This window comes from Notamacropus eugenii, chromosome 2 (genome assembly GCF_028372415.1).
Source record: "Notamacropus eugenii isolate mMacEug1 chromosome 2, mMacEug1.pri_v2, whole genome shotgun sequence".
Lineage (NCBI taxonomy): Eukaryota > Metazoa > Chordata > Mammalia > Diprotodontia > Macropodidae > Notamacropus > Notamacropus eugenii.
In genome coordinates, this window is record NC_092873.1 from 210,938,419 (window position 1) to 211,082,597 (window position 144,179).

Consider the following 144,179-nt stretch of genomic DNA (forward strand, 5'->3'; position numbering starts at 1 on the left):
AGGAGAATGAGATAACAAGCTATGTGTATGATGGTCCCTACCTTTCCATCTATCTATTATCTGTCACTTCTCTCCTATAAAACAACTCCAGGGGATGTAGTGATTTCTAATGAAAAATGAACACAAATTGCACTTTTGAAGGCAAGGTTCTTACACTAAGCATACTTGGACTTGGACGGTGGAGTTAGTTGCAGTCTCTAAAGCTTATATGAACATTGCATTCTACAGAAATAATTTTCATTATGCTGCACAAAGTATACCAAGTAATGTTTCCACACACTGCATAGAAATATGAAGAAGTGTAAGACTCCACCAAGCAAATAAACACAGTTGGTAGTATTATAGCATCACCGATCATGAAAAAGCTACTCTAAAGCACATCGTCAAGAAAGAAAGAATATACTGCAGTTTATTTAATGCTTTCCTGATGTTTCCTCTAAATAGCATTTATTTCCTAACCTAATCCTAGAATTCCTCCCCCTAAACTGCTTCAGTAGCTACAGCTCTATTCCCCCCACCCCCATCCCCTTTCTCCTTTATTTATTTACTTTGCCATTCTGGCTCACATTGAAACCTATGTGTGTGCACAACAAATATGAAGAAGTAAATGTCTTTGTTCTCATTTGGATCTCTAAAGTTGTTCACTGAATTGCTTTTTTATATCCCTCTTGCAATCTCATCCCATCCGGCTCAAGTATCCTGGATTAGAAAGGCTAGCCCTAGAGTCCTTTTCAAAGGGAGCCTCCCACAGTCCTTTAAATCCCCTGAGTTTTATGGTACAGATAGTCAAGATCAGATCTGTTAAATAAGAAGGGAAGATGGAGAAATCAGGAACAGAAAGGTAGATTGGCTCCTTGATTCGATAACCCATCTGAAACCATCTGTTGTTTGTTACTATTCTTGTTCCAAAACTCGTACTCATGGGTGTACAAATGGCCAATTTTCAAAGATTTTTTCAAAGTGCTACTTTGCTATCATTCTCTTTGGTGAAGAAAGGGAAAAATATTCCCATTGTGAGAATATAATTTTTGCCAAACAACAGGAATGGGAATTCTTAGAAATCCCTCTCTCTCCCCCCCCAAAAAAACTTTATGACACCTTTAGTAAAGGTTCCTCATATCACTGAATAAAAGCATATATGATGCCAATTTAGCTGATAAGACTGTACCAGGTATATGCAATCATAAATAATATTCTATTAAGTAAACAGCAGAGAACTACTCTTCTCTAACGTTCTGTCAGCTTGACAAGAATTCATATTCCATGTGTGCTCCCTGTTACACCCTAGTCATTTTGGAGTGTCTTCACTTAGGGCTTTGGGGACATTACTAAAACATAGCTAGTCCATTAAATAGACTCCTGAGACTCTTGGTAATTTCTAGTCTTGCAAGCTTGCAAAATGGAGTAGATGGGGAGGTGTCCTTTCTTCTCCTCTGCTTTATCACTAGCCTTTTTGAAGCAAGCCCAATAAAACCCAAGAATAGGAGAGATTATACATAGAAGAAGGAGAGAAAAAGCACGAACCTTACATTATTTTCCTGGGAAACTGGCTTTGGCACGTCTTCTAAACCTAAATAATTTGGACAATCTCCAAAAAAAAAAAAAAAAAAAAAGCACGGTCCCAATGAAATCAATTAGAATCTGCTAGAATGGTAAAGAAATCGTCCAACAGATATCTCTCTACTTTAATTACAAAGCACAGATAAAATTATATGATCCTGTAAATTATTTTAAAGAGGCTTTAAGGTTCTTGACCTGCACCTCCAAACATCATCAATTAACATGGAAAGTTAACAGACTTGTGCTTCTGAGAAAAGAGATGGGGAGATCACCCAGGACTAGTTATACAGGCACATCTTAGAATATTAGATGTGCAAGTCCTCCAATTCCCCTCACCCCAGCCAAGGGTTAGGAAACCTTATTCTCAGTCACTGCAGGACTCCTCAATCCCCCTTTCCTTCCCCACCCCCATCTCCTCCCCTAGACTTTCCTGAGTGACAAGAGGAAAGGATTTGAGGTCTCCACATACTTGGGAACAGCTTTCCAAACTTTCATCCCCACTCACGCACGGGCAAAAATCCACCCTAAAGAATCTCTGAATAGTAGTTCAGGACAAGAAAGACAGGCAGACAAACCACCAAGGAGACTAGTAGATAGAGACAGAAAGAATGAGCCAGAGACAAAGAGACAGTGATAGAGACAGAGAAAGAGAAAGGGACAGGGACAGCGACGGAGATTCGAAGGTTGTGAAGGGAATTGCTTGTTGTGGAGATGACAGGGTAGGAGAAATGTGCCAGAATGGAAAAGGGCTAAGGTGGGGGTTCTCTTTTGGGGGGGCACTTGGCATGATAGTAATTCCAAAAGAAATGTCTTAAGCACATACACACATCTGCGTCCTTTGCTCCCCACTCACACACACACACACACACTCCCCCCTTTTCTAATAATTCTCGGCAGAGCAGGCAAGTCACCTTAGGAGGACCTGGCTTATGTCCTTATGCAGGCTTCTATTTCAGTGAGATAGGAGAGGAGAGGGGAGGACAGGAGAGGAGAAGAGACGAGAGGAGAGGAAGGGAAGGAAGGGGAGGGGAGGGGAGGGGAAGGGAGGGAAAGCAAGGAAGGGAGAGGGAGGAGGAAGAGAGGAAGAGAGAGAGAGAGAGGTAGACAGAGAGGGAGGGAGAGGGAAAGAGAGAGAGGGAGAGGGAGAGAGAGGGGAGGGGAGGGGGAGGGAGAGGGAGAGGGAGAGAGAGAGAGAGAGAGAGAGAGAGAGAGAGAGAGAGAGAGAGAGAGAGAGAGAGAGAGAGAGAGAGAGAGAGAGAGAGAGAGAGAGAGAGAGAGAACAGGAAAAGAGAGGAGAGACCGCAAGCAGAAGGAACCCTGGCCTCAGCGTTGACTTCCCGGGGAGAAGTTATTGAGGGCTAAGCTCCTCTCACTGCTCCGCGGCTGCCCTGGGCATTAGGCGGGGGCGCAGTGGGATGGGCGTGGGTTAAGTGTGGAAAGGAGCCCAACTCCAGGCTGATGCGATGAGAGGATGAGATGAGATGCGTTATCTCACTCTAGCGTAGAAGCCTCAGTCAGCAGCGGCCAGTAACCCAGGCGGTCTTGGCCCCCAGATTCGCCCACCTCTCATCCCACTGGCTGAGACTGCCCTCCAGCTGGGGTGGGACTTTGCTTCGCATCCACTCCCCACCCTCTCCTTTGAATTTAAACTGTTATTTAATTTGCTGTGCGCCTCAGTCAATCCAGGGATGCTCCGCCGGAGCCCGGAGCCCCAGAGCCCCAAAGGCGCCTCTTCCCTTCCTTCTGCCAAGTAACATCGCCTGTACTTTTCCAGATCCCTCTTTCCCTCTTGAAATTGAAAGTTCTTGAGGTCGCTCAGGGTTGTTGCTCCAGCAGTTTCCTTCCCCGCCCCCCTAGCTCCCCCCTCCCCCCTCCACTCCCCCTCCCCTATGGGGTACTCCCGGGAGCCCTGCAGAAGACTGGTGCGGCTCCTGCATGCGAGCAGCAGTAGGAGCTCCAGATTCGCACGCCAAGAGCGCCCTATGGCAACTAGGGCTGTGACCGAGGTGCTGAAGGCAAGCGCTCCCTGCAGCCCCAGCAGCAGCAGCAGCAGCAGCAGCCACCGCGGCAGGCAGAGCAGCCGTGGCTACAGAGCCTGAAGCGCCGCCGCAGCCGCCGAAACCTCCGCCTCGTCCTGCCCGCAGCCCCCAGCCCTTAGCCCTCAGCCCTCGGAATCGCAGTCTCCTCGCAACATGCTACCTGCGGCAGCATCGGCGTGGCCGCTCGCCTCTTCTGGACCCTTCTCCCACCTCGATGACAGCTCTCCTCTAAGATCCGCCGGACTTAATTGCTCGGACAATTTGAAAGTGCAATAATTGATTTCTCTGCTTCCCCTTCATTTCGCTTCATTTTCTTCATCTCCCTTCTCCTCCTCCTCATCGCTACTGTCGGATCTGAGCCGAGAAGTTGCTCAGCTGTTTTGGTTATATGCGTGCTTATCCATATATCTATATCTATATTTAATAACCACCAACAAAATTAACAACCAAAAAGACAAGGGGGAAAGGGAAGAGACACCATTACCGGGTTACTATGCACTTGCGACTGATTTCTTGGTTTTTTATCATTTTGAACTTTACGGAATACATCGGCAGCCAAAACGCCTCCAGGGGAAGGCGACAGCGAAGAAGTAAGTGTGGCTTTATTGTATGTATGTACTTGTGCTGAGCCTGGCTGTTCACCTGTCCGACTGCTATGAAGTGTCTCTTTCCATCCGTCGCCCCCCCCCCCCCAGCCCCCGCGTCCGCCCACTCCACCCCCACTTGAAGAGGTAACTGCGATTTATTGAGTGTATAACTATGACCAGCTTTCCCCCTCCTCTTCTCTTCCCGGTTCTTTCTCTTCGGTAGGATTAGCTCAGACCCCAGAGATAACGGAGCTGGAGTAGAGACAGGTTCCTATATGTGTTTTTTTCCCCCGCCTCCATCTTAACGTACACTTCCTCGGCAAGTTTCACCTCCTCGTAAAACTCGCCATTCTTTAAAGCTGGGGATCCTACACGTTTGTTCGCCCACTCTTGGACAGAGGGTCTTTGGACTTTCTCTGACAGAATCATTTTTATTGGATCCTTCAACAGCGGGTAACTTGGTCCCTCTTGACGCTCTGCTAGACTGGTGAGTAAAATATCTTAGAGCCCCCTGAAATGCCTCTCTCTAGTATCCTCCTTGCCCTTGAACTTCATCTTGTCCTATCATTTACAACTAATACGGCCTAATGCTGCCTTGGGAGGATGCTGGAACGCAGCGTGGCCAGGAATAAAAGGTTGTGGGCAATGAAGTTCTTTGCCTTAAATTAATTGTGAGGATGGAAGCACTTCTCCCCTCCCTCTGAATGATAGTTGGAAGTGAGGAAAATCCGGAGAGAAAGGTCATTGAAAAGTACTGGTAAGGAAAGACCTCAAGAACAGGCTTGGGGCAGTCCAGTGGGGTTTGGAGTAAACTCATAGACACCTTCTTACTCAGAGGTATTGCTTCAAACCATTCTCTTATATTATCTCTGACCCAGAAGCGAATCAAGTCTTCCTTATTTGTCTCCAGCTCAGCCAGGAACAGGACAACTGACAGGCGATTTTTAATCCAGAAGCAATCCCGACACCTTGTCTCCACCTCTCGCTCTGATCCTACTCCTTTTGTCTTTAAAGACTCCCTGTCCTGGCCGCTTTGCTGGGCAATCCTGACCAGCCCTGGATTGTTTAAACCCCCATCTCCACGGAAGCTCCAATACTGAGAGCCAAGCTCACTGTGACCAGGACCATTTCAAGAGTCAGTCTGTCCCGGGTCTGAAAGGTGAGCCTTCCCAGAGTCAGAAAGAAGATGAGAGAGAACAGTCAAGTCTTCCCTTGATTCCTTCTTCCCCACACCCCCCAGGTTAATAGCATTTCTGCAAATGGTCCATAGTCTCAGACCCTCAGTACTTTTTCCCCAGACTAGGAGATGGAAGGAAGAAAGAGAGGAGAGAGAAAAAAGAAATCTACTATTTTCAGCGTAGTTTAGGGAAATGGGGACTATTTTTTCCCAGAACCCAAAATTTATCAATTCCCCCCAGCTTCCCCATGCTCATTGAATCCATTTTCCCGGGAGGGCACAGCCAATAAGGAGTAGTTACCAACTTCTCCTCCTTCTTATCCCCCTCCTCCTCCTCCTCTCCCTGAATTCCTGTCTCCCTTCGGGAACAGTTCTCCTCCAGTCCTCTTGCTCAGAGAAGCTCTAAGAGAAAGCTGGGGGATGTCAACGTGGAAGAGAAAATACTGACTTGTTTTTTGGTTCGGATTTGGAAAGCACTTCATGGACCGATGTTTGTCTCTGTACCTTCCCCAGTGCCTAACGGTCCCCCTGAAAGCTCCCTTTGTATCGTTTGCCTCGGGCACACAAGGTTTGATTCACCTCGAAATTGCTTTTAAGAAACATAGCTCAGCAAGAACGCCAGAGGCTCGGGCCCTGCCTTCTAGACTCTCGGCTCACTTAGCAGGGGGCAGGAGGGACTAAGTTAAACATGTCAGGGCATCCGATTTATTATCCTTGGCCACTGAATGGTTTGTATTCTTCATAGCTTCCCACCCACTCCTTTTAACCCCTGGCCCGGCGGCAGACGAACAGGAGAGGCGGCGGCTCAGGGCTCCAGCAGTGCCCTCTCACCGCTGTCAATCACCACCCTCCCTTCCCCCAAAGAAAGCAAGCAAAGTCGAGTTTAGTCTGAGCTTGATAAGGAAAGGAAAGCCGGGACAGGGCTACTAGTGCTTCCATCAAATACCCACTACCACCCAACCAACTCAACCCCATTCACTGAAAGTAGACACAAGTCAACTTTGAGTAGGCAACTTTCATTCTGCACTATTAGCTCCAATCTCGAAACAGGATTTCTTGGAGGGGACCAGTCAGTAGACTTGTCACACAGCCTCAACCCACTGCCTTAGATAGAAAACTGGGGTGGGGGGTGGGGGAAGAGGAGTGGGGAGGATTCCGAGGGAACAACATGACTTTCGCACCGGCTTCAGAAACTGGATAGAGACTACGTTCTAACTCCTCCAAGCATTACAAACTTTTCCACAAAGTAGTTCACCTGTCTAGCATCTTCCGCTTAACGTCGGTTCGGGGTCTGTTGAGCAGGCCATGCAAGAGGAGAAAAGATGAATTTTTGATCTGTAACAGGGTCCTTGGGAAGTGGGGAGTACGGGCGGGAAAGACAGAGGGAAAAACTCTCTTAGAATACTTCCATGCCTTGCTGCTTCCCATTCTCCCTCTCCGCACCTTATTCTGCTTTTGCGGTGACCGTTTGCTGGGCTCCAATACTGTGGGAGGTGCGACCCCTTGTGTTCTCTGCGGAGACAGACAAGATGCTGCATACAGGTGCATTACAGAACTCTGGAGGATGAGCAATGACAGGGTGAAAGAAGAAGGGGAACATTTGGGAAAGAAAGAAACTCAGGGCCAACCCTGTATATAAATTTAAGTGGCTACATCTTAACGACAGAAGGATTGTTGAGAAACAAATTGATGTCTGCCTTTTCCCTAGTTAGGGTCTTGAAAAACCATTTTAAACCATAGGTCCCGGAGGAAGTGGACAAAGAAAGACACAGGTTGACCCGACAGTCCTCCTGAAGACAGCCAGGGTATAACATTCAGGCCTGTTTTCTCCAGCTTGGAGATAAATTGTTACTCTTTCGATAAGATCCTTAGCATTCAGCCTAAGTTACTATCAGATAAGAGAGCTGTGAATAGAAAAATGAAGAAGTAAGGATAATTGCTCTTTATCTATCTTCTAGTTATCTAGTGTTTTTCCCGTTTACACACTCACAGAATGTCTTCTAAATATTAAATATTTCCAAATAACTTTAAGAAGGGTTATTATAAAATATATATATCAGATCTAGTCAACTTGAGCGCTGTTGGAAAACAGAAGTTATTCCCCACTCCCAGCTAATGGAAAAGAGTAACCTGATTTCCTCCTATGAAAATACTAACATTTTTAACAGATATAAGCAGCTTTGTAAAAGAGCAGTGAGCTATAGATGAACAAGTATATAGTTTCTATTTTTCATCTGTTTGGATTGACACACCAGGAAGAAATGACACCAACCAGATATAACTAAAAAGTTATAACAATACCTATTGATAAGTCCCAACAAGGTAATTATTGTTGATTCATTTAATGATTTTAGGTACTTGATGCAAAATCCAAAGCTTTGGTTTACATTATTAAATCTCATACAACAATCTCACTATTTCAGCTTGGGCAAATCCTTTAGCATCTCTGTACTTAAGTCTTTCTGTTGGTACCACGTAAACCACAGTTAACTCTGATCCACTCAATATCTAAGTTGTGATGATCATTAAGAAAAAAATTTTATGGTCTCATCTGGAAGGAGAAAGATAAATGTTACAAACTCTCTTTTATCTCCAATGGTCAGGGAATACAATTGTTCCGGATTACTAACTAGTCAACTATACAGAATAATTAATAGATCAATTAGCAACATTTAAAGAACTTAGAAAACATTTACATCAAAAACATTAACACTAAAACAAAGTAATAAGCATAGTTGTCTTTACCGTCATGATTCAAATAGCATTTTAGGATCTTGTTATGTTTAAAGGTAGTACAGAAAAAAAACTGATTACTTGAGGGTCACTTATCTAGATTCCAGATAAACAGAAATTTCACAAAGACCATAAAAACCCAATTACTCTAGGTAGGCATTAAAATAGGATATAATCATTTTAATGTTTTGATCTTATCCAATACAATTCTTAAAATGAAAAGTATATTTACAAAAGAAAATCTGGATAGAAGTTCAATGCAATTTAATACTGGTTAAATAATTTTGACTAATTATTAAATAAATTCACACAGGTTTATAAGAATACTCTGACATTGTTTTAGGTATTGAACTGTTTCTACATGCCTAACATACTTCTTGTGATTCGGTTGCTAAAAAGCTGTTCTAATAATCCATATGAATCATAAATGAATGCACCGTGCATTTTTGTTCATGTTGACTTCTTTTTTCTGAAATCAGAGTTTTTATGTTGTTTGATAATGCAATCTATTACTCAGTGTTTCTACCTTCAGTCACTCATTGGGGAGGGAAATGAATTTACTGACAGAGATAAGTGCAAAACATTCTGGGAAAAGTGCATTCTGGTATATATAATAATAATTGCACAATAATTTTGTAAATCAAACCCACAAAACCAAACTTATATGTCATAGTAGACATAAAAACAAAAGAGAAAAGAAATTTAATTCTTTGAATCCTGTCTTAATCATCATTCCAATATTAGGATCATTTCTGAGTTATCCCTTCATTTCATCTTTTTTCATCTTTTGTTTATTACTTCAATATAAACATCTTACTTAAAATATCAGAAATGGTGATGTGTTGCCATTTTAGTCCTAAGTTACTGTAAGTAAACCAATAGGGAATATAGGAAAAAATGTGAAACAGATTTACTATTAACATTTCAACATTTCTTTAAGGATGAAATATGAACAGTATTTTCATTAGCATGTGGTAAAGCTTTGTTACAACATTCTTCCATCAAAAGTTTCGCCTGTACATAACATTCAACAAATTTGGCCCCCAGAAAACACGGCAAAGAAATTTCACTATATAGTAAAATTTAATTTTAAGATTATTATAGGGAAATTCTAGCTACATTGCTTCCATAAAATGAATTTATTGGGCAGCTGATCGCTTTAGACAATTTGAGCCCAGAGAGAGAGCTCCAGCTTCTTTCAACATTCCTAAAATCTAATCTGGGATATTTAGCCAAATGCTTAATCTTACAAAAAGTACCAGAGTTATTTTTGACCCTATGTAGAGGTGACAGGAGTCTTTGAAAGACCAAAAGACTCCACCATCTCCAAACTTGTGATTAATTAGAGTGTAAGATAAACTGTCCAAATCAAACCATTCTGGATACAGTGCATTACTAAGTAGGCTTTTTCCATCTTTGCAATTTTCTTCCATCCAAATATTGTATATTGGATAATGAACTGACTTTTCCCTCCCCCACTTCACCACTCATTCTATTTCCCCAACTCCCTTCCCACCCACCTCCCCACACACACACACCAAAAAAATCCATCAAATATCCTTTCCCAAATAGTGAATTCTTGAAATACCATCAGGGTGGGTATTGAGTTTCATGAAATGCAAGAGGCAACTTTAGTTACCATTAGGAAAACATCATTCAATTTTGAGAGCATGGTAAGGATCATGCAGGACAGTGTGTTGAAATTACATATTGCACTTGGTTAGGATGGTTTCTTTGATTAACATTGCTTGCTACACTGACATTCTTTGTCTAACTCCACTTCAGTTTTCTAAAATATGCCAAGGATTAACTTCTAGGGGAATATTGTAAATTGCATAGAAGAAATTGCTTTTCTTAGTTGTGCTGGCAAAAGAATGCGATCTTTTCCAATGACTAGTTCTCAAAATTTCAAATAATTACATTATTTTAAAATTTACCCTCTATGTTCAGTGATATTTTGAAATGCCTTCTTTTATAGTCTTGCAAATATAACTTGAGGAAATGGAGAATGTGTAAAATATACATTTGAACAAAAAAGGGTGCTACTTCTTTCCCTATTTAATGTATTCAGCCTATGGGATCTTTCCATTCAGGAATATTTCAGGCATTCTTACTCTCTGACCATCATCCAGATATAATAAGAAGAATGGAATGTTCCATTCTGGGACATCGTGGGGGTGTTCAGAATATTTAACCTCTGATTGCCATTGAGTGCTAGGCAATCCTGTTTTCTGCTTCAAAAGTTTCATCTACATGAGACTTTCAGGCAAAATACCTGAATTCTTTTCATATAAGGAGAGCTTGAATAATTTCAAAAATTCCATTTTTAAAGTATGATTGCAGGTGCCTCTTATCTGATAAGAGCATTTCTGTCTTATTTGTAATCTTGGCATTGAATCTAGTCACCATCTGCTGTTACTACAAGGAATCCTGCTGAAAATTATTCCAGAAAATTTCAGTGGTTCTGAATAGCACACATGCCCAATTAAAATAATGCTTTGAAACTCATACATAGGTTTAATATGAGAGGTAACCAGCTCTTATAAAATGTTATCTTGTTCATGTGCAATTCCATCCGGCCTGTAGATCAAGCATCTATCTCTACTTTACTGTAGACACTAGGCCACAGAAAGTTAATTTAGGATAGAAAGTTTTGTGTGGTGAGAATAATTTAGAACCGTGAGTCAGGAGACCAGGCATCTGGTCTCAGCTCTGCTACTTGCTGTAAAAACTTGAGCAAATTAAATTATTCCTTGAGCAAAGTTTCCTCATCAATAAAATGAGAAAATTAGTCTATATTATTTCCATGGTTGGTTGCTTCAAGCTCCAACTGCTAGTAATTCTAATTTATTAGTAATCTATAAGCAATAAAAAGGAGAATAAGATAATCCTAAATCCAGCTTCCTTATTCAACATACCTACACTCATTTGACATTTTATTACAATGTAACTGAAGATCACATGGCAACAATTCATTATTATGAAATGTGTACAAGTACAAAGCACCTTCATTATTCACTAGCTGAGCCCCACAGTGAGCTAGTTCAACTGTCTAGTTACTAAAACAGCAACCCAAGCAACTCACGGGTGGTATTCTGTCTCAGTCCCAATCTGGGGTTTAGTTTTGTGAAGGCAGAATTAAAAGTGTTCCAGAGCTAGTGAATCAAGTGTTCATTTATTCACTCTCTTAGGAATGGGGTTGAGAAACCCAACATTGACTCGTGTGGAATAAGGGTCACACCAATTCCCTATCCTATACACAGACAAAAGAAGTCATTGTGAGGCAAACCTGCCCTCAGGAGAAGCACACTCTGGAGAGCACTTCCCCAAGTCCTTAGAGCCCTCAATGATGTGAAAAGTCTGCTGGGAGCAGACTGAGAAAGAGCAAAGGGGTTTTCTTCCTCCCCCCTTCACCACTTCTACCACAGACTGCATTGCCATGGCTGGACCAACTTTAGGAGTATGCAAAATAGGTTACCTATTCTCAAATGATCAGCCTTACCTCTGACTATTCCACCAATTTTTTTTTCTGAGTCTCCCCTTTTGAAATGCATATCTGGGAGAGGTCAAATCTTAAATATTAATTAGCGAACATATTAACGAATATTTACTTTGATACTTTGAAAGATCTCTGGTTTCCAGGAAAATCACAATCCCTTTTTACCTTTTCACCATTTTTTCACTATTCACCATTTTTTCTTTACATTTTTCTGTTATGCTATCTATAGGGAAAGCCATCCAATAACCATGCTAAAAGTTACTGTTCCTGGTGTTTGTGGCTACATAGGTATTTTTAGGAGCTGTTTCCAGTTTGTTGGTCTTCTACCTCTTCTTTGGGGCATCTATGTGGTGCAGTGGATAGAGCACCAGTGCAGGAGTCAGGAGGACCTGAGTTCAAATCTCATCTCAGACACTTGACATTCACTAGCTGTGTGACCTTGGGCAAGTCACTTAACCCCAATTGCCTCATGCTGGGTCATCTCCAGTCATCCTGATGAATACCTGGTTGCTGGATTCAGATGGCTCTGGAGGAGAAGTGAGGCTGGTGACCTGCACAGCCCTCCCTCACTCAAAACAAAGTCAAGTGCAAGTCATGTCATTACTTCTCTGATGGCATGATCTTCTTCGGCAATGAAGGATGAACACACTCTTCTTTACCTTCCTAGCCCAACAGGAGAAGGAATAGAACTGCCTCAGGCAGAAGGTCTTGCACTGAGCCATGAGTCTTCTAAGTGGCAAGTAATGCACTCTGTCTCTAGACAACCAGGAAGGAAAGTGGAGTCACTTGGAATTTTCCCCTTGGGGAAATACAACTCTCAATAAATAAAACTCTCCTCAAGAAATATTAAAATGCCCAGCATGAGTCAAACTCCATCCATCCACTTTGTTCATTGAGTTTTTCTGTCAAACCCTTGAGGAAACAGAATTAGATACAGAATCACCAAATCCTGGAATGTCAGAATTGGATGGGTCTAATCCAATGGCCTTGTTTAATAGATGAGGAAGTCAGAGAAGTTATAACACTTGTCCAAGGTCACACATTAATTAGAGACAAAAACAGTACGTATTAGTCTTTCTCCTGGCACCACAGATCTGTGTGTGTGTTCGTCCTTCATTGCCAAAGAAGACCATACCGTCAGAAAAATAATGACATGACTTGCACTTGACTTTGTTTTGAGTGAAGGAGGGCTGTGCAGGTCACCAGCCTCACTTCTCCTCCAGAGCCATCTGAATCCAGCAACCAGATATTCATCAGGATGACTGGAGATGACCCAGGATGAGGAAATTGGGGTTAAGTGACTTGCCCAAGGTCACGCTAACCAATGACTGAAGGAAGAAAGGAAGGAAATGGCATTTATTAAACACCTAACATATCCCAGGCATTGTGCTGCTTTATAAATAACATCTCATTTGATCCTCACAACGATCCTGGGAGGTAGTTGCTTTTATTCTTCCTATTTTACAATTGAGAAAACAGAAACAAACAGAGTCTAATGATTTGTTCAGGGTCATACTATCAGCAAACATATAAGCTTGGATTTGAACTCAGGTCTTTCTGACTCCAAGTCCGGTTCTACATCAACTGAGGCAGCTAGATATAGGACATAAATTGCTGCTGCTTCTTTTTTTTTTTATTGTTGGTAATCCCTCTGCAACTGTTCTCTGATTGGTTTTACTCTTTCCTCTTAGTTGTTCATATAGCTAGTTATATTCTAGAATTATATAATTATAATATATACGTAATATACATACATATATATTATAATTATATAATTAATTAAAATAATTAATCTGCATCAATCCAGACAGCCCCAAGGCCAATTTTTACAGAATTTAAGACTAGGAAGAGATTTTAGGGCTGATCTAGTCCATTCTTTTCACATGGAAGATGAAGAAACTGAGGTACAGTGGCAATGTAAGTTACTTAATCTCATAGGAAGTTAGTGGGCAGAACCAGAATCCAGGTTTCTAGATTTCTAAACTACTGTTCTTTCTGAATGACATGTGGCAGTTAGTTTTAGTCAGACCAACTGAAAGCACTCCTTGGGTTGTTTCTGTCAATTATGCTCTGCTATAAACCACTCTACCCACAAACTTTTAGGAAAAACTTGATGTGTGACACCTGCTATCCATGAGTTTCATATTGGTGAAATAGGAAGTCCCACACCTCTGCCTGTTTTCTCCTGACTAGGTAAGGGGGAGGATATGGTTATCTTCAGTAAATAAGCAAAAAAAGGAGGGAAGGAGAAGAAGGACAGGGGAAAACCCACCTGAATTTAATAAAAGTAGGTGGCACAGTTGATAAAGTGCCAAACCTGGAGTCAGGAAGACCCATCTTCCTGAGTTCAAATTTGACCTCAGATACTTACTGGCTACGTGACCCTGGACAAGTCACTTAACTCTGTTTGCCTCAGTTTCTTTACCTGTAAAATGATCTGGAGACGGAAATGACAAATAATTCTAGTAGCTCTATCAAGAAAATACCCAAATAGGGTCACAGAGTCAGGACTGAAAAACAACTGAACAACAAGGAACTGCTGAATCATCTGTCATAGGCTATACTGATGATGATGAGGAGGAGGAGGAGGAGGATGATTGACATTACATAGTTCTTTAAAGTTTGTGAAGCAGATTACATAAATTATTGCATCTGTCTTCACAATAATTAGATGAGGTGGATACTTTAGGTGTTATTATCCCCATTTTTCACATAAGGAAACTGAGCCTCAGGAAGGTTAAAAGACATTTGTTATCAGTAAGAACTGGTAGCAGGCTTTTAATCCAGGTAGGAATGCTTCCGTTTTCTGAACTTTAGACATATTTTAAAGCAACAAGACTTTCTAGAACCAAGAGAGAAGCGCTCTTCATAGTTATTAAGTGTAATTAACTATTACATACAGTACCATATCTTGACTGCTGTTAGCTATTCAAAATATTACTTTCAACTTTGGGGATTTTTGCCCATCTAAAAGTCTCCTTATTATGCACAGTCATAGAAAATGTTTGCTAGGGTTTTGAGTCACAATATCGTCTACCAAGTCCTAAGAAGAAAAAGATTATCACTTGAAGTTTCCTGTCACCAGATCACCATTATGTTTAACAAATTTATTTATTAAGAGAGCGTTGTCTGCAAAAATCACTCTAGTGGCTTGAGGTGGGGCTAAGGTAGAAAGATTAGTAAGACAGTAAGATCCTATCTTACTTTTTCCTATTTGTCATCTGTTCCCTCCAGGAAGTATTATAATATAATACGATATGATACTATCTGATCCAATTCAATATAATATGACATAATATATATATAATACTATACAGTATTTACTTTACACAAGAGATTTTAAAAAATGAGGTATAAAGCACAAGCATGCATAAACTACAGAACCTGATGCAATTTTTCAAAACGTCATTTCTCCTGGATATACGAAAAATGTCCTTTTCCTGCTTTGAAGAGTTGTATTTGCTTAGAGGTGAAAGGGAACCTTACAGATGATCCAATCCAATCCCCTCATTTTTCAAATAAGAAAAGAAACTCAGAGAAGGGAAGATATATGCCCAAGGTTACACAACCAGAAAGGAGTGTAGCCATGATTTAAGCCTGGGTCTTTAGACTCTGAATCAGGAGGGCTCTACTTGCAGAAGTAGAACTGCAGAAAATGTGTCTATTTTTACAGCACCTGTACCTTACCTCCTCTCTTTTGATTTTGTCTAACTACTTTCCCTTTCTAATCTTAGATATGTCCTGCCATCTTACTACTTCCATCTAAAGGAAGCCAGATTTTCAAAGCTTGTCTTTTTCTTCACCTAAGTTCTTCGAAGAGTTTGGATTGGTTTTCGATTCCCACTAGAACAGACTTAGAATCGCCTTCAAATATCTTATTATAAGTGAACATAAAATGAAGTTATGTACTAAATTCTCTCTCACACACAGACAAGTCTGCAGAAAACTAGCTGGTAAGCATATTCATAATTATACCCCAATACAAAGCACATTCCTCAGAGTGAATGGTAGCACGGAGCCCCGTTTTATAACCACGTGATATAAACCACTACCACATAACATAAAATAACAGAATTTGCAAGATGCTTTTTTTAGAACATTATTTTCTTAACATATGCTCAATAGATTGGTAAGGAAAAGAACAGCAAGTTTTTCACTGTGGCTTGTCCTCTAGTCCACCTTTAGGTTTTAGTTGAACAATTATTCAAAAGGTCATTGAACCATAATAATGATTTCTTTTAATCATGTAGCTTAAATATGTAATAAAAGATGTCCTACGTTAATCTTTAAATTTTGCTTTTTCTAATTCAATGCAATTCAGTGAATATTCATAAATTACTTATACTCTATATGAATTATTGTGTTAGATACTGTCCTTACCCTTTTGGAGTTAATATTCTAAACCAATAATGATTATTTGTGCAATAAGTTTACTTCATCAAAACATTGATAGATGGCTAGACAGATGGTTTATAGACAGATCAATGAGAAAGAGAAGGAGGGGTGGGCTGGACCTCTAATTTTATTGATATGTGCAGAATTTCCAGGTAAGAAAAAAATCATCGACCAATGTACATTAACACCACCTCTGCAATTTATAGTCTTAGAGAGATCCCTAGAGCACTGAGAGGTTAATAATTTGTCCAGGGTCATACAGCTAGTATGTTTGAGAGGGAAAGGCTTGACTAAGATCTTCTTAGCTCTGAGACTATCTCTTTATTCACCATGACAGTCCCTATCTCTGCCTCTTCCCACATATTTGTGTATGTATATATGAATGTATGTATGTATATGTATATACATGCATATCTATGCATATGTATGTATGTATACATATATGCTTAAAGGATAGGCGTAATTCTAGTTTTACATATGAGGATATTAATGCATCAGTGAAAATAAATGACTTGTTAAACATTACTTCAATAGTTAATGGTTAATCTAGATAGGACCAAAACTCAACCATCTCTCTTGGCTCTCAACTCATCTACTTGAACCACAATGTACATTGACTAACTTGGTAAAATGAGTAAGATAATTCATGGTCCCAGATTTTAGATTCTCATTAAAACTAAGAATTTGGAACAAGAAACTCTCTTCATTCATTTGGACCAAGAACCCAATCAAATGCAATTTTCTTGAGGGTAGGAACAATTTAACTTTTTGTATTGAATGAAGCTTTACAAACACTCTAACCTCACTTATTCTAAAATGTGCCCTAAAAACGTGTATCACTAAGAAACTGGCATGTGGAAAAATATATCTTTAAAACTTAGAAGCAAAATGCTTCTATATAAATTTGCCACCACAATAGAATACCAGTTTTTGTCTTTATCTAACAATAAAGGCATCTTCATGATTCCCGAAATATGTAACAAACTATTTTGGACTAGCATTGATGATGGTATAACTGTTGTTCAGAGCTCATTCTCAATGATCACATCAGTGTGTGTGTGTGTTTATTCCAATAGTGTAAATCAAAATCCATATATAGGGTGTCTGTACAGTTTTAAACTTTATAGCTTTAATAGTTTTAAATTGCACTAAGACTTTTGGGACACCCTATGCATTTTATCACCCTGTGTGGCTCTTCTCATATCCTCTCACAAATCTTCTGCAGAGGATCATCCTGGATGATAACATCCTGGATGCTTCTTCTAGGTAGTCTTGAATTATGTGGATATAAATGTAATGCCTAGGTTATCCATCTATTATCCCTTGCCAATGCTACCTGTTCCAACCATTTCCTCTTCCGGTCGGTCATTATTTTGGGACATGTGATAATTGCAAGTCCCTGAGAAGCTGCAAAATAATAAAAAAGCTAAGATATACACAAATAGCCTCAGATTAAGGCAGTGTATAATAAGTGAATAGCACTTATTATTTAAGAGATATAGGAATTTAGAGGAGGAAAACCACTTCTGACCAGGGTCATTACAGAAGGTTTGAAAAAGGAGGCATTTCAAAGAAGATTTTCAAAAATAATCATGTTCACTGCCAACTATGTGTACAGGATTTTAGGATTTACCTTCAGAAGAGATCTTTGATATCATCTAGTCCAAAATTCCTTCCAATTCTTAAAATCCGCAATGCTCTCCACATAATACACATAGAGAGACATAATGGCACCATGAATATAGTACTAGCCTTGGAGTCATAAAGACTTAGATTTGAATTCTGTCCATTGTCTGTGTTACTTATGAGTATTTAGCTTTGTTTCTCTAGGTCACAGATTCCTCATTGTAAAATGAAAATAATGCCTGGAGTCTCTGCCTCATGGATTTGTTTCAATGATCAGATGAATCAGTGTACATATATATAAAGCACTTTGAAAACATTAAAGAACTAATATTGTATTAATCAAAAGATTAGTTCTCAGTAAAACTTGTTGAAATTATGCAATTCTTCATTATATAGGAAATCATCTTTTCTGCCTTCCACCTCCCAATTCTGCTTATTCGTCACAGAACTTTTCAAAGGCTAACTAGCCTTCTGAAAAAGATTTTGTCTGCCCTCAAGAGGCTTATGCTTCACTGTTAAATCAAGATGTCACGGTCCATTAGAAGCATTCATTTGTTTCTAATTGTTTTTATTGTTTTCTAATTGTATTCTAATTGATTTATTTTACGTTGAATGATTTGAAAACTCCATGCATTAGAGTTAGGATAATCAACTTGTGCCCTTAGTAACACTTGAAACATGTGAGAAAAGCATTCTATCCCTTCTCATTTTAACTCATTTTCCTCTTTTTTTCTTCTTGTCCTTTCCTCCTATGTTTTTTCCATATATGTTTTTGCATGTGCACTACATTCAAAATGATGTACTGCATGTTTCTCTTACTGTTTGTCATTCTCCTTTTTTCTTTCCTCCTTTTTTTCACAGAATCATCAGAATTTTAGCGTTATCAGGTACCTTAGCAGCCCCATTGTCCTGCTTATGCCTTTCTCTTATAAGATCTATTTTAGTTCTCATTCAGCTTTATTGGTGGCATTCATGGATGGTGAAGCTGTTGACATTACTTCAAAATTGCTATGGAATTTCATCATTTTAAATGAGGCTTTAAGATCACACTATTTACTTCCAGGAGTACCTTAAAAGATAATATCTCACTTATGACATGGGGAGGGAGCCTGTTGTTTTGTTTTTTTGTTTGTTTGTTTAGTTAAACATCAAAATTCCTCTATGCAAATTTACTGCCACTGTAGACTACTGAATTTTGTCTTTATCCAGAGCAGTTATCTTTCTGTCTTTATAATATCTGACCAAATCAGTAACTTGGCCTGTTTCTGACTGAAGCACTGATGATGGTAACTTTCACTCAGAGTTCATTCTTAATGAGCCCTTTAGATGATACCTCCAATTTGAAAGTAACAGTTGTCAATGACAACTGTTGACAATCATGCAGATTGTTTGAGGATCAAACAACCAGAGGCTGTTGTGCTAAGGGATGTGATGTGGATACAGAGCAGTTTAAAATATAAAGCTATAACATGGGAGACCATTATGCATTAAAAGAGCATTGTTTATCCGCGTGGCATTTCCCAGCACAAACACTCAAACTGATATGGTCTCAGCTACAGAGTCCAAATAGGAGGGAGGAGGGGAGAAAGAGCAAAGTGCATGTAGTAGGGCATGATAATGGATTTAATGGATGTGTGTTTCATTGAGAAAAAATGAATTGGGGTAAGGGAGAAGATATTAGACGGAAAATGCTTGAAATTTAATGAGCCAAAGGGAGAGTGGGAGGATAGGGGGCAATTGTGGACATGAAATATGAACATATTTCAGCAATTACTACAAAGACTATAAACAATATCTATTGTTTGTTAAATCTGTTTATTTAAAGAAAACCAGTGCTTCTCATTTTATCTTATCCAAGAGACTAGTGATATGCTAGAGATATTCTCTTCAAAGAGATGCCAGGACTTCCCAAAGTAAAGGACAGTTATTTCATTTTATATATTCTACAGTTTCTAGCTTCCTAAAACCAACTGGGAATGAGTCAAACAAGTAGAAATCATAGTTTTAACTGTAAAGTTATTTCAGAGGACAGTTTGAGGGCAGGTTGTTTCTCATGGGTTCTTTTTTTTTTTCTTTCATTCTTTATTTACTCTTCTTTGGATGCTTATCTTCTTGACCCAGTCTTTTATTTTATTTTATTTAGTCCTTGAATGATTTTCAATGCCTCATCCCCAACAAGGAAAAGCTCCCTATAAAGGTCAAACCTAAAGCTCAACTAGCTGAGAAGGCCCCACTTTAGGATTCGGGGCCCCAGTGAATTACAATAAGACAAAATCCCAGGAGCCCAATTGCCAAAAAGTAATTAGGTTGGGGGAAACACAGACTCAACTCCTGGGAAGAGAGTCTGGTCACAGCAGGCTGAAGCCACTGCCCTGCTGTTGCCAGACTTAGTTGTTTCCCCTTCAGGATTGGATAAAATCATCCAAACTTCTGCAAAGCACAGGAAGTCCATCAGAAAACAATGGCTTTTCCACCAATTTTTTTTCTTCGATGGCTTATCCAAGAACAGCATGTAACACATGTATATAGGCCACCAATATATGCTTAGCTACTTTCATTTCAATCTTGTAAACTACCTTTCCTGAGTCTATTAGTGGAAACACACATACACATCGAGAGTGCCCATGATGTCATTGTTGCCCTTTCTTTTTCTCCCTTCCTAAACAAATGAAAAGCACTTGAGGAATTCAGTCTCATTTCTCTGTAAAAGAAGTATTAGGGGAGGGAAGAGAAAGAACCTCATGTAAGCATCCCTAGATGGGAATAAGAATCTAGTTATGCAATAGATTAGTAATTCTGAAAAGACGATCTGAACTAGAAATGTGTATCTTTTATTTGAATCGAGAGACATTGTTCAGAAATACTGGACATTATTAGTCTACCAAATCCAAGTGGTGCCTATTATCAAAAATCAAATAGAGTCTTAACCCAAAAGAAATAGAACAAAAAACTGATTAGAACCTTCCTGTGACTTACATATTAATTTAAAGCCTTAGTATACCCGACTCTCACGAGTTTGTATATACCTTTAAAACTGTTTGCTAGTAGTACAAAGAAGGTTTTTTGGTTGAAACTACTGAAAATTGACAGTGAATATTCAGAAAAGACTTGGGGTAGGCATTCTGTTTTTCACCTTTAAATGTCAGAGAGCTGTGCCAGTCTACCCAAGAGTTTATATCCTGAGGACTTCTAAGGTGAATTTAGCTCATCTTTCTATTCAGGTAAACCCATGTTCAGACCATTGGCTCTATATAATCATTCAGTGGATAATTTTGTATTTTCAAATATTCCCATTGCTAACCAGTCAGATCTCTTGTTCTCTGGCCAGTCTTTATTGGTTGCTGGCAGTCTCCATATAGCATTCTGACAACCAAGCCCTACCACAGTACACACACACACACACACACACACACACACACACACACGCACACTGGATACATTGAACAACATAGTTATATTTCTTCTACTATGAATTTAGTACCTTGGTAATGGGATAAGCTCAGATTACTAGGAACTTAAAGTTTTGGAAACTCATAATGGACTCCCTATTTGTTTCTTCTGTTGCTTTGTGGTAGGGCATAGTTCCTGTCACCATAATGGTGCAAAAGAAGCAGGTACAATAATCAACCACGTATTTTATTGGATAGCCAACTTCATGAGACCCTCCTTTGCACAGTTGCCTGACTGCCGATTCAGTCAATGCGATACGTACATATGTGGCAGGCACTGTGTTACAAATACAAGTAAAAAGAAAGACACATCCCTATCCTCAAGTAGCTTGCATTCTAATGAGGGAAGACAACACAGAGAATTAAATCCTAAATTTAAACCCTTCATTTCAGACGGCAAAAGAAGATTGCTAATCAGATGAGCCACTAACCATTTCCAGAGGCAGCCATCATCTTCAGCTCCCCATATATACACCCATTGACATTCCAATGCTTCATAATAAACCTTTTGCCTCTACAGTTAATGTATTCCTCATGCTGTAAATGGAGACTTTACAACCCCAGAAAGCTTAATATAATGGTTTATGGCTTCACTACCTAATTCACATGATCTGGAGAAGGAATACCTTGAGTTAGTGGTAAAGAATACTCTGTAACTTTAAATTTTTCAATATTTTTCAGTGTGATATATTTATTCCACCTATCCCTTGTCCTATTCAGCTCTCTGTTCACCCCACTCCACCCCCAAACCCAGAGGCCACTAATAAGATGAGCTGAACAGCCTCCTTTTAGAGGCTCCCAGAGCAAAAACAAACATGCAGACAGCAGAGTTAATTTATAAAATACTGAAGCATTTATCTTGGCAGCGGCGCCTCAGGAGCTAAGATTTTGCCTCTCCCTCCCTGACTCTCACATGCTTGGGCTCTCAGAGACTCCCAGAACGAACAAGTCCTTTCCTTATCCTTACTAACAAAGGGGCCAGTGGCCCAGATCAAGTTCTTAGCCTCCTCACACTTTTGGTGCAAACTGCTTGCATTGTGTACCATGTTTTTACAGGGTCTCAGTAACCCAAACAATCCCCATCGCTTTCAAAATCTGAAGCAATGGAGAGTCATTTTTACAAGAGCAATAAAATTAAAGTGGCTCCTCAACTACTTTACACGGATAACTCTAGAGCGTTGAAGTATCTTTTTTTCATGCAAACCCCTCATCCTCAAGCCCACAGACTTCCTAAAAGCACATCCCCAAGATTTTCCCTCTCCTCCCCTTTCATTTATTTCCTTTCCTCCTCCATTCCTTCACTTCTCTCTTACTCTCCTTTTCCTTCTCCTTTTTCCTACACCGTTTTCATCTCTCTCCTCTCTTTCTTCTTCTCCTATGCCTCTCCTCCTTTCTTTCTTCTCTTCTTCTCCCTCTCCCTCTCTTTTTTCTCTCCTCCTTCTCCTCTGCCTCCCTTCTCCTCTGCCTTTCCTCATTTTTCGTGTCCTCCTCCCTCCCCTCCTTCTCTCTTTCTCCTTCTGTATCTTCTTTTTCCTCTCTTTTTCCTTTTCTTCCTCCTCTCTCTTCTTTTCCTCCTCTGGATCTCCTCCTTTTCCTTCTCTTCCTTTTCTCTCTTTTTCCTCCCCTCCTCCTCCTCTCCTTTTCTTCTCTTCCTCTGACTCTCCTCCTTTTGTCCTCTCCTCCCTCTCCTTTTCCTCCTTTCCCTCTCTCCCTTCTCCCTTTCTTCCTTCCCTTTCCTCCCTTCATTTTCCCTCCCTCCTCCCTCTTCTTCTCCTTTCCCTCTCTTTCCTCTCCCTCTCCTTCTCCTCCAGTACAAGTCAACCCCCTTCCTCTGGGAGGAGGCCAGTAATTTGCAGGATTCATTCTGACAACTGCTCTGATGTAAATATTTAGAAAAATCCTTTCCATTAGAGATTAAACAAAGTGTAAGTAACTGTTCCTAAATGATGGATCTTATTAATGTTTGCACCAGCAGGCCCTGTGCTATCTAACTCAGAGAATCCTGTCTTTGTTCCGGCGGAAGGAATAGGAAAGGACAGACAGCATCAAATACAGCACTGGGATGCACTGTGGTCTAAACTGAAAAATGATAGCATGAGGAGTCACTGTAGACTTTGCCCATTAGACACACAGGTTGGAAAGTGGTGTGTAAATTCATTAATTACCTTTGGAAATAGTCAAAGGAGATCATTGGTGTCCTACGGATTGGGAAAGTGAACCATCCAATGATCTCTCTACTCCCATGCTAGTTTGGAAAACAGTTGTCAGCCCCTTGTCTATGTTCTCACCAAGTGAGTCACAGCTCTAGGATAATGATGAATGAAATCTCTGGTTCCTGTATTATTATCTATGAAATCAGAAAAGGAATAAAAGCTGGGAACTAATGCTTATATCAAATATCATATATTCAGAGAATATTAGTACCCTAAGCCCATCACCCTAACAAGGGTTAGGATAGCTCACAAGTAATATTCTAATCAGTCCTGTCTAGTTTGCAGTGTTCTGAAGTGTTTATTGTATAGGAAATTTCATGACCACATAATTAAAGGTATCAATATATTACTTGGAATTCCAAATGATTTCTTTAAAAAAGGGGAGAGGAATTTGTGAACATAGGAACAACCCAGAGATGGGCACAATTCTAGAGAATCCAAATTCTCTTTACTTTCCTAGAAGTGTAAAACCAACCACAGCCCAACACCACAGATAAACATCAGATGGAAATCTAGTCGGGATAATTCATGTGTAAAATGAGGGGATGTACTAGATGATCCCCAAGGCCCCTTCCAGCTGTTAAATTTGGTGGCACCTATTAGCACTTGAAATTTCTTTAAATGAGTCCTATAAAATGATTAAATGCAGCAGTTCCCCCCTCTCTACAGATCTTTTGGCTAAAACTATGGATTCATAATATTCTCCTACTAGGTAGGAGAATAAGAAGTTTTGATCTTGCCTCTCTTTTGAAAACTCACAAACACTCTCTTCACCTAGCTCTGCATTTTTGCTTTCAAACCAGGGATCTCCCAAGACCAAGATTTCTACAATGTTGTTCTGTAACAAGCAGTGAAATGCTGACAGAAAGAGACTATACAAGTATTGTTCATAAAAATAGAAGTAATCCCATCTTAATGCTACATAATTTTGACTTCACATAGACCTCAGATGACCTCCTAATGATGTTGTTCGTTGTTATCCCAACAACACATCTTGTGTGTGCACGTGTGTGTGTTTAAATGTGAGAATCAGAAACAAAAATTAGAAGGGTTTTATGAAGGAGGGAAAAAATAAACTTGAATAGCATTGAATTTAATAGAGCCATACCTCTAACTTGTTTTGAGCTAACTTTCCTCTTCCTGGAAACGAATAGGCAATGTGGTAAAATCAGGAAAAGCCCTACGGTAGGAAGTAAGAATTGGATTCTAAACATCCTTTCTACTTCTTTACTAGTGGCATTATTTTGTCAATATAATCTTTATGTTGTCTTAGTTCTCAGTTACCTTACCTGTAAAACGGGAATAATACTACTTTGCTTGTTTTTATTTATTGGGGAGAGGACCAAGTAATGTATTAAAGTTCCTTCCAGATCTGTGATCTTTTTTCACTCCCTTCAGACAAGACCATCAGCACTAAATTCTTGCCTTGAATAATAACATCAAGAATGTTAGAGCTGGTATTTCAGGCCAAATTTTCATGATTCCCCACAGAGTTCTGTACAAGTTCCTCAGACCATTACCCTCTTTAAGCAGTAAGGTCTTGTGGAGTATGGAAAAACATAAAAAGGAAAAGAAATGAACTTGGTCCTAGTGGAAAGTACAATGCACTAGATATTAGAAGTTCACAGCACAAAGGTAATCTAACAGGTCTTCAACATTTCTATAACTAATTTTTTTTTCTCTATTTTAATTCTGGGGATGAAGTAGGACTAGTAAAAATACTAAACTTGAGCAACTGATCAGAAGACCCAAGGTATCATATATAATAATAATCTTTAGTAGATTATACTTCAATGTTATCTAAAAGTAACTTTGAATTTTGAAAACTACTAAAAAATTCAAATTTACTAGGGAAAAGTCAAAATTAGTCAGGAGTTAAATTAGGGAATATCTGAAAGAATATGAATTCATTATACTGAGTATATATATAAAATACCTTGAAGTTAGGATAACATTGTCACCAAGTAGGAGTCTTTCAAAAGAATAGCAATAATTAATAATGATAGCTAGCATTTAGGTTTACAAAATTCATTACAGATATTAACTTATTTGATCCTTATAAAAAGCCTGGAAGGCAGATGCTGTCATCATCCCTATTTTACATATGAGAAAAGTGAAACAGACAGTGTTTAAGTCACTTATCCAGAATCACACATTTAATAAGTGCCTAAGGTTGGATTTGAACTCAGGTCTTCCTAACTGTGGATCCAGAGCTCTATATACTGTGTTACCTAGCTGCATAGAAATGTATTATGATTATTATTGCTAATTTTTAGAGCTTTAAAGTTCGCAAAATAATTACATATATTTATTTCATCTTTACCACAACCCTATGAATAGGTGCTATTATTACGTTCCCCCCAAATACACACCAATTTTATACATCCAAAGAGATAAGGCCCAGAGAAATGAAGTGTTTCACCCAGAGTTACACAACCTCTTCTGGATCCATCTTTTTCTGATTCCCCTGTCAGCATTCTGTCTGCTATATCATGGTATCTCCAAAACAGTTGGTTCTCCTGACGATTCCATTTGCAATATGCACACCTAGGAAACTACTATTTATTACAACAAAGGCAAAATTCAAGTTGGACCCTGTATATATAACAAAATTTTGAATTAGGTGGTACAGTAGATAGAGCTGTGAACCTAGAGTCAGAAAGATCCCAGTTCAAATCTGACCTCAGGTACTTACTAGCTGTGTGATCCTAGGCAAGTCCCTTAACCTCTGTTTGTTTAGTTTCCTCAAGTATAAAATGGAGATCGTAATACCACCTACCTCCCAGGGTTATTGGATCAAATGAAATAATAATTGCAAAGTGATTAACAAGTGCCTGCAACATAAAAAGTGCTATATAAATGTTAGTTATTATTATTATAAACCATGGAACTTTAACAATATAAATACATTTTTAACGATACATTTCACAGCAATTAGAAAATTACATTTGGAAGAGAGTTTAAAGTCATAAATTTATCAATAAATTACATTGGTGAGAGAGCTTGAAGTATTATAAATTTATCTATAAAATATAACTCAGAATTTTTTTACCTGAATTGTATAAAAACAAAGCCTGTGTTAATAAGAATGAAAGTTAAGGATTACGTGACCACGGAGCCATAATGCACATTCAATTTTCCCCTTGGAAAACTGAAAAAGCATACAGGATGAAGCAGGAATGTGAGCTTCAGATAACAGAAAAGGCTGCCATTTATTAGCTCTTCTTGTATCTTCCTGTCTTAAAATTTATGACAAATGAATTGAAATCATCGTTAAGCACAAGGTTTGTAACAATCGCAGGAAGCAAACTATATGTACCATCAACCTAAGTAGCCTTGTTAGTTTCAGCTTGTAATGTAGCAATCTGTTTTAGCTTTGTTGATTTCTATCTTCAGCATGCTGGTTTCAGTTTCTGCAGTAGAATATTAACATTAGTTTATTAATTGAAATTCATTTTGGAAATTCCATAAAGCTGTATTTTTTTCATATGGTGCATTATTTGCCATCCTTCCAAAGCATTTCTCAAACCTTGTATCATAACTGCCTTGATTGGTCCATCAGAAACAATGTAACAAAATCAAAAGAATGTTGGGGGGAAAAAGAATGTTGTATTTGGAGTCAAAGGACCTGGGTTTCATTCCTTGCTCTGGCACTTACTACCTCTATGACCTGAGACTAGCCACTTAGTTCTCTGGGCCTCAGTCTCTTCAAATTTAAATAGAAAGGTTGAACTAGATGACCTCTAAATTTCCTTGACTCTAAATCCATGGTTTATAAGAAACCCAATATGATCTTACCTAGGCACCGTCTTGACAAACATGCAAGTCATTTCAAAGTGGGTTTCTTATGTAAGTAACCTAAAAGGTAATTAGGGCCTTTCTTTAACAATAGTTAATTCCTTTAAAGGATGTAGTCCCCACAAATTCAGAGACTTAAAAGCACTTTGGATTAATCCTTTCCCATAGAAGAAATCTGTGGAATCATTAATCAAAGACTCAAATCAGAAAGTCCAAAACTCTATACAATCCTATTCTATAATGCCTCTTATATAGAGATAGGAATTAAATTTGTGATTTTGTTATATAAGGACCTCGCAAGTGAGGCAACTCCTTCCACCAAATGAAGACAGGCACCTTCTCTAGAACTTGGTCTTAGAAATGCCGGAGCATTGAGAAGTTAAGTGATTTGCCTGGAGTCACACAGTCATTGTTGTGAGAGGTGGGCCCAAAATCTATATCTTCCTAGCCTCAAGGCTAGTTTGCTATCCTACTGTTAGGCATCATGCTATCTCTCCTAATATTCTGACTTATAGGTCTATGTTGTTTTTCAGTCTTTTGGTCATATCCAACTCTTCGTGACTCTGTGGATCACAGCACACCAATACTGCCCATGGGATTTTCTTGGCAAAGATATGGGAATGGTTTGCCATTTACTTTTCTAGTAGGTTAAGGCAAAGAAAAGTTAAGTGACTTGCCCAGTATCACACAGCTAGTAAGTGTCTGAGGTCAGATTTGAACACAGGTCTTCTTCACTCAAGGTCCAGTGCTCTATCCACTGAGCCACTTAGCTGTCCCTTATAGGATTATGGGAACATACCAAGCATTCAGTAACAACAAAAATTATCTAGATTACAAAAAATGAAGTTCCACCCACACTCTTCCCCTAAATGACTCCACAATCTAAAAGATTCTACAAGAATGTAGACATGTGGAAGAAAGTATTTAAAGCATATCCAACAAACTTTTCAATTTTCCTATTTTTTTCCAATTTATATTTGAAATTCCTGATATATGAAAGAAAGAGGATATTAAATTTAATATGCTTCTCTTTGATATGGGCAGCTAGGTGGCACAGTGGATAAGCACTAGGCTAGGAATCAAGAAGGCCAATCTTCATGACCTCAGACACTTATTAGCTGTGTTATTCTGGGCAAGTCACTTAGCCCTGTTTGCCTCAGTTCCTCATCTATACATTGACCTGAAGAAGGAAATGGCAAACTACTTTATTATCTTTGCCAAAAAAAAAAAAACAACAAACCTAAATGGGATCATGAAGAGTCAAACATGACTAAAATGACTGAACAATATCCTTGGTGAAAAGGGAACTGTTAGGTGCTACTTTAAAAGGGGAAATGAAATCCAAAAAGGGAAAGGATAACCACTTCATTACTGTATTTGAGGGAGGAAAATATTGAACATATAGACCACAACAGAGACTTATGGAAGAAGACATGGGATCACAGCAGAGTGAGGAAGTGGGAAACAGGGGACAGCAAATGGAAATAGTTCTTCAGGGACTCCACACCTTTTCTACCCCTAGAAATAATTCCCTGAATTACTGTGAGCATTCTTCACTGCTAATGAAGGCTATCTCTGAACTGCGAATAGAATATGGAAGTTGTAGTTGAATATAGTAACTGCAAGAAATTGAACATGTATTCCAGATCTAAGCAGTTTGACAGCCTTTTACTAAGATTCACCAGTGGATTTGGATAAATCTGAAAGGGGGTATGCATACCCCAAGGTAAGACAGACGTATCTCTCACTAACAGAATCTTCTTCTTCAGCATCCCTGATCATTCTAGCTATTGCTTTAAGGTCTTGAGTGAGGGTGGGCCGCTACCTAATGAGGCAGCTCATTACATTTTTAGACCCTTCTGATTGTTCTCCTAAATCAGCCTCTCTGAGATTTCCAACCCTTGCTCCTCAATTTGCTCCCTAAAACTAAGCAGAACAAGTTTAATCCCTCCTTTGCTGCACAGATCTTTAAATACTTTAAGACTGATAACATGTTCTCCCTCAAATCTTCTCCTCACTAGACTAAATATCTTGAGGTCTCTCCCCGTTCAGTCTATCCTCCTCTAAATAGTTTAACTCATCTAGTCTGCATTAAGTGCCTAACATGTCACAGACATTATGCTAGATTTTAGTGATAGAATATATATATTTTTAAATAGTTCTTACTATGCAAGAAGTTAAAAGTCTACTGGGGTGGGAAGGAGAGGTGTATATAACGTGTATAAAAATAAGTAAATGTAAATTATATACAATGCAAATACCACCATATTGAGGGGTAACTAATCACTAGCAGAATCAGACGTGGGGGATAATAGTCAATACAATAGCAGGAGATGCAATGCCAGGTACAGAGAATGGTAAATAGGCCAGTTTATCTAGAACATAGAATCTGTGAGGAAAAGTGTAATGTGTAATCAGCCTACAAAGATATTCTTGAGCCAAAGTGTGAATGGCTTTAAATTCAAATGAAAACAGTTTGTATTTTATCTTAGAGGCACTGGGAATCACTGAAGTTCCTTGAAAAGATGTGTGACTTGGTCACACTGGTGCTGTAGGAATATCAATTTTGCAGCTATATGGAAGATAGATTGAATTTCAGGGGGACTAGTTAAAACATTCCTAGAATAATCCAGGAAAGAAATGAAAATGACCTGAGTTACAGAGGTTGTGATGTGAGTGGAAAGAGGGGGACTAATAGAAGAGATTCAGTGAAGATATAATCCATGGTTGGGGAACCTGAGGCCTGGAGCCCACATGTAACCCTCTAGGTCCTGAAGTGCAGCCCTTTGACTGAATCCAAACTTCATAGAACAAACCCCCTTAATAAAATGATTTGTTCTGTAAAATTTGGACTCTGTCAAAAGGTCACACTCAAGGACCTAGAAAGTCACATGTGGCCTCAAGGTCACAGGCTTCCTACTCCTGAATCAATAAGAAAACTTGTTACATCGTTGTTCAAACATGGTACATAGAACTGACCACAATGGTCCAGAAAGAATACAGAAGGATTTCTCACTTCCCTAATCTAGAATGTGAATCAGCCTCTCTTAAAGTAACCTTTCTTCAATATTGACTTTTGGGGGCTATTTGCTCTTCAACCAAGATAAAGGAATCTTTTCCCCAAAGGGGAGAATCAGCCTTCAGGGCTGTAGCATTGGTCTTCAAGGCTGCTACAGCCAAGATAATAAGTTCACAGAATCAAAGAATTTCAGAAATGCAAGAAATATCAGAAACCACATAATTTTGTATTTTCAAGCCCTTTTATATTTACTCAAATGGTGTTTTGTTTTGTCTTTTTAAAAACTAGGGCATAGGTATAAGTGCAATCTGTTTGTTTGCACTGAGGTTTCTGCCATCAGATATGGCTCATTAAAATCTCATATAGTGTAAATATGGATGCTTGTTTGTAATGCCACACTGGAGAGTTTATTTTAAGAAAAACAGTGCAATCAAAGAAAGAAAATGTTTGTGACAGTAGTAGTTTTTGAGTCATAAATAATATTTTGAATGCAAAAAACCAGCTCATTTTCTGTTTGTGGTGATTTGTAATAATTCCTGCCTTTTAAAGGGACTTTCTCAGTCATGTGAATGCTCATAATTAATCCAGCTGTTATTTGAGTACCATTATAGCTATCTCATGCAAATGCTATCAGTACCACCTACAAGGTTCTCAATAAGTCCAGATGCTCTTTACAAAATCTAGGTATACTTTTATCCCTTTCCCAACTGGTCTGTCCTCCTTTCACCTCTCCTTGGAAGAATGCCTACCTGCTCCAGGAAAGGGAAACTTTGCCTTATCAACAGTATAACATCTGTAATTCTAGCCTACCATATCGGTCACCCATCACAAAAAGGCCAAAATCACTGCCCCACCTCAACTGCGAATTTATTTATTGTTAAAAATGCATGTTGTTATAATGTCACTAGCAGAAGCAATGAGATGATATCACCATTGACACACCACAGGAAAATCCTTATTTATGAATCTTGATTCTATTGAAAAAAGACAGGCTTTAATTAGTTTATTTTGAATAACAAAATGCTGAATCAAGATACAGAGAAAAGTTTACAACAAAATAGAAAAGCATAGTTGCTATTCAAAGCAATAGCAACAAATAAATTTAATACAAACCAAATCACATCTAATTGGTGTCTCCTCAAAGCACCATAACCTCATAGATTCTTCAATGTTATTGATACAGTCATTTTCAGGTGAAAACTTTGTATGTATTTCATGGTCGAGGGAGTGGGGATTGCATCTCTTGCATCCCTAAAATAAACCAGAAAATTTAAGGAGTATTAAGTATGAAGGAGTATTTTGTTACATTTCAATTCATTTAAGCAAATAAATAAAGCACCGTATTATCATTTGGACCATCAATTATTTATATTTAAATATTCAGTAAGATATAAAGAAAGCACATATTCCAGGCATGTAACTTTTTCCCTTTCTTCTCCCCATTCATCGCTCTTACAAATCCTCACGTCCTAAGCAGCCTCCTTGACAAAATGGCAAATGAAAACTTTTAAAAGTACTTCCTCCCTTTGCCAGCTCAGACAGCCTTAAACTACCAGGTTTTTGCTGGAAAGAGGGAGAAATGATCCAAAAGAGATGATCTCCATTGAACAGAATGTATTTTGCACATTTTCTTGTTTTCTTACAAGGATAGAACCTCAAATGGGTTTGCTCTTTGAAATGTTTGAATACAATAATCAAGAAAAGAATATATATATATATGGCGTAAGATGCTTGGTCTATTCTAAGACCCTTACATTTACACTTGGATAAGTGAATGAAGGTATCTATACCATTCTTTTCTTCTCAGGGTCATTGATGTAGAATAAAATGTGTGATCTCTGCAGGCATCTAAGTATCAAGAAGCTTATCCTTTCTTTGGCTGCTCGTTTCTAGGCCTGGTACTACCCCAGAGTCAGACAAAGCACAGACCCTCACCCCAGTAATCCAACAAAAGATTAGTAGTCAAATGTTTGTCATATCTGAAATTTTAAGAATACTGTAGCTACTATGATCTGCTGAGTTTGATTTTAGTGGACTACCCATCTAATTGCTGGTTAATGTTAAATCTCTTTTACTGCTGTGGTTTCATTTTAAAGTATTGATACAGTAAAAATATTAGACTCCCTTCAACAGATTATTATTTGGGAAAAAAATATTCCAAGTTCTCAAAAAATTTTCTCATTTAAAACAACATGTTCTACCACAGAATAGTGGTAGACTACCAAACCAGCCACGGAATAAAATATTCCTTAGTTCTGCCAGACAGTGATTCCTAAATCTTTTCTTGTCTGTTTCAGTGAGGCAAGAGATGCCGTTTCCACCTTCAGGATCATGACATACACACAAATCCCTTACCTAAATGAATATAATAATAATATCAAAGAATCTATGAAGCTAGGTGAGATGTCAACTAGATACAATTTGGTTTTTATTAAATCATATGTCAGTTTTAATATATGTCAAAACCCAAAGAATAGACATCCTTAAAAGTACTAATACTATAAGGAACTAGCCCACAGACCACCTGGAGAACCCTCAATGACCACTAGTAGTCCCTGAAACACACTTTGAGAACCACAGGCCTGGGATAGCATTTAGAAAATTATACCTCTTGGGTATAAACTGGTGCCTTGGAGGTTTGAAAGAGTCGATGTAATGTGATGAACAAGTCTGATAATTGACACAAATTTCTTACATGAGTTTGCTTATCTACACTGTGCCAAACTTTCTATGACATCCTTTCTGTCTAATTGCATAGCCCTGACCAGAGTCAGCTCTGCCTCTGAAACCTGGGCACATTGTCTAGCTTTTGGACAAGTTCAGAACTCACAGAAGCACACAAGGAGGACCTCCGCATCCCAACACTCTTTTGAATATGCAACACACAACCTGAAAGGGACTGAAAATTAGCTTAAACCTTTAATGTCAGATTTGTGTTTTAAAGTGAGCAATGCCAGACATTCTAAAAGAGCCATGAAAATATCTTCTACCTTTAAGCCACCATAACACCACTCTAAGTTAAAAAAAAGCAAAACTTCAGAACAGGCTGTTAAAACCAGTCATATTACTTTGTCTAAGTAGAGGACAAAACGTAAAGTATACATGAACGTTTTTGACATTTCATTCTGAAGACCTGATGACTACAATTAAATATCTCTGTGTTATGTGTCATTTAGGTATAATTACCTCATCAGATAATTACAAACTGACATGCAATTAATTGTCACATGTATACCTGCTTTCAAAGAAATATTTATCCACTTTCACATTTTGGTTCATTGCTTCTTAGGTAACCTAAGAAGTATTTTCTATTTCACATGAATAACCTAAAGTAACCAAAGTACAGAAGGAGAGCTAATACTATGGAACAAGTACAATGAATAAAGAACTGGACCTGGGATCAGGAATATCTGAGTTCAAATCCAGCCTCAGACACTTGCTAGCTATGAGACTCTGTGCAAGTTACATAACTCCAGTTTGTCTCAGTTCCCTTGAGGGCAAAATGAGTATAATGATCACACTTACCAAAGAGGGTTGTTACGAGGGCCAAATGAGATTTTATTTGTAAACCACTTAGCCCAATACCTGGCATATAGTAAGTGCTTAATAAATGCTTCTTCCCTTCCCTTTCTCCTTCCCTGATATGTAGAAAAGGCAGATACAAATAGGAAGAAAATATAGATACAAAAAAAAGGGCTGATTTTGTAAAGCTAGTATATTGCCTTGACACTTTCTAAGTTGTTCTCTAAGACCAGCACATAGCTAGCAGCAGGACAGGATGTGGCAGAAATGGAAATGACATTGTAAGGATCAAATGCCATTTCATAGATTGAAAGTGATTTCTGGGGAATTCATGAATTCACTTTTAAAGCTAGCTAAATGAAACCTATGCTTTGTTTTGTTTTTTTTTTTTATATGTAAAGGAAAGCTTTCCAAACATTTAGAGCTCTTCCAAAGTGGAATGAGTTTGCCTCAAGAGATAGTGGATTTCTCCCACTGAATATCAATAGTAATGGCTACATCATCAATTATTTAGATATATCATTGAGGGTATTGTTGTTCAGGTCCAAATTGGACCAGATGACCAATGAGATCTTTTCTGCCTCACCTCCTGTGACCCCTGATACTTTTGCTGAAGTACAATGGCTAGTTTTCTAAATCTGCATCATAGACTCATGGATAATATTTTGAAAATGTAATGCATCTTGTCCTTAGCCTCAAACAAATGTCTTTGAGAGGTATTGTCACCTTGCTTTGATGACAATTCAAGAGAGAACCACGCAGTTTACTTCTGTTTTTGAACTTTATGAAGAGATAAATTAAAGCAGATCATTGAAATTTACTTAATCACAAAATATAGCATTTCTATTATCATAGTCTATTTTGTGTGTTCATAAGCATTTAAGATTTGAGTTATGTAATCTATTTTTTTATTTGAGTTAAGTAATGTACTTAATATTTCTTTATCTACTGAGCACTTTGTAATCACTTATTAAAACTCCTTTGGGCTTCGGATAATTCATCAGAGGAGAAGAGATACAGTTTATTCTTTCTGTTTTACTAGAGATTCCATTTGGAAATTATTGCATTAGTAACATGCCACATGTGGACAGACACCAATTTGTAAAGAGGTAAAGAAATTAAATTTCAGCAGTAATAGACATGAAAATCAATTTATTCTGGGAAGACTGACCAAGTGACAGTTCAAACATTTGTAAGATTTGATATGAGTTATGTACTAATATGTACTTTTCCCTAATTTAAAAAATATTCTCTTTTAAAAACTTATTTTTAAAAATTCCAAATGTATTTAAAAGGATATTATATATGCAAATGTATATATGGTTAACCCTTCTACATTGCAAGGGTTAGGGACATGGTGCCCCACCACAATCTGGAAAATCTGCATAAAATTTTTTGGCCCTCCCTTCATAGCAGAGAAGAAGTATGATTTTTCTTTTCTTTTTTTTTTAATTTGATGTTTACAGTACCTTATTGTAAAATTTGGGTTAGGTCATAGACTTTGGTCATAGGCTGTGTGTCATTTGCTGGACTTCTCATGTCATCTGCAGCTTCTGCAAAACTCCCCCAAAATTCACATTTCGTTTCTTATGTTGACCCACAATGTATCAAAACCTTGATAGAGAAAGTCACCATGTGGAAGGGATAACTGTATTTTCACATGCCCATATATTTAATAGATTCCTATTCTCATTTTTCATGAGTCAAAATGATTTAGGTGAAGGTGATCCAGTTCAATCAAGTTTTTTTAGATGAGGAAAGTGAGGTACAGGAGAATTATGATTTGCTCAAGTCGATCCAATTATAAGTAGCAAAGCCAAATCTACTATCCAATACTAAGACTGGTGAAGTGTTTCTTCTTTTTTCCTCAGCATTTCTTTCTCTACATTTGAGTTATAGTTTACTTATGTGAAGAAAGACCAGGATTCTAATCTTTGTTTAAGGAATACTTTTTTAAAGAGTAGGTTGATTGCTTAACTCCTTTGTGTCTCTGTGTTCCCTCCACCTATAAAATGAGGATGATATCATTTGCCCTTGTCTACCTTTGGTGTTCCTGTGAAGATAAAATGAAATATTGTCATAGAGTTGAGTGCTTTGAAAGAAAAAAATTCAACTCTCCTCATGATAAATCATTACTCACAACCAAGTTATTCCTACTTGAAATTATACTTCTGTATTCTTCAGAATTTCCTCAAAGGAAAGAAAACTTTTCCTTGCAGGGTACGCTTTCCATTTCTTGGAATTCTCTACACACATATACATCTGTTCTCTGTCATATGATCATACATTTGCTTGAAACTGTTCTCTAGTTTTCCCTTAGATATACAGAATCTAAGCATAGGAATGAACTGCAGAAGTCATTGAGTCCAACACATATCTGAAGAAGACAGACAATATACTTATCAAATAGTCATACAGCCTCCAATGAAAAGGGCACATTACCTACCAAGGCTGCTCATTCAACTTTTTGATTCCTCCAGTTGATGGAAAAATTCTCTTTATATCAAGCCTAAATTTGTCTGTCTGCATCTTATGTCTAGACTCATAGTTTTGCTGCTTCTATGTAATAGAATTTCAAAAACTGAAAAAGAACCATCATGTTCTCCTCTCTACCCACCTACTCCACCCTGGCACCTTGGTTTTCTCTTCTTTAGGCTAAGCATTCCTAATTCCTTCAAAACAGCATGACATTATCAAGAATACATCCTGCCAAATAAATCTATTTTGGTTTTTGTTAAGATTACTGTAGCAGTAGATTACTATAGCTGTAGACATAGCTTACCTAGATTTGTTTGTAAAGAATTTGACAAAAATTATTTTTGTGGAATAATTGGAGAGATGTGGAATAGATAATAATCATACAGATTTCAAAATGGTAAAATGACTGGACCCTAAGAATAGTCATATTTAGAAGTTTTATGTCAACTTGGAAAAAAGACCTCTGGCAGAATGCCTTGAGTATTTATGCTTAGCCTGTGCTATTTAACATTTTTATCAGTGACTGGATAAAAACATAGATAACATTCTTATCAAATTTATAAATGACATGAAAATAATCACTACTATATTCAATTACAAGATCCATAAAGTTCTCAATCGACAAAAATGTTGGGCCATGTCTTATAAAAGTTAATAGAGATAAGTGTAAAGTTTATACTTGGGTTCGACAAATCAGTTTCACAATTAAAAGACATAAAACATAAAACAAGAAACAAACATTTATTAAGCACCAACCAGGAACTAGGCACTTAAATATTCTCTCACATGAGCTTCACAACAGACTGGGTAATCATCATCATCAGTATTATAACCATTTTACTCTTGAGGAAACTGAGGCAGACAAAAGTTAATTGATTTGCTCAGTATTACATATTTTGAGTCCTGACTTGAACTCATATCTTTCCAACGCCAGGCCCAGAACTATATCCACTGCAAAACCTTGCTACCTTGGGAGCTGGAGAAGGGAATGGGGGTGACCGAGAGACATTTCTAGATAACAGTTCTTCAGAAAAAGGATCTCAAGAGTATTAGTGGCTTGCAAGCTCCAGATAAGTTCACAATGTGATAATGACAAAAAAGTACAATCTTAGTCCTTTGAGAAATGCAGAGTGTCCATGATCAGGGAGGTAAGAGCCCTGTTGCTCCCTTTTTAGACCACATATGGAGGATGGTATTCAGCTCTGGGTACCACAATACAGGAAGCACATGAATAAGCTTAAGAACCTCCAGAGAAGGGTAACTTGGATGGTGAGTGGATGGGAGAGCATGCCATAGAAGGATCAGCTGAAGGAACTAGCCTGGACCTAAGAAAATTTAGGATGATTCGATACCTGGGGCCACAGTTATATAAGCTGTCATGTGAGAAAGAGATTAACTCTGTACTGTTTGATTTTACAAGGCAGAAATAGGAGCAATGGATGGAAAAGACAGGGTTATGTTTGATACAAGTAAATACTTTCTAATAATTAGAGCTGTCCCAAAGTGGAATAGGCTGCCTTGAAGAGGCAGTGGGTTTGTCCTCACTGGAGATCTTTGAGAAAAGTTGATGTTCAGTCATTCAGTCATATCTGATTCTATGTAATCCCATAGACCTTTCTCCATGAGGTTTTCCTGGGAAAGCTATTGGAGTGCTTTGCCATTTCCTTCTCTAGTGTGCCCCCATTTTACAGATGAGAAACAGAGACAAATAGGGTTTAAGCGACTTGCTCAGGGTCACACAGCTAGTATCCAGGATCAAATTTGAACTCGGTCTTCCAAGGCTGGTACTCTCTCCACTGTACCAACTAGCTGCCCCTCTGAGGACACCTACAGCACTCAGATGCTATGATTCTGTGAAGGAATATATTCTTAAAAGTTAAAGCACTGGACAAATACAAAGTGCAATATTAGTGCTGTTAAGAGAGAAACCAGGAAGAATTATTTTCTCCAAAAGAACAAACAACTTCACAAAATTCCGTTTTTGTCATTTATTTATTTATTTGCTTTTTGTTTTGGTGAGGCAATCAGGATTGACTTGTCCAGGGTCACACAACTAGCAAAGGTCAAGTGTCTGGGGTCGGCTTTGAACTTAGGTCTTCCTGGCTCCAGGGCCTGAGTTCTATTAAATTCCTCCTCTGGTGGCTCATTGTGCCATAATGTGGTTCTTGAAGACTATGTTGGCTGAACACAAACCACAGCAGGTCCTATCAAGACGTAAAAGCATTACGTATAGGCTGATAGATGGGATAGCTGCCATCCAATGACCAGTCTACATTAATTTGGTGAGATCCATGACCAAATAATCACTAAACAAAGTGATTATTTAACTTCAACAGCTCTCAAGCAGAGCCCACAAAGTTGTCCAGGGGAGCACTGTGTGTCGGGAGTGGTGAGGGAGCAGAGTTGTATATGCCCATGCAGACAAAATCACAGGGCTAGGAAGTACTGAAGTAAGAGCCATAGCATTTTAGAGCAAAGGGCCTTCAGAAATCATCTGGGCCAGCTGTTTCCTGTGGTTTCTGATTTAAAAAAATAAAATAAAATAAAGCAGAAAGTCTGGCCTCAAAGGAAAGTGTGGGAAATTTAGAATGTCTAGTTGTGTAATACTAAGCCTAATCTGAGTGATCCTTGTACAGCCTGCAAGTGAGCAATCTGTATGATACACAGTTATGACCTCTAAGATCTCCAAACCAAGGGCTCATAGAACCTTAAGGTAGAAAAGGACCTTAAAAGGTCATTCCGTCTATTCCCTTGTTTCTGGGTCAGGACTGCATATAAACAATTCCAGATGGGTAACAATCCCAACATTTTACTAGCAATAATAATTCTCTAAATAATACAATTGCAACGCTCTGTTAAAAATCCGAGAACACTGTTTTGTTGAGATTTAGTAAATTAACATCCCCATATATTTCCGTAGTCTATAATCATTAGCATTTTTAAAAATCTTTTCCCACTAATAGAAACAAACTTGAGAGAACAAGGTAGGATGTTTATATGGAATTATATGTGACTATATATGAGAGAATATGCTTATAGACAGAGGATCTGGGACTAGGTCTGTGATTTGACTGAAATAATGAATTTCCTGGTAAAAGAAGCTCTATCGTTGTAGGTGAGCACCTTCTCTGCAAATTATTGCCTTAATAAGTAGCCTAGAAGCCGGATATCTTAAGTGACTTGACCAGTGCGGTGTGTGTGTATCTAAATATGTGTCTCAGAACTTGAACTCATGTTTTATTGACTCCAAGGCCAGATTTCCATGTATTATGTGTATTGTGCCACTCAGCCTTTAGAACTACCCTTCCTTTTAATTCAAATCAAAATTCTGATGGGGAGAGGGGCAGCAAGACAATGAGGATTGAGTGGCTTGCCCAGGGTCACACAGCTGCTAAGTATCAAGTATCTGAGGTCAGATTTGAACTCAGGTACTTCTCACTCTAGAGCTGGTATTCTATCTACTGTGCCACCTAGCTGCCCCAAAGTTTTGATTTAGAGAAGACATTGTGAAGGGTAGGATGTGAACCAGGTTATCCTAACTTGTAGATCATCTCTACATGCACTATACCATGTTTTGTCTCAATAATATACTTATCTGTGCTTATAAATATACATGTGTTCACATGAGAAAGAAGCTTCCAACATGTTGGATAAATCTTTTGTGGAAAATTTATGGAAGAAGATGAATAAATTATAGAGGATAGGAAGTCATTCATGGATGAGTTGCAGTGTTCACTACATTAATGGAATTAGGTTCAGACAAATACATGATTAATACACACCTCTCTATCAGGGGAACATTTTTAGGCAAAATGGGGTTAGAAAATGTATAATGAGCTAATATCTTTGATGAGTATTGTTTGTTGATATTATGAACAAATTTTTCCCTGGCTGAATTTTCTAACATAATTTTTTAAAAATTTAAAGAAATATTATGGAAAATGTCATTAAGCTCTCTACATATGAACCCATGATTATTTATAAGGCTGATGATATTATAGTTCAATTATTATGACTGGAAAATCTTTTTGGATACTTAACATCACGATTGTATTTTCCAAACTTCATATGCTCACTTAGCAGCCAAAGTTCTGCAATACGAAGACATTGAACTCTGACCCAGAATCAAAGAATACAATCAGAAACCTGGATGGGACAGTTGAGTTAAAAAAACAAACTTCACAGCAGTTTATCTGGAAAGGATTAGGGGGTCTTAACAGACCGCAAGCTTAATATAAGTCAATGGTATGAAATGGTAGCCACAAAAGCTAATAACTATATTAGGAAAGTAATGGGAGGTGATGATCCCTCTATAAAGTGCCCTGGCCAGGGCACATCTGAAATAATTTATTCACTTCTAGGTATTGCATTTTAGGAACAACTCTAATAAGCTAAAGACCATCTAGAAAGGAGCAACCAGGATGGGTCTGGAGTTCACACCATATAAGGATTGGTTAAAGGAACCAGAAATATTTAGCCAAAAGAGATTTGAGTGTTGAGGGATATGATTGCTGTTTTCAAGTATGTCATGCTGTCATGTGAGTGAAAGGGCAGACTCATTCTTCTTGCCCCAGAGGACAAACCTAGAAGCAATACATGGGAACTGAAAAAAGGCAAAGCAAGTCTTGATGTAAAGATAAACTTTCTAACAATTGATGATATCCCAAACTAGAATAGACTCCCTTGGCAGCTAATGGGTTCCCCTATCCTGGGGGAGTCATGAAGTTAAGTCTGGAGAATTGCTTGTCAGGTTTATTATAAGGGAATTCTTGTTCAGGTATGAGTTGGAATTGACCTGTGAGGTCCCTTCCAAAGCTGAGATTCCATTAAATCATTGTCTTTCCTTACTTTAGATGATGAGACTCAGAGAGGGCAAACATCTTGCCCCCCCTTAACACAACTGGCTAGCAGCAGAGCTGGAACCAGAATTCAGAGGTTTTAATTCCCAGTTCAGCAATCTTCCTAATGCCCCATATGCATTTCTGGGGCTCCTGCTTCATTTTCTCTGAAGTCTTTAACCCTGAGGTCCTGTCATGAAAAATAACCCTATTACTTGACAAGCAATATTCACTTCCAATTCTCTTAGACCCTTAGGTAGTTAAACATCCTATTCTCTTACTGTTGCCATCCCATCCCCTTCCATCATTCATAACAATGGAGCATCTACTTTGGGTCTCAGTTCCTTCCTCCATAAAAATGAGGCTAATGGAAGAGGGGAAAGAGAATATCTATATTGCATCTACTATATGCAAAAAACCATGCTAGGTACTTTACAAATATCTTGTTTGATCCTCACAACAACCCTATTATTATCAACTTCATTTTACTGTTGGGGAAACTGAGGCTAATAGCTTAGGTGACTTGTCCAGGGTCACATAGTTAGAAAGTATCTGGCCTCAGGTTTGAACCCAGGTTTCCCTGACTCCAGGCCCAGAGCTCAATCTACCTTACTGCCTAGCTGCTTGCCATATATTGTACTAGATAATTGCCAAGGTCTTTTCAGTTCCAAAATTCTATGAATTTATGTACAGGAAAAAGATTTCCTTTCTTCCTCTTTATCCAGTCTGATTCAAAAAGAAGAAAAAAAGAAAAAGATTTCCTCAGTTTATTTACAAAACTTCTTGGAATGAGAATGAGCTGCTTGTGGTTCCTGTGGTTTTTTCAGGGTTTTTTTTCCCTCCAAGCAGAGGATGCTGGTCAACTGAATGACCTCTCTACATCTAAACCATGCTCCCTTGTGATCACACTTCTCAGTCTCATTGCTTCTGTTCCTCAGTAAGTCTAGAAGGATATGTGTCCATTGTAAACTAAGTCACCAGAATTATTTGAAAAGACATTTGTAATAAGGGTGAAGCATTGAGCCATGAGTAAGTCTGTCACTGAAACCATTTTCATTGACCAATATATGATAGCAATGGAAAGGAGTCTCTTTATAGTAGATATCTATTACTGTAGAAGACACTACTATCCTCCCAGACCCTCAGATTCATAATCAAGATGCCATCTTCAATTCTTACTTATATCTCACTCTCCATGTCCAAGCTCTCACCAAGGCATATCGATTTCACCCTTGCAACTTCTCTAGACTATGTCCTCTTCTCTTGAATATGCCCCCTTCTCTCCCCTCACACTGCCACCACTCTAGGGGAGGCCCTCATCACCTTGTATTTGGATTATTGTAATAATAACCCACTGCTGGTGAATCTGCCTGCCTTAGATATCTCCATTCCATCTTCTGTTAAGCCACCAAAATGATTGTCCAAAGGCATAGGTACAACCATGCCACACACACACACACACACACACACACACACACACACACACGTTAAACTTCAACACCAACAAGATCAAATGTAAAATGCTCTGTTTGGCTTTCAAAGCCCTTCATAACCTAATCCCCTCCTACTTTACCAGTCTTTTTCATTACTCCCTGTCATGTGACACTGTCCTCCTGTCTGTTCTGAAAACAAGATGCTCCATCTCGGCTCTGGGCATTTTCTCTGGCTATTCCTCCAAACCTGGAGTGCTCTCTGTCTTCAACTTGACCCTTTGATTTCCCTGGTCTCCTTTGAGTCCCAACCAAAATCCTGTCTTTTAGAGGAAGCCTTTTCCATACTTCCCTCTTTATTTTAATTGTTTTGCCTTCCCTCTGTTAATTATTTCATATTTATTCTGTATATAGCTTACTTCGTACATATTTGTTTGCATTTTGTCCCCCCATTAGAATGCAAGCTCCTTAAGTCCAGAGACTATCTTTTGCCTCTTTCTGTATCCCAGCACTTAGCACAGTGCCTAGTATGTGGCAGGTGCTTAATATGTGCTTATTATTTGATTTATTGATTTATTGAAGACTGGCTCTCAGAAATACTCATCCCTTAGTATAGAGTATTTGAGTATGGATCCTGGACTCATACTCAAAACCTTCCCAGAATCATAGAGTCTGACAAACCTCTCATGCCACTGGTATTAACTTCAATATAATAATAACAATAACTAATGTTTGTATAACATTTACTGTGTGCCAGGCACTGTGCTAAGTATTTTATATTTGTTATCTCATTTGATCTCCACAGTAACTCCATGAGGTAGGTGCTATTATTATTAATATGATCCCATTTTACAGATGAGGAAACTAAGGTGAATTAGGTCACACAGCTAGTAAGTATCTAAGGCTGTATTTGAACTCAAGTCTTCCTGACTCCAGACCCTACTGCACCATCTAGCCACCCCCAATTCTATAGTGAGGTGTCAGAGTGAGACTTTGGTGGTGGCACAAAAGAATGGTTTATCTGTCACTAATGAAGGGAGCAGAGTGTAGTGTTAATATTGGCTAGGTCTGGAATCAGGAAGACCTGAGTTCAAATCCTGCCTTTGACACTTATTTGCTGTGTGTGTGTGACCCTGGACAAGTCATTTCACCTCTATGTGCATCTGCAAAGTTACTGTTAGTGAAGAGAATGCCTTATACTGATGAAATCATAAGCCCTTCAGGTATTTATCATTAAATGCATTAATAGATTTTAGATACAGATATAGATACAGATAAAGCTATAGCTCACTTCACCTTATTGAGCTTCAATATTCTCATCTGTAAAATGAAATAAAAAATTGAGCAAAGTAGATTCTTGGTTCCTTCTAGTTCTAACAGTCTGCAAGTCTAAAATTATAGTAGATTCAAACAAATGAATAAGTGAATGAATGAATGAAGAAAAAACCACTTACTATGTGTCAGGCACTATGCTGAGGGCTAGGACTAGAAATAGTGAGACTGTTGCTACCCTCAATGACCCTATAGTCTAATAAGGGAGATAATATATATATGAGGGAATGGAAGTCAAAGAATGCAGTTTTCACCTAAGAAGTCACAGGAATGGTGAATAAATGCATGGGGTCAGTGGTATGCCCTTTGGGAAGAAATAATGGCATGGTATTGATTGCTGTGCTTAGAACAAGAACTTGGGGGAGACGACTGTACTGCCTGAGACAGAGTGGGGTAATTGGATGAGAGATGAAGCAGGATACTGTCTGGAGCTGTTTACACATAGAGTTGTCCTGGTGTGTTTGTACTCACTCACCAAACGAGATAGTTCAGTTCCTGGATAGGAGTTCCAGAATTGATTGGATTATACACAAAACCTGTGCTTTACAAAGAGGAAGACTTTTTCCTTTGGAATTCCAGATAAGAGTATGACAAGAATTGACATTATATTTTAAAGAATACAACACTGGGGAAAAGAAGCCACTTAAGATAACAGAAGACAACAGAGACAGGAAATAACTTTTAAATTCAACCAATTCAACCTTCCATTTCCCCATATGCACAGAGACACACACAACCCATATTTATATAAAAATACTGAAGATGTCAAATGGACACTAAAAATTAATGTATTTAAAAGTATGCTTGTTCAGGCTGGCTGACAAGCATCTTTCAGCTTGGAACCTGGAAGGCATAAGCTTTTCAGTCTCCTGGATGATCTGGGATAAAGTTTGCTTTTTTCCTTTTGGGGAACTGACTGAACCCTCTTGGATGCACAACCTTCACCTGAGGGGATGAGAAAGCATGGTATCAAAGAGAAGACCAGAAAAGCACACTATCCTGTAGGACACAAACTTACACTATTCAAGGTAGATTATTACAAATTCCTACATATGCTTTATGTTGGAAAAATGGGAAAATAAATGCCACATTTTATTCTCAACATGAGGTTGCAATTGGGAGAGATTAAACATGCCCTGGTGAATGTTCCAAGAAAAGCATCAGGGTGGGCATGAAAAAGCCAAGTCTTTAGAACAATTTTGCATTGGATTCAAATAATCAACTGGCCTGGCACAATAGAACTTAATTGAAAGGAAATGGGATTAGAACATATTGTCTGTTGTCTCGTGCACTTCATTGGCTAACCCTAGAAAATCAAAGTCAAATTCTTCTATCAATTTATTAACAAATGTAGCTATTTATCAGACACTGTGATAAGCACTGAGGATATAAAAGACAAAAGCAAAAGTTCTATCTCCAAGTAGATAATATAATAAGGGGAGGGGGAAGCAAAGGGGAAGAGGGAAGAGAGGGATGGCCTACACATTTATAGGGACAACAACAATAGATCACATACAGAGCAGATTTAAGGTAATAGGGGAATAGGAGAATACTAGTAGCTAAAGGGATTAGGAAAGATCTCTGATAAAGGGTGGCACTTGAGATATCTTGAAAGAAAATGGGATTTCAGGTGGTATAGGTGAGGAGGGAGAGTATTCAGGCACAGAGGACTGCCAGTGCAAAGACAGAGATGGGAGGTGGGTCACTATGTGTGAGGAACACCCAGAGTCATTATGGCTTGATCTTACAGTATGTGGTTGGAGAGTAGGGATGAATAAAAAGACTGGCAAGTTAGGATGGGGCTAGATTGTGAAGAGTTTTAAATGTCAAAGGTGACAAAGGCCTACAGGGATTATTACACAAGGGAAGGGGAAGGGGAGACATGAACTTTAAGAAAAATACTTTGAACCTATATGTATGAAAATATTTAGAGAAGCTTTTTTTGTGAGGGCAAAGAATGGGAAATTAAGGGGATGCCCATTAGTTGGTGAATGGTTGGACAAGTTGTCACCTATAATTGTGATGGAATACTATTGTGCTATCAGAAAAGACAAGGTGAGGGAGTAGTTTCAGAAAAACCTGAGAAGGCCTATATGAACTGAAAAACCTGGAGAGACCTATATGACCCAAAGTGAAGAGAGTAGAACTAGGTCATTATGTACAATAATAGAAATATTGTAAAGATGACCAACTGTGAAAGTCTTAGTAATTCTGATTAATGTAATGATCCAGGACAATTCTAAAGAACTCATGATAAAAAAATGCTGTCTACCTCCAGAGAGAGAACTGATGGACTCTGGGTGCAGATTGAAATATAAATTTTTTTCACTTTCTTAATTTTTCTTGCTCTTTTTTATTTTGCAACATAGCTAACATAGAAATCTGTTTTGCGTGATTTCAATGTATTATTATCATGTTGCTTGCCTTCTCATAGACTGGGAATGGATTGGAGAAAGGGAAAAATTTGGAACTCAAAAAATTTTTTAATGATGTTAAAAGCAAATAAGATATAAATAGAAAAAAAAGGAAACCACTTTGGCAGTGGTATAGATAGGGGTGTCAAACGAATAAAAACAAGGATTACTCAGCTATACATAAGGATCCGTGTGGACACACATTGACTTAGAAAATCAAAAATTAACATTATTTTTTGTTGTGGTTTTATTTATTTTATTAAATATTTCCCAATTGCATTTTAATCTGGTTCCACAAGAGTGTGGAGTGTTGCAGGCTGCATGGGCCCTTGGACAATGTTGAACACCACTGCCACAGAGGATAAATTGGAGTAGAAAGAGACTTGAGAGACTAGATATACTAGACCAGTGAGAAGACAACAGTCTAGATGAGAGGGTATGAGGGTCTAAACTATGCCAGAGGCTGTTTAAGTGGAGAGGAAGGGATGTATGTAAGAACAGTTGTAGAGGTAAAAATGGAAAGTGGATATGTGGGTTAGTGAGAATGAAGGATCAATGTGTTGTTTTTTTTTAACTTTGGAGGCAACTAGAGTTAAGTGACTTGCCTAGGATCACACAGCTAATAAGTCTCTGAAGCTGAATCCTGAGTGACTGGAAGTATGGTGGTGCTAATCACCTGCCAGCTAAATCACAAGCAAAAACAATGCCCACGCTTAAAAAAATTGCCTATGAAAACAGATGCAAAACTATGGAAATAACTCATGTGTTACATTTTTTCTAGGACAACAACACCACAAGGCCAGTCTCAAAACTGTCATGGGTTCTGTGTAGTTTCCTGCAATTCCACATTTTTACAAGCTAGAAATGGGTCAAAGATGACTTTGAACATGTTTGAAAGCAATTTTCTGCATTAAAAACACAGTCGTAAAAAATTAAATGATTCAGTAAACATTTACAAAGCACCTACTATGTACAGAGCACTATGCTATGTGCTGGGTATACAGATACCAGGTGTCCAAAAGAAGCTTGCTTCCCACTAGAAAGAAGATAACATGGACTCAGAAAAATAAACATAAAATATAGATGTAACAGGGGCAAGTCCATGGAACATATACATATATACACAAAATAATTAAAAAGTGTTTTCTGCAGTGGAATATCACTGGCGTGATAAGCAAAAGTATCATTTGGGAGAAACATTTGAGTTGCTCCTTGAAGGAGAATACAGATTTTAACAAATGACAAATCAAGAAAGCATTCCCCCAAAGGTCCCCTCCTAATTTCAGAACATGTGAAATACAATTTAGACACTGAGGTACTCTGCACAAGGTATCAGTTCTCTGACTACCCCTGGCTCAAGGGTTGTTTTTCTTTCTCTAAATCTGTTTCCTCAGTGCATCCTAACGTCAGTCAAGGCTGCCAAGGAGGCTGTGCAACATGTTCGGATTACAATGGATGTTTGTCATGTAAGCCCCGGCTATTTTTTGTCCTGGAGAGGAATGGCATGAAGCAGATTGGAGTGTGTCTCTCTTCATGTCCAAGTGGATACTATGGAACACGATCTCCAGATATAAATAAGTGTACAAGTAAGTGCCTCCGGTTCATTTCACCTCGGGGACTCTGTCAAATTGGCAGATCCTCTAACACACTTTTGGCATTAGCATGAAATAAATAATAGTGTTTCTCTGAGAATTAGACCAAGCTCCATTTGCACGTTCCCTTTAGGCTGGGAATCCAACCCAATTCAATGAGCATTCATTTATAGGAATTTTTCATTGCTTACTTACATAAACATCTGTCATTTTTATAATACATATAATAATGAGGCAAAATTGATCTGAGTCTATGGTTATTTTTCTTTGAATTGGGTGAACAGTGCCCTGAGCCTCAACTCATCTATTCTAGTTTTCCTTTACCACTACAGCTCACCACATTTTAAAAGAATTAAAGAATCATGTTCATTTTCTTGTCTGTTTGTTTTTGCTCCAGGAGGGATTTAAGATAAAGTAATTGGAAGTTGTGCTTCAGACAACAAAATATCATTCCGGTCATTCTGTTCTGTTCTTTTCCCTACCAGTTCCAACCCTAAAGCAGACAGATTTTTCTTTAGAGTAATGGTATGTGGACCAACAAGTAAATGACTGTCAAGTGTCAAGTTGCTTCTGATTAAATTCTCTACTTACTATCTAGCTCAGATTCTCTCTTTCTCTTAGAGAACAGAACATGCCTCAGTTCTTACCCAATCATGCCTATAACAAGAATTCTAACCCACCAAATTCATCATTGTCATTTAAAACAATAATGTAAAGGCACTCATAAGAAGGAACTAATCCACAAACTAGTTATTTGGATTAATAGAATATAACTAGTTTGAACATAATGAGAACTATTAAATCTAACTTTTAGCCAATATCAGCCCTATAATCTTTGCCAGCAACAACAATCCTTTTCACTTTCATAATTTTATAACATTTCTTCATATTGTTATTCCCCATCCCCCAGGCTCATCTAGAAATCCATCAACATGAGAGAATATATTTCTAGGGTGATTATGATCTGCTTGTGGGAAAGATTTTTAGAATGCTCATTCTTGGGAGATTTTCAGACCAAAATGTTTCATCTCTCCATACTAATCATGAAATATTTTCAGGGGAGAAGAAATAGAGAAGTCTAGATGGGTAAATTGACCAGTGTCAGGAACTTTTAGGTGAGGAAAATGCTTCTACTAATGTAGAATGGCTACTGATCGGAAATTCTGAGTCTTAGATGCCTGGGGAATAAGAGGTTAAGTGACTTTTCTAGGGTCAGATAATATGTGTCAGAAGAGGGATTTAAACCTAAACCATCCCAATTCCAAATTAGTTATTTTCCACTATACAACATTGCTTCTTATTCATATCCAGAATACATCCTTTTCTTCTAGCTGTAAAACTGTCATCACCTAACATAACAAAATGTACAATGAAATAAACTATAAAGGAATGCTATAGATCCCTTGAAATACTGAGGTAACTGGATACAATTTTCTAACATGAAATGTTTTGTTCCCTTTGAAAGCAAAAAAAAAAATGCAAAGGAATGTTAAAATGTATTAACATTCCACAAATATGAAATAAATTACATTCCTTTTTTTTATTTTCAGCTTCAAAACAAAATAGATTTATTTCATGTTTGGTTTAGTCTAATTCCTATAATGACAAATTGAGATACTTAGGGAGAAAGAGTTTGGAGAGGGGTAGTGTTTACAAGTGTGTATTTTCAACTCTCCATTTGATAAGTACATGAAATACATAGATAACTCAGCAACTTTCCTTTTTTATTCAGCCATAAATTTCTCAGGAACGGTGCATGCTGAACTTGAGCTCTTTTGAGTACTAAAGATAAAAATAATTATATGCACGCATTTGTCTACTGGCATCTTCACAAAAATGTGGCTGAATTTTTTGTTAACATAAGCACAATGAAGCAAGCACTAAGATTTATGTATGTTGAAATGCATTAATTTGTGATTTCGGGAAAAAGACTTATTCTGTATTTGTTCTTAATCTTCTAAAAGATAAAAATTCCAATAAGCTCATTTTAGCCAAGTAAATAGAATTATACGTTAATAGATTAAAAATATGAAATATTGAAATATAAATATGAAACATAAAAATATGAAATATATGAAAAAATCTCACTGGAACACTACTAAAAACAAATGGGAATTCAGAAAGGCAGGATGTTAGAGCAGAAAGCATCGAACCTGGAGTAAAGACCCAATGGATTTTTATTCCTGTTGTTACTAGCTGTGCCCTGTGGCTTGTCATTTAACTTCTCTAAGACTCAGTTTGCTTAAATATAAAATATCAATGAGTAGATAGAGGGACTTCATAGATAAGAGAACTGTCTGGAAGTCAGTTCCAAGTCCTCTGTCTGACATATATAATCTGGGGGTCCATAAGCAATTCTCATCACTTTTTAGCATCCTGGGCAACTCTCTAAGGCTTAGAGTTACAAAGAATTGTTGATTTGTGTCCATGGAGGTAGTTTCCCCACTCAGAGCTCCCTACAATGATGAAATCAAAGGTCTAGACCAAAACAAACAAGCACCAAAAAAGTATAAAAGTGGCACTCCCCAGCTCACAAGATTGCTGTGTGAATCATGCTGAAAAGAAAACTATTGTTATTGTTTGGTTCTGGACCCCATAACACTTGTTTTACACACAGAAATGCTAAAGGGACCTCACTGTGTTTGTCTTAGTGGCATTCCTGTGCCACCGACCTCAAGATACCGTCATGTCAAGGTTCTCGTTTATTCCTTTAAAAGTATTGATATATCACCTTCATTTCTGAATATATCCATTCCCCATTTCTTTCCCAGCAAACTATATCTTACAACAAAGAATAGAAAAGAAAGAAAGAAAAGAAAAGCAAACTAACAAATGATGTAATCTAACAACTCCCAAAGTCCCACAACCCTGTTAGCAAAGAAGGGAGGAAGGTACATTATCATTTTATCTCTTCTTCATCTCTCACCCATTTCTGCTTAGTTCTATGTGGTTGTAGTGCAGCGTAGTGTAAAAGTGTGCTGGATTTGAAGACAGAGGATCTGGGTTTGAGTTCCAGCTCTGCTATTTGCTGCTGTTTGCCTTCAGACAAGTCATTTATCTCTCTGGTCCTCAGTTTGTGTAACAGTAAAATTAAGAGTTTGTACTAAATGGCCAATAAGGTCATTTCCAGTTCTAAATCTATGAACCTCTGTTAAAACATTTTAACTAACTTCTTAAAATAAATCACAGACAGCCATGTCTCCTGATTTTCCTGCCAATTAAACAGCTATGCCTAAAAATCTTCTCTTCCTCACTCACCTCCAAAGAAAAGGATATTTAACAAACCAGTAACTTTGATGTTTAAGGCTACCTTAAAGACAGATATGTATGAACTGTATGACCAGTCTTTTTGATCATATAGAAATCAGTCATTAATTTTGGTCAAAATCATTTGGATCTCAAAATACTTGGTTTAATGTTTACATATAGCTTCAGTTCCTACAATGCAAATTGGGCTCACAATAATGAGTGAGGATCATAAAAACTTAATATGGTTTTATCTTCTTCTATTTCAGAATGCAAAGCTGACTGTGATACCTGCTTCAACAAAAATTTCTGCACAAAGTGTAAAAATGGATTTTACTTACACCTTGGAAAGTGCCTTGACACCTGCCCTGAAGGGTTGGAAGCTAACAATCACACCATGGAGTGCGCTAGTATTGGTGAGGAGAATCTCTGAGCTCATTCTTAATAATTTATAAGAAACCCATTAGGGCAAAGTTTCTATCAGGATTTCACTTCTTAGTAATGAACAAACAAATTAAATGGATAGATAGATAGATAGATAGATAGATAGATAGATAGATAGATAGATAGATAAATGGAAGGATGGATGGATGGATGGATGGAAAGATAGATAGAAACCTTGGTGAAATTCCAATAGTGTTCCTTTCATCCTCTTTTATGAACATATTTTTTCCACATTTCAATGCAAGAGTATGTTGGAATGTCATGTGACATTGAGGGGATTTATAACGTACGTCTAGGGGGTCGCTTTATATGTTTGTATCCTTTACAATCGTGATAACATCATATTGCATTCCTTTTTGTGATGCTCACTCCTGAGACCCATTTTATTTGGATTATCCAGGATATTCTTCTTTTCTTTTTATACATTTCAAACAAGTCTGCCATGGTATAGTGTAAAAGGACCAAAAAAAAAGCTAGATCTAAATCCATCACACAACCAAAGCTGTTCTGTGATCCAGCTGTTGGTTATGTCTTGGGGCTAAGAGAAGTATGAATTCTGTATTGGGCCAAGCAGTGGCCAGGACCAACCAAGGAGAATAATCAAGATTATTTAGGACAAATGCCCCAGGGAGATCAGTCAGAGACCATGAATCTAGAATTGACATAGTTCATGATGTTATGATCTTGCCCTCAAACTGCTTTGCTGAAACCTCCAAGTTACACAGGTTGTTGACTAAAAGAAGGAAGGCTTTGGGATTTACTCACTTTGACAGAATGAGACAGTTCCAGTGTCTGATTAATTACAAGCTGAGTTTCCCAGAGGGAGGGTCCCCAGACAAGCTGTTTGTCTAAATAAGGGATTGCTGTCAGGCCCTATTTTTTTTCTCCTTTAAACGATGTGCAGCTACTACTGCCACAAGTTTGGTGAACACTTGGGGAGCAGATGGCGACCCAAATGAGAGAAGGGCATATTAAATCTGAAGATCCCCTGGGCAAAACCTCTAAGAACCTTTGATGCTGAGATGTTATTGACATGTGCACATAAGCATCATCCCAGTCCAGTCTATGATAGTCTCCAGGTCTCTGCACTGGGGTCCCTGTACTGCTTATTCATTCCATTTTTAAATGCTGGAGGTAATAGAAATAATGTACCTTTTTTAATCACTTCAAGTTTGCTAAGGACCTTTCATTTCAAAATATCTGGAGTAGGATAAAATAGATGAAATGTTTGAGATAAGCTAACAGTCTGTTGGAAAACAAGAATCTCAAAGCCACATATGTTTCATTATGGTTAAAACCAGCTTTCATCTCTTTCTCTCTAAAAAGAAGATACAGACAGAACTGGAAATAGGGGAAAGGTATACAGGAAAATAAGTGCTTTTCTTTGTATGTTCTAGAGGATAAGGAATAGAGACGACAATTTCCAACAAGTGGCAAAGCTAGCAAAGGTTTCCTGAAAATGCCTGGCATTTGTTAACTTTTTTTCTATTTTTTTTAATTTTCTATACCTGGAAAGGGAAGATTTGGAGAGTTCCTTAGTTGGAGAAGATCCATTCCTTGAAAGAAAGCTCTGCTCTCCCTGTTGTCTGTTAACATTGAGCCATCTTTCCCAAACAATGAAATTTTCTCTTCTTTCTTTGACTTTTTGCTCTAAATATTAAACAATAATAAAATAGTAAAATACTTTCATTTCAAGAGGGACTATTTTATTTGTTTTACATGGTAGGATTTGTCCTTAGATAAATGATTTTATACTGTTTAGCAGGCATTAATTAAAGATACTGTGATCTTTTAAAAATGAGACGGTGAACTAAAGTCTCAGACCCTTGTCATTTCAGGGCGGAAGCTAATAACATCTCAGTGATCCTAGAACTTCCATTTACTTTGTCTCTAGAAACTTTCCCATTACATAGCACTTTGTAAACTTTAACGTACTATATAAATGTTAACCATTCGGTAGCTACTGATAATATACCAGTTTCTACTCCTTATCTCTCTTTTGGTTTCCACTCTAGTAGAGATGCTCAGATTACCAGTCTCCACTCAATTTATCTCTTTCCTTCAGCCCCAGCACCATGGGATCACCCTAAGAAAACTTTCCAGGCATTTTATAAGGTGCCATGTTATATTCTCTTCCTGTTATACTGATGGATATGGCTAGTGCTTCATTGTTCACATAGCCCCAGTCTCGTCAGGCATATCAACTCAACCATGAACTTCTTTTGAATCCATTGGGCTGGACAGTATGTATGCTTCCTTTCTCATATCAATCCAAACTAGCACTCTCCGGGATTGAAGAGAAATATTAAGCATACTGGAAAGTTTTTCTAAACCATGCCATTCTTACAATTCAAAAAAGAAATCCTTTGTACAACTTTCTTTTGCAGTATACAGCCTCTATTTGAGCTCAGTGACTAGAAACTCATTACTTTATGAGGTAGTCAATAAACATTTATTAAGTTCCAACTAATGGCCAGGTACTGGGCTTAAATGCTGGAGATATAAAGAAAAACAAAAGATAGTTTCTACTCTAAAGGACCTCACAGTCTAGTGGAGGAGATGCCCTGCTAACAACTACATTCAAACAAGCCACATGAAGGATAAACTGGAAATAATCAACATAAGGAAGGCACTGGAATTAAGGAGGTAGTCCAATTTATTGGTGGACATCCCTAATTGATAGAAAAGTTTTATTTATATTGTGCTATCTACTCATAGCTTCTACCCATCAATTCCTCCAGAGTCCCATAAAACAAATCTACTCCCACTTGCACATGATAGCCATTTGATTATCTTAATTGCAGTGATCACATCCTTCCTCTAAGTCTTCTCTTTTCCAAGCTCTTCTGTTGTTCCCTTCTAGGTACTGTATAGTTTGTCAGTGTTGGACTTGGGCATCATGTAGCTATTAAAATAGTACTACATCATCTACTTTTTTAAAGCAAATGTATTGCAATATTCATTCACATAGAGGAACAAAGTGGTCAAGTCTTGGACTTGAAGTCAGAAAGACCGAAGTTCAAATCTCATCTCAGACACTAACTATGTGACTCTGGACAAGTCACTTAATGTTTCTCAGTCTCAGTTTCCTCATCTGTAAAATGGTGATCATAACAGCACCTACCTCTCAGGATTGTTTCAAAGACAAAAAGAGATCACAGATGTAAAGCTCATTGTACACCTTGAAGCAAGATGTAAGTGCTAGTTATTATGATAATTATCAAACTTGTAATCAAGTACAGCACCGTGAAATGCTCTCAAACCAGATTTCCCCTCCATTTCTCACTTCTGTAATTGATTCCTTTATTTTTAAACCTAAATGCTGGACTTTATCTTTATCCTAGTTTAATTGTATTCTGTTTGCACTGTGTATTAGAGTATCAATATATTTTAAAATCTTGATTCTCTTGTTTAATATGTTAACTATCCCTTCCAACTTCATGTCATCTGAAAATGTGTTAAGCATGTTATATATGTCACTTAACCTTTGTCTGTCTCAGTTTCCTTATCTCTAAAATGGGGCTAAAAACAATAATACTTATACCAAACAATAATACTTATACCCTATGGTTGCCAAGGGAAAGTGAGATAATATATAAGGCTCTTCTCAAATTTCAAAACACTATATAAATACTGTTCATTATTATCATTATCCATTATATCAATGATAAAAATGTTGAACAGCATAGGACCAAGTAAAGACTCCTGAATCACAACATTGAAGATTTTCTTTCAAATTGCTATTCATTCATTAAACTCTTTTGGAATCCAGTCCCTATTCATTTCGGTTGTAGCCAAGATATCTGTGGCACTATCTAATAAACCTGTTGAGAGAAATTAAGTAGGTTTGGAATGATTTATTCTAGTTTAGTGAGTTAAAATTGACTCAGTGATCAATATTTCACTAGTTTTTATCAACTATTTGTTTAATTATAGGTTCTGGAGTTTTGCTGGGTATTGATTTGAAATTTAGTAGTTTCCCAAAATGTATCTTTTTCCTCTTTTTGAAAAATTGAATTACGTTGAGTGTTTTCCTTCTTCTGGCACCCCTCCCATTCTCTATGATTTTTTAGATATTTCTAACAGTGGTTCCACAACCACTTCTGCAAGTTCTTTCAGCACCCTGGGATTTTATTTGTACAGCTCTGGAAACATGAGCTCATTTAAAATGGCCATGTGCTCTTACTATCTTCTCTCCTATTTGGGAATTCAACTCACTCTTGACAATATGAAGATTATTTCTGGCAGAGCAAAAGAAACAGACTAGAAGCTGAAGAGTTCTGTTCTCTCTGTCATCTCACCCAAACAACTGACCTTTCCCTTTCTTGTTTGATTCTTTACTTTAAATATTAAATAACAACAACAATGACAAAAACCCCTTTCAATATTTCGGTTTGTTCTAGTCTTTGTCTTTCCTGACATTATTCTAGTGAGTTTGTTTTTTTTACCACTGTTTTATATTCATCATGGCCTTCTTCAATCTTTTCTATGTGTCTCTTTAAAATGTGAGCTCCTAAGATGTGTCGCCTTCTGTAATCAGATGATTCCCCATTATCTTGACATCTAACAGTATACAAGATTGCAAACATAATTTCATTTATTGGAGCTTACCATTTATCTTGAGGTGTATTTCTTTTGACTTCTCTGAATATAATGTCAGAGTTAGTTTCAGTTTATTTTTTGCAAGAAATCTTTTCATTAAATGTAGGATATATTCAGACTATGTCCTATATCTCCTTCTTTTATAAAAACAAATTCTTGGATGATATTTTTCACATTCTTTGGGGGTTCCCATTTTTCCTACATCACTAGCCAATTATTACTTGTTGGTCAGAACTGAGTCCACTTAATTTGACACAAAATAAGTTTGATTTCATTCCATTTTAAATCAGGAGTAGATTTTTCTTTGGGCTTTGTAACTATTAGTAGAAAATTTTGATGAGTGGATTGTAGTAGTTGTTGTTGCTTATCTACTAAAGAATTTGTGCATGAGGCAGTGTAGGATATGGAATAGAATATGAGGTCATGACCCATAATATAAAAAGTACCAAAGGGGTTGTCAGTGGAAAAAGTTTAAGAAGCCCTGGGATAGAGTACCAAATTGATCGTCAGGAAGTCACAGGTTCAAATCGCACCCTGAACAAGGCACATATCTTTTCAGAGCCTTTTTTTCATCTATAAAAGGAGAATAACAGATTAATTAGATTGTGTGTAGAGTATTTGTAAATATAAACTGCTATCATCATCATCTTCTCATTTTGTTCAACTGAATTCAGATAGAAATGGAGACAAGTTGTTCTTCTGCCATTAGCACAGTGACGAGCACATAGTACATTTTCAGCAGATGCTTGTTGATGAAATGATTAATTCTTTTAAATTTAATGTTCCACAGGTCACTGTGCAGGTGTATAAAATTCATGATTTTTGCATTTATCATCATAATTATCATCATCAATCAATCAATAGACATTTATTAAGCACCTATCACATGCCAGGGACTATACTAAGTATTGAGGATACAAAAAGAGACAAAAGACCTCAAGGAACTTACACTATTATGGAGCTAGAAAATATACCCTTAACTAGAAAGAGGAAATTGTGTTATTTTTTTTTCAGTGGGTAGAATCATTGGACTTTAGACATAGAAGTGACCTTGAAAGTAATCTTGTTCAACCTCCCATTTTATAGATGAAGAAACTGAGACCTCTCAAGATGAAGAGACATAATTTGATAAATAGGAGGAGGAAAAAGATGAGGAGGAAGTAAAAGTTGAAGGTGATTCTAAAAGGAGTTGCATGCATCTCTTTAATGGTCTTGAGATTACATTTACTTCACTATCCACTTCCATTTGTGCATTTAGATGCCTGAAAAGTGGCTGCAAAGAAAAGCACATGAAAAATGTATCATGCATTGGATTTAAATTCCTAGGAACTTTTAAGAGTCATAGTCTTCTTGAGGTTATTATGAGGAATGGTATTCTGCTCAGCAGTGAGGATTTATTAGGATAGGAGGCAACGAGAAAGGTTACTGGCAAAGCCTCCCAGTGGGAGGAACAGTCGATACAATCAGAAAGAGTTAATATCCTGGGTTGCCCCAGGTGTTGTAAGTTAACGTTTTTATGAATAGATATAGAAAAAATGTCTTCTTCCAGATGTTCCTCTTCATCAGTAGAACACAGATCTCCTTCTGTAAGAGTTTAAATGCTATATAACCAAGAAGAAGCAAAGGAAGGGGACAAACTCTCAATAGAACCTTGGGAGTTCCTTTTAGAGATAATCCAGATTCATTTCAGTGACTGATGCTCAAGCACCCAATAGGTCCTTGGCTTGAACAACTGAAGCTGACCCCAGGAGGAGAAAACCTGCCACACAAGCATTAATATGACAGAGAGACAGACAGACAGGAAGGGAGGGAGAGAGAGAGACAGAGAGGAGTCACAATGACCTGGGCTCACGTCTTACCTCTGACACCTACTTGCTGTGAGCCTGGGAAAGTTATTGAGTCTGCTTGTCTCAGGCAGCTTTGGAAAGCTATCGGCTTCTGAGAAGATGTTGACTGATCTGCTTTAGTAGAGCATGTTTCATCAGGAAGCTTTCAATGCCAATGAAATCACAAGTCTGGTTAGACAGATAGATAGACAGATAGATGGATGGATGGATAGATGATAGCTAGCTAGCTAGCTAGATAGATGAGAGATATACACACATATGTGTGTTGTATTGTATATATACATGTATATCCATGTGTGTTCATATGTATATGTGCATGTATGTGCTTGTATGTGTACAACCATACTGTATTATATACACATATTTCTAAATGCATCCATGCATATATGTACATGTATGTGTATGTGTAATTGTATATATGTATCTGTTAAGTATAGACATGTATGCATATGTTCAAATATGCCTGTATATATTTATTCATTCCTTCATTGTTTGTTTATTTAATCAGAGAATGGAATAGGAAAATGGAACTCCTTATCTCTGTGCTGGTCAGAGAGCACTTTTTCTGCAGCTTATAGTCTTTAATATACATCTACATCTACACCAACATATATACGTGTATATACATATATATATATAATATATATACATACATATGCCATTCTCTTCTTGTTTCTCTCCTTCCATCCTATACCTACAGCTGCAATACATGCATATATTATATATGTTCATATATAATGTATGTATCCATACACATTATGCCATCCTCTTCTTGTCTTTCTCCACCCTTACACCCTCCCCTTTATTTTTTCTTATTTACTCCAGTTCATGTCACCCCCCCCCCTTCAAGTTTGAAGGAGTTCTCCTTTCGAAGTTCTGATGAAAAAAAGAGTAAAAAGAACCTGTCCACTTACTTTAGAATAGTAAAAATGGTTGTTAGCTAACTCAGGATGCTTCTACTGTTCCGTTACAGTGCACTGTGAAGCTAGTGAATGGAGTCTGTGGAGCCCATGTACAAAAAAAGGAAAAGCATGTGGTTTCAAAAGAGGGACCGAAACACGGGTCAGAGAAATCATACAACATCCTTCTGCAAAGGGCAACCTGTGTCCACCCACGAGCGAGACGAGAAAGTGCGTGGTGCAAAGAAAGAAATGTCCAAAAGGAGAACGAGGTACAACAATCAAAGCCAAATGCATTGTTTCTGTTTTCAGTTCCCATGATTTGACACAGTATGATCACTGCCAAAATTGTCTCACCTATCTGTCACTTCAACAACACTAGCTCTCCATCAGCTCTTACCTACAGCACGGTAGACAAATGTTAAGGCTTGAAAAGGATTCTTTCAATTTGCAGGTTCTGTTTGTTATAAGAGGGAAGGAGGAAGGTGTGCTAGATAGTCTGCCTCAGCGTTACAAAGGCCAAGCAGGATTCAAGTTCTTACCCTGATGCATAGGTTCGTGTGGCCCTGGGCAAGTTATTTAATTTCCCAGTGACCAGAGAGGTTCTCTAAGACTATAAGTTACAAATGAGTTGCCAATATGCATTTGTGCAAGAAATTTTATCACTAAGAGTCCCTAGCTACAGAGGAACTAGGTGGCCCAATGACAATGCTGGGCCTAGAGTCAGGAAGACCCGAGTTCAGCTCCAACCTCAGATACTTACTAGATCCGTTATCCTGGTCAAGTCACTTATTCTTTATCTGACTCAGTTCCCTCAACTGTAAAATGAGGATAATAACAGCACCTGTCTTCCAGGGTTGTTATGAGGAACAAATGAAATATTTGTAAAGCACTTAGCACATAGTAGATGCTTAAAAAATGTCTGTTTCCTTCTTTCCTTCTCTACACCAATGAAATCACAGATCATCTCTTCCCAAAAAAACTTCGAATAGTTCTACAAGAAGCTTCTTTTTAATGTCACTTTTGTGTGATACATACCTAATTGTTCTCAGGATGCAAGAATCAGAGTATTCTTATATGCAGAACTCACATAAGGTAACCATCGATAATATCCCTTTAGAGTTGAAGTTCTGGACCTCTAGCTACTATGGGAAAACACAAATTGAGTTCTCACCATTTAGGTTACATTACAGCGGCTTTTTAAAAATAACATTTTATTTTTCCTCGAATTACATATTAAAACAATTCTAGCACTTTTTTAAGGTTTTAACTTCCAAGTTCTATCCCTTCTTTTCTGCCTCTCCTTTCCCCACCAAAACGGTAAGCAATGCCATATAAGTTCTACTTGTGCAATCATGTAAACCATTTCCATATTAGTTAACTTTTTGTACAAGAAGACTTGAATTTAAAAAAAAGAAGGAAAGGAAAAAAGTGAAAAATTATATGCTTGAATCAGTATTCAGATAATGTCAGTTCATTCTCTGGAAGCAGATAGCATGCTTCATCATGAGTCCTTTGGGATTGTCTTGGACTATTGTATTGCTGAGAATAGCTAAGTTAAACCACTTACGTGCACTAGCAACTAGAAAGCCATCCATCCAGTGATGACAGTGGTGAACAGACACCAATAATTCTCTTTTACTTCCCCATATTGCCTACAGACGGGAACAGAGGAATTGCGTGGTAAACCGGTTAATTAAAAATTACTTACAAAACAGTGAAATTTTTACAAAGGTACTTTGAATGTATTTTTTAAATAATAACTATGTAAAAGAAGGATCCTCACATGGAGTGAGTACTGTATGGGTACAATGAAGCCTAATGTCAACAAAGCTAAGTACATGCTGAAGGGTCAGTAGGGGGCACTTCAAGGCATCCACACCAACCCCCATTTATCTTCACTTTTAGGCTCGTTTCCTAGCTATGTTTCTGGGTTTATAAGTAGTCTAGGGAGAGTCCGGTTATGTTCAATTTTACCACAAATGCCAAAAACTTCTCTCTAATCAGCTCTCCCATACCCCAGTCCAGTCTAAGAAAAATCTCTTATCCCTTTCTGTTAGCTTCATTTTCCCCAAATACATGGACTTTAGTAGCATTAAAATAGTATTTTTAAAAGAAAGAGCATTCCTTTCAGGGAAGGGGACAATAACCATGGTGTGGCCTGGACTTTGTTCTCATCAACCGTTGTAGAAGCAGGTTTCAGTCAGTTGCCCATGCTCTTCCTCTTGTCTGTCCCTTGCTTTCTCCTCTAGTCTCACTCTTGTCCATATGAGGACCTCACTGTAGCACTTGGTCTTGACCCACTGTTCTCTGCAATTAATGTCGAGGGTCAGCATGCCCATGCCAAGCTCTTTGCAGGTTTGGCAGGCCATGCAAAGGCCTGGGCACAGGCACACTTCCTACTTCTCTAAGCTTCCTAGTGATTTTTCCCTAAAGTAAAGGTCCTTAGGCTTTTCTGTCTACTTGCATATCCTTTAGCAAGTGGTCCTACAGTGGGGTCTCAATGACAATATCACTGGAGGATAGTATCACATATGTTTTTTAAATAACCAGCTACTCCAATATTTCATGAATATGGTTAAAAAATAAACAAAATCTCATCATTTCCATGTATTTGAAGAATTAAATGATTCTGTATCAATGCTAGTTTCTCATGCCCCATCCTAATATAGAAGAAATAGGCTATTCCATATAATTTAGTTTGAGAAATCTGGTTTGGAAGGGCCAAATTTTTGATCTTTAACAAAATTTTTTTTAAACTTTCCCCAAAAAAATTACAAATGGAGATTGTGACGCTGTCGTCATTGATGATTATCCAGTGAAATTTCAGAAAATTGATTCAAATAACTATTGCTGATTTATATGTGTGTAAATCTACTTATCTAGGCAGTCCACACAGATGGGATTTAAACTAACAAACTTTATTTTATGATATGTTACATAGACCTGTCTATTGATTCTATGGGTCCTTTAACTGGGTCTAAAGAGGAGTGCTGGATTGGTTTGAAAGTACAAAGAGCTTTATGATAAAAAATAAAAAAGCTTTTTGGCAGCATTTGAGTTCTTGAAGCTTTCTGTTAGTCATTTTGTAATTAACTAGTTATTCCTGTTAGGTCTTGAAGCCACTGGGTTTTTGAGGGGATTTTAGAGATTTGCAAAAATTAAAATAAATAAATAACATTTTAAATAAAATTTAGTATGAGAAATGAAAGTTGGCTAATGTGGTGGGCCTTTCTGGCACTTGTTACCAGTTAATTAAAAACATCTCAGATTTAAGATGTAGGATTTGGCAATCAAACATTTCATCACTCCAGTTGTTGGCACTTTCCCGTTAATGTTTTATTTACTTATGTTTACTAAAATGAATTACAGGTGCTTTTGTCTTTCCATAAATATACTAAGTTAATCAGCATTTAATATCATTTTCTTTTGTGATATAAGGTCAATAAAGTATCTCTATGGTGGGCAAATACAAATCAATTGCTATTTACATCTGTTCCTTGGGGTTAGAATGTTGGTCTACAAAAATACATCTTGCTAGCATTTAGTTGACTTAAATATCAATGTTAAAAATGTATACTTTTTAAACTAATGATTCATGAAATAAACAGTCCCATAAAATGGTAGTTTATGACTGTGATGTGAGATTAAATATTGGTTACTAGAGAACAATTAATAGTTTCTTTCCATTCACCCCTGACTTCTTTCTTCTTCCTTTTTTTCCTAACTCTTTCCTGTGGTTAGTAGGCATAACATTTAGGATCTTAAGCACTGAAGAGAAAGAAATATGAAGCTAAAAATAGGATGATAAAATTTGGTGTGAGGTTCTCATCATGCTATTACAATGGATAATTTAGCAAACAAATGTAGAGATTATTTTTGCAGACAAAATCCAAGAGTTAGGTCAACTCTGTATTTCTTTATTCACCCATTGTGTACCTGCTTTTCCATATCTGAACCCCCTCATATACCTACTACTTTTCACAGAATCAAGGATGGAAGGATACTTGAAGTCTCTCAAAATCCTCCTTCTTTCACATCAACTCTCTCTAATCACTTCCCTCTCTAATATGTTCCAGAGTTTAACAATCATTCTAAAATTATCTTAATATCAACTTATCAAGTATCTTTTTTTTACTTATATAAACCTACCAGAAAAGCCATTATAGCTTGGAGGTTCCACTAGAGCATGTATCAAAGTGGACTATATCAATGTGAGCTTGGATTTTTTTTAATGAAACAACTGAAAGACTCTTACTGTCATCAACTAATTTGTGATATCAGAAATAAAAATATATATATATACATAGAAAAAATGCAAATCAAATGAAATATTTCCCTCCTCTGATTCCGTCTCATTAAAAATGGAATTTCTCTAAGAAAATTATCTTTTGTTATTAGTAGTACTGGCATTAGGAAAAACATAAAGCATCTGCATGAGAAGCAGCTTATATTTGTGATAAAAAGCTAGCCCTACAAGTCCATTGTGAACCCAAGACTTGTGTTCAAGCCTTACTTCTGACACACACTGCCCATGTGACCGTTGGAACATCCCTTAATTCTCAATGGCCCCATTCAATTCTCTAAGACTAAAATTGCAAAGTAGGTGCCAGTGTGCATAAGTAGAAGCAGTTCCCAAACTGGAAGTTCCCTATACCAATTAATTCTGATGTTCTATCCAAAACCAAGCGAACAAATATTAACTGCAAAGAAAAGAATAATATCAGATGACAGATGTGCTTGTATCTGCCACTAAAACAGACCTTTACATGCTTGAAGGAGACTCCTGGGGATCCATGAAATTCTAAGAATTCAGGAAGGCCTGTTTATGGTTGGGGAAAAAGATGAGGAGGGAGCTTACAAAACTTATCTGAGGGAAATGATTCAGGGTACGTCACTGAATCAGGCATAAGAGATTGATACACAGAAAAGGTAGATAATTTATACAAAGAAAACGTGAAGATCATAGGCACGGCACTATCAGCTATGTTCTTATTACTAAGCACCATGTGTCAAAATGAAAACAAAATAATAGAGCCTAAAAACGTCTTCAAAATGAATGAGGAATGTAAGCTATAAAAAGTGATACACTAGAGATGGGTCATATTGTTCCTACATGAGGTAGTTGCTTTCCTTTTGGACAGTACTCTGGAAAAGTAGATGGTAAAGGTTCAGTGTATCTATATTCTATCCCTGTCTAGAATATTTCCATCCAAAGATTCTCAGGGAGACAAATATCATAGTTTAGTCTCCAAGCTAAATCTGATTTCCTGTCGGACACTGGATGTGCTTCCTATTTATTCATTGACCATTTGGGACCGTTGCTCTTATTCTGATATGAGACTTAGTCTTATATCAGAACTTACTTTCCCCTTGGTTCCTATCTTTAATTTAAAAAAAAGTCATAATACTACTTCTCAGCTGCTTGCAGCTGTTTCCATCCAGAGCCTATCCCTGTTGAATAATATTTGTGTAATGTCTAAAATGAATTTTGGGAAAGTACCACATAATCTGAAGAATTGTAAAGGCTAAAGTCCAAACATCAAATTGAAATAACAGCAATAAGGGACAATGAACTCTATATCATCATCAATTTATTTTCATCATGCACTCAATAGGTAGTGATATTTCTCTCTCTCTCTCTCTCTTTCTCTCTCTCTCTCTTTCTCTCTCTCTTTCTCTCTCTCTTTCTCTGTCTCTGTCTTTCTCTCTTTTTCTGTCTGTCTCTGTCTCTCTGTGTCTGTCTCTCTGTGTCTGTCTGTCTCTTTCTCTCTCTCCCTTTCTTTCTAAAAAATTAGATCTCCTTATTTCACCCAGGGTAGAAGTACAGGAGCTGCTCATAGGCCCAGATCCCTTCTGACTGATCTATCACTGTAGAGCTTTGACCTCCTCCATTTCAAACATGGACTAATTCACTCCTCTCTAGATGACCTGGTACCTCCCCTCCCGCCTGCCATTCCAAGGGGATGACCATATGAATAACAAATTTAATGTGGACACCTGATCAGCTTAGACCCCTGCAGCTTGGAACTACAACTCAAGAGAGCTATCATCTTTGACTTCCAGGTAGATAGGATTACAAGTGTGTACCACCATGCTGGGCCATGTTTCTAGGTTTTATGGAGTTTAGGGTTACAAAATATAGAAATGTGATCCAAGACACAAGGAACTAAATTAAGGAGATAGGAGGTGAGGGAATAGACTGGCATACAACCAAATCAGAGAAATAGAGACAGAGATGCAAACAAACAGCTGCATATTATGTGGGAAAAGAAACATTATAGATACATATATATAGATATAAACATAATATATATAATATTTATTCACATTTCTAATAAGTTCAGAATAGTTTGATGAATGAGATAAATTTTGAATGAATTGCTGATGACTGAATGGTAGGTTATTTGTCAGTCTGAGAGAGCTATTATAACATAAAGGCCAGGAAAGGATCTTAGAATAATAGCCCATGTGTATATATAGTATGTTTTCATTTACAAGGTGCTTTACAGTTTACAAAGTGCTTTCTCTACATCAGGACTATGGAGTAGGTAGGGTAGGTATTATTGTTCACATTTTAAGGAAAAAACAGAGGCTCAAAGAGACTAAATCGATTGCCCAATAGTCCCATGGCCAGTGAGCAAAAACAGGACTCAAAGCAAAGTCTCCACATTCCAAATCCAATTTTTTACCCCTGCATCATATTGCCCCTCAGAAACTTGAGCCTGACTCATGAGCTGCCAAGAGCAGGGTTCAGGCCAGGGACCTTTAGTCAAATGTTCTTCCAACTGAGGATTGTCAAAGAAAAGGATCAAATCCTAGGAGAGCAGGGATTGTTGTTTTGTTTTCATTTGGAGAGGGAGTAAAAGCTGAAGAGGAGGACAGGAAAGACTAATCTTTTTCCTGAGGTGGAATTAAAAAGTACAAAAGAAAAATATTTAAATTACAAAATAATTGAAATATTAAAGGCATCATTCGAATTCTGAGGACAGAAAAATAAATATAGTAGTCATTAAAAGAATATAAAACTCCTTTATATATTTGCATATTCTCAGGAACATTTTTTAATTGATAGGAAATGTTTACAAAATAATGTTTTCGCTTATAACAGAGGTCACTAATTTCCAAAATAGTTTCCTTCATAATTTGTAATTGGGAATCTCCATTCTAACAATAATAAATGTCTAATTCAGCAAAAAGAGACTCTATTTTTGGACACCATACCAGGAGAATTTGAATATAATATAGGTCAATTCATTTTCCCACAAACAACTCCATAGGGTAAAACCCCATTCAGCTTTATGTACAGCCCAAATCTTATAGGTTCTCCATGAAGTACACGTTAGTCTTCTGTTCCAAAACCAGAATCATAAGAAGGCAAAATGTGACAAAAGATGGAATGGGGACAAGATTAAATACAGGAAATGGGTTCCACAAGCATGAGCTATTGCTCACCTTCCACCATTCCCACTCTCACATCTAAAGCTAAGTCCATCCCTAAATACCCAGAGTAAGTGTCTTTTGGGCCAATGCAATTTGAGTGAACTGTTGCTCAGAGTCAGAGTATAGCCCTTAGGTAAATCTAGATTATACAAAATCAGACTAATGCTGGGACAATCTTTGGTGAAGAGAACTGTGCAGAAGTGAAGCAAAAATGACTGCTTTGTGTATCTAGACATAGCCCAAGGATGAATGCAAAAATTGCATTTATTGAAGCATTTTGTTGTGCGGTCGTTTTTTAGGACTACTCTTTCCAGTTGGGGTTTTCTTGACAAAGTTAGTGAAGTGGTTTGCCATTTCCTTCTCCAGCTCATTTGATAGATAAGGGAACTGAGGTAAACAGAGTTAAGTGACTTGCTCAGGGTGGCACAGCTAGCAAGTGTCTGAGACCAGATTTGAACTTCGGAAGATGAGTTTTTCTGACTACAGGCCCACTACTCTATGCAGTGAGCCACATACCTGCTTTACTGTAGCATACAAGTAATTTTATTTCAATATATTTAATTTCATTATGCCACATAAAATAATTAGACAGAGAGCTCAAAAAATAACCCAGAGTGAAATATTGTTAATCTCAAAATAAAGGTAATATTTACCTTTGTTAAATTAGATATTTCATTTTATTTACTTTTTGATGTTTTCCTTTGATACAGTTTTTATGTTGATCTCTGAGATTCACTTCTCATATTTCTATTGGTATGCAAAGACTTATCCATAGATCCTAACTTTTTTTTACTATTCCAAGTTGTAGCTACTGCAAATTTAGACAACTCAATGTCACATTTTTTAGTTATTTCAAGTCCCAGCTCCCCCGCTTACTATGCATGACCTTGGGCAAGTCAATCTCTCTGAACTTTAGTTTCCGTATCTACAAAATAGGAATAAATAATGTATTTTAAGGATAAAATAAGGTAATGGATCTGAAAGTGCATTGTAGCCATAAAACATATTGTTACAGATGAATTATTTCCTATTATACCATAAAGTGTAATGAAGACAGAAACCATGTCATTTCTGTTTGTATCTCTATCAGTTTCTAGTGAAGTGCTCTGCATGTAGAAGATTCTTAATAAATATGTTTGTTTAAATGTTTTGTTAATGATTTTTATCTTTACATAAAATTATTTCCCACCCATTCTCTCCCTTGTGAAAAAGAAACATTCAGTGTAGAATGTGACCAGCAATGTTGTAACAATATTTTGTCACTTTTTAGCTGTGAAGAATATATTTTTCATTATCCCTTCCCTAGGACCTTAATTGACTTTTGTATTATTCAGAGTTGAACTTCCTATGAGTAATCTTTCATACATTATGTTGTTATAAATGTGCATAATGTTTTTTGGTTCTGATTATTTCCATTTGCATCCATTCCTATGTCTATTCCCATTTCTCTGAATTCTTCATATTTTTTATTTCTTACTGAACAATACTAATCCATTCATATACCATAGTTGTTTTTTAATCTTTTAAGTTTATTGGTATGTGTGCAATAGTGCTTCAGACACCATATGCTTTTTCTCCCTTTTAACTACAGCTATTGCCACCGTAAGCAGAAATTTTTATTTTAAAAAAAATCTAATGTGTTTTCGAAGAAGATTTCAAGAAAGTGAGGCACCTATAAATGAATATGATAAGAATAAAACTGGAAAAAATCTAACTAAAATTGCAGAGGTTTATTTTTTTTGCAGTATAGCAAGTTGTAATCATACATATCATTATGCTGTAGGGTCACAGAAATGGAAGGAGCCTAAAGAAGTCATCTAGCCTGTTCTCCCAGAGGCACTTACATCACCTCTAATAATCTTCTTTTCAAAAATCCATTATGGAAAGGAACTTGTTTTTTAGTGTTTGATGGCTTTCATGATCAATAAGATAAATAAAAGAGTGAATCCACTTCATTGTCTTTTGTAGAAGAGACTAGATAGAGGTGATAACTAAATACTCTTAATTTGCTACAATTCTTGGTGATTTATTTGCCTTCTCAACTCCAAGTTAAATAGCTCCAGTAGGCTAGACCATGCCTTAGAGATCTTATAATTCTATATTTTTCTAATCACTATTATTTTTTGATGAGCTCATTTTAATATTTTTCATCTCTAGTAAGAGCTCATCAAATTCTTGAATCAGAGTCTGATCAATACTTATAGAAAAATTATCATGCAGTTTCTTTTTTAAAATTACCCTCTTTTCTTTCTTTTCTTTTTTAATGGCCTATCTCTGTCTCCTTTCTCACTCCCACCTACCCTCAAATGAAAAGAAAAAAAAAAGAAAACCTTTGGAACAAATACGCATAAAGTAAAACAGTTGCCTACATTAACCATGTACAATGCAGCTTCTATAGTGTTTTTCATTGTGTTTAGTAGGAAAGAATGACTAAGTATGCACTGAACTAAATTAGCAATACCATCTTTTTTATGTATATAACAACCAGAGATCATCCAAGTACAGTACCACTCAGTAAAGAAAAGCACCTTTTTTTTCCTTGTGATGCTAAAACATAAGAAATATTTCTCATCACCATATACCTTTTCGTTAATAATCAGGGATTTCCTATCTTATGCTTGTGTTGGTTGTTTTCCCTTCTTGACCTCTTGACCCTACTTGATACCATGTTATTTCTTTCAGGTCAGTTCCCCAATAACTAGGCAGTCCTCCTGAAGTCTAATCTTCAAAGGTGATAAAGACTTTTACCACCTTTGCCAGTTTAACGAAGGTACCCTCTAGTATAATAATGAAAAAGTTGAATAGCATTAGTGTTAATGCTAGGACAGTCCCCTGTAAAATACCATGTTTTTCATGAAATTAATATTGAATCACAAATTCCCCTTTGCAACGATCCCATCTGTTGTTCCATGTTTTAATTGAACACTTACACAATTGTTCAGAGAGTATGCAGTTAACTATCTTATGAGGTCAAATAACTATCTTTCTAGCAGTGGATATTAGGAGCAGAGAATTTAGAACTGGGAGTGATCTTAGAGCTCAGTAAATGCCACCCCTTAATTTTACAGAAGATTAAAAAAAGATTGGCAAAGATTTTATTACTTGGAATAATAGAAGAGTACTTTAGCACTGTAAGGGACCTTAGAAATCATTTAGTCCAAAGACCTCATTTTGTAGATGAATAACTGAGGTTTAGAGACTTATTCAAGGTTGGACAGGTAGTCACTAGCAGAGCCCAGATTCAAATCCAGGTTGTGCGATGGCTGACCCAATGTTCTTTCTGCTACTCCACTTTTCCCCATATCAGTACCAGCTCTCTTGATTTGCCTTTAGAAAATGTCAATGGGAGTTTTGGGGGTTTTTTTCAAACATCTTGTGTAATGGACTAAAGTTGCAAGGCTTTGAAGAAAAGCCCTTGCCAAACATGGAATTGGCCCTTCCATTGACGCTTGCAACTCTGGAAATTGCTTAAGTACTACAAACTCCTCAGGAATCACTATGATGAAAGCAGAACCACTTTCACTCTTCCATGATATGATCAGTGATCACATTCGTCCCTGCACTGAGGTCCCCCTGTTTTGAAATGGCTGCCACAGTATAGTTCCATACATGAGGTTTCTTTTTCTGGAAGTTTCTTGTGATATCTTAATTGTATCAATAGATGCACTACAGAACCTATCAGGCAGTTGTCAGTATAATACCATGATATTCATACTGTCTGAAAAACCCTTTAAGTCCTGTTCTCAAAGTGATAAGCAGTAGTATGTCCTACTTAGATCCTGGGCACTATTGGTAATTTTTTTTAGTTTGCTTGCCAGCAAGAAGAATGTGATGGTAATACTCTAGCCATGTGGGAGGCTAATGCTATTTAATTTTAAAATTTTGTGACGGACAGAATCAAAACCTTTGATTAAAAAACAAGTCAAGATGTTTATATCATGGCAAAAGTGGGTCAACCAGCTAATGTCCACCAACAGTCAGCTAATTAGTAGAATGCCTATGTTGATATTTTTGTTCTCATACTCATGGTTTATTCATTTAGCTGATAGCTTCTGTCTTCGTTAGAGCCAGTTAGCACATAACAAGTATATTTGTTTAAGCTGAGAAAATTTTAAATTGTGTTTATCGTTCTGAAGGCTAATTGATGTATTTTATTTTTTGGCTACCAGTTTGATGTCAAGATATGTTTGGGAAATGACTTGAAAGGAGTTAAATTGATAGCTAGGGGCCATGGGACAGGTATAAGCTAACTGGCCCAGTTGAGAATTGACCCACAACCTTGGCTTGATTTGTACCATGCTCAATAGATGAATTGTCTGTGAATGAAATAATATTTCAAATGGATACTTTGGACAGTATCAACATTAATTGAAATTCTCTATCTCCCCCCAAAAAATTCAGAAAAAAGATCCCTTGGCCTTTGCCAATTTTTAAAAAAAATATCTCTAGCAGAGGTGATTTTCTTCATTTCATACTTCTTTCCCATTCTTTAGAGTAGTGAAGGGGCCACTTGAGACTCACTGTCATGTCAGAATACCCTCTTTTATACTTTACACATTCCAAAGTCCTTGGGACAGAATAATTACTATATTCTATTATCAGGTTGTTGAGTTCCATCTCCCTAACCTCTCACCAGCTACTGAACGACCAGATTTCAAAGAGAAATAGTTAATTTCCCCATATGTACTATCTAGATAACTAAAATAGTAATCATAACTCACATTTATAGTTATTCATAGTATATAAAGCATTTTCTTCACAATAATCTTAGGAAATTGAGACTTAGCAAGCTTAAGTAGCTTCCCCACATAGCAAGTAAGTAACTGGATTCAGATTTGAAATTATGTATCCTGACCACAATTGATTTTAATTAAATGAACTATTTCTTTGTGACATCATAAGAACAGAGAAAATCTCTTAATAAATTCTTAAATATTTAAGTATAGGATAGGTAATTTAAAATGTTCATTCAATAAATATGGATTTTTCTCTCCAGTGGTTAATATTTGTGGGTTCTACTCAAACCCATGCACATAACATAATAGGATCCACATTACAAGCACCATAAAGCAGGTATAAATGGCTCTCATACCTGTACCTGGAAGAACAGAATTCAACATCATCTTTTTAGAGCCTCTTAATCCATCTTACTCTCTACTACTTATTCATTTTATCTCGAATTCCCATTTTCTTCAATTTAAAAATTTCATTTCATTCTCATTCTATTTCTTTAAATCATTTTCCTTCAACTTCTCCTCTTCTGATATCCCACTTCAGAAATGCCCTTCCTTCACCTTGTCAATTCTTTAATTTAATCATTTAAAGATATAGCAATCAATCACCAAAACAATCAACTTTAGATGGGCATGTGTTCATGTACACCTAACATACATATGCATGAGAGCCATAAGTAGGATGAGGCAACTGAGGCTTTACCTAAAAGGATCAAAATTCAGAGGGTACTGACAACACTTCCAGTTGTTCAGATTTATAGAAACAAATGAGTTTCATGGAGAATTAGTAAGAATAACTAGTTAAAATAAGAAGTTACCAGATGGTCACAATTCAGATAAACTCCTTCCTAGTCTGACCCCCATCCTATTTCCCTATCATAGTAGTAGAACCTCCACAGCACAAGCTTTGTGGTATCCTAAGATCTCTGCCACTCTCCATCCCAAATTAATTGACCATTTGCCCTAGGCATTAAACTTTGCAGTTTTGGCTCTGTTATATATTTAAATGTACTCATGTACATCCACTTATATACACATGTACATGTGTGTATATATATGTATATCTGCATGTATACATATGTGTGCCCTTTTTATGAAATTCTGCTAGATTTGCTCTCTCACCAGTCTTGCTGGAAGCAAAAGTATAGCTGATAACCATCAAGGAAAAGAAAATTAAAAAATATTTTTGTGTGTTATCTATACCTTTTAGCCAGGATGCACATCTTCGGCACAAAACATAGGGTATTTTTCATTTAAACAAACCTTCCTCACAGTTTTTGAATTCTAGTAAAAATGTCTCCATTCTCTAGAATGTGGCTAGTGAACAAAATGGTTTCAAAAACTGTACAGAATCCTTTACTCTCTCTAATCCTCATAGGTATGGTGATGAGAGGAGCTATAAACAAGACTGATGGATGCATGTACAAGTCAAGACATGCTCATTCTGGTTCAATAGCAGCTGTGTGAGTGTGTTCCCTCTGAGAGACACCACTGTGGTTAATGACCTCTCACTTGATTACCCACCAGACCACGGAGACTTCAAATTTAACTCAAAGCTAATTACTGCCTCCTCATGTTTACATTTTACATACGCTGCTGGGTCATAACTTCAAGCTTCTGAGAGCCTGGGCTCTGTAATTGAGGAATCTGTCTGGTGAAGGGTTGCTCTGTTTATTTGTTGTTTTTTTCTTGCAAAAGAGCCTGCAGGCCCTATCTCTGCCAGAGATCTGATTGGGTGAAAAGCTCCTGAACAGACTGCATAATTACCATTTTGTACATCACATCATGTATAGTGACATGAATTCTTTCTCTGGAGTCAGAGGACCTGACTTTGAATCCTGGCTCTATCAGTTACAATTTAAGTTCTTTAAACCTCAGTTTCCTCATCTGTCAAATAAGATGTTAGACTAGATAATATGATCTCCTTTTCCAAGCAAAATAATCATTGGTCTTAGCTTTCTCAATATCACATCGCCTTGTCGGTTGGCCCACTTACTTTTTACTTTTGATGGATATTTTACATAAAAAACCAAATTACTATGATAAGTAAATTATCCTCATAATAATTATTCTTCTTGTTGTTGGCAGTGATGAGGATGATGATGATGACAAAGATGATGAAATATCATATAGATATCTTGTCTACTACGGGGTTGTATTTTATGTTTTCAGTGAGTCTACAAAAGATGAGTTTACATCCTGAGTAGTAAGGAAGCATTTAATTAAACACTTATTTTACATCAAACACTATGCTAAGCACTATGGATACAAAGAAAAGCAAAAAATTGGTCTCTACCCTCAACAAACTCACATTCTAATGGTGAAGACAACATATACATGGAGACAACATATAAAACATATCTAGACAATTCAATACATGTAGGATACAGTCAAAGTGCATGATAAATAATCTCAGAAGGGAAGGCACTTATAACTGAAGGGGAATGGGAAGGAGAGAGAATAGAAAGGCCTCTAGCAGAAGATGCCATTTGAGTTGAGTTGATAGAAAACCCTCAACAAATCCCTTAATTTCTGAGTGCCCCTAGGAAAATCTTTAATCAGTCATTCTGCACTGGTAAAGGAAGTTCAGTCACAAGGAGATTCCATACACCAGTGAAATCATAAGTCTGGTTGGGATAGATAGATGATAGATAGATAGACAGATAGATAGAGAGATGGATGGAAGCTCATATTTTAATATTTCACATTTCAAGGTTTATTAAGTACTTTCTTCTAAAATCATGTGATGTAGGTAATGGAAGGGTTTTTATCTCCCTCTTACAAGATGAGGAAACTGGGCTTAAAAATATTGCCTGTGGTCACACAGCTAATAAATATAGTAACTGGAACTTGAGCCTAGGTCTCCTGACTCCAAATTCACGATCCTTTCCATAGTACTGCATTCTGTACTTAGGGAAAGAACAATTGCTAATTCCCAAAGTAAAACAGATGTTGGAACATATACATATTAGAGATGTAATTATGTATCTATATGCAATTCGTAAACAAGAAATAGATAGCTCCACCAGCAGACAGAATTTATAACTTGTGTTCCTATAGACTCAACAATAAGCTAAATTAGAATCCCTTTATAGGAAATTATTAATATATAAGTATATACAATTCTTTATATCTAAATAGATCCATGATTTCACTAATGAGAATCACTGCTTTTGGTGGTATAGATTGAAAACCATTGATTCTTTCTGTCCTTCTTAATTCTTGATCACCTCTTTCCATAAACTCTTTTACAAACCCAATATATCTAGATGACCCCAGACTCACGTCTTATTTAGCCACCAAAGAAGGCCATTTTCCCAACACCTCTGCTTTATTGGGACCAATAGAATTTAAAAAGATATAGAAGGTCTTCAGGACTTTGGGTAGATATTTTGTGAATAAACGAATTAAAAATTATTAAATATTTAATATGTTCCAGTTACTGTGCTAAGCACTAGGGTTATGAAAGTGAGATAGTTCCTGCCTTTAAGGAGTTTATATTCTAATAGGAGGAGACATATAGGAAAATTGTAGCCTGAAAAGGGGGTTTTGATTTGAAAAGCCCTGAGGATGGTGAATTGATACATAAGGCAGCTGACTGATATGTCTTATAAATATGCAATAGTATTATTGATTTGGTTACTTTGTCTAAAGCAGGAGATGGAAAGGGGAGGTATACATACATCATGGCAGAAAGCCAGGACAGCTGTGGTGGGGTGGTTGGATGTGAAACATGATTTGGTCTGGGATCAGCTAGATAAAGTAGGCTAGGTGGATTTATATTCATTTACTCACCTATCAAGACAACTTCCATATCTAAGTAATTTAGCTGCCCCAGGAACTGGAATAATGCTTTCTAGACATTGTGTTGAGAAGGGACTGCTCCCCAGAGGAGTGGCAGAGGTGTTGGGAAAATGGCCTTCTTTGGTGGCTAAATAAGACTTGAGTCTGGGGTCATCTAGATATATTGGGTTTGTAAAAGAGTTTATGGAAAGAGGTGATCAAGAATTAAGAAGGACAGAAAGAATCAATGGTTCTACAGACTATTCTTGACCCTTGATGCGCATATCTCACTGTTTTATAAAGTTCTTAATGCTTACATTCAATGAATTGTGGAACCAATTTATCTCTGTGATCGCATCTAACAAAGAATACTGTATGATCATAACATATGCATGAGTGACCCTTTCTGAGGGAAAGTCATTCAGTGCTCCACTCTCCTCTAGTCAAATGCTTTTCCATAATTAACCAATAATAAACCCTCTGGGACCTTGTATTCTCTATACTTCTCAAGCAAATGCACAGTTATGAAGCTGTGTCCAGTGCTAAGAAATTGCCTCTGGCTTTGGGTAAATAAATGACCACATAATAGCCTTTGAATTGTGAGAACTATATACTGGAAAAATATTTTATACTTGTTTTCTTTCATGTTCTTTGGCTGTCATTGAATCACATCCCGTTAGTACATTTCACTTGCTGCTATCTCTCTCCTCATAGTGCAATTCCTCCATCTTCACTTACTTCTTCCCCAGTCTTACTCTCCCCCACTGCCATCATCATATAGTATGGCTTAGTCTTTGAGAAAGAATCTTTTCTTAAGAATTCTGTTTTGAATTTTTTTTTTAATTTTCAGTGCTTAAAAATCTTCAAAGTGCTTTTCAAGGCTTCTGGTAACCATGAGTAAAGTAATAAATTCACAGTTTTTTTCAACTAACATATGCAGGGAATCACACAGTGTTAAGGATACAAAAAGTAATCCCCACCCTCAAGGGACTTACATTTGCAGGAGTTCTTGACTTTTTTGTGTGTCATCCAGTCCTATGACAGTCTAGTGAAGACTATTGACCTCTTCTCAAAATAATGCTTTTAAATGCATAAAATAGAGTTTGTAAGATTACAAAAGAAACCAATTTTTGAAATACAGTTGAAGTATGAAGAGTGAATAACTTTTGGCAAGTTGCCAAAAGAGGGCATTGAAAAGGGTAGTGAAGAAGAGAGGAATGCTGAAGATGAAGGAAAAACTATTATGGAAGAGACTTCTCAAGACATCATTTTTCCAAGGACTGGAACACACCCTAGGTTCTCTACTTACATTCATACTAAGATCAGAGATTGCAATAGATATAAAGTTATTTCAAATGCCAAGTAAGACACTAGACCTTTTGAGCAAAGTTCAGCCTCTTTGACAGAATATAAATCAAGTAGAAGTAAAATATGAATGCCTTAAAACATTTTAGTAAGGTGATGCCTAATGTCTGTGAATTTCATGCATGATTTGTGGTCTTGCCACATTGGAGAAATAAATAAAGATGGGAAGAGTAAACTATAGAGATCTACAAATGTGGTAAAAATTGATTGGTTTTCTTTATAAGTTCATACATGTAGTTACCCATTTGTTAAAAGTCCCATTTCTCAGTTGTCCTCTGAAACAATGCCGTTAAAAAAATAACAGGCTTCCAAAGATGAAGAGCTGCAACATTCCAGAAACGTGAGTTGCACCACCTTTCATTGGCAGTCATGTTTAATGGATGGTGCCATATCATTTTTGACAATATTTTTCCTAGTTCTTAGCCTACCTGACCTCCTTAAAATGATGCTTTTTCCTCAAAATTACAATAGTTTCCTTCTCTCTCCACTTTGAATTACTAGGTATACAATCTAAAATCTTAGACTTTACTCTATATTTATAGTTGACTAAAAGCTTAGGAAAAACTACTCCAAGCATTTTTTATACAAACCCTAAGGAAGTCAAATTTAGAAAAATCCTTTGAGCCAATGATCATTTGTAATTGATATTAATGAATGACAGATGACCGATGTTTATTGCTTAAGTAAAAATGAACATTACTAAATCTGAAGGGAGTTAGTTCAAGACTCAAAAGACCTGAATGTAGTCTTTACAGTAATAAAATAATAAAACTACCAATGCATGATCCATATTTCTTTAAATGTGAACATTCAGTATTCCATAGGAAATGCAGGAATTCTTTTCATATATTAGATAGCTCAATATGCTAAAATTGTTTGTTGGTATTTAAAACCAATTAATTTAAACTGGAATATTAATATTAAAGCCTCAGGTTTCTTAGAATATAGGGTTGGTGTATCATTGTGTGCATACAGGCCCTTAACTTTTGGTCTGAGAAGTGTCATTTGCTTTAGGATCCCCAAACTCCATGAAGCCCCAGCAAACAATATAACAATTGGTATAAAGAACAGGAGAAATGCTATGCATTTCATTCCTGAAAATTTTTCATTGGCTCAACTCATTTCTTAGGACCAGTTTTTCTCTCTCATCTCAATGGTAGTGTTAGCCTGAGAATGGGGTATGGAGTTTATAGGAAGCAAAAACTTCTAGGATTTTTAGGAGAAAAAAAACTCAGAAAGTTTATATACAGGAAACTAGAAGTGCAAATCTCTCTCTCTCTCTCTCTCTCTCTCTCTCTCTCTCTCTCTCTCTCTCTCTTCTCTCTCTCTCTCTCTCTTTCTCTCTCTCTGTCTCTCTCTCTCCCTCCCTCTCTCTCTCTCTCCCTGCTTCTGTCTCTGTCTCTGTCTCTCTCTCTCTCTCTCCTCTCTGCCCTCCCCACCACACACACACCAAACAAAATCTTTTAGAAAATAATGTAGCTTTGCAATCACTACCTATTAACATAAACTTAATATATAGGCAGCCAAGCTTTCTAAATTAGGGTGTTGGTTTCATGGAACCATTAAAAAAATCTGACATTGCTACATCGGCAAGATGAATGTTTGATTTATGTCATCTCCTTCCCTAATTGAGACAAACTCTTGAATTTGGTTTAACTCAGTTCAACAACTATAACTTAAAAGATGATAGATGTTGAGCTGAAAGGGATATTTGAGACCACTGAGTCCAACCCCAGATGAGAAAACTGAGGTTAAGAGGCAATAACTGGTTTACCAGTCACAAAACTTAGATTTAAAAGAAGGTCTTCCTGATTTTAAGGCAAGGCTTCTCTACTCCACCATGGAGCAGCCTCTAATGCATAGCTACTATGCTTGGTACTAAGGGTACAGTCAAAGAAACAATCTCTTCCTCAAGAAACTTACATCCTACTGAAGGAAGTCATATTGTACTCAGTAAATCGAAACAGAAAATACACAATATTTCCAAAGTTAATACAATTGGTCAGTCATTAAATATTTATCAAATAGTTGCTATGTGCCGGGCACTGAACTAAAACTTAGAGAAACAAAGACAACAACAAGAAGTCTTTGACTTTAAGGAGTGTATATTCTAATAGGAGGGGGGAGTAGAGAATATGTAATTAAAACATATACATGATAGATAGAAGGTGACCTGAAGAAAGATGGCATTGACATCTGATGTGACTACGAAAAGTCTCTGGAAGAAAGTTGGAATTGAGTAGTGTCCTAAAGGTAGCAAAAGAAACCAGTAGGCAAAGATGAAGAAGCTATGAGGAACAATCTGTACAAATGAAGGAAAATAGAATGTAGTACAATGTAGCAAGAGGGTAGTGTGTGGGAAGGGTAGTAAAGTTAAAAAAAAATGGATTGATAGGAAGTATTATAAAGGGCTTCAATTGCCAAACAGAGGACCTTAACTTTGATCCTGGAGGTAACAGGAAATCAATGGAGCTGAGTGAAGGATGGATTGGACTGGAAATAGACTCAAAATAGGGAGAACAAGTAGAAGGTTGTTATAATAGTTCAAACTAAAGGTGATGAAGGACTGAATTAAGGCTGTTACTGTATGAGTGAAGGGGACAAATGCAAAGTATTTGGAGGAGAGAGGGAAAAGAATGCTAACTGCTGGAATATAACTAAGAACTTAAGGTTTTTCTATTTTTATCCTATGGGATCACCTGGGATAGTTTATACCCATTCTGTCATTTGAAGAGTCAGTTCAGTGACTAACTGTTCACCCTAATTCCCGCTGTTGTTTTCAGGACAAATGTTTTCATAAATTTCTATTCTATTCAAATGCAGTAAATGCTTATGGTTAGCAATATCCATATGCCCAAACAAAGACAGAATCAATCTATAAAACCAGTGACCTTCAGTCTGGAAATGCCTGTAGTTTTTTTGCAAGGATACATTTCAACGTGAATCTTATTTTTTTTTTTTTTTAGAAAAACATTGGGGGGTAAAAGCCAAAGAAATTGAACATTTCGTCCTACTACTGTAAGATAAGAGTGTCAACTTCATAAAACTATTTTAGGTAATACATTTCCAAGCTTGGGATTTTCAACTCTGCTCACAAGGCTTCTATGCTATTCTAAGTGTTAAACAATAAGTAAATATGCCAGATGAGGAGCAAAAGCTCTACCCCAGGAGGTTTACAAGCTCGAGGCATGCTGTAAGTGGGTAGAGTTCCAAGAGAGAACACAGTGTACATGTGCAAGCAAAGAAATGCAGAATATCTTTTAGTCTGTGCAGTGGGAACGCACGAATATATGGTACGAATCACATGCTGATCTCAGATGCTGCAGACATCTGCTAAAGGCACACTAAGTTGAGGTTAGGGTGCAGTACAAAATTTCACGAGGAATTTCTTAGCTTTAGCAGGGCCAGGGATGAGAGGAAAGGGGGTTATTCATACACTTAGTTCAATGTTAACATGGTATCTCCCATTCACCTGGGTGCTTGGCATTCCTAAAAATACATGGTGACAAAAATAAAGGTAGCTAAGGTAGAAATGTTTTCTTCTCCTATTAGATTTAACTTTGTAACGATTCTTAGATTGAAATCTTAGAGATGAGCCCAAATCTTATTGGGCGTGTTTTGTGTTACCTTGCTCTTGGGATAAGTCTAAAAAGCTAGATTGGTTTTTAAATCCTTCTTGGACATGCAATTGAGTTTACAAAAGAAACTTAATGGCAAGTTAGTCAGAAACACATGGACATGTTTCCCTTAAATTACACACAGATTTTTAGAATTAAGGATGTTGCAAAAATCTTCTAGGAGCCCATAAAACCCTCCAAAGCACTGAAAAAATAATTAAAGATTTGCACATTCAGGCATGTCCTAATGGAAACAAAGTACAAATTTGTGGTTGCCATTTTGGCCTTGCCTTTCTGTTTGCTTTAACAAATGCAACACTTGTGGCAATTTTGGTGTGGTTGATTGCCATCCTCTTCACAGAGGCGCAATAGATATGGAGGGGAACTCTTGAAGAATATGGCTATCAAGAAGTAAGGGTCAGAGCCAAATTTACTACAGAGTTGCTACTGCCCTGGATCCACATTTCATTTCACTGTCCTGTAGGAGGATGACAGCTGTAACTTTTCAAATTACCACAATACCACCATAGTATTGACAACTTCACATCATCATTCAGTACTACCCCAGTCCATCCTCTGCTAATTTAAAGTCAGCATCTGCGACTCAGTAATTGAATGTGGCCCTTATGAAGTCAGAGAATTAGAAACATGGGAACTACTACTTTTTTTTATCAGAGCCTATTTTATAAACTGTTTATATTTGTTCTCAACCCCATGTTGGATTTTATTTTGAAGTATTTGGTTGAATTTTACTTGGAGGGTTTTGAAGGATATATTCTTTTATTTTTTGTACTCAAGTAGCTTATTTTAAATTCACAAACTTGACACAGAATTATTGATCAGTAATTGTGAAAGACTCTTAGAGGCCATGCCATCCATTTCCCGGACTACCGACAGGGCCACATTTAAATCATAATAATCATCCCTCCTATTTTTAAAGTCCACCAAAGAAATTATTCCAGAATCTTCCGCAATAATTTACTCCAATGTTTCATTGCCTCCACGGTAAGAGGAAGTAATTTTTATCTAACCCATCAGTTAATCAATATACACTTATTAAACATCTACTATGTGTGAATCACTGACCTCAGAGCTGGGGATACAAAGGCCAAAATAAGAAAGAGTCTTAATCTGGAGAAGTCTGCATTCTATTGGGGGTGATAGAATGTGTATGTGTATCTATGTACATGTCTATGTATTGTACATTTATATATACATATATAAAGTAAATGCAGTGTAATTTAATGCAAGCCCACCTAAAGCATATGATTTTCACTACTTTTTAGTCCCAAATCCAGCACATGAACTTTCTTTTCAGAATGTCAGTACCTTACTTTATTCATGTACTTAGGCAAAATTTCTTCTTTTCTTAATGTCCTTATCTTTGCAAAGCCCCTTTCGTTCTTGTTCTGTCCACAAGAAAGGTAGAGAATATTGAGTCTTTCACTAACGAGAGCAGTCCAAAGTTTTCAGGACTTGTTCCTTTATTTATTTGGGGATTGCTGAAGTATAGTAAAAATCTCATTCATTGAAAATAAATTGGGGAAACTCTAAAAGGCAGTGAACAATCTGAAATATTGTTGAAGGAAATGGAATTTTAATACCTTTACATGAAATAGTAACTTAAGTTAAACTAACAAAATATTGTAAAATAGCTTTTGTGAAGTGTTTTTCATATATGAATAAGTATGACCAAGATTTAAGAAAACTATGATGCTTGTAAGGTTTGTGATTACTGTTGTTTTCTTGCGTAAAAGAGTTCCCTTATTTCTCATTTCTGCCGTTCATTTTCTTAACAAATCCTTTTCCTGCAGATAGTACAAAAGTCCAATTCAGCCCAGCCCTACATGAATTATAACAAATTCCAATATCATGAAGTTATTATTCTGGAGATTTTACCATGTCAAACTTCTGCTTTCTTGGACCTTTCACAAAAGGGATTGTAGATTTACTCAGTAATACCTAAAGTGATATAAAGTTGAACAAACTTTACTTCATTCAAAGTGATTCTTTGAGCTGCTCCCACTACTCACTCACAACCAACAATCCCATTTCCAAACCAAAAAAGACCTTAGAGCCAGTAGGTTTTTGTTTTGATTTGGTTTTGCTTGTTTGTTTTAGGTTTGGGAAGTTTTTTGGAGGGGTGGGGGATTTCCTCTGCTCTTCTAAGATTGTGATCACAGGGTCTCTCAGCAGTCTAGAGATAGGACCAGAATCTTTTCTCAATGTGTGCACTCGCACTATTTCACCAGAAAAGCAGACAAGGTTGGAGGGCCTGCTCCCAAGAATTGAGGCTCTCTCCAGTATTTAGAGAAAGGTGCTGGTGGAGATTTACCTCAATTCAATTCAATTAAGCAAACATCTATTAAGAATCTATTATATTAATGGAAAATGCTACCCACATCCAAAGAAAGAACTGAATGCAGATCTAAGCATACTATTTTCACTTGTTTTTGTTTTTCCTTTCTCATGGTTTTTCCCTTTTGCTCTGATACTTCTTTCACAACATGACTAATGTGGAAATATATTTAGTATGAAGTACATGTATAACCTGTATCAGATTGCTTGCTGTATTATGAAGGGGAATGGGGAGGAATGGAGGGAGATAAATTTGAAATCAAAATCTTATAACAGTGAATGCCAAAAACTATCTTTGCATGTAATTGGAAAAAAAATAAAATATTATTTAGTGGGGAAAAAAGAATCTATTGTATTCATGGCATGCACATGCTGGAGGACAATATAAATCCAGCAGGAAGAAAGATTCACTGTAGGATAGCATTGTTTGATTTCCTTGAGTTCTTTTCCCTTGTTGTGGCCCCATCTAGGGTAATACTCTAAGTCTGGATATAGTATAAGTCTTTAGGGAATGTTGTTTAGTGGTTTTTATTGTTAGTTCTCGTTCTTCAAGAGGACCAAGGCTTACTAAAGAAGGAAGGAAAGCTGTACTCAAATGGAAGTCTTTTGAATTTCTGTTATATTAAATAAAATATATCCCATTTAGTGGGGGAAACCTAACCCACAAGTACCAATATGATTCGTACTCATTGTAAATCTAGGATATTTCTAATAAGTGGATCCATACACAATACCCTGCCAAGCTTTCTAATGCAGACCCTTGCCTCACAGATGACAAATGCCTAATTGTCCATCACTCTTCTGATTAGGGACTTCTCTACCATTCACTGGAATTTGTTGGCTCATAGACAAAAGTATTTATCATTTACATCATCTTCATCATCATTAAAAAGCATTTATCAAACAGCCACCTGCACACAATGCTAATTAGATGCTATATAATGCAAATTAAATCACTCCGGACCTTGATGATGGCAAAGGTGAGATCTAAAGTGATTTTTGCAGCTATGGAATTATGGAAAAAAATAGGTTTGTGACCCTTACATCACCTTAACTTTGTCTTTAGCATTTCATATTTAATTATAGTATGTTGCTCACTGATATAATAAATATAGATTTATGAGCTGCTTTAATGTTCCTAAAACAAATGAAAACCACCCAAGAGGAAGTTCACCAAACCTGAGCTTATCCAGATTGTGCTGGCTGAAATTAACTGGAATATCATTCATCTCCAAGGGTCATGCAATTAATCCCTGAGTGGGAGGCAGAGCAGTGACTAAGCAGACAAGGAAACTGGACTGCATGCCTGACAAAAGCAGTTGGCACTGAAACTGGGCTTTTCTTTCCTGTAAATAGTCTTTAAATGCCCACTCCTTTGCCCCTATTCATTCTGGCCTGGGATTCCACTTGTTTCACTTTCAGGGCTCTTTTAATGTAGCCAGACAGATCTAGAAAATAGAATTTTCAAATAATAAGGCATGCTCTCAGGCCTTACTGGGATGAAAGAGTGCTAGAAGGGACATTTAGACATCATATAGTCCAACCCCAGCATTTTGTGGATGAGATAATTCAGGCCCAGAGAGGTAATAGGACTAGCCCAAAGTCACTCAATGAATTAATAGTGGGGTTGGAACTAGAATACAACTCCTTTTTCTCCTTATCCAGTGGTCTTTCCATTTCTTTATTACTTCCCTTTATTTAGATGTTCACAAAAAATTGTATATTTACAATGATAGAAAATTTGGAGTCTAAAAGAAGAAATGTCATGCTTTAGATTTTCTCTCTTAAATTTGACACAGGATTTAAATTAGCTTCTTTGAATCAGGAAAGAAGGATGAGTTGAAACTACCATCATTTTTCTCAGGTGGGGTTATGGGAAAGAAATTGCTTAGTTATCTTATTAATCATTAAGGATCCTCAATAACAATAAATTCTTAACTCATTTACGTTCTAAATTATCCTTCACCGAGTTTTATAGCCTGCAGTTTTTACTAGGAATTCCTTGGAATTGATCTTTCCTTAAGGACCAATAACATTTAACAAATATTTACTAAATTCCTGCTGTGTACAAAGCACTCTGCTAAGGTCTTGGAGAATTATGATATTTAAAAAGACATGATCCTTGCCCTCATGGAGCTTGCAATCTAGTGAAAGAAAGAGATGTTGACAACTGTAATATACGATCTCACGTTAAACTTGTATTAGAGATTTGTAACATGTGAACATCAAAATGGAAAAAAAAAAGATCAAGGAAGACTTCAAAGTTTACTGGAGGAGATGGTATTTTGAACTTTTGATCAGGAAGGCTTTGAAGATCAACCATTTCAACTCCATCATTTTTCAGATGAGAAAACTGAGGCCCAGAGAGGATGAGACTTGCCAAAAATCATCAAGGATCTAAACCTGATGCTCTCATTCCAAAGCTAGTTCTCTTTCCACTACATATGGACTAGACAGAGTTGAACTTGAAAGGATGAATAGAAATTCAAAAGGCAAAGAGAGCAAGAAGGATTATTTCAGGCACAGGGAACAGTGAGCAAAGGTATGGAGATCTTTGATGCATTCTTAGGAATTAAGAGTAGTGTGGATAGAGCCTAGAGTGTATGAATGATATTAATATAGAAAGACTATAAAGGTAGATTGTGAAGGGCCTTAAATGTCAGGCAAGAGACTTCATCTACTTGAGATGCAATAGAGACCCAGTGACATGTCCAGATTTAAGAAGAAGGAAGGTTATTCTAGCATCTGTATGAATGAAAAATTAGAAGGGGAAACAGAAAGATGTATTGGAAAGCTAATGTGATAGTCCAAGTGAGTGGTGCTAATTAAAGCATGTTAATTTACAAGCTAGGAAGGGGAATAAAAGAGAGGGGAGCTGTCTTTGGAAGCCTGAGAAATATGGCAAATACTCACATAATTCTTATGTAATAAAAGAGAATAGAATGTAGAGTCAAAGCCCTGACTTTGAATCTTTGTTTTGCAACTTGACTTAATAGCTATGTGACCTTGACCAAATTACTTCACCTCATCTGTAAGTGAAGAGATGGAACTAACTGGTTTTAAAGGTCCTTTCCTAGTCCAAATCCTATGACCTTTTGAAGCTGGCCAGCTTTGGGGAAAACAAGTAGTCTCCTGGTCGTGAAAGGGTTACTTATGTGGGTACTCAAATCCCATACTCAAGCTGGATCTATTACTCATGTAACAGCAAAGAAAGTCACCAAAAATCTAATTTATTGGCAAACTCTTGGGGAATAAGAAAAATTTAAACTGAGAAGACTAAAATTTGCTTAAATACCATGAATATATAGACCTAGTCATTTCAGGTTACCAAGTTTCAATTAATGCATACAGATATAAAATCCACCTAGTAGCTGCATTGAACAGCCATATTTCATTGACAAAGGCAATTCTAGGTGTTGTTTTATTAATATTTGATTAACAAATGTCATTTTTCTTAATCAGGAAAGACATGTTTGCCCCAGTTTACATATACACAGGTTGGCATCTATGGGCACATGAATGTACACAGTTTATCCTCTAGGACAGCAGGGGGCAGTGATGCATCAACATAACTATAACATATAGTTTTTCTCAGTGGTACTTCAGGTGTTTGGTACCTGTGTTTTGGGCACAAGTACCATAATCTATTAGGACTAGCAGTAAGAACAGATGACAAATGGATAAAAGTGTTCATAAAGGACAGGGCTGAAGAATTGTTAGAGACAGATTTTAAAAGCAGAGGAGAAAACAAAGTAGCTCAAAAGGAATTAAAAATGGAAATGTAATAAGAAAATAAAAGGAATAGATACCCTCTCTGTATCTCTTTTTTTAAGTAATAGAAGTAGAATAAAACTAAAGAAAAGCAGAAATGTATGAGGCTCAAGAGAAATCTGACCTTGAAAACAGTATGGCCAGAAAAAGGAATCATAAAGGGGACCCAAATATTAGGTCCTAAGATTACCGCCCCCCAAAGAAATAGAGTAATACAACATCTTTGAAAGCATTGATGATTAATCTCATTATGTGTAGGACACAGTCCAGCTTTGACACAATGCTCAAATGAAAATATGTCAAATGAGCCTAACATTCCCCAGGCTTCTAACGAGGACTTAGTTTATATTCCAGGAGATGCTTTATTCCCAGCACCCAGTTCCAAATATTGAGTAATTAGCTAGTTATATCACAGTGATATAAGTGCCAGAAGTTATCAGATTTAAATGAACAGTGAATTTTGTATTTTATTTTACAAAGAAGAAAAAAACCCTTAATTTAATCTGAGAAACAGTGGAATCTCGAGATTAAGCATTCCAGCATCTCAGTTACTAAATCACAATTGATTGGTATTTTATGGCAGCTTGAATTTGATCCTTTGTTCTTTTATAACATAAGAAATAAGGATCAGCATCCCAAGATAAACATTGTGGCATACTGCAGTTAGATTTAACCACCTTTCAGGAAGTGATTGAAACCATACTGAGCCTTCAAGAAAATAACATTGCAAAATACTTAAGTGGAACCTTGAATAGATTGCAAGAATATAATTTTTTTCCTGAGTTTTTAAAGAGAAGAACATAGCAGAGGGTACTAAATTAATAACTGACTTCATAGGATCTTTAGCATATTTGGCTGTTTTTTTTTAATCAAGAGACAGATATTGTAAAGTAGAGGTGTCCTACTGGACATCTGTAGGGGCTAGAAAACTCCCTGAATGCAACAGGAACCAGATCAAAATGTCATTGGGAAATGTTTAGCAAAATAAATAAAAATACAATAAAACACAGACAATGTTAATTTGTGGTTTTCTAAATCAATATGGTGTCACATGGATCCCTTTCTATTTCAGTTTGACAATGCTTTTTATAAATGTGATCACAAATATACATATATATGTAAAGAATTAACTATTTCAAGATGTCTGTTCTCTTAATGTTTTACTAGAAAGTTTTGTGATAGTGACTAGAAAGGTAACATCTGTGTTTCTTCATATATAACTTTTCTTGATTATTTCTAGAAAGGCAGACTAAACATACAATTCTGACATAATACAGCATCACGTTTTCATTTCTGGTGACCTCAGAAGCCTGAACTAACTGAACAAGTTCTCTGAAAAGGGCAGAACTCTCTGACCTCAAGAAAGACTGTAGAGAGGACTAGGATGATAATGGCTAAACATGTAAGAAAAAAACTAATTCTGCCATTCTACAATGATATCCTGCCTTGGATATAAAGAGAATCAATTTCTTTTTCTCTACCACTACAAAGCCATAATTCCATTTAAAAAAAAATCTTCATGTTTTCACATTCTCCTATTTGTCTTAAAGCTGGTAATGCTGATGATATATTCCAGATGTACTTCTGCTTAATAAGAATTCCAGTTCACAAACTGGCACTGATAGTGTACACCCTCCCTCAATCTGTTTCACATATGCAGAAAAGTGACAAAAAAAAGCCCAGACACCTTTTCAATACTATATTTCTCAAATCAACTGACAATATGTCCAAATTAGGTAGATCTTTGATAGGAAAAGCCTATTTCCAAGTTCTGGTGCAGTATTACTTGATAGGGGATGTATGATTATTTATTTTAAATGTAGACTGAGTTTCTGGCAATTGCCTGTGAACAATTCATTACTTATAAATCTGTATCATCAAAAGAGCTAATTTCTTCACCTTTGCTACAAAGATGTTCTCAGAGAAGGGATTCAGGCATTGAGGTTTCTAATGATGTGAAGGGATGAGTTTGGTGCTGTAAATGACCAGGATGATCTCACTCAGATTATATTAGAGCATTAGGATAGAGATCTTTAAGACCGTTTTTGGCATATGTTTATGAACTGAAATATGAGAGCATTACAAAGTCAGAACCATTCCAGAAAATGGGTCACGCTTCTTGGAAATTAGTCAGCTCCTCAAAATTTACATAATAATCTATTAATGGAATCTAGGTGACTCAAAAGTTTGCTCAAGGTTGAGCATCACTTGGCATTTCTGAGTTTTAATAGTTGACCCCCTGCAATTGTAACTTCCTTTATGAGGTATCACTAATATATTCTGCTCTCTGCCCAACACTATTTGATTCCTCATTTTTCCTTTCCCCCATTGTTGCTTTTCCCTGATCAAATCAGGAAAGTTCATCTTTCTTAAAAGTATAGTAGAGGAAAACATAGACTAAAGCCATTATCCCTATCTTTTGGACACTGGGTAGTGTACATTAATCAGGGAAAAAAACAAATGCTGTAAATATGAAACTGAATGCAACAACAACATGGGTAAATCTCATCTCCACACTGCTCAGCAGCTGTGGTGATATCATAGCCCAATACCTCATATGGAATGATTTTATTTACTGAATCATATCACCAACAGAAACAAAGATTATTTTAACAAGAACAATGAAAGAAGACTGACAAAGTAATTTAACAGTGACTAAGGAAAATCAAGCCAGAGAAAATAGAAGTTGATGAGTTATTTACTACTGCAATATTTATTTTATTAATAAAATTGTCCCAAAAATATATAAATAGCATTAACTTATAATAGTATTTGGCTCCTTTGAAATCTTACTTTGTACCTTTGTTTCAGAATATGGCCAGGACCAAAACAACTGAATAGGAAATTTTTTCTCAAAAACCTGAAGGGATTAGTAGTTATGAGATTGTCTGTCTTGACCAAATAGAAGCCCTATTTATTTAGCTAGGAGCACTTCTCTCCAAATATGACCTTTCTTTTTTTCTTACATTTTTGTAGCAATTTATGGATTTTAAAATGCTTTCCCCCACAGTATTAGAGCCAAAAAACAATCTTATGTGATAGGAGGAAAGGTGGTGTTATTCTTTCCATTTTACAGATGAACAATGTGAGACACCAAAAGCTTCCACGAATTTACTAAAAATAATCTACTAGAACTCAAGTCTCCAGACTTCCATTCACTCAATCAGCAAGGATTTTTTAAGAACCTACCATATTAAACATTATGCTATGTGCTGGTGACAACAAAGACATAAATGAACCAGTCCTTGCCCTCTTTCTATCATGGAAATAGATGCACATAAGCATTTGTACATACACTCATAAATTGTACCCAAAATAAAGCAATTTAAGGGCCACTAGCAGTTGGTGAGAATCAGAAAAAGCTTCATTAGGAGGTAACTTTTTAATATAATTCATTTACATGACAGAGAAAGAATGATTTTTATAAGTCATTGAAAGAATATTCCTAAAGCACAGATATGACCATGTAATTATTCTCCTCAAGAATCTTCAATGGTTCCCTATTCCCTTCCATATAAAATTACAAACTCCTGTGTCTGGCATTTAAGGCCCATCTGGCTTTAGATTATCTTTTTTGACAATTAATTTTTCTCCCCTTTCTGCACTCTACAAATCTAATTGTTGTTGTTGGTCATTTCAGTCGTGTCTGATTCTTTGTGACCCCATTTGGGATCACTGGAGTGGTTTATTATTTCCTTCTCCATCTCATTTTATGGATGAGGAAACTGAGGTAAAGAGATGTAAGCGACTTGCCCTGATGGCACAGCTAGTAAGTATCTGAGACCAGATTTGACCTCAGGAAAATGAGTCTTCCTGAATCCCTGTCCAGGGTTCTATCCACTGCACAAAAGCAAGTACTATAGCAGGAAGCTTTTGAGCTGAACTTTGAAGGAAAAGTGGGCTTCAGGTAGAGGTAAGGAGAGAATGCATTGCTGGTTCAAGTTTTTCCAGTATTCAGTCCATGCAAAGAGTTGAAAGATCAGTAGCTTCAAATATTGGCAAGAATTCCTCCTTACACCATTTATCATAGAAGTGCATGAAAATACCTGACCTTTACTTGGCCCTGTACAACAATGCACCTTGCTTTGTGTCAAAAGGTTTGGCAGGATAATCTGTAACCCAAATGACAGCATCCAAGACCAGACTAGGGCTGTTCAGGTTGTAGTGTTCAAAAAGGGGCCCTGAAAAGAATACAGAGTCAGAAAGAAGTATAACAAAAAGAAGAATCTATTAAACTCAGAATTTGCCTATCTTGCTTAAAAACCTTTTCCTTGCCTTCAATTGTCACAACTCCACATTCTACTTATCTAAGAACCTGCACAGAAAGAAAGCACTTTATTAAATGAAGAAGGCAAGGGCCAGATGTGCTATCCATTCTATATAGTCTTCAGTCACATCTGGAAAGGCTGTATACCTAATTTTGAAAATTAAAACACAGAATTTCTTAAACTTTTGGAGATGGAGAAGTAGAGCTGAGGTCTGAGCACTTCACTGTCAATTTCATCCATGTAAAGAAATTCCAGGATAGAGACTTCTGCCTACTAATAAAAATCTACACCTGTTCTACAATTTAGAATCTTAGTTCATTACCCAAGAATATTGAAGGGTTGAGTGACTTTTTCAGGGTCACACAGCTACTAATAATTCCCAGAACCAAAACCTGAACCCAGGTCTTTCTGACTTCAAGACAAGACTTCTAGTCAGTATATCAAGATTCTTCTCTCCCAATCTATTTTTGGTTATGTTAATTATCCCATTAAAGTATATTTTCTCTCAGGTCATTTCAAATCTTTCCTGTTCCTAGCATAATTGCATTTGATCCTTAGTTAAAGACATCAATTAAATAATTAATATTTATTTGTTTTCTAATGATTGAATAAAGTCCATTTTCTCCATTTTTCTGTCTCTTTCTTCCATGAAATTTGTTTGCTTGACTCCACTGGAATATTTTTTCTACTCCTCTTTCTCCTCTATAATTATATTACACATGCCTTCTTCTACCCTGCTTGGTCCTATAAAAAGGAAGTTGCACAATCTACCCCTCTAGGGTGCTTTGTTTCTGCTCCTGTTCCACTAGAAGCAAAATTCAGTTCCTTATACCCAAAGCCACATTCAATCAAAAGAGAGAAAGTCCACTTTCTGTGGCTGGATAGGGCCACTTCAGGAGGGACTGGAGAAAAAAAAAATTGCCTACTGTGCAGGCCAGTGCTAGTGAAAGCTGTGGCTGGTTGATGGTACCTTCCAAAGAATATCAAGATATAATAGATCCATGCTATTCTAAAGAAGCAACAGTATTTTAACTATCTCTTGAGTAAAATTATATGTTATAGATAACAAGACAAATTTAAGGGAATAAATGTTTGTTGGCATTTCTTTCAAAGAAGATTCTTGATCAGTGTTAGAACTGCTCATCGGAGTAAGAACAGAGAACTTCTCAATTCATCCTTCTTCCCAACTCTATACACAGACTTTATTTGATAGATTCACAATTTCAAAAAAATCCTCACAGATGCAGATCTCATCAATAACTCCCATTTCTATTGCCCTTTTAGGTTTACAAAGCATTTTCATCACAATATTCCAATAATTGATAATGTAGCTCTTAATATTCCCATTTTAGAGATGAATAGGCACAGAGAAGTGAGAATATTTATGCATGATTAAGAATATAAAAAGGTTTATCACCAGAAGGTTGGCGATTTTTTTGTTTTTTTTTTTAATAGGATTTTTTTTAATGTGGTTGACCACAAAAACCCAGGAAATGGGCAAAAATACAAAATGGCCCTTGGTGTCTTATGGTCTTTTTTTACTTTCACAGTGACCAGTATGGAATGGTAGAAAAGAAGAAAGAGAATGCTGTTAGAAAATCTATAAAGGAGAATTTATTATTACTGGAATTATCCAATTTCTGTCCAAAGACTAATTAGTTGGAACACCAAGGGAGAAATTCATCTCTATGCGGTGATATTTATCAGTGTGAATTAAACCAGAATGTTTACATAGGTGTGCATTTAAACACAAAACCAAAGTATTTTTCAAAGTATTTTAAGAAAGTTACTTGGTTTTTTTTCAAAAAAGCAAGTTGTATTACTATAAATGGGTCTTTTGACCCAGAACCCAAATGTCAGAGCATCTTTAGAGTCTCTAGTTATTTAGTGCTAGATTCTAAACTCCCAAAAGTGGGTGTTCATTTGGCCTAGACCTTCATAAATTTCCCTGCCTGGTATAAACTGAACCTTTGAGGAATCTTTACAATCAACTACTTCCCCTCAGTGAAACTTCCAGCTCCTGCTTAAAGTTAAGCCAAATTGTGATCCAGTTTTAGTGTTGTGAGTTGAAATTAATTTCTGTGATTGATTTAACTCCACAGAAGAGAGAGGCAGCTTGGTATTTTTTTTTAAAGTACCTTCCCCACCTAATCATTGATGCCTGAAATTCTATTAATGTTCATTACATTAGCAATAACATGAATGGATTTCAGTTCTTCCTTTGAGTTCAGGTTTGCTAGGATGACACTGGATACTGATATGGGGCGGAGGGTGGGGATATATGAGGATGGAGGTAGTACCACTAAATGGAGGTGGGAAGTTCCCAGAAATGGGATTGGGAGGAAGATAAAATTTGATCTACCTAGTCATGCCTGAAACCAGCTCTGACTATTGACAGGCAGGAAGCTTGTTCTCTGTTTAACTACTCTTCATTGGAAGAATAACAGAAAGGCCAATGTTGGCTGGGACCCATTCTGGCAGGAAGCTGTGGGCAGGACTTAAACTCTCTTCTATATTATTCAAAACTGAATAAGAAAGAAGGATCTATTTCTGAACTGATATTTTAAAATCAAGCACAAGAGTTTTTCCATCTGTAGTAGGGGACAATGCTATAAATAACCACATGCATATATATATATATATTTATATGTGCATACATATGTACAAACACATTTGTTGCACATGTCCCACCATGCCTTACCCCTGCACCACCCCAAACCACCAATCCCTATACATACAAATACATATGGTAGGAGTAAAAGCCCAGTAAAATCATGCTGATCTGGTACAAAGTGTTTGCGATTCATTCACAATCTGAATTAAATTATAATGAAGTCGTTGTCCCGTTATACTCTGCCCTGGTCAAACCATACCTGGAGTATTCTGTTCAATTCTGGGCCATATATTTTAGGAAGGTCATTGATAATGTGGAGAGCATCCACAAGAGGGTGACTAGAGTGGTGAAAGTTCTTGAGATCTTGCTCTTTGAGAAATGATTGAAGGAAATTGATATATTTAGAAAGGAGAAAATGGACAAGTGAATAGACATAATAGCTACATCCAATCATGGTAGGGCTCTCATGTGGAAAAGTGATTACACTTTGTGGTATTGTCTCCCCCTTCAAGGATCATTGTGGGGGTCATGAGGAAGAAGAACGGGTACTAGAAGCAGAAGAAAGAAGTAGAACAAGGATCAATATATGGACATTGCAAAGGCAAATCTCAATTTGAATTAAGAAAATCTTTCCTAATAATTAATGCCATCTAAAAGTAAAATATTGCCTTAGAAGGTAGCAAGTTCTCTTCACTACAAGTTTTCAACCAAAGATTGGATCTATAGAAGAGATCACTTGCCAGAGACATTGTCAAGGTGATAGTTGTTGAAGTATGGGTTGGACTAGGATTGTGCAAATAAAAAAGGAACACTCAGACATAAACAAACAATAACTATTTCAATGGGAAGAAATTAAAGAGGTGATCCACATGATCTCCTGGGTCTCTTCCAGCTCTGATTCTATGAGATGCTGTGTTGAATTCCTTAAAAACCATATCATTTTCCATAAATTAAACATGACACACCTGCAGCCATCTGAACAGTCACCTAGTATATCCTTTTTTCAGTAGCTTTCTAATAAATTTAAAATTAATGAGTATTTATGCTTTACTCTGTTTAGGTTTTCAAAGAACTTATTTTTTTAAACCTAATCAATGATACAATAGAACTTGGAGTAAAGCCCAGCCAAAAGAAAACAATTCAAGAGAATCTCACAAAAGCAAAGTGAAAACATGCTTTGGAACAGTTCCTAGAGGTGCAATCAGAAAAAAAGCTTCCTTTAGGCAGAAAACATAACCTATGACTAAAAATAAATGTCAGGAAATGTCTTTAAGAGGCATCACTCAGAATGGGTGCAGTAGTTTTAGCCAAATAGCAAAGTGATGCAATGGCATGAGTGTTAGAACCTGAATCAGAGGAATAGGGTTCAAATCCAGATCCTCCCATTCACTTCTCCTGTAATCTTTGACAAATCAAATCTGAGCCTCAGTTTCCCCATATGTAAAATAAGGGTATTCAACTAGATCATCTCTAAGACTTCTTCCAGTTCAAAAATCTAGACTCCTATGATTACATATATATGTATATATATATATATATATACATGTATATATTGAATATATACATATATGCAAACATTCTGAATTTGGGATTTAGTAGCTTCTTCTTCCCTCCCTTCGCATGATGAATTCATGATTAAATTTAATTCTTTTGCATAGAACAGATACTGACTTCAAAGAAAAGAAACAGTGGGCTGCAGAGGAATGGGAAAAGAAAGCCAAGATGAATGATGCATTTTTAAAAAGGCAAAAGAACATAGAAAAATATCAGCATTCCTTACAGAAGCAATCACTGCAAATATGCCTGTGAATTCCACTAGAGGAAGTAGTAAGTTAAGGAAACAGTAATACAAAAGAAAAGAGGGTTAACAGTGAATTTGGACTTTTTCCAAAGACTTGGAGTATAGAAATGTATTGATTTGGCAACCAAAATTTTGAAATGCCCAAAGAATTTTCTTACTTTGACTTTTATTTTAGCTCAATTTAGCCAGCTGGAAAGAATTTTCAAGTAGCATCCTGTCCAACCTTTCGAAATGAAGGATTTCCCTTTTAATTGAAAGGCCCCATTTCATCAAAGATGAAAACGATGTTTGGGGCTTGGAGACTCTCTGCAGAGCAGACATTCGAGGGATGTTGATCATAAACAAACAGGCGCCAGACAATGTATTTCAGCCATCAGAGACTTGAAGCATGCATACCTACAGAGAAGGAAGAATGATAAAACTACGTCCAGGTAGTTTGCTGAATGCTTTCTAATGAAAGTTGTCAGGTGTAATATTGCTAGACTCTCGTTCCCTGACAGGAGTAGTGTGTAAGAAAGAACAAAGCAAGAAAGATTTGGTTTAGAATCAAGGATGGATGGCATTTAAAATTTTGAGTTGCAAAAAAGGCCTAGAAATTTGATACAAGCAAATGAACTTTGGTAAATTTCTCAGAATCCTTTTATTTGGGGATATGTATATTATCCTACTCCCAAGGCATAACTAGGAAAGGTAAATGAATGGAAAAGATTCTTAGAATCATGGTGTAACATATTTAGGGTCTATAAGTATTCTCAAAGGTGATCTAGTCCTATGTTTCTCATTTTTACAGATGAGGAAACTGAAACCCAGAGAGGTTAATTGATTGGCTCAAAGTCAATAGGGAGTAAATGGCAAAGCATATGGTTCAAGCATATTTTCCTCCTCTAAATCTAGCACTCATTCCTCTGTGCCAATAGATCTTACATCTGTGCTGTCCTTTGTCAGATAAGACACTGGGTGATTGGTGGTAGCAATGCCAGTGTTAAATGAACCTGAATGGAAATTATAAGATAGGCAATGTGGGTGGCACACTTATAAGTCTTATGAAAAAAGGTTTCAGATTGTTCGAGTGAGGTTAACTAATTGTCATTTCAACATTTTTGCATCATGTTAGAGTATAATTTTATAATAAGTTGTATTTATGTAGCCCTTTCTTCACAATGCAAGGTAAGAATGTAAGTATTATTACTCCTATTTCATAGATAAAGGGACTGAATCAGATAAAGCTTATTTGCCTGCATTCAAATGGGAAGGGAAAGGAAGACGCATTTGTTAAGAAACTACTATGTGCCAGGCATCGTGTTAAGTATTTTGTGAATATTATCTTAATTAATTCTCATAATAACACTTTGGGGTAAGCGCTACTAAGATCCCCATTTTATAATTGAGGAAACTGAGGTTGACCAAAAGTAAGTGACTTTACCAGGGCCGCACATCTAGTAACTGTCTAAGGCCATATTTGAACTTAGGTCATCATGACTGCAAGTCCCATATTCTATCCATTGTACTATCTAGATATACTTCCTCCAAAACTAGCAAATTTTCCACTATTCAACTTTGCCTTCTTGATAATAGGAGTTAAGAAAAATGTTATTCAACTTTTAGACATTTAAATTGTCATGCTAGATTTTTTTTTTAAAGAAGCATAAAATAATAAACATTTAGCATAAAAATTCTGGAGACTTTCTCACCAAAAAAATAAGATGTTAATCAATTACTGGTAACTTCAAGGAAAGTGACTAGGTATTTTAAAAGAAAATTCCACTTAATTAATTATGACAATAATTAACATTTTGAGTAGATTGTCATCCTACTGAGGATGTTAAGTGACATTTCAAGGACAGGTCCTTGTATTTAGAACTATCTTTACTTCTTATTTATATATTTTAAATGTTTAGATCAGCTCCATTACTTTGAAGATACATGCAGATAATTGTTACAGATTGGTTTTGGACCCTGAAAATTACAAACAGATAGATATGTAGGTAGATAGATGGATATGATAAAAAGAAAGGAGGAAAAAAAAGAAAGAAAAAAAGGAAGGAAGGAAGGCTGGAAGGAAGGAAGGAAGGAAGGAAGGAAGGAAGGAAGGAAGGAAGGAAGGAAGGAAGGAAGGAAAAGAAACAAAGAAAGTAGTGAATAGAGAGATGAGACAGAGAGCAGATAGAACAAGCATTTATTAAGCACTTACTATGCACCAGGTACTGTGCTAAGCACTAGAGATACAAATATAAACAAGAAAGATATTTACTGCCCTCAACGGGGCTTACATTTTAGTGGGAGAAGATAACACATATAAAGGGGAATTAGAGAATGGGGGGATGGAGACGCAGCATGACATGAAAATGGCCTGAAAGTGCTGTGGAACCAAGATAAGATCAAAGCTAGAATATTAGAGCCTGGCATCAAAAATTATTATATTCAGATTCTAAGAAGCTTAATTTCTTCTTCATTGCAAGACCAATCTAGACCTTAGTACCAAGTTTAATTCTTACGATAAAAACTTTATTACCATAAATGTGAACATGATATGGGTGAAATTTAAGGATAAAATGTTGTGACCAAGCCCTAATTTCAAATGGAAATTCAGAAAGGATTTATGTAGTTTTACAATGGAGACTGTTGCTCAAAATCTCAAGAACTGAGTCAGAACATAGTCATGTCTTGTTAAAAAAATTGCACATCAAAATAGAAATCTTCATCACAAAATCTAATATTGTGATTTATCTTAGAAGAAACAAATTTAATAAAGTCTAGTAGGAAATTAAAAGATCATTAACATGCTGAGGACCTTTGTGCACTAGAGGGCATGCACATAAGCTTGTCCTCATTGTCACTCACAGATGAGGACTTTTTTCTGGTATTCAAATTGCCTCCCCATATAAGGTAGAATTATCACCATTAATGTTTGAGGATGATGGATTGGGTCATGGTCAGTCATTTTCCAATGGATCCTTCACATAGCTTTGAAACAGGCAGCATGATGCAGTGGGAAAGAATACTAGATTTGGAGTCAGAGTAACTATATTTGAATTCTGGTTCTGCCACTTATCACTGATATGACTCTAGACAAGTAACCCTGTTTTTCTGGACCTCAGTTTTCTTATCTGGAAAATGAGAAGGCCAGATTTGATGACCCCCTAAGGTCCTTTCTAGTTCTATATCTATGATCTTATGAACTGGAGTATAATTCTTCTTCATTTCCACCTCATAAAATCCCTAGGTTTCTTTAAAGCAAAATCTCAGATATCATCTCCTATATGAAACTATCCCTGATTTTCCCATTATTAGTTCTCTTTCTTCTCTATTAAAAACAAAGAATATGTATGCATTTTCCAAAGTCCAGGCATTTTATGCCGGCTCATACGGCCTGGGGTCATATCCAGTCTCATGTTACATACATAAATTATATTTACCTGTGTATATTTTATATCTTGACAGTAAAATGTGAAGTCCTTGAGAGCAGACACTACTTCCTTTTTGTCTCTGAATTCCTAATTCTTATTCTATGGTGCCCTGCATATTGTAGAATTTAAGACAATTTGTTCAATTGAATTTGAGTCATAGCACCTGAGCCTCAGTCTTAGACTTGACTTTTGAAAGAGAGAAGACACAAAGACTAGAAGAAAACCCTAACTTTGAATCACAGTTAGAAGAAGGGTTACTCACAGACTCAGATGAGGCTCCCCAGAGAGGTAGCCTGCACATCTGGATCCTCAAGCAGCTGCATTTTTCAGCTCTCCAGTTCTTCTTTCTCTGTATGAGTGTGCTCTCCCTTATAAAGACTAAGTCCAAAGATGTGGCTCAAGGGTATAATTAGCCATGAATCAATCAATCATCCTGGAATATGATGTGAATGGGAATGGTTGCGCCTTGTATAAGGAGACATCTTCAGTGGTAGAACAAACTTAGGACAATGCCTAGGCACATAGCCCAGAGAGTCCAAAAAAAAGAGAGAGAGAAAATAAAAACATTCTCATTCTAAATGAATAAGCATATTATAGGAGAAATAAAGCTGCAACTGGAGTCAGGAGACCTGGTTTCAAGTCTTAGCTCTACTACTTACTACCCTGTGACTTTGGCAAGGTCAGACATAGATTATATATTTAGAGCAGGAAATTCATTTAGTTCAAGCCCTTTATTTTACAGAAGAAGAAAGTAATACAAAGTGAAGTGTCTCTCTCAAGGTCTCACAGATGGTAACAAGTAGAGTGGAGATTCGAACCTAAGTCCCTTGATTCAGAATCCAACCCTTTCCACTATAACATACTGAAGACCTCAGTGGAGCTCTGTTTTATCATGTATAGAATAAAATGGTAGCCTTTGATAACTGCAAAAGAGGTTGCTTCCAAGGAACTTCTGTTAAAGAATTATAAAATAAAATACTAAGCAAAAATTTTTTCAACTTATGTTAACATCATACAGAAATCTATAAAGTAGGGCAGCTAGCTAGGTGGTGCAGTGAATAGAGTGCTGGACATTCCAGTAGCTAGGGCAGAGACAACAGAAGACTCATTTTCCTAAATTCAAATCTGGCCTCAGATGCTTAGTAGCCATGTGACTCTGGACAAGTCACTTAACCCTGTTTGCATCAATTCCTCATCTGTCAAATGAGTTGGAGAAGGAAATGGCAGACCACTCCAGTATTTTTGCCAAGAAAACCCCAAATGAGATCACAAAGAGTCGGACATGACTGAATCAACTGTACAAATCTATGAAGTGTTGGATATCCTCCCAATCCACGGAGGATGGATTTTACAGATTCCTTGGAATAGGAAAAAAAATTTATTGTATATTTTCCCAAATGCAAAAGGCTTCCCTTAACTGTGCCCTTCCTCTCTCAAACTATCCCTTTTTCAAGACAATTTTGTTTGTGGAAGGAAGAAAACCTGTATTAATGTCTTTAATACCTGTTAATGTCCCTTTTAAGGGCAACATAACTAATGAAGCATAGAGATTCAGAGCTACAAGGGATCTTAGAGAACAATCTAGTCCGAAGCTTTCATTTTTACAACAGAAATGGATACTTAGATCCAAAACACTCACTAAAAGTCATGAGACATTAAGATGTAGAGGTAGAATTCCACTGAAAGTCTTATGACTCTAAAACTACTCCCTTTTCCCTATCATACCACTACACCATACTATTCCCTAAAGTGACACATTTTTCTATGATTCAGTCTTAATTCAGGGTCCAAGACTCTCATTCCCACTTTGTCTCCAATGATTCCCTGATGCAGGGGTTTGTCTGAATATGGCTAGTTTCCTTACTGTGCCTGCACACCCAACTCTATCTGTGTTTTTGCATATGGGACGTCATCCAATATTCCTTTGGCTACTTCAAATCCTACACTTCCTTCCAGACTCAGCTTCAGTCTGACTTCCTCCAAGAAGCCTTATATGACTACCATCACCACAAATGACCCTTCATCTCTCTGAATTTCTCCAGAATTAATAATTTATACCTCAGGTGCCAAACTCATGTCCCATGGATCATCTTCCCACAACATTCCCAAGTATAGCCTGAAAAAAAATCAAAATGTAATTGAGAAATTTTTTAACAAAGTAAATAAACATAAAACATAAATAGGGTTAATTTGTGATTTTCTAAGTCATTCCATAGAAGCCAGGATTCATTTTTATTTGAGTTTGGTACTATTGTTCTATACTATATAGTCCTGAATTTCCTTGCTTCATCTACTTCCCCCTACTAGATTATCATTCCTTAAAGACAAGGATCATGTATTCACTTCTTTTAAACACACACACACACACACACACACACACACACACACACACACACACCAGCACAATTAAAAATTTGTCGGTTTCTCTGGAGAACATTTTTCTGCTTTTACATCTCAAATTTAAATTCATGGAGCTAAAATCAGAGAAGTCTTGCCTTTAAAATTCCCATGAGAATTATGCAAAACATATTACTTTTGAGTCCAACAGTTTAGCAAAATGATGGAGATTCTCATGCTGACTTGTAAGTTGATCTCATTTTTCATGTTTGTGGTTATCTTTTTTCATAGTTAGGGAAAGAGACTGAACCTGTGATTCCTTGGGTCTATGGAATTTTTAGTGAGGAGATTCTGCTTATGACAATGATGACCACTTTCTCTGCAATTAATAGAGACGTGTCTGAGGCATGAAGACTTGCCCAGGGTTAAACAACCAGTATGAGTGAGAGGTGATGGTTGAACCTTCCTAAAAAAGCTACTTCTGTAGACTAGGTTGCATTCATTTTCTCTCTCTCTCTCTCTCTCTCTCTCTCTCTCTCTCTCTCTCTCTCTCTCTCTCTCTCTCTCTCTCTCCCCCTCTCCCTCTCCCTCTTTTAGTGTTCACTTATTTGCTGTTTAATAGAACTCATAATCCTATGAGTGAAATTACTTTTCTGTGTATAACTAAAACTAGCCCTGAGGTTAAATAATTAATAAGCATGAGAATATAAGTTCCTTGAGCTCAGAGACTTTCATTTTTGTCTTTGCAAAACCAGTGCCTTGCATAATAGGTGTTTGTTGAATGTTGACTATATTGAGTACAAATTGCAAGAGTAGCTAGTGATGACTGACTTCTTATACACTGGGTTGGAGAATAACCTACCCTGTTTGAAGCAACTATTCCAATTAATTATGTTAACACCTTATATGCGGGGAAGTCCTTAGGTAAAATAATTGGAGAAGCAGTTACTGTTTGGCTTTTTCTTAAATTCAGTTCAAAAAGGGTTTATTGAACACCTGCTCTGTGCCAGACACTACAGTAGGCACTGGGGATATAAAAAAAAATCCTCAAAAAAACAAAAAGGGGAAACAAGTCACTGCCTTTAAGGAGCTAAGTTCTACTTGGAGATAACAACATGTAGTGTTATATATAGATAAGTAAATACAAACCATAGACAAGGTAATGGGGGGAGGGGTTGCTAATGGCTGGGAGAATTAGAAAAAGCTTCATATGAGAGGTAATACTAGCTGCAAATTGAAGAGAATGAGAGAAGTTTAAAGAAGAGAATGAGAGAAGTAAAGAGGAAAAGCATTCCAGGCATGGGGCACAGCCTGTCCAAAAGCTTGGGGAGAAGAAATGAACTGGTGGACAGAGCGCAAAGTATTTAGTGGTCTCTTTTGACCAGAATGCCTAGTAGTATCTGAAAGGGAGTCATGTAAATCAACCTTGACATATAGTTTGGAACCAGATTGTAAAGTACATTTATATGTCCTTTTTATATGCAACATTTTATCTTCTCCTAAAGGCAATTGTGAGCTATTGAAATCAAATTGGTTGGAAGCAAATGCCAAATCTTTCAGAAAGTCCTTCCTGGTCCTCCTCTTGTCAGTCTATTTCTCTTACCCCAAGAATGCATATAGATGTATTATGTATTTCTCTGGTAGATTTATGGGTTTGTTTGGGGTTTTTTTGCAATACACTTTTTAATTATCTTATCTCCCTACCAGACTATAAGCTCCAAGTGAACAGTCATGTCTAAGCTACACTAGCTCTCTCCTGTATCTCTCCTGGTGCCTGATATCATGCCATACACTCAGTAGACCCTCAATAAAACTTTGTTGAATTGAATTCCACAACATAATAATATAGCTGAGAAGAGAATTTGGCATCGTTGACTCTCAGCTGTGTGATCAAACTACTAGGTCAGGCTGCCCTATGTTTTTTCAGTCCACAGCCTTTAAATATGTATCTGCACAATGGATCATAACCGCTGAAGAGACACAACCACAGTTATAACCCTTGGTTATAAATTTTCTCCACAAGGGCTTTACTGAAAGGAAGAAGGAAACAGAGACAGAAACAGAGAGAGGCAGAGACAGAGAGAGTAGGAGGAGGAGGGGAAGGAAGGAAGGAAGGAAGGAAGGAAGGAAGGAAGGAAGGAAGGAAGGAAGGAAGGAAGGAAGGAAGGAAGGAAGGAAGGAAGGAAGGAAGGAAGGAAGGAAGAAAGGAAGGAAGGAAGGAAGGAAGGAAGGAAGGAAGGAAGGAAGGAAATTTTCCTACACACATACACTAAGCTCATGGCCACAGCAGCAGAAAGTAAGAAAAGCGGGTCCAAATCTACAATCGAAGGCTGTATGCTAAACCCTCCTCCTACTTTGTGCTGTGTGGGTATTTCAGGAAAGGACCATAGGCCTGGAATATGATATTACTGGTAACAGTGAAGAGAGAAGACTTAGCAGCACATTTTGGCTTTTTAACGAAGCCAGCTTTAATTGGTTTGAGTCACAGATTTGATACTGTTTACTCGCTGGGATTTCTGGCATGTGGAATATATTTTGAGTTTGGGGATTTTTTTTTTTTTGGAGCAAAATAGATGTTTCCCAATTTACTTCAGAAATGGCTAAAGCACCAAGGCTCCTCCTAGTGGTAGCCAGCAAAAGTTCAGTCACAGAAGTACTCCAGCTATGTCACAGTTTTAACACAAATATTTCTAAACATAAAGAAAAAAGATTAATATATATTCACAATTCTAAGTCATTCTCACTAAACGAACTAGATGACTTTAAAGGGAGCACAGATCCTTTTTCTACAATAATTAGCTGCTTTCTAACACATCTGGACTGGAATTCAGATCTAAATGAAAAGTTTACATTTTATAAATACTTGCTATTAATCACCAGGAAACTAACCAAATGCCACTTTTCCCTTGCTGGTTCTTTTCCCTCATGTGGGTTTTTTGTACCATATGTAGGTCTCAGAGTGGTGGAGTGGAGGAAAGAAGGACATAGAGTGAACTTCTCATTACACTTTATTTCATCCATTCGTTGGAAAAAATATATACTGTATGCAAGGAATTAATTATTTCAGGAGCTGAGGAAAATAACATAGTTTAGCTAAGAGCAGGTCCTTGATATATCTAGTTTAATATCTAGTAGGGGGAAAAGGCACGCAGATGATTCTCATTAAAGCATTGTATATATATTGTCAGACATATCAAAAGGTACAATGTCATAACTTAGTTCCCATACCAAATGTGTCTATTCAAAACCCTCATAGTTTTTAAAGAGATATTTTGAAAGTTAAGTCTCCAGTGCTGGTAAACAAAAAACATATTTTACTTTCTTTGGTAAAGAATGTCTGTTTCTCATGCCATTAACATTATTATAATCAATTATGCAACCCTGTGACATAAAATAATTCATCTATGTAATTAACTTTGTTATCCTTTCCAATTGTGAAGATATAGTGTGAAGTGTGTATGAGTGTTTGTGTAGTTAAAGGACAGTACCATATTCTGAAAGATTTCATTCATTTTCAAGGAGAGTCTTTTTTTTGCCTTGGGCTGCTGTGTCCTGTTATGTTGGATTACAACTCCAACCTAAGCCAGTAGAGTATAAACCCCTTGAGATCAAGAACTGTTTTGGATTTTTTGACCTTTGCATCTCCAGGGCCTCACACAGGGCCTGTCACATGGTAAGAACATAATAAATAATTTTAGAATCTAATTCAATCTTAGATAATGGAGAAAGGTTGGTCCCTGAAGTACTGTTTTAAAAACTGTCAGAAAAAAAAAATCCCTTTCACTGAACACATGATCAGATCTTATCTTAGTACTAAGGGGAGTTCCCCTTTTATGGGATTTTTTGCTCAAACTCCACCCTATTGCTGGAAAACCAAGGCAAAAATGAACATCATCTCAATTGCCAGAGGACCCCACACCCCTAGCTCTGGCACAACAACAACAACATACAACAACATTTCACAGTTACTGGAATAACACATACATACAAATAATGCTTTAACAAAGAATGGAGTGCCTGGTCTACAAAACTATATAAATGTTTAGAAATACCCCCTAACTGCTTACCATATCAATGAAGCCTCACCATATCAATAAACAGTAGAGATGCTCCCTTTTTACTGTATATTAATATAGGCTAACAACCAATTACATGTGATGTTTAATATACTACATCCATATTTCTACTCTTAGTTACTTTTATTTGATTTTTGTATTCTTGAATGTATCAGTGCAAAAGGGCATTCAGTAATTCCCCCAACTAATGCATGGGTCATTAGGAAAAAAAATGTTCAATTTCTATATTGTGCAATAGCAGTCTGCTGAACGGTAACTCTATCCAATGAGCTAGTTTCCTGTTACTTTAATTCAGCCCCTTCTTTCCCCCACCTCCCAGACTAAATAGTTATTCCTTGGATAATAGAGCAATAATACTGAGTTTCAGACAACTTCCAAAAATGTATCTGCCTGTCTTAAAGAATAATCATATCAGTTTGCTAATAAGCAGAAACCTATTACATGTCGAGTATGTTGTCACAAGTGGCTAAGAAAAATATAAATCAATCTGTGAGCAAAGAAGGAAAAAAGTATATTTCTAATGCGTCCAAAATATCATGGTTGGGCTCACAGCTGTAAGATGTTGGACTATCATCAAGAGAACAATGTCAAACACTGAACTTCTGGATGATTTCCATCAAAATAACATTTCGTTTGGGGTCAATAGTTTTTACAGAACTTTGGAATAAGCTTTTCACTGACATTTTTTCTTCCTCTAGAGCTGAACTTGAACACCTCCAAAAAGTTCCTCAGAATGGAAATGTAAGGAACTTAGCCTTTTCAGCCTTCTAAAAACAGACTCCACAATAGAAGGTCCATCTTTTGATTAGACCACAGTTGGGTGCAGCTTAGACTGCAGTGTGGTCCAAGTAATTCTGAAGTTCTGGGAAAGCAAAAGTTGTTCATTTCACCACATCTGATTCCTAAATTCAATTCAATTGAACAAATATTTATTAAATACCTACTGTGTGCCAGAACTGGTGATACCAAGGCAGAAACAAAGCACTTATTGCCCTCAAGCAGTTTATGTTCTATTGTTAATATTTAGAAAGTCCTTCTAAATGGGAAGTCCTCATAGAATTTAGAGCTTGAAAGACATTAACTGGTCATCAAATCCAAACTATTTATATCATAGAGTACTACCAGAAAGACTGTATGACTTGTCCAGGGTCACTTGGCCACAAATTATAGAACTAGGATTCAAACCTAGGTCTTTTCACTCCAAATTCAGTTTTCTTTCCACTATACCTGAAATATTAAAACATACTATTTATCTAAAAGTCTTTAGTATTTCCAACCTCTAAAACTGACCATATTTTCAGAAAAATCTTATATCTACGTAACCTGTTCACATTAACTGAATTGAATCATGAAGGCTTCTCAATAATCTCTCTTTGGCCCACATCCCCACCCAGCATTTTCCCCTGGAAACAGAATTTGGATGATGTCTAGATCTTTAGGGATAGAGAGAAAGAAATGCCCTCAGATTCCATGTAAACACTCAGGTTAACAAAATCACAAATATTATTGTAGTTATAATAATATAGCTGGCATTTATGAAGCCCTTCAAGATTTGCAAAGCACCTTATGTATTTATTTTAAAAGACTTTCTTTCACCCAACAGAAAATATAAAGGATTAATTCTTGAACCTACAAATAGTCAAGCTTTCCTTTTCCAGTGGACTTCAGCCTTCCCTAGAGACTTATACAGTCTTCCAGACACATAGTGCTGCCCCAAGGGATCCTTCTGCAAGGGGAAAGAACTCCATGTCACTGGAGAATTGAACCTGTGCTCTGGCATCGCTCATATGACTCATTCAAATGCTTTCAGCCATTTGAATATGCCTTCCAACATGCAGGTCACTATCCATCTGTGCCTGCCCATCTTTCGTGGTTCTTGCTGGTATCCTCCCAACTTACTAGAAGCCTTTCTTGATTTCTCCAGATATGGTGCAGGTAACACTAGAACACTTGAGCTATCTATCTGTCCTCTCTCACTCTTGACATATGACTAGCCCATCTTCTTTTCCATCATACATTTCCCTGATAGTGTAATTAACTTCTACTTTTCTTTGAAGTTTTCCATTGGTTATATGTTATAGTCTGCTTTCACCCATGTATATCTCTGTTGCCTTATGTAGGCTATTCACTTCCAGTTTTTCAGAAAATGTTGTCTTCTGGTATCTCAGCCATATATAACAATTATTCACAAAAGCAATCAAAAGTCAGTCTGTTTTGTGCCTCATCATCATCTGTTTTTGCCCAATGATTCTGATTTCCATGACTTCTTCCTTCAGCCTTTGCTTAATCCAGAAATTTATCTTCCTTGGAGAGGAGAAGGAAGGGGAGAAGGAGACAGAAGGGAGAGAATGAACTGAGTTACCCAGCTAGCTGGGTCCCCACTCAGGCAGCTGGGTCTATTCACAGATTGTGTTTGTCCTTCATTTTCGAAGAAGACTATGACATCAGAGAAATGATGACCACTTGCACTTGACTTTGCTTTGAGTGAAGGAGAGTTGTTGCTGGGTGGGGATGTGGGCCAAAGAGAGATTATTGAGAAGCCTTCATGATTCAATTCAGTTAATGTGAACAGGTTACATAGATATAAGATTTTTCTGAAAATATGGTCAGTTTTAGAGGTTGGAAATACTAAAGACTTTTAGATAAATAGTATGTTTTAATATTTCAGGTATAGTGGAAAGAAAACTGAATTTGGAGTGAAAAGACCTAGGTTTGAATCCTAGTTCTATAATTTGTGGCCAAGTAACCCTGGACAAGTCATACAGTCTTTCTGGTAGTACTTTATGACACAAGTAGTTTGGACTTGATGACCAGTTAATGTCTTTCAAGCTCTAAATCCTATGAGGACTTCACATTTAGAAGGACTTTCTAAACACTTTCTAAATACTCACTTTCTCCTCCTGAGTCATCTGGATCCAGAGACCAGCTATTCATCAGGAAGATTGGAGACAGCCCAGGATGCAATGGGAGACATTGGCCTTTTTTCTCTGATGTCATGGTCTTCTTTGAAAATGAAGGATGAACACAATCCAGGAATACCTCCATTTCTCTACTGTTGTTCACCTACCACTAGATAACTTCTATTATTATAGCTCCTGGCTTGACCCAGCAATGATGAGTTATCCACTGTAATCCCTGTGGCCATGTCAGGAATAAAAGGACTATGTATTTAGTTATTCATTCATCTCTCTGGGGAAACAAGCCCTATTCCTAGTCTTTTCTCTTTCCCACTTCCTTTATCTATAGTCTCTTGAGTTCTTGTGCCCCACTACCAAGAGTGCAAAGCTTAAACTCGTGTGAACTAGCCATAAATATGAGTCAGTATCTAAACAAAGGCCACATCAGACATTTTCCTGTATCTAGGGGCTTCACACTTCATGAAAGAGATACTTCCTGGGGCTTAATTAAATGTTATAGAACATTTTACAGGCTATTGGGCAACAGCAATGGACAATGTGCTGGTTTCCTACTAGTTGTTTACAGAAGATACTTTTACATTATTAGACCCAACATTCTTTGTACTTTAAAAAGAATGGTAGAGTTGATATTCAGTAAGCAGGAAAGTTCTAATGCAGTAAGATAGGGAAAGCAGTGTGACCTGGTTTTCTATAAGGTCACTAGCCAGTTATAGCCTTAAAATCACTGATAAATATGACACCCTTGCTGGAATAAGTTTTAATACAGAAAAGAAAATCCTTCTGGAATGTAGTATATTCTTGAAAACACTATGGAAAAGTGAGTCACCATCATTATACGTCATAAAGTTAGGGAGAGAAGTCTGGTTTAAAGTTGTATTTGCATAGAAAATGTATAAAGATAGCAGCATACACAATATTAACATTGCTGACTCAGACTCGTCAACGAACTCAGAGACCACAGAGGCAGGATCATCTGACATTTTCCAAGCATGTACAAACATTTCATTTTAATAAAATGCTTATGTTGCTGCTGTGCACCAATACATGTCAAAATATTTGAAACAATGGCTTCATGTAGAAAAAACTAAATTTAAAAAATCGAAAAGTTGCTATAATTTTTAAGTGTTTTATTTTTATCATTAGTTTTTCACCTTTATGTTCATTTCTCTCCCTCCTTCCCAGTCCATTCCTTGTAAAAAGAATAAAAAAAGGAGAAAAAAGCAGTTTGGCAAAACTAACCATGGCATCAGTATATACAATGACAGCACATGCAATGTTCCACATCAATTGTCCCCTACCTCATGCTATGATTTTTTTACTCTCAAGAACTCAGAAAATATATTTATTTAGTCTAGAAAGTTCTCATAATCTCTATTATTGGTACCTTTTTATTTTTATTTCAAAAATTTTCTATAAAACAATAAATTCAATTAAGTGAAAAAAGTCTGTTATATTGAGTTTTCTATAGCCCATAAAAATATTTGGTGATGTCTAATCTCACTAAAAAGAATTAAATAAACTCTGGGCCAGCTTGACTTTGGTTACACTAAAGTGTGACATTCTTTGGCCATGTAAGGAAGCTTATTTAACAATAACATGGAAAGACTATTCCTCAAATATACAGCAAAGATACAGCATTGATTTAAGTGGACATAGCTCCCTGGTAGCCATAGTGGCCTCACTGGTGTCTGGTCAGCACAGTTGAGGAGTCCTCCATTCCTCAAGTGTTAGAAGCTACATGAAGGATTTGAGTCAGTGCCTTGCACTAATGAAGCATAGAGGGTGGTTTCATAAGATTTAGGGTAAAACTACTCTAGCTTATATGGATTAATGAAGTATGGAGGACAGTTTCATTAAGATTTAGGAGGAAACTACTACATGGCAGGGGCTTTAGCAGAAGTTATTTTGTGTTTGTTTTCCATATATTTTATATATATTTCTCTGTGTACATGATGTATTTCCCTCCTTGGTAGAATATAAGGTCCTTGAGAGCAGGGATTATTTCTTTTTTTCTCTCTTTGTACATAATAACAATAATAACTCTCAATTACATAACACTTGCAGGTTTTAAAACGCTTTCTTCACAGCAACCTTATGAGGTAGTTAATGACAGTCACTATTGCCTGCATTTTATTGATGAGGAAATGAGATCAGAGAGAGCGAGTGACTTTTCCTAAAGTCGTATGGCTAGTAAGTCTCAGTCAAAACTAAAACTTTGGCCCTGTTCACATCACAATGCATAAAATCCAAAATCTTAGTTATATAAATCAAGGCTTCAGCCTAGCTCTCCAACCTCTTGTTCTACAAGAGTGAATCCACTAGTCAAAATACATCTTCCTAGTGCATACACATCTCTACTCATAAAATTTGCTCATGGAATTATAGTGCCAATGGAATATTCACAGCACCTATGGCAGCCATGTGTATACAGGTGCAAAATACAGCAGACTCTCCACATGGAAGACAGAACCAAAACATTTATTCAGACATCAGAAAGCCATATCCCAATACCAGAAAGCCATATCTATCATAGTATCAAAGAAATATATACACAATATCAATGCAGACTACAACACCAGCCCCAAGCTTTCCCCCTGCTAGGCTTCCCACAAACCAGCTCCATTAAACAAATCACAAACAGACTCCCACTCACACTAGTTGCTGCCTTTCCCAGCTCTGATTGCTCTCTGACTAACTTCCTCTCAGCTCTGTTCCAGCTCCACCCCTTCCTGTTCCATGTGACTTAGACTCATGTGACATGGTCCTATTAATGGTTGGGAAAGTTTTTCCATTAAGGAACAAAATTACATTAACAATAAGCAAAAATATGTTATCAATATAGGAATTCCCTCTGGCAAGAATTTCTTTCTTTTCTACTTATCTGACTTTTATCCATTCTTTAGACACTAGTTTAAGTGCAAAATTCTCCATGAAGTCATGTATCCTTACATACTCCAGTCTACAGTAACCTTTCCCTCTTCTGAATCTTTACAGCATAAATGTTCCATATCATTGCTTTGTGACCTTTCACCAAGCTGCCTAGTTGACTATCTTTATATACTTACATGTTCCTTCTACCCAACTAGATCATAAGTTCTTTTAGGCCAAGGAACATATCTTATAACTCTTTATTCTCCTCTACCCAAAGCACCCTCCCCCTCAGTGCTTTGCATAGAGTATGAACTCAATCAAGGTTTGTTGATTGATAACAGAAAGATGAGTCTGTGGCACACATTTTGACTGTTCCTGCAGGAAGAGAATTAAAGACTGTTGAAAATACCATAAATGGAGAAGAGTTAGCTCTGGGAAAAATGATACATTAAGTAATGTCAACATTAAGTCTTTAGATTATATAATAAAACGTATGTATACCTGGATTCACCAGTATTTCTACTTTCAACATTTATCATACAAATGAATTCTTATTTAGAGTTATATATTACATATACATGTAATAAATAAGCTGGAAAATATAATTTGTAAATAGTATTTAAATATACTTTTAAGAAACAGAATAATAATTTTCACTCAGAATTGGCAAACAAATACCCATGTTTGGTAAGAAGTATATTTTTTAAAGAACAACTATGTTAAAATATGACATTTTGCATAAACTAGACATGCTTAAAACAAATTCTATTGTATCCAGTTCATACGATCAGAAGAAATAACCAAATATTCACTGTTAGCATCATCTCTACCTTCTAGCTTGCCTGGCTTCCCTCATGTCTCAGCTCACATCTTACTTTCTGCAGAAGGCCTCTCTCCGGCCCCCTCAATGCCGGTGCTTTCCCTCTGAGACTATTTCCAATCTACCCTATTGTTAAAGGTAAACCATTAACAGGAGTGGGTCATTTTATGCCCACTAGGTGAACAGGAAGCTGTAGCAATACAAACAGAGACTATAAGAAAGCAGAATCAAAGGAGACATAATGGCTAATGAGGTTCTGATAACAGTTTTTTCAGTTTTTAGGGAAAACTAATTTAACCCCAGAGGAGAAGACGGTTTCAGGTTTGATCCTCTCATATGTATACAAATAGAGGTAGAGAGATAGATAGAGACATGATATAGAGATATAGGAGTTATATTGTTTGTACATAGCAGTTTCTATGTTATCTTTAAGGGCAGAGAATGTTTTTGCCCTTCAATTTTCAAGAGCTTTGCACAGTGTCTGGTAATCATTTAATGTGTGTTCATCCTCCATTGCCAAAGAAGACCATGCCTTCAGAGAGATGATGACATGACTTGCACTTGACTTTGTTTTGAGTGAGGGAGGGCTGTGCAGGTCACCAGCCTCACTTCTCCTCCAGAGCCATCTGAATCCAGTGACCAGATATTCATCAGAATGACGGGAGGTGACCCAGGATGAGGCATTTGGGGTTAAGTGACTTGCCCAAGGTCACACAGCTAGTGAGTGTCAGGTATCTGAGGTAAGATTTGAACTCAGGTCCTCCTGACTCCTGCACTGCTGTACCACCTAGCTGCCCCTCTGGAAGAGGTAGCTGAGAGGAGAACCAACACTGTTTAAAGAAAAAGGAGGGAAAATTGAGGGTTAGGGAAGAGATTAATGGGATTGGTGGGGGAATAGTGGACAGATCAACATGGAGATAAAAGTAATAAAAGGAATGAAATATGGCACAGTGTAAAGTACTTTGTCCTAGGAGTCTAAGGACCTGGCTTCAAGTCCTGATTCTTAGGAGTTACTAGTTGGTTGCCCTTGGGCACATCATGTCACTTTTCCAAGCCTCAGTTTTCTCATATGTAAAATGAGAAGGTTTAAGTAAGTCTACCTCAAAGTTCCCTTCCAGCCCTTTACTACGTTTAAATGAATTGCTGTGCCTAGCTCAGCTGGGGAGGTCAATGTAGAGGGCCTCATGTCATAGGCTGCAAATCAGAATAAATGTTCAGTAAATGCTTCTTGAATTGTCTTAGCTTAATCATCTGATTTTTTTTTCTTTTTTAGTGAAAGGGTGAATATCTTACAAATATGGTAACATTTTAGTTTGAAGATTCACTGCACATAACTTGCTGAGAGTTGTTAACTGGGTTTTGGAAAGCTAAGCATAAACTAACATTAAGTAAATCTTAATGTGTTTGGCTTTTTCCTTCTTTTTTTTTTAATCCACATGTTTACCTTTTGTTTCAGGAAAGAAAGGAAGGGAGAGAAAAAGAAAAAAACTGAGTAAAGAAGAAAGTAAGGAAACAAAACCTGAAAACAAAGGCCAGGAGCCTAGTACAGAATCCCGGGATCAACGGGAAAATAAAGACAAACCGCAGCAGAAGAAACGAAAAGTCCAAGATAAACAACAGAAATCGGTATTAGTCAGCACTGTACACTAAAAGGTCTCATGTGATTGTTTTAGACTTATGATGCTGCTATTTCCACCAGATTCCCAGGACAGGTGCTCTAGTCATTAGAACCACAAGTGGAAAATGCTACCAGTTACTGCTCCATCTAAACAACATTCCAGATAGTTCCTATACTCTCCATACAAACATAGTTAATAACCAAGACATTGAGGAACCACGAGTACAAAGAAGTCTAAAGAAGGGATACTTTGAAGGGGTTATCTTATATGCTTCTATGCATTTGTAAAAGACACCTAAGAATTTTTTGTATATAATTATTAACAAGATTTAAAGTATAACATTATAATGATGGCATCTGGAGAAGCAACATTTTTTTCTTTGTAAAATAATTTTCAGGCTATTGTTTTAAGTAAGAAGCAAAAAAGATGTCTACTAAGTCAAAGACACAGTATCCCTTCAAAAAAAAATGGTGTACCACGCAAAAAAAAAAATTGGAGATGGGTGGAGGGAAAGGGAAAGGAAAAAACTATCAGAGAACAGCAAAAATCCAAGGTTCAACAGCTCTGTGTTGATGTCTTGAATAGATCCCAAGAGCCTGACATTTCCTGTCCTATGTTTTATCAGGACTGAAACTGTTTTAAAATTGGTTCCCTTGTACTTATCCTGTTCTCCTGCCTGCAAGAAACCCTAGTGTGCGTAGTAACAATTATGTGAGAATGGGGAGAGGAAAGAAAAGTAGAAGAAACTGCTGGGATGGAGAGTATTTTTGTACTTCACAAAACTGTGAAGGACCAGTGGTTCTGCTCCAGGAGAGCAGCACTGTAATCTCTAAGAAATTATGACGGGTTTCTCCTTCATCAGTGCTCCTGTCTGGGCTGTCCCCGGAGTCATATAAACTGCGAAATGTATCTACACTACAAACCTTACTTACAACAAACAAACTCATACTTGTAGGAGAAAAGGCTGAATTAATAAAGAACAGAAAATAGAGCACAAAAAATGTAACATGTTTTTGCAGTTGTGTCTTTTTTTTTCCCCCTCTCAATTTGGGAAAAAAACCAAGCTTTCTTATCTACTTTATGATCCATGAGGAATCCAAGGGATATTACTTCTTTAACAAGGTATATCTAGTGGGAAAAAAGCCACCATAATAAATATATTTGTTGATAGTTTTTAAAGTTCTCCTTTTTTTTTGTTTCATTTTAAAATGTGATATTAATCATTGGTTCCATTGGGCGGAAATGTTATTTTTTCATTCATGAATCCCTGCAAAATTAACTAATCCATTTCATCTCTAATCTAGAATGCATTACTGCCTCCTTTTCTTTTTTTTAACTCTATATTCATTTAAAGATCTGAAGCTTTACAGTGTATTAAGAAGTATTTATTAAGGTTTTTCTTAATTTCGTTGTATTGATCCAAGTTATACCAGCACAGGTATAAATCCTAATTACTAAATTATTCTAAATAATGACTGCTAAACACACTATATATTTCCTCTCCTTCCTTAGACAACTTAGAGCTACTTCATAACTTAGATCTTTCCTCATATACCAACTCTTTCTGTTTCTTCATCGTTTGGCCTTTTCTTCTCCATATTTTCTCAGTCTATGGCTCTCTTTGGGGGATTGACGTCACCGTAACTGAAGGAATCAAGCAGTGTGATACAGAGGAGACAGCCAGCTCCAGGATGGAACATCTCTGAATGTGGAGCACAGAATTACACTGATCCATGTTGACCTTCCTGTTGTAGTAAATGGGATCAAATACCTGCTCTATCACTCTTCTTAGCCCTGTCAAGGTTGCTGCTTTCTGAAGACTTTAAAATAAACGTGGTTTGTGGCTGTCTGTCCCCAAGCACTTCTCTACTGCACTGTCTAAACACCATTGTTTCACATATATGTGTGTGTGTGTGTATGTGTATGTATATATATATATATTATACACAATACATGCATAAAAAATTTGTGATATATACATATATCATGTATATATGTATATATAGGCATAGTATATACATATGCAGAGATAAATAGAATGTATATAATATCATACATTTCTATAAATATACATCTAAAATATTATTTTTCCCCAGCCAAGACATAAAATGTTAAAATGCTTTACTTATTTCTTATTTTAGTATTTCCATCCATTGTCTTACAGGTGTCACTGTTATAATCTATATTCAAGTTAAAATATCACCTGTTTTATCCCCCCAAAAACTTCTATGCTAGCACTGTGGGAGAACAGAAAATCATCCTAAAGAATTCAATGGAAAGAGACTATGATCCTACTTTAGCTCAGTCTCAAATGACACCCACTTATAGGTGCCACTTTACTTGAGTATCTTTATCAAGTATTCCTTCTTTTATACCCACAAATTTGTCTAGATAGTCAATAAGCCTGCATTGCATATCTGCTGATTTCCTAGCACTATTCAGGTACACTATAGTACTGGTGAAGGATTTATTGGAAACAGGGACTATGTCTTTTTTGTCTTTGCATCCCCTAATCTGTGGTGTTGTGCCTTATATGTAGAATAAATGCTTGTTGAATTGGATTGGGTTGATGAAAATAAAACTAAACACAATCATAGCAAGCATTCATACTTTCTCTCCCAGACATATAGCTTGACTCGATGTTTGTTTTCTCTGGCTTTCAAGGCAAGGATGGACTATCCAAGCCCATTTTGCTTTTCCAATTGAGATTTCTTTGAAACCCATCAATCAACAAACATTTATTAAGTGCACCTACAATATTCCAGGCACAAGACATACAAAGATACAAATGAAAGAATCCCTGCCTCCAAGATGCTTATATTCAAAGGCAATAATAATAATATTACTCTCAGTAAAGTTGAAGAAAGAAAAAAACTTACACTATTTTGCATATATTGAGTAAAATATAGATTGCCAAGTAAGACTGATTTGTGAATACAGCATCTTTTTCATCCTCTTTCAATACCTTTCTTTCTCTATCCTCTCCATATATAAAATATGCATAGTCATGGTTGAAGATTGTGAATCAATTAACTTAGTCAATAACAAGCTACAAGTCATTGATAAATGTGTTTTAATTTATTGGTCATTGTCTATTATATGCCCTTAAACTACATTCCTGCCACTAATTTTTCCTCTCTGGACCAGATGCTAATAAAAGTCATATGTTACCCTCCCTACCAACCCCTTCTGCCAATGCAGTTATAGTCCATAGTCCACAATGATCTTCTACTCAGCTCCTAAAAACTAGTGATTGGCTAATGTCTTCTTGCTATGGAGGCAGAGAAAATAATATTTGTTGGTTTGTTTTTTTTTTACCTTATCTTGTCATTCTTATCTGTTCCTACTTTATTATTTCAAAAGCGTAGAGGTAGCAATTCTTCAGAAGATCTCAGAATTTGGAGTTGAAAAGGATCTTAGAGATTATCTATACTGATGTCTAAGGGATGAAGCAGCCTATCCAAGTTCACAAAGTCAGCGGAGAACAGAGCTAATTCAAACCCAAGGGATATCTGACTCCAGAATCAGGACCCTTATCAAGACACTAAAGTGACCTCCATATTCCATCAATTTGTTTCTACACAAAAAGACCCTCCAGGCTTTCTTTCAGCTGGACAATTCCTTGAAGCTAGATTGATGTCATTTAAATAACAGCTGTTGTTCTTCTTGGGAATTCTTAGCACATCAAAAGGGTTTTTTAAAAACACAATTAACATTGGGAACAAAAGGGTAAATAAAAACATCATTTATCTCATTGCTAGACTCAACAAACACCATTGTTTGTTGACATTCGTTTTTAGTTAAATAAACAAAATATTAGTTTGAGAATTAAAATGTTCACACATGTAGACTTTATTCATTTATTATTGTCAATTACAGACTTATGTTCTAGTATATAGTAAGTTAAAGCAAAACTGACTAATACTAGAATTTGCTAAACAGGAAACTGCTGATTTCTGAACAATGGTTGGACTTGAACCAAGAAACACAGTTAATGTTAAAGAAGCCTGAGTTCCACAAGATTGCAATTCTAACTTTGGGATGCAGGCAGGCACATATAAGAATTAGCTATAAAGCAATCAGAATGATTCCATAACTCACACACAACAACCAGTCTCATTGCTATATGTGAAACATGATATGATCCTATGTGTGTGATTATTCATAGAAATAATTATCTGACAGATTCATTGAAACCAATTTAGGAATGATCCTTCAGTGTATTCAGATATGACACTTAGTAGGTACACACTGAATATTTGTTGATTCATTGACTCAGGAAATGAATAACAATTCTCACCTCATAGTCAATACATTATAATTTTATCAAGATTTCCTGCTCTTCATCATATTGATTAGTAGTGTCATAAGAGCCTATCAGATCACCATTATCCTAGATATATGGCTCTTTGAGCCAGTCAACCATCCTGCACAGCTATAGTAGTCATTCTGTGATAAACAATCATCTTACCAAGAACTCCACTTGGCCATTAGTGAATTCAGGAAAAAGGATTTTTACTTTTTGTCTTTTTAGATGGATGACACACTAGGGAAAGGCATACCATTTAAGACAATTATAAAGCCTTTTATTTCTATCCCAATTTGCATTTCCCTCCCTGGTTCCCCATTGACTGGGTAATTTCAGGGTTCACAGCCTATATGAAAAAGCCTAAACCCCACCTCCACATGGGTCTTAGCCCTTGCTTACATCTCCCATTTCCACATTTAAAAGAATGACAAGCCATAAATACTTTTACTCTCAAGTCAGGATGTCTGCATCACTCAGATTTTATGATCCCCATAGCATGAGAAAGAAATTTTCTGAATTGATAAGGGAGTTGAACCCATGATATCCGTGTCTCCTTGATTATTAACAAAAGAAGAGTCCTACCATTCAAGATAGTGTTTTGGCACAAAGTGCTCCCATCCCCAAAGAAGCCTCACCAGGCTTTTGAAGTTGTTGACACAGAAAAAGGTATTCACTAGGTTTACCCAGAGGGCAAAGAAACATGCTGATAAGTAGGCACCCGCATAAGTAACATCCCCAACTACATTTACCATATAAATTACGTATTACATGATTTCTGTGGAAACAAAAGTTCAATCATCTCTTAAAATTATAACTGAAGTCCATTTCTGGTAAGGCTCTACTTGTGGATCTTATCAAAACCCCAACATTCCCCTCATCCATCTTCTGTTCCCATCCTTCAAGCAATAGTGTTTCCATAACTGAAAAAGGAGGTGAGCAAGAAGAGGAGAAGGGCAGGGAACTACGTGTATGCAAACTTTTTATTTTGCTAGCAAAAGGGAAACGATAGCAAGTGTGGCTGGGGCCACCATGACCACCACCACACTCCCACCACCACCACCATCTTCATCACCAATTAATCTTGGCATACTGACCTTGGCAGAACACCAATTTCTACTGCTACCAAGAGGCAAAAGACATCCAGGAGACAGGTGAGTGATGCAGTAATTAAAGTGCTGAACTTGGAGTCAAGAAGACATGAATTCAAATCCCATCTCAGAAACATGACTTATGTGACCCTAAATAAGCCTCAAATCTTCTCTCTTGTGTAAAACAGGAATAATAATAGAAAATACTAAGGGGATTGTGGTGAGGATCAAATGATATATGGGTAAAGAACTCTGTAAACCCTAAGGTACCGAATACATTTTAGCTATCATTATTATTATTTAAAGGTCATGGGCCTGAGTTAGGTTCTTCCAGAACCCATCTCCCAGGATGACATTCACATGTGCCCATTTAGCTCATTCTTAATGACAGACAACAGAAAGTCAAGTCTTTGAATTTCAACTGTCCTAAAACTCATACTTCAACACTTTCTCATCAATGTGAAGTGACCAATAGTGCAAATCACAAATCATCCAAATCTTTTTCATCTTATTTGATTCGTCTATACCTTCCCATAAATCCTCTGTAAAAAGTCTGCCCAACATTTGAGGGGCCTTTCTTTAGAGTTCATGTTAATGAATAGCCAGGAAGCACACAATTGTAAAGAAATATAAACCTTGCCTTCCTGTCCACATGCATGTCCCCTTGTGGCCATATCCACGTCTATTCAGAAACCCCATGCTTTGGATATATTTACAAATGTACTTAGCGATAGGGACTAGATGTTTGATTTCATTGACATAGAAAACTTCGATATAAGGAAATTCCTTCTACCAATGCGGGTCAGCACCTATTCTACAACCATTGTCTTAGATTTGTTTTGTGCATTGAATGGTTGAGAGACTTAGCCAGACTCACACAATCAGTATGTGCCAAAGGTGAGATTTGAACCATGTCTTTTTGACACTGGGCCTAGTTCTCTATCAACTGGGCCAAGCTGCTTCTCATATAAATGTATATACAGCCTCTCCCCATCAAAAAAAAAAAATAGGCTAAGCATGTAGAAAAATTAATATTCATTTTTAGCAATAGAGCGTTAAAATCTACTTATACAAATTTGCCTGTATTAAAACTTTTAGAGTAATGACTTAATCTTACTCCCTCATTTTACAAATGTGAAAACTGAAGCCAAGAAAAGGTAAGTGAAATACCAATGTCACATGGCAAACCAACATGCAAAGCCAGGGCTTTGGATTCCAGGTCCAATGCTCTTTAAAGATGTCAATCCATCAGAATCTACTAATCTGAATCATCAATTAACTAAATTTTTTTTTCCGTATTCTACTATTAGGAGAGAAAGCAAAAATACTCTAGATAAAGCTAACATTTTGAACATTTTTTTCATCCAAGCCTCCCAAGATAGCTTCTAACATCAGCACAAATTCATCCTTGTCTCTGACATGTTCTACAATCAAGCAGCTGTGGTACTATATGATGAAAATTGTCATTTAGAATTCTCATCTTTGGGCACTAAAAGATTCAGAATCAAGGAAAGATTAGATTCCACATATATTGTACTTCCATATACATTTCATACATATGCTGCACTTTCATACAGAGAGTGGATTAATGCACATTAGAAAGATTTTTTAATCAACCTTGAAACAAAAATAAGTTTCCTGGCTACCCGCAAAACAACTTACCCAAAAGAAAATTTAATGAAGGCTTCTCATTCTCTGAGCAATTTGGTTAATGAATGTTCTGTTATAGAATTAGTCTTCTATTAGAATTAGTTACTATTTTAATTAGACCTATCTGATTAGATTTCCGTGTAAAATGGACTATGGAATCTGGATTGGTCAACAATTTATTTTTTAAACTAGAAATGATTTTTACTCTTTACTTAGGAGATCAGCCTTTCCAAATTTCAGAAACACTGAATAAAAATTCCTGATTTTGCAAACAAACTTAAAAGGAGAAAACATATTTGAAAACACTTTGAAACCTGTAAGGTGCTATACAAATTATGGGATTAGCATCATCCACAACAGCAGCAGTTGACTCAGAGCAGCTGTTCTTGGGAACAGATAAGACAGAATACCAATAAGACAGAATGTTCTGAGGTCCAGGACCTATAACATAAAAACAACATGAATAGCAAGAAATGATCCTTTTTTGCTCAGATTTCTTTCTTGTGTTGTCCAAGCCTGACTTTTCTGTGTCTATTAGTGTATGAGAATTCTTAGCAGAATGAAATAATGAACATACTTATAACACAAAATCAACAGAGAAAGAGGAAACCATCTTGTTCTAAGCTCAGATATCTGAAAAATACCACACTTAGCATTGTACCATCATAGCATTCTAGATGAAGAGCTGAAAGGTACCTTAGTATCCATCTTGTCCACTTCCTTCACTTCAGAGGCGGAAAAGGAGTAGGTGGTTGAGATTCTAGGTGGTGCTATTTAGAGAATTTGTGATGTGACTAAAGTAGTAAGTGAGAGAGGAGGGATGTCCTCTGACTCCAAATTCAGGGCTCATTCCATTGCACCATGTATCTCATGCAGGATGACTTCTTTGGACTCTTCATAGAAGCCAAACAATCAACAAACATTTTGTAAATATCTACTATTTGTTACTACGGTAGTCATTTAGTATACAAAGACAAAAATGAAGCTTTTCCAGTCTTCAAGAAGCTTATATTCCTTAACTAGGGGAGACAATGTATACAGTAAAATGTAATTTGTATTACAAACAAGTTTCTATTTTTAAACTAGATAAGCAATCATTCGTTTACAGCTATGACACTCCTTCCCCATCAGATCCTTCACTCCATAATAAAACTTGGAATCTCCCATGAATTGACCATGAAAATTAATTAGCATTTCTTTAGTACCAAGTCTTCATTATCTCTCATTCATTCTCATGGGTCTGACTAAACATGGAAAAGAGAATGGCTCTCTGCAGAAGCAAAGTAGTGATGTCCAGATAAAATCAGCCCTACCTTTACAGGAAAACTCTTCATCCCTATTTCTTCATCATTGGATTTTCCTAACTCTGTCCTCTGTCTGTACTTTTACTCTGGAATTAGCTGCTATTACACAGAGTGGCAGTCAATTACATAGACAATGAAACCAATTTTCTGTACTATATTATAATTTAGAGAAAACTATTTGTAATTTTCTTTTATCTTACCTTCATTTCAGGACATAGTTCCTTCAGCTTAATCTTTGCTTTCCAACCTGTTTAGTTATGGTGTTCGCTCTCTTAAGGGAAGATAGCATAAATTTAAAACTAGAAGAAACCTTAGAGACCGTCTCCTTCGACCCTTCATTTTGGGAAGACCCAGAGAGGTAAACTTACTTTCCCAAGACCATACATGTAGTCAATAACAGAAGAAAGGTTTGAACCCAGTACTCTGAGCAAAACAATGACCATTTTACTATATACTACCTATTATTCCTATCAGGTTTACTATATAAATTAGTATATACTCTATAATGTATGACACTATGAAATCTGGATTGGTCAACAATTATATATAAATACTATACTATATAACATATATACTATTATATATTATATATACTATATAATGTAGGGCTTCCATGAATGGATTTCAGCAGATCCATAAAGTTGGATGGAGAAAAATTACATCTTTCTCTTCACTGACTTCTAACTGAAATAAAACATTTTCTTCAGTTATAATTTAATTACAGTATTATCCCAAGAAAGGATCTATAGACTTCACTAGGTTGGCAAAGGGATCCATCTCACACACACACATACACACACACACACACACACACACATACACACACACATTAAGAATTCCTAGTATAAAGGAAGGATAAGCAATTTGTAATTATGATAACATGAAATCATGTATGAGTATTATAGAAGCAGTAGAATTGCACAACTGTCTTAATTTGTTCAATATCTACCCAATATTCTTAAATTCCCTATGCAACTCTGGGAAAGAGTGAGGAGAGGGGTTTCTGTTTAGAAAAGAGCTGAGACTGAATTGTCATATGCCTTGTACTATAGTAATAACAGTTGCATAAGAGTTAGCATAAAATTGAGCAGACCCTAGAAGCCCTTGACTGTCTCTCATTATAGGCCTTCTTTTGTTAGTAGAGATGTTGTCCTCACTGGAGGCCTGGGAAAATGAATCTTGCCCCACCAAGAAATAGAAAGTAGTCACAGTTAAGAGCTTACCTTAAATAACCCTGTAAAGCATAAAAAGTACTTTATCTCAGCATCATTTTGTGATAAATAGCAAGAATATTATTATCCTTATTCCAAGGATGAGGAAATGGAGGCTTCTAGAGACATCTATGTCACACAGTTCATTGTCAGAGGTAGGATTTGCATTCGTATCTCTCATCCAGTGTTCTTTTCACTAGGCTAGACTTACAAAGCACAGTCAAAGAACAACCTTGAAAAGGAATTGTTCCACCAAAAATAATCATCAGTTGATTATAGAAATATAGAAAGTAATAGAATAATGGAAATAATAGAATAGAAAGTCACTCATAGTGGTTATTATCTTCTGCTTATTGAAATTTCCAAGATTTTCTTAGATGTTTTCACCTTATTTAGCACCTCTAAGATCTTTGATATCAACTCCATGGATTATTCCTCTGCCACCACATATGTAAAACTTTCTACCCCATATAGGAGATGGCCTTCATAAGTTAGTATCGATAGCAACAACAAAAATAAGCTGGAGGCTAATCTAGAGGTAGGCTACCCTGAACTTCATCCAGCTGTTATTCCAATGATAGATGTAGACTTCATGTTGGAACTATAAGTGAATCACTTTCATCTTGATAGGTCCTGCCAAGGATTGTGTTCCATCATCAGACCTTTAGAGAATGCAAGATTCTTTCTCCACCATGATGAAGTAGTAGAAGAGTAGTAGAAGTTCACCTTACAGTTCCAAAAAGCTTTTGGTGGCTGCTGTGAACCATCTATTATACTAGCCCAAGAGAACAAGTACTGGTTGGAAAGGAGGAAGAGTTGGAGGTGGGAAGTGAGAAGTGAGAGAGGGCAGACTTCCAAAAGAAATGACAAAGTCACAATTGGACAAAGACATATGTACTTCAGCAAGTTCCTTCCCTTCCTAATTGGAGTTTTCCTATTTAGCAAGTTTATTTCCTTCCTATTTATGTTTTAATTATTCTTCAAGCAATGGTTTGATAAAAAAAAAAATTGTCTAGAATCTAAGGGATTTTCCTTTGGAGCTAGTTATTTGGACATCATCCTTTTTTTAGAGCCTTAAATCTATACAAGTCTGAGTTCTCCCTCTTTTTCCCATAGTAAAAAATGATTATGACTCACTTTTGGAAAATACCAAGTGCTACAGGAAAGTGGATTTCAGTCTCATCCAAACCACCAGTGAAAATAATTTATGATTCCAAAAAGATGTAGACAAGCAAAGCTTAAGCAGAAAAATGATTCAGTTTCATGCAAATAAAAGTTTCTGGCGTTTCTGCCCTCCATTCTAGTCTCCCTTGGAAAGTAAAAGATTTGGAATTAGAGGGTGGGAGAAATGTATTTTGGTAAGATAATCATTTCTGTTTAATTAGTTTGAAATGCTGAAAGAATAATCTGATGTATAATATATGAAAGAATAGATCTTAATTTGCTTCTCTAGATAATCTAATTTAATCCAAAACTGGCATTGCTTATAAAATAATAATAATGGGGAAATATAACAAAGAGAATCGAAGACTGAAAAGAGCCTTGAAGTAAGAAAGTAAGGCAGTAAGGAAGACCTGTGTTCAAAATCTGCCTCAGACATATGCTAACTATGTGACCTGGAGCAGATCACTGAACCTCTCATGTCCTAGGTAACTCTCTAACACTATACATTTCAGATAGGATGCCTTCATCTGGGGAAAGCATTTCTATGTTTAGAATTTCCCATACTGGAGAAATTTCATTGATGAAACCAAAAGTACATATTAAATAATTCAGGATAATTGATGGTTTCCAATAAACTTTCATAGGTATGATATTTCATAGATATTCTCTCACTTGATAGTCCTAACAACTCAATAGGGAAGGTAGTTAATCCTATTCAACAGACTAGGAAACTGAGGCTCAAAGAGCCTCACACAAATAAGGGTCAAATCTAGCACCTGAACTCAGGTCCTTTCATTAAAGTCCTGTAAGCCTTCCTTTATAGCACACTGCCCCTTTCTATTGAAAGGCTAAAAATTACTGAGATGAAAGCATCTCCTGGTATAATAAAATATTTCCTGTTAAATTTATTCTCATTGGGACATGGTTAGAGACCTATCTCAAATCCCTATGGCAGGATAATGTCATCTGCAATGGTCAGAGAAACCAGCAGAGGGCAGCTGGAACCATGATGTGTGAGAAGCCAGAAGAAGAAATGCAATTTGCAAGGGGAGCGTGAGATTTACAAGGAGCCATACTCACTGCTGTATAGTGATACTACGGAGCCTAAGGGCAGAGGGAACAAGGGAAACAAAGGTCTTTGATATGAATGGGCAAACAACTAATCAAGTGACTTAGTCTGAATGAACGTAACAATAACCCAAGTGGGACAAACCAAAGAAAAGATGTGGAACCAAGAGGAGAGTGGGGAAGGATTTCATTCTAGTCAAACTGGGTCCCTGCCAAGAGTTGTCAAGCAATGGAATCTTTAGGTACACGGACTTGTTTTGATGGGTTATGACTGTGTGGTGGTACTTCCACCTTGATGTTTTAAAAGACCCAAAAAGTATTAAAACCTGAAATCTGACAACTTATCCCCGTATGACGAGTTGTCTATGTCTAACACTTAATTAGCTGATAGAACTACTGCCTTTCACCTGTTTATTGAAGGAGATTTGTGGTTTCGCTGTGGTTTCTAGAAATCTTTTCCATTTTTATGATTCTGCAATCTTCCTCATCCCCAAAGCCAACAGCATTCTGAAACCTTAGTTGGATCATAGATATTCATTGCCAATGAAGCAGACAAAAACAGAAGCTACTAGCCTACCGGAATGTACTTACAAGCTATACTTACTCCTAAATTAATATTTAATGTGAATCAGTCATATTAGAGAGTAACAAGGTAGAATGAAATGTCTCACTTCAATTAGATACATGTAAACATAAATCTAGCAACATCTAGATCAATACGTAACTATCTGGATATAATCTATTTGAGGGAAGGAATACAGTTGTCAAAAATCTGTGTTTTGATCTGTTTAGGGATCTCTCTCTTTGAGAACTCCCTCCCAGTGATACATATCTACAACTTCTCTGTGGCATTCACTCTTCGCAAACTGATCTGGTCATTAAAAAGTTTAAATAATTTTCCATGATCACATAGGTAGTATTTTCAGAGGTGTTATTTGAACTTTGGTCTTTTTGACTTAAGGAAGTCTAGCCCCTATGCCATGCTACCTCTCATGGATATAATTATGATCTCATAATTATAACATGATATTAAGTCCCTTCTTAAAGCTTCTGACAGCTCTCCAAGTGGAAGATCCTGTATTATTTTTATAGAAGATAAGAGAAAAGCCCTCATTCCCTTCACACCATTCTCATCAATACCAATGAAGTATACAGTTACATAGGAATCATAGAAGAAATATGTAACCTGCCATATTTACCTACAAGAGGATATAATATTTTGTCCACAGAGCTCATATTCACATAGTACCTTATGGTTCATAAGACACTTTTCTCACAGCATGCCTTTAGAGGTAGGTAGCACAAATACCATTTTGCCCATTTTACAAGAAGGCAAGAAGGAAGGAAGGAAGGAAGGAAGGAAGGAAGGAAGGAAGGAAGGAAGGAAGGAAGGAAGGAAGGAAGGAAGGAAGGAAGGAAGGAAGGAAGGAAGGAAGGAAGAAAGGAAGGAAGGAAAGAGGAAGGGAGGAAGGGAAATGAGCATTTTTAAGTGCTTGCTATGTGCCAGGCTGTATGATAAGTAATTTACAAATATTATCTTATTTGATCCTCACAACAACCCTGGGCTGTTATTATAATTACTATCATTGTCTCCATTTTACAATTGGGAAAACTGGCAGACAGGTTAAATGATTTGCTCAGGGTCTCAGGACTAGTGGAGTGTCTGAGACTGGATTTGAACTCAGGTCTTCCTGACTCAGCTCAGTGCTTTATCCAGTGCCAGAATGAGGATGAAAGAGTCTTTCAGAAGTTACTAAAGTGGTTAATACTGCCCCCTGAGGGTGCTGGAATCATGGGGAGTGGTAGTAGCTTTGGGTGCAACTGGGGGGCATTGAATAAAAGTAAAGGGGCAATGGAAGCATAAGGAAAGAAGAGAAGAGAATTTTGAAAAACCCTTATACATATTTCATCTATTGTATAATGAAGTTAAAGTCATAGTGATTACATTATTTTCCAAGTAAACACACAAAATGCAAGTTATAACCAATCAGTGGTCAAGTCCACTGAAAGGTCTTAACAAGTAAGTATTGTCAGGTGAACAAGACATGTACTGTCAAGAAGTCCAGTATGTACCGGAAAAAATATGTGAGTGTAATGACTTGTTTATAATATGATATTATATGGTTACATGATGTGATATTGCATCATCAAAATTTCAAAGAAGGAAAAACTTACAAGTTATTAAATTAAAGATGAGTCATCTTTTAAAATATATTTTATATATTTTTTGAAATGACACAAATTCCAAAAAATGTTAAAGGGTTAAAGAAAATAGATTTGGGGGGGGCAGGGGGCACTGAGTATTTTTTAAAGGGGGCAGTAGGCCAAATAAGTTTGGGGACTTCTGGTCTAAATGCTTATAGAAACCCTGCTAAAAAGTGTCAAAGCTGGAACTGAAATCTAGGTCTTCTGATCCTAGATCAAGCATTCTTTACCGTATACCAGATTGTTTATGGCTTATTTCATCCAGAAGACACTAAATATGAAAAATACTGAGTAAGAAAACAACTATATTTTATCTTAAGGAAGAATTTTAATATAAGAAAATTGCTATAGAAAAGAGAAGCCATCTACCCGACAGAAATCATGACTGGAATACTAGCATTTAGACCATTGATATGCTATTAAGTCAATGCATTAAGTGAAAGGCAGGCAGACAAGAAAGAAGACAGGAAGAAAGGAAGGCAGACAGGCAGGAAGGAAGGAAGGGAGGGAGGGAGGAAAGAAAATAAATGGGAACATTTCTGTATCCATGAAATGGAATATCTAAAGAATCATGGTAGTTGAGATAAAAGTCTAGTTGTGGCAGTCTCATCATCTCAAAAGGAGCAAAGTTATTTCCTATCACTCTTCCATAAATGTATGGAGTAATAATCCCACCCCCACATCAATGACTATATGATATGAAGAAAATTCTCAAAGAATCCATTTTACCCAAATTTAAGAATGTAAAAAAAAATATCTTTTGGATTCATGGTGCTCAGATGTAAAGCTGAAAGGGACCTTAGAAGTCATCTTTTTCAACCCACTCACTTTACAGGTCAGACAACTGAGGCCCAGAGGGGAACATTAACTTGTCCAAGGTCACACAGGTAGAACAAGGCACAGGCAGGACTGGGATTCAAACCCATATCCTTGGACTCCAAATCTAGTGCTCTTTTTACTGCATGTGATGCCTCTTCTGAGCCACAATACTACCTGAAATAAATACACCATGATAAAAGATCACAGTTAAGAATGAAATATTTCCTACATCTAATTTAAAGTAGGTGATCAGGAACTCCAAAAACCTCTCACATTCAATTTGCTATGAAAGAGAAAAGCCTTTGCAGATTTTCCCTCACAGAGGGAAAATGAAGAGGTTAATATTGCTTTTGTTTCATGACAGAGATCAATACTCTAACCTCCTCGGAGGTGAAAGATTATTCAATCAAGTAAAGTTTGACCTTAAAAAAAATCATGCTACTCTTAAAAGATAGGTTTGAATCTTTTTTTTTAATTGTTCCCCATTGCCCCATGGGGCAGCTAGATGGCACAGTGGATAGAGTGCCAGACTTGGAGTCAGGAACACCTAAGTTCAACTCCAGCCTCAGACACTTATTAGCTATGTGGCCCTGGATAACTGTTTGCTTCAGTTTTCTTATCTGTAAAATGAGCTGAAGAAGAAAATGGCAAACTACTCCAACACGCATTATCTTTGCTAAGAAAACCCTAAATGGGGTCATGGAGACTTAGATAGAACTGAACAGCAACCAGAAATTGAATACATGAATGAAAATTTCTGGATTTAGTATCAGAAGATCTGATTCAATATCTGATTGTGCCAAAGACTAGCTGTGTGACTTTGAGTCATTAATCCATCTCTCTGGTCCTCAGTTTTCCCATTTACAAAATGAGGGAGTTTGACCAGATGACTTTCAAGGTTCCTTCTAGCTCTAAGTCTATGATCCCATGACTATAGTCTAACAAGAATTCTTCTTAAACATTCAGGCATCTTGTAAGTCATTGCTACACAGTGGAAGGAATGTCCTACCCAATCCAAAACCACAACATTCCTTAGCACCTACACATCTTGGTCACTGCCTCCCTTTTCCAAGCTACTACTTTGTAATGCCCTTGACCTACTGGCTCTCTCCCACCCACACAGTTCTAACACTGAACTTCTGTCTCATCTGTCAACCCTTTAGCTAGGACTATTCTAGTTCCAATTAGAGCAAGTCTTGCTGGCCAACACTCAAGTTACTCTATGGCCTAAATGACTTGGGAGAGATCTTCAACCATTCCAGCTCCACCTATGAGCAGGGCCAGATTTGTAAGTGAATATACCAAAACTCAGTAACTCCATCATTCCAATGCTTTGCTTCTTTTGTTTCCTGTGCAAGGATAATGGCACTGAAAGCTTAACTTTTTTTTTCCTAAAGTAAATTGTACTAAACTTTATGGGACAAAAAACAAAGCCCCCATAAGGAAAGGAAATGAAAGCAATAATGGAGAACATACTAGAGGAAGAATCCCCACCCATTCATTTCTAATGGTATGTAACTTTGCCCACACCCAAAGCAAATTGTATTCACTTCAAGGATCTGTCTCTCTATAAATAAATAGACCAATACATCTTAAAGACGTAAATGGTTTGGTCTGTTATAATAAGTATTGCAAAATAAATACTAAATAACATCTGGAGACAAAGCTTTTTGAGGGGGTGGTGTGAAAGGCAGTACTAACTTTTCTGAGAAGCTGTAATGAAGTTTGAATTTCTTTTTTTTTTTTTAATTTGAGAAATGCATCTCCTTATTAACCAGGAACAAACTAGAGAGTAACTGACTTTTCTTTGCATAAAAGAAAGTGAAGCCAAATACTTTTTGTCTATGATAGTCACTGGATAATTCCCTTTCACAGATTCAAGTAATTTCCCTAGACAGTTTTTTTACCTTTATTTCTCTATTGTTTGAAAAAATAATGTAGAGCAGGATATAAAACAGACCCTCAGAAATCATGTAGTCTAGTTCTTTTTATAAATGAGGAAACCAAGGACTGGAAAAGTAGTGACTTGTCCAAGCTCATATAAGTAGCTAGAAATCAGAAACAGGATCGAAACTCAAGTTCTCTGACCCCAAATCCAGCTCTTTCCACTGCATCAAACTACTATCATTACACTATTAATTACTTAAGAAGCCAGGATAAAATCCGATGTGAGGGAAAGTCATGGTCAACTATACTCTCTCAAATAATCTTTTGGAAGTAATTAGTTATTGTTGTTCAGTCATATTTGACTCAGAATATTTGGCATTTTCTTGACAAAGATACTGGAATAGTTTGCAACTTCCTTCTCAAGCTCATTTTGCAGATGAGGAGACTGAGGCAAACAGGGTTAAGTGACTTGCTTGGGGTCACATAGATGGTAAGTGTCTGAGGCCAGATTTGTACTGAGGAAGAGGACTCTTCCAAGGCCCAGTGTTCTATCCACTATACCACTTAGCTGGCCCTTAGCAGTAATTTTTTTTATTAGTAGTGACAAGCAAAGGTCCTCTAGCTTGAAAAATTAAATTCTTCAATTTATATTTACTGAGGAAATACAACCACTGCAAGTAATTCTACCATTGAAATGATACTTCACCCCATGGCATGGGCGGGAAGAATAAAAGGTGATATTGCATGAGCTTCCTAGATACACAATATTTGTGACATTTGAAGTCATTTGCAACTTATTAAGTGAAGTCTCATGGGCTGTTTGGAGACCATAAGAAGCAAAACACCTATTGTACTCCTTTGAGTCTGTGACCTCATTAACATGCATATTCCCTCCAATTATATGGACCTTGGACAGGTCACAACTTCCCAGGGCTTCAATTTCTCCATCTGTAAATAAAATACAGGGGCTGGATTAGATGGCTTCTGAGGTCTCTTCCAACTTTAGAGTCATGAATCTAAAAGTCTCTTTCATCAAATATTACAAAGGAAAGAGGGGAAGGAGGTCAATGTTCTCATTCAGAGTAAGATTTCTAATAATATTAGAAACATTACCCTTAGCCTTGTGTTAAATCTTTACTCCAGAGACCAATCAGTATTTTCACATTATAATTTTCAAAACTTGGTAGCATTTTTTTTCAGGACATTAAGTTAAATAGATCTGCCCATTTCTCCCTATCATCTTATGTTCACTAGAAGTTCAACCAATATGCTGGGCATTTCCTCACTTTCTTTTGGCATTTCTAGGACACAAGTGAAACACAGAGCTGTCCATGAGTTTATTCCCAGCTCTTGCCATAAAATCAACCAGAATTGATTTTGTATTTATATGTTTCTTTATTAACCCTAAGATCTCCTGTGGCAAATAAAAGAGATGGCAGAGTAGGTTTTGTTGTTCATCCAAAGACAACAAGAAATGTTATTTCATTGTGCATTTGGTCACTTAGTGACCATCATATACAAGTGGAATTTAATTCTAGCACAAACAGTTTTAGGCTATTAACCATGCACTCTTTCTTTTTTCCACCTTTGACACTTACTTTAAAAAAAAAAGCCAATACGTGATTTAAATGAGTGTTAACAACATATTTTAAGAAGAAAAGAAAGAAAAGAAATATCACATGCAAAAAAATATGCAGGGTTTTTGTGGATGGGGTAAAGTGGAATTGTTCTTAGGAAGCCAGTTCTCATCCTCCAGTCCCAGCATTCTGGGAATATCTATGCATTTTAGGTTTATTTGCTTGTTTTAAGCAATGCCTGATTTAGTCACCTCTCTCTCTTGCATACTGCCTCCCCAAACCTCTACCAGTCCCATTCTGAAAGTATGGGACCCAGAGTTGTTGCCGTGATATTCTATATACTGAGCTCTTGATTTTCCAGTAGTCTGCTGCTTCTTAGATTCTCTCCTGGTCAATTGTTTTTAACACCAAATACTTTTCATTTTCTCTTGTTTTTTTTTTAACTTCTGAACTTTGTTTTAACATTTCTTATTTCACAACAGAGTCATTGTTTTATATTTGAACTATTCTAATTTTCAGGGACCTTAATTCTTTGGTAAGGCTTATCATCTTCTGTTGCCAGCTATCCTTCATATTCTTTCATCTCTAGCTCTCATTTCATTTAACAAGACATGTTGTACCTCTTTCTTAATTTCTTCCAGGTACCAGTTCTTGTGACTTGGTCATGCTTTTCTCTGAGACTGTCTTTGGACTTGTGTAGTTGCTCTCCTGTTCTGGGTTTATTTCTTAGGTTTCTCTCAATTCCTTGTATTTTTTTATTATGCTCCGCACCTTCTCTTTATTCACCTCCAGGATCATTACTGGCCTGGGGTTTTGTGATTGGTTTAAACTTTGCTCCCTCCTAATGAGATGCGTTGATAAATATTTAACAATCATCTCTCTGGTAAGGCAGCATGATGATAGTGGAATCAAATCCAAGGAATTCAGCTGATGGGAAATGACACAACATTTACTTTCTATGTGACCTGGGACAAGTGATTTCACTTCCTCTGGGTCTGAGTTTCCATAACTTTAAAATAAGTGTGTTAGACAAGATGGCCTCTAAAGTACCTTCTGATTCTACCATAATGTTATGATCTTATATTTTGAATGCAGACATAAAAATACACAAAATGATGAAAAGAGGTGATGACTTGGGTTTTATATCTTCTATAAGGGCCCAAGCTTTAATATCACCCTGACATCCTCTTTCCAGTCCTCCAGAATTGGAGAATGGAATACTGTGTAGATAAGAATGTATCTTCTCAGACTAAGAGGAAAGGAAAAACCAGTTTCTAAGTCTATCTCCTGGTCATCAGCCTTTCATATGAAGAACACTGATATGAAATTACTAATTTGAGAGGTATGGGTAAACTGCTCCATAGTCACCATGATAACAAGCATTTAATAAGCACTTTCCATGTGACACTGTGCTGAATTGCTGGGAATATTAAAAAAAAAAAAGGCAAAAAACAGTTTCTGTTCCCAATGAGCCCACAATCTAATGGGGGGGGGGGACAATATGCAAACAACTATATACAAATAATGTATATAGAGAATAACTTTAATATAATTTCAGAAGGGAGCTATTAGAATGAAAAAGCTTATTGTAGGAGATGGTTTTCTTTTCTTACCTGAATGTATACCATTTTGACAAAATTCCAGTGGGAAATGACCCAGACCTTTGATTCAAATGGTGAAAAGGTGATATTATTTTTTTAAAAAACCTGTTTGGGAAAATATATACAAATTGGTACGCCTAATAATAATGTTTATGTTTGGCTATCAATAAAGTAAGCAGTGTTATCAATTACCTAAAAATACATACTTTCATATTTGTCTTATAGTCAACAAATCTTGCTCAGACAGCCATCTGAATCAATAAAGCTGAGTTAATTATTAATGGAATCCTTGATGCTTTCTTTTTCCTCTCCTTCTACAAACATTTAAGATGTTTAGTCTCATCAAATTTAAAAAAAGATGTACTAAATGCCCTTTCTATAATGTATGGTGTTTGGCAAAGAAAAGATTGTGTGATATTAAGTCTCATCTCTACAGTATGTCCTTAATGGCATAGATTTATGGTAGTACAAATATATGGCCTGACCTACAACAGCAAATGTGCGAGCTCTTTCTCCCTGAAAGAAAAAGCCAATTCTCTTTTCAAAACAGCAGATAATACATTTATAATATTGCAATCAAATATATATATATATGGGTATGCCAACATATTCTATAATCAGTATTATATCATCAAACATTATAAAGATGGGAGTCAAAGGAGGTCAAAGGTCTTACTCATAATAACAATTCATTTAAACATTATCCTTAGAGATCTTAAGCTAAATATTTCCTTTGTTTCAGATAGCACCAAGTACTTTTTATATTACAATTTTCAAAACTTTGTAGCATTTTTTGGTTGTTATTTCACAAGGACAAGATCATGGCAACTTCCATTAGGCAAAAAAAAATGCCTGTGCCATGACACAGTAGAACTAAGGAGGTCTATCTTATATGACCCATATCTCTTTCTTGATGTGCCACAGCTTAATTGAGTATGTAATGATCTTGATGAGTCCTTCACCAAAAGTCTTTATAGTTTCCAATTCACTCTGAACCACTCTAAGAATATTTGACAAATCAAGACTCGTATTTGTTTTGATGAACTGTCCTCTTAAAATCACATATTTTCTGTGATTTATTCATTCATTAGAACATGTCCATCATAATAAGAGAACATCTCAACTGAATACTAGAATTCAGGATCTTGTACTCATATTTTCCACTTTTTCCCCTAAACAACCAGACCATTGGCATCTCCAGCTGAATTTTTAATTAGTTAGTTAGTCATTGGTAGTCTTTTGAAATCCTGCCAGTCAGTCAGCAGTCAATAAAAAATTTATGAAGTGCCTACTATGCACTAAGAACTATGCTAAGGACTGAGGATAGAACAAAAAAAAATGCAAAAGACAGTCCCCTGTAATAAAAGAGCTCACAATCTAATGGGGGAGACAACAAACAAACAAATATGTACAACAAGATTTTATATATATACCTATATATATTCATGAAATAGAAGAGAGATTACTAGCAACAAGAGGGGGTTGGGAAAGACTTCCTATAGAAGACTGGGATTTTAATTGGAACTTAAAGAAAGCCAAGGAGGGAAGTAGGCAGAGATGAGGAGAGAGAGCATACTAGGCATGGAAAATAGCCAGAGAAAATTTCCAGATGTGAGAGATAAAATGTCTTGTTTCTGAAGTAGCCAAGAGCTGATTGACACAATATGTGGTGGGAAGTAAAGTGTAGGAAGACTGAAATGGGCAGAGGGGAATAGGATATAAAGGGTTTTGAACACCAAACAGAAGATTTTGTATTTGAGGTAATAGGAAGGCACTGGAGTTTCTTAAGTGTGCATGTGTGTGTGTGTGTGTGTGTGTGTGTGTGTGTGTGTGTGTGTGTGTGTATGTAGTCAGGCCTTTGCCTTAGGAAAATCACTTTAGAGGTTGATTAGAGGATGAATTAGAGAAAGGGAGGTAGACAGACCCCCCAGTAGACCATTGCAATAGTTCAAAGTGACACAATGAGGACCTGGATCAAAATAATGGTAGTGTCAGAGGAAAGAGGGAGGATGTATTTGAAAAATTTTGCAATATTAAATTGACAAGTCTTGCCAACAGACTGTTTGTGGAGATAAGAGATAGTGAGTAGTCAAGAATTACATGTGGCTTGTGAGCCTAAGGGACTAGGAGGATGGTGTTGCCCACTATAAGAATGGAAAAAGTTGTTGTTACTCAATCTCTGAAAGAAAAACAAAAAAAATTCAAGTAAGCTATCTTCACCACCCACTTTTGCTTCCTGATGGCCTGAAATAAATAAAGAAGATACACTTGTTTCTAAATCATAAAAACATCTGAACCTGGATGAACAGTTAAGTATTAGAATATAAATTAATATTACTTGTATCCATTGCACACCCCTCAGAAGGAAAATCCAATTTTGCTTTATCATTCCCAAACTACTGATTATTAATCATAGATTGGATAAATTCATAATATTTATCTTATAAGTCACCATTTATCAAGGAAAATTTATAAAATGAGCCCCAAGAAAAATAATAATTCCCAGAAAGAATAAACCCATAAACTGGACTTGAAACCCAGGCAAAGTTCTAGTACAAATTCTTACAGAGATGGCTTTCAGGCACTTGGAAAATAAAGTAATAGATTCTAGGAGCAAACATTGGTTCAGTAAGAAAAAAAATCAACACTTAATGCAGTACCTGGCACAAAGTAGGCACTGGTAAATACTTACTGACTGACTGGAATCATGCCAAACTATCTTAATTTCTTTTCTTGATAGGGTTCTTAGACTGGTAAATCAGTAAAGCACTTTGCAAACTTTAAAGGGCTATAGAAAGACTAAAGGTTATTCTCATTCAAAAACAACAACAACAACAACAAAACATTCAGCAAACCTGATATGCTAAAAGATAATTGTTGAAGAACTTTTTACTAGTTTTTATAGCTATGACAACTTACATAAAGGATGCGGCAATGTCTCAGTTAATTAACTGAAGATTGTAAAGGTAGCAACTTTTTGTTTCCCTAAGGGAAGACAAATGTGACTTCAGGACCTGGACAGCACCCACTGGCTCCGCCTGAGCAACAGTGACTGAAAGCTAATTGCCATCAGCAGGAGTCAACTGGGAACTAGACAGGACAAAGCCACCAGGTTTTTTAGTGACAAAAAGTAATTACAGCAGTAGTCCCCTTTATTCCTAAATTCACTCTTGTACAGCCGCTTTCAGACTTATGTCTGCCTGCTCTAGATTTAGAACTTTGACTTTATTTCCATACTTCCACTTGCCTTTTCCCTTCATAGAAGTTTATAGTAATTATAAGTAAAATTAATTCACATCCATCTGGAACTTGAAAGTTTCTCAAAATGTGTTTTCCACACAACATTATGGGATTAGTAATACAAGTTAACCTAATTTTACAATTGAGGAAACTAAAGCTTATAGAGGTCAAATTAGTTGTCTCTTGTCACAAAACTAATAACTAAAAAAGAGAATTAAAACCTGTGTCTCCTAACTTCAGGTCTGGTGCTATACATACTATGCCACACTATACTGATCAGAGCTCCTCTGATGTGCAGACCTACTTATTTTCTAATAGTTGCTGCTCATTTCTTAACTTCAGTCATCAACTTCAGATTTAACTTTAGCCATAAACTTCAGACTTTACTTCAGCCAAAAACTGACAGTGTTTCATTTTCCTCTGATCTCTACTTTCACTACTAAAACCTATGGATCCCTAACCCCTTTGCACACATTTCCTATTAGCTAACTATATGTTATGTCTCTCTTCTTTAGATGGCAACAGATTAGGACACCTTCAAGGTATAAGGAGCCAACAGCCTCCCTGTGTATATTTCAAGTTGAAAATGCTGCTCTGCCTAAGTAAAATTAAAACCTATAGAAGTGGATGAGACTACTATCAGGAAAGTTTCATGCTATATACTAGGGACATTTAGTGTTAAAAAGGATCAGTTCCTCCAATCCCTAGCACACAAGCTTACTCCATACACTGGCAGCTACAACTCCCCAAAAGTGGAAGCTCTTTCTACTTTATCTGTTACTTTTCTGGGAAGGTTTACACTTTACAGTGCCAGCGGCATAGAATCTAACTTGAATCTCTAGTCTATGAACTTTCCCACTGACTAGATGCAAATAACTTTTCTCTTAATCACTCTGCTAGCCATGTGACCACCTTATATTTTGAAGAGAATAATCTTTGGTTGGACTAATCCACATACGCCCTAGGAAAAACCCATAGAGTATTAAGAATCTAAGCAAAAGACCACAATCTGACAATTCTTCTTTCAGTTTTCATCCCCTTTGGCTTACTAATTCATCCATAGTTCTATGATGAGGAGGGCAAATAAACTCCTACCCTAAAATGCTTTGGTTGGTTATTCACAGAAGTGTTTTCTCACCAATTCCCTTTATCCTCCTCAAAATTCTCTGTCTTATCATAGGAAAAATCATGCAACTGACCTAACTCATCTCTAGTTACCACTGATAAAATGGACTCAGACGACTGTCTGTATTAGTGTCAAAACAAGTACTGTGCAACCAGTAATCCCACCAAAAGCTAGCATCCTTCACAGTATGGTCTCAAAGTAGCTCCACTATATGTGTACTCCACTGAAGCCACCTATATCTGGTCCCTACCTGCTTTGTAACCAATCAATCCACTACTAGGAATCTATCTCCCTGTTGAAAGGCTCCTACGAACACTGTTCCTGGCAGATTGGGACCTTCAGAAAGTTGATTGACTTGACACAATGCATACAAAATCAGGTTTCTATTTGACCATGCCCATACCCATAAACTAATTTTAAAATCACCACCTTCCTCATTGCCCACTAAAAGCTGAGGCATTCTTTCCTAGATCTGAACACTTCTTTGCATTCACCCCCATTTTCAAGTGCCCTGATGTTCAGTATCACTTCATTTTCAAGGAAAAGAAATAGACATCCAAAGCCACGTTTGGGGTTAGCCCCTTTAAGTTAAAACCACATTCAATTACCTCCTTGCACCAATTTCTGCAGAAAACTTACTCAACTGAACAATATTTTGCAAAATGGGAGAACAAGCCACTAGCCATAAAAGCTTTGTTTGAATCATAGAGATATTTCTTACAAAGAAGTCAGCCTTATACAATAAAACTGACTATTGAAACCTGGCATACCTGTAGAGTTCTCAAAAAATAAATCTGAGACAAATGCAAATCATTGTTTCTCTCCAGATTCTAAATTCAAATAACATAGGATGACAGAACTTAGAGGACAAATACATGCCCAGGAAATGAAATTCTAGGAATCATTGGCTAGCCTACTACAGGAATTACTATGCCATTAAAAAATGCTACCACTCAACCACAACCAGGTATAGTCATTCTCATTTGAGATTACAAAGAAAATTCAGTGTAATATTTCCCTCACCATGCCTGGAGAGATCAGATGGGTCATCTAAAGGGAAGCCCTGTGAAGATGTCAATATATGAGAGAGAGATATGACTTCATATTGGCTGAGGGAATTTAAAAAAAGAAGCAGAGAAAGAGAGACACAGATAAGGAAAGAAGGTATAAACTTTTATTGGTAAATGAGAAGTCCTAGAACCACAGAACATATAGGGAGAAGCCAACATCCCCAAGTGTCTCTTCAATTTGAGTGCCTTCACCCATAATACTCCTACGAGTGAGTACACTCATTCTTCCCTTGACTAAACTAAGATTTTCTCTTGCCTCTGAGTCTCAGAGCCACCTGAACGTACTACCACCTAAACAAACCTATATGGATTCTTCTAATTTCTGTTTTACAGCTTATTTTGACAAATATCTCTGTTTAATAGCTGTGATTGGCTTTTCTATAAGTATTTAGTAAGAAGTAAACTAAACTGTCTGAGATTAAGCTGTTACTTTACAAACTGACAAATGTAGAGCAGGACTGCTATCTATCCAGAGTAACTAGAGAAAGGGGCTTTTATCCTGAGTCCTAAAAATCATGGCCCTAAATTGCAAATATTTTACTTGTAGTAGATAAATATAATTCTAACCCAATTCTCCTCAAAAACTGGAGACTCAAAGTGTCATTTCTCAGTGCTTTCACAAACATGGAAATCCTGCTTTACTGGTGATATGGGGTAAAGTAGGTCAGATAATATCTGTCTAAATAAATCCCCACAACAAGGGCCACCTCTGTGTCTCTGTGTCCCAGTTTAACATGACACAATAAAAATTTATTAAGTAACTGCCATGTGCTTACTAGAGATACAAAGAGAGAAATAAAGCAGTCTCTGCCCTCAAAGAGTTTAGTCTTTTAGGAGTTTGTTGACTGGATCAATGTTTAGTAGACCTGAGAGGCAAGAAGCTTCCACACTAAAATTCTACATTTGGAAATGTCAGTACCACAAGAATAAATGGAAACACTTCAGAAGCTTTCCTGCCCTTTGCTATAGATGGCACAGTAAATAGGGCACTGGGTCTGAAATCAGGAAGACCCACCTTCCTGAGTTCAAATTTGTTCTCAGAACTCCCTAGCTGTGTGACCCTGGGCAAATCACTTAACCCTGTTTCCCTTAGTTTCCTCAACTGTAAAATGAGCTGGAGAAGGAAATGGCAAACCACTCATTATCTCTACCAAGAAAACTCCAAAGGAAGTCACAACGTATCAGACACAACTACACAAAACAAAAAACTTTTGAACAATAAAATTTATATTAAAAGCACTTAGACTTATATTTAATTTTTGCTGCTCTCCCTAACACAGCTACCTTTCATTCAGGAAAATGCGATGGTAAACTAGAGTCTACCAATGGCAACAGCACTATGGATACACTTAGTTGGTAAGACTTGACTAAGCCTGTGTACATAAATACTTAAGAGCATGTGCAGTTGCCTCAGTGTAGATATACAACCATTCACGCATACCCTGTCTTAAAAGTCTATAGCTTTCAGCTCATTTGGTATAATAATTTCATCAAATTCTTTGAAAAAAATTACTTTGACCCTAGGTTATTCCTGATATCTCTGTTCTTGAATCTTTCTGTATTTCTGTTTATGACTACATAAATGGATAGATAGGAAGAAAGAGACAGATTCAGATAGATAATCTGAAATGTATATATATATGTGCATATATATATACACACATGTGTATGTTTGTATATATGTGTATATATGTATATGTGTGTATACATGTGTGAATTTGCTTTCCAGTTTTGGATAACATAAAAAATCTAGTATTAATATCCTATAGGTGACACTGCAGGGCTCCATGACTGATACCTGATCCAGTTCAGCAGGTTGGACCAAAGCATATACTGTCAACCTAACACTAAGCCTCATCTGTCCTGGTCCCCAGGCAACACTGAAGGGAACTGTGAGGTAGCCCCCAAGATCTCTGCTCTTCTTTCTAGTTCTCAAGAGTGTTGGCTGCCACTCATCTCTTTGCTCCCTCATATATATGTACATATGCATTTACATTTTTATATATGCCCCCATATCTTCTGTGCTTCAGTATATATTTCCCTAGTTACTTCAACCAGTCCTCATATGATATGACCATGAGGCCTTTCACCAAATCTGATTCTTATGAATGCTTTCTAGCTTATTGATGTATTTCTTAAAGTGCTGTGTCTAAAACTGAACATAATACTCCAGGTATAGTCTGACTAGTGTAGAGTATAGTAAGATTTAGAGTCAAAAGACATGAGTTGGAATCCTAATTCTTCCACGCATTACCTGGGTAAACCTGGGCAATTAATTTAATCTTCATGGTCATCAGTTTTCCCATCTGTAAACTGAAGCTGAAAATCGAGCTGAAGATCTTTTGCTGCCAAGATTTGAACATCCTGTCAAAGTTGTGAGCCCCATTTCCTAAGAAACAATGTATCACATCTTGTCATTCTTTCTCTATCCTTTCTTCCCCATTCACACAGCCATTCTCCTAACTCAGGTCCTCAATACCTCATTTGAATTACAGCACTAGCCTTCTAAGTGGTTTCTCCTTCTCTGCCTTAAGTCTCTCCCCACACTAATCTATCACCCATTCAGCCATCAAAATGATTCTCTAAAATGTAGTTCTGAGTAGAGGGTCTCAATAAACTCCAGTGACTCCCTGTTACTTCCAAGATCAAATATTTTTAAAAAGTTCTTTGTTTATAGGTTAAAGCTCTCTAAAACCTGTCTCCTTCCTACCTTTTCCTTCTTCTTACATTTTACTCCACATACTCCTCCATACACTCTACAACCTAGCCTGGCTTACTATGATATTCCTTAAACATGACACTCCATTGCCCATCTCCAGGCCTTTGCACCAACTCTTCCCTAGGCCTTGAATATACTCTCTCTTCTCTCTCTCTCTCTCTCTCTCTCTCTCTCTCTCTCTCTCTCTCTCTCTCTCTCTCTCTCTCTCTCTCTCTCTCTCTCTCTCTCTCTCCTCTCCACACTTCTTGGGGGAATTCCTTGCTCCCTTTAAGACTTTTCCAGCAGGCTTTTTTTTAATCCCCATCCCCTACCTCAGCTCTAGTGTTAGCCACTCCAAGTTTATCTTTTCTCTGTTTCATTTACCTTATATTTATCTTGCATGTTCTGATTTATATATCATAAAGTTATCTTCTTCCCCATTAGAATTTATTATCCTTGAAAACAGATATTTTTTATTTTTTTCTTTTTATCCCCAGCACTCAAGATGGTGTTTGGCACATAGTAGATACTATTAATTATCTGCTGATGTATTGGTTGGTTAGTTGGTTGGTTGATTAATCACACAGGATTGAATCAAAGTATAGTCTACCCCATGTAAATAAAAATGAAATCCTAATTTCCATAAAACTTATTAATCTAGTATACAGAACATCTTCTCAACACTATGCCATCTGAGAGGTAGGCTTATTACTGAAAAATGAGATAGTCATATGATGAGAGCAAGGGATGAAGCATGGACAATCAAAATGCTCCATTGGTTTCTGCACGATGTCAGGATAGCTAGAAGAAGGCCCCCATCGTGATCGGTGAACCCCTTTTGGAAGAATTACAGAAAGGCAAAAACAATTTTCATGCAAGATAAGAAGGAATAGATTTTTGTTACCTGTACAACTGTAAGCATGCCAGTATCAATGAGATTACAGATGTAATCAAAGTATAACCATAATACTACCTTGAGGTATTCCATTTGTTTCAGTGTCACTGTCAGTGACAGAAAAAAAATGTTTTGTGATAAAACTGTTGACAAATCTTTCCTATTTTTCACGTTAGAATGTAAGACCCCTGAGAGCAGGGATTATTTCATTTTTGTCTTTATATCCCCAGTGCCCTGGTGCAGCACCTATCATTTAGAAGGCACTTAATGCTTGTTGGTTGACTTATAAAAGACTCTCTGCCAGCCCACCTCTCAAAAAATTGCAGTACTAAATCAGTATAATATCTTAGGTGAGGAGCAAACAGGTTTTAGTCACAATTGTTGAACCTCTGCTCAATTCTTTTAACTCATTAGACATTACTCTAACCTTTGGGAAAGTCAAAATTAATCTCATTGCTTAACTACAATAGCTCATTCCAAGTATGTTAGGGAGGAAATATCACTAGCTTTACAGTCAGCAGGTCATGGATTGTGTTTTGCTTCTGTCATTTAATAATTCTATAGCCTTCTAAAGAAGCAGAAGCAAAGCATTCTTATTTAAGAAGAACATGACAAATTTTGAATTAAAAGTACAGAAGTGGAAGAAAATTTGCCGTAAATATGTGTTACAAAGGTTTTTGCTTTTCTCTTTTCAATGGGAGAATTGGGGAAAAGAAAAAAATTAATACTTGTTAATTCAAAAAACAAAATATAATAAAATAGAAAAACTGGGAGTAGAAAAGCAAAGAAGACTTTGGAAGAACATATGTATGCTAAATAAATCTAAGCAACTAGCTTGGGAAAGAAGATGCATGGAAATAATTTAGGGAGAATGAGTCTCCCAGAGGAAAATATTATAAATTTTAAAATTCTGAATACCTTTATAGAGAAATAATATAAGAAAACTACATAAAAGTTTTTTTAAAGACAGCAAATTTCTAACTGATGGAATCCACATGCCAACAATAGAGAAAAACCTCATTTGAAATTCCAAGGCAAGTAATGATTACATTTCAGAATTTCATTGTCAAAGAAAAAAAATGTTAAGTAACCAAGAAAAGGTCTTTATCTATGAAGGAAAGTCAAAACAAATAATTAAGATTACCTAAAATTCACCAGAAATTAAAGGACAGATTGGAATTATATATTCTAAAAGTCAAAGAGAACAGGATTCACCCCAAAATAACATTATCTAACAGAACTAAGCATAATCATCAATGAAAAAAAGAAAAGAGAAAAAGACATTTGTATTATTCCTGAGAGGAGAGGGAGAATGCAGCTAGGAAGTGTATCTGGCTTACAACATCTACAAATAAGGGAAATATCAGATAAATAAATACAATTATTAAGCACTACCTCTCTAGCAAAGAAAAAAAAAGACTAGTTAAATATGATAGCACAGACTATATAGTCCCTGCTTCAGGAAGGAAGAGGTCAGTAGATGCCCTGAGTCTGGGAATTCTGAGATGCAGTTGGACTGAAGCTAATGAGGCATTCTCACTAAGTCCTATACCACTATGATGATCCTTCACCCCCAGAGAAGAAGGCCACCAGTCAGTTAGCAAGTATTTTTCAGCATTTAACATATGCTACCACTTACAGCTAAGCACTGAGCATTCAAAAAAGACAAAAAGTCATTGTCCTTAAGGAGTACACATTCTAATGGGCAAGACTATATGCAAACACCTATGTACAAACAACATATATACGCGATAAACTGGAAGCAATTTTTGATAAATAGCACTAGTGAAAAGTAAAGTCTCCTGTAAGAAGGTAGGATTTTAACTGAGATTTGCAGATGAAGAGGAAGAATATGAAGAAAAACCCACAAATGTCTGCAAAGTCAGAGACGGTCAATGTTGGAAGGATGATAGGCACACTACCATATTTATCGTTGGTGGGGCTGTGAAATGGTAAAAAGCAATTGGAAATTGTGCCGATAAAGTGACTAAAATGTCCATACCATTCAAATCAGAGATTACATTATTGGGTTTATACACAAGGAAGTTATCAATAAGAAGTCTCCATGTATAGTGAAATATTTATAGCAACACTTTTTTGATAGCAAAGAATTGGAAACAAAGCAGAAGTCCATTGACTTGGGAATAGCTAAACAAATTGAGGTACATGAACATAATAGGATATTACTGACCTATAAGAAAAGATATGCGCGATGAATACACAGAAGCGTGGAAATATCTACATGAACTGATGCACAGTGAAATAATCAAAACCAAGAAAACAATTACAATGCCAAAATGACTACAACAACATAAATAAAAAAGAAAAGGCACACACAGAGAAAGTGAATGCAACAAAATTATAAAGATCAAATAAACTTTGAATGAAGGCAGATAGAGAGAAGGGGTGGATCGGTCCATGCCGTCCTGGTGTGGGTATGAGGAGAAATGTGGAGAAAATCTTGAATTCAAATTCTCATGGAAGTGAATGTTGAGAACTGAAAAATAAATAAACTATATATTTAAAGAAAGAAATAACAATATACAACTCAATACAACCAAAAAAATGTTTCCCATAGTTAAAAAGAAATACAGTGTAAAGTAAAAATATGCATTTGGAAATTGTCCTGTAAAAGTAAAAAAAAGCCAAAAGTAATCCTTTAAACATAAATGAAACCCAGGTTGGTTGTTTAATTCCTTATATGTTTATATTACTCTTTCCTTCTTC

At 36.7% G+C, this 144,179-nt stretch overlaps 1 protein-coding gene across 1 annotated transcript; it reads left to right on the forward strand.

Moving 5' to 3' along the window:
• The first annotated feature begins 2,870 nt into the window (after positions 1–2,870).
• Positions 2,871–114,501, forward strand: RSPO3 (R-spondin 3). Its single transcript, XM_072643238.1, has 6 exons — positions 2,871–4,189; positions 47,504–47,695; positions 51,217–51,363; positions 58,814–59,011; positions 112,378–112,547; positions 114,149–114,501. Exons 1-6 carry the CDS (start codon positions 4,093–4,095, stop codon positions 114,182–114,184), a joined length of 840 nt encoding a protein of 279 aa, XP_072499339.1. The 5' UTR covers positions 2,871–4,092; the 3' UTR covers positions 114,185–114,501.
• The last annotated feature ends 29,678 nt before the right edge of the window (positions 114,502–144,179 follow it).

What these genes read in the sequence shown, in the direction of transcription:
- RSPO3 (XM_072643238.1), top strand. Translation starts at nt 4,093, where the DNA reads ATGCACTTGCGACTGATTTCTTGGTTTTTTATCATTTTGAACTTTACG. An exon ending in AGATATAAATAAGTGTACAA is followed by an intron (nt 47,696 to 51,216) that starts GTAAGTGCCTCC and finishes CTTCTATTTCAG; the next exon opens with AATGCAAAGCTGACTGTGAT. An exon ending in CATGGAGTGCGCTAGTATTG is followed by an intron (nt 51,364 to 58,813) that starts GTGAGGAGAATC and finishes GTTCCGTTACAG; the next exon opens with TGCACTGTGAAGCTAGTGAA.